Source organism: Schistocerca gregaria, chromosome 3 (assembly GCF_023897955.1).
Source record: "Schistocerca gregaria isolate iqSchGreg1 chromosome 3, iqSchGreg1.2, whole genome shotgun sequence".
Lineage (NCBI taxonomy): Eukaryota > Metazoa > Arthropoda > Insecta > Orthoptera > Acrididae > Schistocerca > Schistocerca gregaria.
In genome coordinates, this window is record NC_064922.1 from 917,140,645 (window position 1) to 917,278,596 (window position 137,952).

Genomic DNA, 137,952 nt, shown 5'->3' on the forward strand with positions numbered 1-137,952 from the left:
TTATACGTGGACTGTAATGAGCCGCAAGGGGACAAAGTGAGGGCATTGATTCATCAAGTACCTGATGAGGGGGGAATTGATTACGATGATGGAGATGAAGAGCATTCTGTTATTGTCAGTGATTGTGACACATCTTCAGAACTGGAAAAAGATGAAAACGTTGAAATTAGGTCTCTGATATTTATTACCTGGGAACAGATGGAACGACCAAATGGGGAAAAGGATTTTTACGATGTAATATTAGAACAAGGTCACATATTTTACCCACCTTCCAGGCGTCGTTGGTAATGCTAAACAATAAACTACCTTTTTATACTTTCTTGTATTATTGAATGAAATGTTTTGTTTTCAAATATTCGTGTAGACAGTCAGAGAGAGATGTTTCAGTTGGCTGCAGTGGCCAAGCGGTTCTAGGCCCTTCAGTCTGGAACCGCGCGACCGCAGATGTCCTCAGATTAGTTAGGTTTAAGTAGTTCTAAGTTGTGGGGGACTGATGACCTCAGATGTCAAGTCCCATAGTGTTCAGAACAATTTAGAGATGTTTCGTAAGAAAACGTAATAAAAGCTTTAACCAAACATGACATGATGGCAGTGAATTTGTGCATTTAAACAGGATCCTCCAAGGCAAACAGATTGAATTTCGAAGACCTAAAGACATCTGAAGGAAATAGAAAAAAGATTTTTTGGTCTACTATGGCGCCAATAATCTCCATCCTCCTTCCTAACTCCAGTTATCTTCCACAATTTATGAAAAATTCGAGAAGAGCGAAAATTACAAAACGCTTTGTAGTTTACTTATCTTTTTGTTTAGAGCTGGCTCCAGTTCTTCTTGTCTAGGGGTCTGGTTCTTGAAACTGAAATTTTCACTTTTTAGGTCCTCATAATTGAATTGATCTAATTAATTTGAATATTGTTGTTGCGGAATGTTTGTTGTTACATTAATAAGTTTTGTTACATTTTAGTATATCATACAGTCTTTTGAATTTTCACATTATCAAAGATGAAATTAAATTGTCCCCCTAAAATACAAAGACATATCCGACCACATCAGAGGCATGCTTACTACTCCTTCACTCAGCGTTGCTAACCACATTCCAAAGGGTTTATAATTGTTCTTCACAGATGAATTTCTATTGACTTCTGATATTATTTTGTAAATGAATCCACAAATAAACATAGTAAACAGTACTAGATTGCGTAATTAATAATAGAAATGTTGAGGGTGCCAAATAAATCGTAATTTCAAATGTTCCTAAAAAAATAATTTTTAGTGTACTTTCAAAGCCAATGTAGATTATGACATCGAAAATAAAGTAATTCCTTCTCATAAACATTAGCTTGAAATATAACATATTCTGTAAAAAATAAAAAAGTTTTCAGAAAAGCTGCTGACAAAATATTGACCTGCCCAAAATTCGAAAAACGATAGTGGTATCAACAACTACTGTTGAAGAAAGGTAATGCTAGAGGAGGATGTCCGTTACACCACTCACCCTAAAAATTGAATGTACTATTGCGGTGTGGTCATTTTGACGACCTGGATACTCGGTCAGTAAGGAAGGACGAAGAAATAGTGGTTCCAATGAGAGACATTGTCGACCAGTTTCTGAGTAACTTCAACAAACATTTCTGTCAGTGAATATTTTGCAATGGATGAGAAATCAGAAGCAAAAGATTCAATATTTGCAACTGTTATATAATGATTAATAAATAATATTCAGTTTTATTGTTATCGCTGTGTCTTAATATTATAGAACAGTATTGATCCATAGTAATTTCAAATATTCAAAATATGCAAAACACGAGATGGGGTGTTCTACACCCAACACACCACTTGCGTTAGAATTCCAGGCCACACCACAGCCGGGTTAGGGAGCGAAACAGTCGTATGGACACTAGGCCGGAAATTCATTCCGTTATCAGCGCCAAGCAGGTGTCCCACCAGCGTGGTGTGATACAGAATACAGCGCAGAGCACTGTCCATGACAACTGCTATTAGCTCTATTACGTCCTTACAACGCGCGCGGGCCTCATTACCTATGGACGTGCCTCCAAGGTGACAGCTCTATCACTTGTTCGCCGCATAGGCCACCAGGGTGCTGAGATTACCGTAACTCATCCTATTCACAGTTATCTTTACGAACCACGGTATCGTCGACTTTCCCAAGCCCACCTGGTGGCTACAGTGAATGCCCATGTTCTGAAGACATCAACCATCATTACCAGTTCAGCCTTAAAGTGCGAGAGGCGGTTGTTGCCGATCGCGTCGTAGGACTACTCAACCTTCCACAACGCCTCACAGATGAGGAGTATCTGCAGTCCCTGCGTGTGGTCCTGGTGGCCCTGTGGGAAGACCTCCCTGTTGTGACAGGACGGTTAACGTGGCTACTACATGAGGATACTCCGGCTTATAGCCTTCATGATTGTGGAGTAATACTCTGTCAGAGACCATTTATAACCGCTTTCAAGGCGACGTTACGCATTTGGAACGGAGTACCAGCCATATGTCCATACGATCACTTCTTTTCAATTGTCTGCACTGCACACAACGTCTCATGGCACTCAACAAACACAGAAACAAACTGATCACCACTGTACACTGTCTAATGGTTCTTATGGAGTAATACAGCCAGGTCCACATATTACTATTGTGGAATTCTATGGAGAAGAGATTTTTGGCCTCCAGAGAAATGGTAATGCGCGAGTATAAAAAGGTATCTCTAATTATACAACTGACTGACAGCAATGATGCAGTATTATAATCACCTGAACGACAACCCTCCTTGGAAAACAGAACATTCAGAACCTTACCTCTGTTGTGTAGTTTTAGTAGGAGTGCAACGTCACACATATGTAGGTGAGCTAATCGGCCGCCTAGATTTGGTATGAGGGGAGATGAATTTCCTTGTGTGGTTGAGGACTAGCAGTGTAGCCTCAGGGTCAAGGGCGCGTCGGGTCTGTTACGTCAGTCAGGTGCACAAGGTTGTAGCAAAGGGCCGCATGTGGGTAAATCGAAAAGCTCAGAATTTCGACAAGGGTCACTTCCTTAAGCAGAATGCGGAATGACTAGCAACTGCGGGCTTTGAGACAAACCGAAAGATGGCTTACAGTTCTTTGAGAATCTACAATAATTTAAAGGCAATCTGAATACATTTGCGAGCTCAGAGAAATGATGCTCATCCAGTGAGACAGCAATAGTTTCAATAAAAGAAAAAACGGCTCTGCGCACTATGGGACTTAACGTCTGAGGTCATCAGTCCCCTAGAACTTAGAACTACTTAAACGTAACTCACCTAAGGACATCACACACATCCTTGCCCGAGGCAGGATTCGAAACTGCGACGTAGCGGTCGCGCAGTTTCAGACTGTAGGGCCTAGAACTGCTCGGCCACTCCGGCCGGCAATATAATTTAAATAACTTTAAGAAAACAATATTTAATAATTTACAGCAAATAACCATTTCACAATGAACCTCTGAATTAACAACTTTTAAACGCTTCATGCCATATCAATTGCACTGCGCTGCAGCTGCCATCTCTGAAAGCTACGTATATTTCTCTATCCTATTTCTTGATTTATTGCGTTTATTATACATTTTCATTAACCAAATATTTGTCAGAGAATTGTAGCCTCCACAATTATACAGTGAATGAATACATTATGAATAAATAACATTTTGTCATAACTGTGTATTTATTTAATCCGCAGTTCACATTCGCAGTAACTTCTTTTAAATATTAATTAGAAGTGATATTACAATATCATGGTAATTTAGAAAGTCATCAGTCACATGTTTTAACTGACACCACCTTTGTAAAACAGTGCCAAAAGACGCTTCACACAAGCAGGTGTAAATAATTTTTAAATAACATTTAACGACAATCTGTTGTCATTTATCTGTAGCGCACGTGCACCATAAATCTGGCTTATTCATTTATGGTCAAAACTATACTGATATTTATTGTGAGTGATCTGATGTTACTGAATATTATAACATTTCTTTATTTCTTGTCTGTGGAACATAAGAACGTAGTAATTTTGGATGGTGACGCCCTACAGCCAACTGAAAAGCACACAGTAGCGGAACACTATCGTAAATAGTAATGGTCGGGTGTCCCAGCTATCTTGTCCACCCAAAATATCTCTGGAACAATAACAGCTATTGTAAAACGACTTTCACCGGTATCAATGCAGGGATGGGGCCCATGAATGTACATATTTGCAAACATCCTAAAACGAAAGCATATGTGTTTTTTAAAACAAACTTATGTTTTTTTAAATGGTCCTCCTATATTGTTTCTTCAGCAATCCATAGCATCACAAGGCACATACACAATGGCGTTGATTGCATCGCAATATTCCCATTACATCGCGAGATATTGAGACGCGAAGTTGACGCTTGAAACAGCCGACATGCGCTGCTACCGCACGTCCTCAGGTTCTGGCGTGAACCCCATGCTGCCCGTAATCGCGATGTGATTGACATGTGTAATCACACTTCCATACTTATCAAGAGGTCCGAAACGAATACTATTGCGGAAGGCATTTCCATGAAGATCCTGGTGTAATTCAACATGGTAAGAATGAAATTTATGACGTTTAAGAATACACTATGCACTTGATTTCGACACACCAACTTCACGTTCAATTTGACGTGTGCTGGTTTGAGGATTCACAGCTATGGTAGCGAGCACAGCAACTTCAGCACGTTCATCTGTGCATGTTCTAGGACGATTTCGAGGTCTTGGATTTAAGCTTCCCGTTTCACGTAGACGAGATGTGAGACGACCAAACATCCGGCGCGAAGGCGATGGCTTGTCAGGAAATCGTCTTCTGTACAGTCGTACTGCCTGAACAGCATTTCGTCCACCTACAACAGGGTACGGTACAGGTACGTAGAGTAGGGTAGAAAACAGACATATTAATAATCATAATGTCTGCTAACAGTACTATCACCAAACAAGCAATCTCATAACGTATTTCCCGTCAACGTACATTCTCCATAGATCAGCAGCATTTCTACCATATCTTCATGTGTGTACATTATACTGTACAATGTGTACTACCTCTGTGCCGTCTCTAGATTACTCTGATGCACGACTACACTGGCATGCGGTGTACTGCGCGCCAAAGCAACAACAAATGGGATGCTCGGAGGGTGGTGGAGTACAGGAGTTTGCATGGGTCGCAAATCATAAACAAGGCGAAGTGGTAACTGGCAATAGTGGGAACTACGTTGGACACTTGACTAGGTAGCCCTGCGCGACAGGCACAATGGGTCATATAACGCATTAGATAAACCTTATTTTGGGTGTGCAGGATAAATAAGACAACCTGACGGGTGTACACCGATCGGTACTGGTTCATATTGTGTACGTAGATACGTAAAAGGTGGGAGAGGGAAACCATTATGTGCTTATGAGAGTTGATGGCAGCAGACCGTATTATTCGTTTCGGACCTCTTGATAAGTATGGAGGTGTGATTATACATGTCAATCACATCGCGATTACGGGCAGCATGGAGTTCACGCCTGAGCCTCAGGACGGGCGCTAGCAGCGCATGTCGGCTGTTTCAAGCGGCAACTTCGAGTCTCAATATCTCGGGATGTAATGGGAATATTGCGATGCAATCAACACCATTGTGTATGTGCTTTGTCATGCTATGGATTGCTGAAGAAAAAAATATGGGAGGTCCATTTAAAAAAAACATAAGTTTTTGTTAAAAAACACATATGCTTTCGTTTTAGAATGTTTCCGAATATGTACATTCATGGGCCCCATTCCTACATTGATACCGGCGAAAGTCGTTTTCCAATAGCTGTTATTGTTCCAGAGATATTTTGGGTGGACAAGATAGCTGGGGCCCCATATATATATGCAGGGTGTTCCAAAAAAGACCGGTATATTTGAAACGGCAATAAAAACTAAACGAGCAGCGATAGAAATACACCGTTTGTTGCTATATGCTTCGGACAACAGTAAATTTTCAGGCAGACAAACTTTCGAAATTACAGTAGTTACAATTGTCAACAACAGATGCCGCTGCAAGTGATGTGAAAGATATAGAAGACAACGCAGTCTGTGGGTGCGCCATTCTGTACGTCGTCTTTCTGCTGTAAGCGTGTGCTGTTCACAACGTGCAAGTGTGCTGTGGACAACATGGTTTATTCCTTAGAACAGAGGATTTTTCTGGTGTTGGAATTCCACCGCCTAGAACACAGTGTTGCTGCAACAAGACGAAGTTTTCAACGGAGGTTTAATGTAACCAAAGGACCGAAAAGCGATACAATAAAGGACCTGTTAGAAAAATTTCAACGGAGTGGGAACGTGATGTATGAACGTGCTGGAAAGGTAGGGCGACCGCGTACGGCAACCACACAGGGCAATGCGCAGCTAGTGCAGCAGGTGATCCAACAGCGGCCTCAGGTTTCCGTTCGCTGTGTTGCAGCTGCGGTCCAAATGACACCTACGTCCACGTATCGTCTCATGCGCCAGAGTTTACACCTCTACCCATACAAAATTCAAATGCGGCAACCCCTCAGCGCCGCTACCATTGCTGCACAAGAGACATTCGCTAACGATATAGTGCACAGGATTGATGACGGCGATATGCATGTGGGCAGCATTTGGTTTACTGACGAAGCTTATTTTTACCTGGATGGCTTCGTCAATAAACAGAACTGGTAAACAGAACTGGCGCATATGGGGAACCGAAAAGCCCCATGTTGCAGTCCCATCGTCTCTGCATCCTCAAAAAGTACTAGTCTGGGCCGCCATTTCTTCCAAAGGAATCATTGGCCCATTTTTCAGATCCGAAACGATTACTGCATCACGCTATCTGGACATTCTTCGTGAAGTTGTGGCGGTACAAACTGCCTTAGACGACACTGCGAACACCTCGTGGTTTATGCAAGATGGTGCCCAGCCACATCGCACGGCCGACGTCTTTCATTTCCTGAATGAATATTTCGATGATCGTGTGATTGCTTTGGGCTATCCGAAACATACAGGAGGCAGCGTGGATTGGCCTCCCTATTCGCCAGACATGAACCCCTGTGACTTCTTTCTGTGGGGACACTTGAAAGACCAGGTGTACCGCCAGAATCCAGAAACAATTGAACAGCTGAAGCAGTACATCTCATCTGCATGTGAAGCCATTCCGCCAGACACGTTGTCAAAGGTTTCGGGTAATTTCTTTCAGAGACTACGCCATATTATTGCTACGCATGGTGGATATGTGGAAAATATCGTACCATAGAATTTCGTAGGCCGCAGCGCCATCTGTTGTGGACAATTGTAGCTACTGTAATTTCGAAAGTTTGTCTGCCTGAAAATTTACTGTTGTCCCAAGCATATTGAAACAAACGGTGTATTTCTCGTTTAGTTTGTATTGCCGTTTCAAATATACCGGTCATTTTTGGAACACCCTATATATATATATATATATATATATATATATATATATATATATATATATATATATATATATATATATATATATATAATGAATGGTTGAAAATGAGGCAGAAATGGCTTTAAATATTTTTGTTATTTACTCTTTCAGTACGAACTTTGTTGTAGAACCCTTTTTTTACGTGTGATAATAAAAATTCATTTAGACAGAATTAAGCACATTTAAAATAACGTGAACTTTAGCAACCCTCTCATGCTGATAAATTCAAACTTACTGATTAATAACATTTTAGACTTTGAAAATTATTTAAATTAAATTATTTACGTAATTCGGCCTTGGCACACATTTTCTAAATGCAGAGGGTTTTTAAATATTTACTGAATTCTTTCCCGGCGTTAGCTATGCAACACAAGACTGTCTCTGTTAGTATAAAATGGTTAAATATTGCCAAGGACCTTAACGTTTCATTATCATTGACAGTCACTATACGTTTAAGTTATTTGCTTTAGAAATTGAAAGAACCAACATATTAACAACTTCAACGTTAATTATCCGCCTATGAATGCACAAATGTAAAACCAGTAATAAATTCAATCAGCCCCACGATCGCTGTAAAAGAAAAATATTTCGTAATTCACTGCTAATTTTACCTGCTCCCGATTTACGGGTTTGGTTAAATTTATAGCGGAACAATTTTTTAAACGTGCCGCCGCTGCAAATCGTTCGGTCGTGGCACAGCCCAGCAACACCAACGATAATCGCTAAAAGTGCTGAAAATTCTTTAAAGAAATATTATAGATGACATGGGCAAGTTAATTTACATTAGTAATACACAATTTTGATAAATTATAGTGTATTTGGACCACAACAATAATTAAAATTACATACCTTTATAATTTCTCCTCTAATGGCGGCTAAAGACAGATACCGACAAAAGAAGTCTACTCATGCATATAATGATACGTCACAGGTTCCTCTCTCTTACAGCTCTCGAGGTAGACGACAAAGAATGCTCATTGTGTAGTGCTATTTATACTATTGCTGATTATTAATATCTCTTTGTAATCTTACAACATTATTTTCCTCTGTGGCTATCGTTTACATTTTTCATCGCAGATATTAACATTACGTTATGAGTATAGAAATATTACAATCATAAGTACATCGAGAATATTATTACAGAAAATATTACAATAATAACCAACGTCCTTTATACAAAATTTAATAATATTTTCGTTACACAATTACAGTACATACGAATTGCCTCACAGCGGCGTACATAGTACAATTAAATTTCATTTTAGTTTATTAACAGTGTGTGTGCTGCCAGAGAACGTTACAAGTGAGCGATTCCGAACTCTGACGTCTGTCCTGGAAGCAGATGGACCCGCCGGTGGTAACGTGAGTGATTCGGATGTATAGGCGATAGATAGATTCTGGACGGTGGAGAGCAGCTACGAGACTTCAGCTTTTGAAGACACTTTTCGATTATATCTTGGAGGGGATATTTGGATGTTCGTTCTGCAAGTGGGTATAATTGCCTGTGGTACCGTGTGGATTTTGAAGTGGGTGACAGATTCTGATCGAAGAACGGCAGCTACCACACTTTAACTTCTGACGAAACTTTATTTTTTCGAGAGGCCTTAATGTGCTCAAGAGTTGGTCTCTAAATTTTGCCGCTTGTATTACGGAACTAAGGATACAGTATGTGTTACTGTTCTTTGTATCGCGCGTGTTAATTTGCAAGTCATCATGCTGAATTCTGAACTGTTTTGAGCTGGTGAATATTTTATGTATTGTGATAACGAAATGGACTTAGTTTTCGCATATCTTTGATGACTATTTAGTTTGTGGATTTTATAATCATGTTCGTAACCTTCCCAACGTTCATTTCTGTATTTGATAATGGTATTTTCTGTTTGTATTTTAAATGAATATCATAGGAGTGCTTCATATATATCTGAGACATCCTTTCTTGCATAAACATTATTGAACATAATTCTATGTCGTCTACATCAGTTAAAAACGTTAGGTTAAAACCTGTGTTCTTAAATTATTCATTCTAGTTTTACTTTTAATTTCTGTGTGTTATATTAACTCGCAATTCTAGCCAGTGCGTAGACTATTTGAGTGCAGGATTATAGCCTAAGTTTATCAATTGCAGCGAATTAACTGTGGCGCATGAAAGCAGATGTTTGCGGCTGGACCCTATGACTACATCGTGCTACACAGTCGCGCATAATCCAAGTACGTAGAGTGTAGTAAAAGCAGATAAACACGCAACTTGTGTGCTCACAAGGAATGCTGTTAGGAAGAGCAAGTACACTAGCGCTAACAGTTAACTACTACCGCAGAAGCAGCCAAGGCACAATTTTCCTAAGTGATTCAGTTTCGCAAGTCCAAATTTTTTGTTTCAGTCAGTTTCCTGAATACTCCTCTTTTCCCTCAGTAGAGCAAGATACGTTTTGTTGTAGCACGTCTGGCATCCACCCTACGCCAGTTCCTGTAATGATCCCTTTTGTATGTGCACAGGTGTGACAGTACCTCGAACCAGTCACTGATGGCCCAAATATTACACTAGGCAACATTCCTTCGACCACAAAGCCTGGGCGCTAAACCTCGGACGAGGTAATGAAATTCGATGTGTGAGTTTCTGAGCACCATACAAAAACGCAAGTGTGACCAGCATGAGCGACTGAATACTTAACCAAGCAGACACGGAGCACGGCATGGCGAGAAAGATCCGAGTTAGCTGTGCACCGCGTAGAAACTGAGCTGGTCCGGTCTGTTGCCACCGACAAGTTAACACCCAAGACTGTCCTTACAGTGCTTCACACACGTCACATGTGTCAGCGTGGCGCAGTATTCTGCTGTAATACCCACACCATCTCATCCGCATCCGTATCGGTGGCCAATGACAGGGATACTAAATCCTTCCCACTGAAAAGGGCACATACGAGAGGGGTTTGAAAAGTCCGTGCAAAGTCCGAGAGATGGCACCACCGGCATGTATCGAGGCCATCTTTAGTTAGTAGCATCTTTGGAAAGAACGCACACAACGTTTCAGCCATATTGGTCTATTTCTTTGTGTTTGACATTCGTGTGAATCAAGGAAGTCCAGTAATTGTCAAGAAACGGACGAAAAAGAATTTTGTGTGGTGATTAAACACTACTTTATGAAAGTCAAAACGCCTCAGGAGACTAAAGAGAAGCGTAATAAACATTACGGTCACTCTGCGTCTTCTATTACAACAGTTCATAAGTGGCTGCAAAATTTCCGGAGTGGTCATATGAGCACAAGTGATAATGAACGTTCTGGACGCCCTGTGGAAGTTACGACTCCAGAAATCATTGACAAAATCCATGATATGGTGATGGGTGACAGAAGAGTTAAGGTGTGTGAGATTGCTAGTGCTGTGGGCATCTCAAATAAACGGGGTCATAATATTTTGATCAACATTTGGACATGAAAAAGCTATCCGCAAGATGGGTTCCGCGATTTCTCACGCTTAACCCAAAACGGAATTATGTGAATTGTTGCAGGGATTGTTTGCAGCGGTTCAGGAAGAATCCGCTGAACTTTAAATGTCGTGGATGAAACATTACTATACTCCTGAGACAAAACAACAATCTATACAATGGGTTATAAAGGGAGAATCTGCAACAAGAAAGGCAAAGACAATTCCTTCGGCCGGAAAGGTTATGGAGACTGTCTTTTGGGATTCGCAAGGGATAATCCTCATCAACTATCTGGAAAAGGGTAAAACTATTTCAGGTGCATATTATTCATCGTTACTGGACCGTTGGAAAACCGAGATGCAAGAAAAACGCCGGCGACTGGACCTCAAAAAAGTCCTTTTCCATCACGACAATGCACCATTAAACACCTCAGCAGTTGTAATCGCAAAATTAATGGAAATAGGATTTTAACTCGTTTCACTTCCCCATTTTTCTCCAGAGCTGGCTGGCTCCCTCGGATTACTATTTGTTCCCAGATTTCAAGAAATGTCTGGCGGACAAAGATTTTATTCAGACGAGGAGGTGATTGCAGCAACTAATAGCTATTTTCCAGACTTGGGCAATTCCTATTATTCGGCAAATTAGAACAGCGTTAGCAGAAGTGTATAAGTCTAAGAGGATACTATGTCCAAAACTAAAAAGGGTTACCCCAAACAAGGGAGTAGTTTTTATTTTTGCACGGACTTTTCAAACGCCCCTCATAGGACCGAGAATGGCCAGACTTTTTCCGCAATTTCTGGTGGAAGACTTGAAGGGGCGAGAGGTTCCCCGGCGGCAGATGGACGGCTGAGGTTGGCAACTTCGATGCAACTGACTCTGTCTGAATGGCATAAGGTTGGGGAGGCTGGTGTAATGGCTAGTCAGTCTGAGTAGGCGGGGGCGTACACTCATCCATAGGCAAGTGGAGAATGGAGGCCGTACGCGGTCGCCCTACCTTTCCAGCACGTTCATCCGTCACGTTCCCAGTCCGTTGAAATTTTTCAAACAGATACTTTATTGTATCCCTTTTCGGTCCTTTGGTTACATTAAACCTCCGTTGAAAACTTCGTCTTGTTGCAACAACACTGTGTTCTAGGCGGTGGAATACCAACACCAGAAAAATCCTCTGTTCTAAGGAATAAACCATGTCGTCCACAGCACACTTGCACGTTGTGAACAGCACACGCTTACAGCAGAAAGACGACGTACAGAATGGCGCACCCACAGACTGCGTTGTCTTCTGTATCTTTCACATCACTTGCAGCGCCATCTGTTGTTGACAATTGTAACTACTGTAATTTCGAAAGTTTGTCTGCCTGAAAATGTACTGTTGTCCCAAGGATATTGCAACAAACGGTGTATTTCTATCGCTGCTCGTTTAGTTTGTATTGCCGTTTCAAATATACCGGTCATTTTTGAAACACCCTGTACTATCTCTCTACTATTCCAATCCCTGACAGCGCGCGGGAAAAACGAACACCTAAACCTTTATGTTCGAACTCTGATTTCTCTTATTTTATTTTGATGATCATTCCTACCTATGTAGGTTGGGCTCAACTAAATATTTTCGCATTCGGAAGAGAAAGTTGGTGCCTGAAATTTCGTAAAAAGATCTCGCCGCGAGAAAAAACGTCTTTGCTGTAATAACATCCATCCCAATTCGCGTATCATATCTGCCACACTCTCTCCCCTATTACGTGATAATACATGGGACCCAACGGCTTCTTCCTCTCACCTCGCAGGACGAAAGCATTCAGTGATCATCACATCTAGAATGGTGACGGAATTATTGGTGAGGTGCAACGTGAACATTCAAATAGCAGGTTTCCACAACCGAGGCCTCTACCAAGCTATCCATAGTTGGGAAAAAAACGTGTCGCGCTGAACGAATACGCAGATAATGACGGAAACCATCACTAAATTTCATGGCTCTGCTTCTTTTATTGTATGTGGTAACCGAAAACATATAACTGACCGCATTAATTTCTTTTGAAACACAGCCAAATACACTACTGGCCCTTAAAATTGCTATACCACCACGAAGATGACGTGCTACAGACGCCAAAATTAACCGACAGGAAGACGATGCTGTGATATGCAAATGATTAGCTTTTCAGAGCATTCCCAGAATGTTGGCGCCGGTGGCGTCACCTACAACGTGCTGACATGAGGAAAGTTTCCAGCCGATTTCTCATACAGAAACAGTAGTTGACCAGCGTTGCCCGGTGAAACGTTGTTGTGATGCCTCGTGTAAGGAGGAGAAATGTGTACATTCACGTTTCAGAGTTTGTAGCCTATCGCTCACGTTGCTCGAGATCCAACGACTGTTAGCAGAGTATGGAATCGGTGGATTCAGGAGGTTAATACGGAATGCCGTGCTGGATCCCCTACGACCTCGTATCACTAGCAGTCGAGATGACAGGCATCTTATCCGCATGGCTGTAACGGATCGAGCAGCCACGTCTCTCCCTGAGTCAACAGATGGGGACGTTTGCAACACAACAACCATCTGCACGAACAGTTCGACGCCGTTTGCAACAGCAGGGATTATCAGCTCGGAGACCATGGCTGCGGTTACCATTGACGCTGTATCACAGACAGGAGCGCCTGCGATGTTGTATTCAACGACGAACCTGGGTGCACGAATGGCAAAACGTAATTTTTTCGGATGAATCCAGGTTCCGTTTACAGCAACATGATAGTTGCATCCGTGTTTGGCGACATCTCGGTTAACGCACGATGGAACCGTGTATTCGTCATCGCCATACTGGCGTATCACCCGGCGTGATTGTGTGGGGTGCCACTGGTTATACGTCTCGGTCACCTCTTGTTCGCATTGACGGCACTTTAAACAGTGGACGTTTAATTTCAGATGTGTTACGACCGGTGGCTCTAACCTTCATTCTATCCCTGCGAGACCGTACGTTTCAGCAGGATAATGCACTACCGCCTGTTGCAGGTCCTGTGCGGTCCTCTCTAGATACAGAAAATGTTCGACTGCTGCCCTGGCCAGCACATTCTCCAGATGTCTCACCAATTGAAAGCGTCTGATCAGTGGTGGCAGAGCAACCGGCCCATCACAATACGCCAGTCACTACTCTTGATGAACTGTGGTATCGTGTTGAAGCTACATGGGCAGCTGTACCTGTACACGCCATCTAAGCTCTGTGAGACTCAATGCCCAGTTGTATCAAGGCCGTTATTACGGCCAGAGATGGTTGTTCTGTGTACTCATTTCTCAGGATCTATGCATCCAAATTGCGTGATAATGTAATCACATGTCAGTTCTAGTATAATATATTTGTCCAATGAATAACCGGCTATCATCTGCATTTCTTCTTGGTGTAGCAATTTTAATGCCCCGTAGTGCATTACAAGAGGGCTAGGAGACGCCCTGCTAAATGTCGTCGACACGCACCGTTATACGCCTAGTTGTCTGCGTCCAAGAACTAGCCGGCGGAAGGCCGGAGGCCACTTTCACAAGGCGCTGACCGTCGGCCTCTGCGTATATAAACGCGCAGAAGCTGGTTCCAGGTATGCACTGGCTAACAGCGGCAGCAGTAGTAGCATCGGCATAACAGGCGCGCAACACCACCAGTAAACATGAAGCTCCTGGTGAGTTCACCTGACACAGGCTCACTTCGTCTTACCAAAGGCGGAGCGCAACCTCTTTGAACTTCTTACTGCTAGCGTTTAGACTTTATAAATGTATTAATATCATTTTCTGTTGAATTTACTTTCACAGCCAGTGAGCACGTTATTGCAGACACTATTATACGCATATGATGCAAGTAGACTGTTTGTCATTACTGATTTAACTTAAATTATATTTCGAATTATGTAGGGGCTTTATGTACTTCTTCTGCCCTCTAGATATAAAATGACTTGGAAAGAAGAAGAAAGTTTAATGAAGCATCTACAGTCTGATTATTGATGAGTAATGAGGAAAGAGTTGATTGTGATCCACTGGAAGGATTAGTACAAGCTATCGAAAGAATCAATTTAGAGATATTATGAAAAGATTTAAATCAGTATAGGAGAACGATGATAGGGACTCCCATGAATATAGTTTAACTCCCTTAATCATTATATGATCGAGCTCTACACAAATGGTATCAGAGCTTAAATGTAGACAGGCTCATTGGAGATGCAATTTTAAATTGTTTGGTGCTTCAGCTGGGATCATAGCTCTGCGTGTAGATAGGCTCTTAGGAGCTGATGTTGGCCATTATTTTATCGCGTGAGGTAGAGATACAAGAAATCTAGGCAGTTAAAAATGCTCGACTTGCGACGTTCCGTTTCCCCGCATCGCTTCATTCCACCCTGAGTAGTGTATGCAACCCCAGCTACGAACAGGTCTAGGGGGAAGGTTATCAAAAAGAAGTTGTTCCACATCTCTAGCGTGATGGTTTACAACGCCATGTTATAGTAGGCGCAACTCCAGATTTCTTGAGTGAAAGAGGGACTTGGTTACAAAAAGGGCTCAATATTGGTAAATCAGTGTTACAGACGACGCTCTTAGGCAAAAATCGAGATCTTTTCTATGACTTACCTTTTTGATAGATAACAACAAATATTGCATACTTCTTTCAGCCCCACTGGCGCTATATAACTTCTCTGTTGAAACTTTCAAGAGGCTTATGTGAGTAGGTAAAGTTTAATTCCGTTTTTCTCTGAGAAAGAAAGGAAGAAGTTGGATTTTCCTGGTAGACACGGTGGTTAACAAGATGACAGCGTCTTTTGCGGAAACCTTAAGGGAATTTGGGACCGCTCTAAAAACGCATACGCCACTATGTACGAACTTCAGTACCACAAAGCACCAGCGACTGTTAGTGTTGTTAGAATGCCGGAGACTGAGAGTTCAAAGGGTTCAAATAGCTCTGAGCACTGTGGAACTTAACATCTGAGGTCATCAGTCCCCTAGAACTTAGAGCTACTAAAAACCTAACTAACCTAAGGACACCACACAGATCCATGCCCGAGGCAGGATTCGAACCTGCGACCGTAGCGGTCGCGCGATTCCAGACTGAATCACCTACAACCGCTAGGCCCCAGACGCAGGCACTGAGAGTTCAATTCTTTGTCTAGCCACATCGGCCCTTATATGCAGACTTTTATCTGTTCGGTCTTCTGCCTGTCTTTTTAATCGTTATACTGGATTTGCAGCAGCTTGTGAACCAAACACGTGTAAACACGTAATACGTAGAAAGAGCACAGTCATTTATATAAGTACAGTTTTAAGACACCTTTGACCAAGTGTTCATTCTGTCATCTCCCACTCCAGTTTATGCCCCATAGAGTGCTTTGTTGGTGCGTATCACGCGTAATGTGCAGGCACATTGTTCAGTGCTTTTACTGCTCTGCCTACAGATCGTCCTGAGTGCCTTGGTGGCAGTGGCTCTGGCCACGCCCGGCTACCTGGGGGCGGGCGCCTACCTGGGGGCGGCGGGAGTCGCCCCCGTCATCGGGTCGGCGCCGGGCCTCGTCGCCCCACAGCCTCCGGCCCCCGTGGTAGTGGGCGGCCTGGCAGCCTACGGCCCCGCCAACATCGTGCTGGGGCCGGAGGGCGTGCCCCTGGACACGCCTGCGGTGGCCGCCGCCAGAGTGCAGCACCTGTCCGCGCGTCTCGCCGTGCAGTCTCGCGGGTCGGGTAGTGCAGCCGCCGCCGCCGCCGCTGCCGCCGCCGCCGCCGGCGCCTACGCCGTGCCCGCAGCCGTCGCCGCCCCCGCCGTCGCCGCCGTCGCCCCCGCCGCCTACGGCGTTCCTGGACTCGCAGGCCTCGCTGCCGCCAAGGCTCTCTACCACGGCTGAGACATCAGCGAGCCGATGCTGAAACGGGCCCTGTAAAGCAGCTTGTGTACACAATTCGGTGTAGCTACTGTAGATGTACACAGTCTTTGTATATTACTGGAGGACGCCAGAGGACGAATAAATTATGATTCATAACTATGTTTCTGTTGTTTTTTGCGCCCATTGTCCTACTGTTACAGCATGCAAAGCTGGTACTCAAGATGCAAAGCTGGTACTTATTGCCGATGATACAAGTATAGCTATCACACCCAACAGACAAGAATTAACTGGTGAAATTGTAAACGATGTTTTTCAGAAAATCATTGAGCGGTTCTCAGCAAATGGGCTCTTATTAAACTTTGACAAAACACAGTATATACAGTTCCACACAGTAAATGGAATGACGCCATTGACAAATATAGACCTCGATCAGAAATCGGTAGCTAAGGTAGAATATTCAAAATTTCTAAGTGTATGTATTGATGAGGGGTTGAACTGTAAAAAAACACACTGAGGATCTGCTGAAACGTTTGATTTTAGCTACTTATGCTGTTAGGGTCATTGCAAATTTTGGCGAATTACATCTGAGTAAATTAGCTTACCATGCCTAATTTCATGCTCTCCTTTCCTATGGCATCATATCCTGGGGTAACTCGTCATTGAGTAAAAGAGTGTTCATTGCACAAAAGCGTGTAATCAGAATAATTGCTGGAGCTCATCCAAGATCATCCTGCAAACACTTATTTAAAGAGCTAGAGATCTTCACTGTAGCCTCACAATATATATATATATATATATATATATATATATATATATATATATATATATATATATATATGTGTGTGTGTGTGTGTGTGTGTGTGTGTGTGGGTGTGTGTATGTTTGTTATTAACAATTTGAACGAATTCAAAAGTAATAGCAGTGTACATGGCTACAACACTAGGAGAAAGGATGATCTTCACTACTCAAGGTTAAATCTAACTTTGGCTCAGAAAGGGGTAAATTATGCTGCCACGAAAGTCTTTGGTCACTTACCTAATAGCATCAAAAGTCTGACAGATAGCCATATAGCATTTAAAAGGAAATTAAAAGAATTTCTTAATGGCAACTCCTTCTACGCATTAGATGAATTTCCGGATATAATAAGTGGGTCATTTCCCCAACCCCCACAAAAAAATAAGTGTCATGTAATACTTTATGTAATGCAATATCTTGTATAGACACCTTTTATTAACCTGACACGTTCCACATCATTACGAAGTGTCGTATTCATAATCTATGGAACAAGTACTAATCTATTTTAATCTAATCTCCACTACACTTGAAAAGCTTATCTCAGATATACTACACACAAAGCATATATCGATTACCTTAACAACTCTACAAGAGCAAGTAATCACATTTACAAAAAGAAGAGGAATATCGGTTAGGCGGTAAAAGACGCCCACCCATGATATTGGGAACAGTTTGGACAAGCACTGGCCAATAAGAGAATTCGCTTAACTAATCTTATATATGAACAGAGCAGATAAATAATACAGAACAGCTTCAAGAAGTCGAATGCTACAAATGCCTTTGATATACAGGCGGACAGACAGACAATTCGGAAATGATATGTTGTACTCTGAACCGTTTATGCATACAAGAGACTACGATGAGCTGAAAAAAAGGAAAAAAAACGAAGGAAAGCTATGTCTATAGACAGGTTAAAAAATGAACTATTAAAGAGCGTATCTTTCCTTTCTGTATAATACTGCTAAGTCTGTTCAATACGCTGGCAAGGAGGGCTCATACAAAGAGCACGCAAAAAAGTACAACTTATATCGCTTTTCATTGATGGAGAAAAAAGGTCCTGCCAGAATTATAGGAGGATTGACTTACTTACACAACGTACGGTTCCCCGAACAGCAGATTAAAAGTAATGTAAGTACATACTAGGTGCCCGTCTGGTTAGCTGTGCGGTCTAACGCACAGTTTCCCGGACTCAGAATGAGGGCCTGGTTCTCGTCACGAATCCGCCTGGCGAACTTCTGTCGAGGTCCGGTGAGCCAGCCTGTACGTGGATGGTTTTTAGGTGGTTTTCCATCTGCCTCGGCGAATGAGGGCTGGGTCCCCTTATTCCGCCTCAGCTACACTATGTCGGTGATTGCTGCGCAAACCAGTTCTCCACATACGCGTACACCACCATTACTCTACCACGCAAACATAGGTGTTACACTCGTCTGGTGTGAGACATTCCCCTGGTGTGTGTGGGGGGGGGGGGGGGGGGGAGGTTACCGGGGCCGAACAGCACAGTAACCCTGAAAGAGTGCTTACGTGTGGGCTGGCGTCGGAATGAAGTGGACTACGGTAGTCATTGTGGGCTTGTGGACCTCTGCGGCTGCGGCGGGGACGGAGCCTCTCCGTCGTTTCTAAGTCAAATGTTAACGTACAATACAATAAACTAGGTACATATTAATTATATACAAAGTGAAGAACTACAACAAATGGAGTATTTCTAGTGAAATAGGTAACCGAAGAATATGCAAAATTTAACTGAGAGACTCAATCGGCATGTGTTTTTTGGAACAGCCTTCGATAAAATTAATGGAGAACAACTGTGGTGCCTAATGAAGAAAAGAGTGATGAAGCAGTGAAAGCAACAGAGTATCACATAGGTAAAAAGGCAATGCTTAGTACAAATCCCTGGATAAAAGAAGAGAAACCACATATAACTGACGAAAGAGGAAAATGTAAAATCATAGCAAATGGAACAGGCGAAGTGAAATATAGGCGTCTAAAAATATAAGATCGACAGAAATTGGGAGAATCGATAAGCAGGAATGGCTAGAGGACAAATGCAAAGCAGTACAAACATGCTTAACTAGGGGACAGATATACAGGATGTTACAAAAAGGTGCGGCCAAACTTTCAGGAAACATTTATCACATACAAATAAAGAAAAAATGTTATGTGGACATGTGTCCGGAAACGCTTAATTTCCGTGTTAGAGCTCATTTTAGTTTCGTCCACCTACGCTCAATTGAGCACGTTATCATGATTTCATTCGGGATACTCTACCTGTGCTGCTAGAACATGTGCCTTTACAAGTACGACACAACATGTGGTTCATGCGCTATGGAGCTCCTGCAGATTTCAGTCGAAATGTTCGTACGCTTCTCAGCAACAGATTCGGTTACCGATGGATTGGTAGAGGCGGACCAATTCCGTGGCCTCCACGCTCTCCTGACCTCAAGCCTCTTGACTTTCATTTATGGGGGCATTTGAAAGCTCTTGTCCACGCAATCCCAGTACCAAATGTAGAGACTCTTCGTGCTCGTATTGTGGACGGCAGTCATACAATGCGCCATTCTCCAGGGCTGCATCACCGCATCAGGAATTTCATGCGACGGAGGTTGTTTGCATGTATCCTTGCTAACGGAGGACATTTTTAACATTTCCTGTAATTGAAGTTACGCTGATACGTTCAGTTGCTGTGTGTTTCCATTCCATTATTAATGTCATTTGAAGAGAATTAATAAAATGAGCTCTAACATGGAAAGTAAGCGTTTCCGGACACATGTCCACACAACATATTTTCTTTCTTTGTGTGTGAAGAATGTTTCCTGAATGTTTGGCCTTACCTTTTTGTAACACACAGTGTAGCATCTTGTCAAAAACTGACATTCTGATATCGTGGCTGCGTACAAAATACAGGTCGATTTTTGTACGGAAGAGAACAGCAACCAGCCGCTCTTTATAATGCTATTTATTTACTCAAACGGCTGTTCACATCTAGACACACTGTGGTTGATGTCAACATAAGTCTTCGCTTTTTTGGTATCCTTTGTGGCGGAAGTTCCTTGTGGTGGTGGTGCCCTACAGCTAAATCGATGTTAAAAACTACCTACTTAAACGTAACCATTCCTAATAACGATTGAACACAATTCAAAGAAATCTTTAAAGTTCAGTTATTATAGTTATAGTTAATTTATGTAGATATTCCCCCGTCGTTCTGATGCAGTTTGGTTGATTTGTGTTGACGATATGTTGAAAATAATTTCAAGCACTTATTTCATGTATCTGTATCCACATACACCACAAACAAGTTTTGGTCACATGAGAAAATGATTACAAAGGTGGCGATTGCACAAAACTAAAAGAGCCAAAGAGTTTCTCGCTCACAGGCATTAAAACACGTAAATGATGTCACAGTAGAAAAACTTCCACACTACGAAAGTTTTATTGCATGCAATTTATATTCAATGAGAATTAATTACAAATAAAGTAAATAACTGAAGAAAACAGTTTGTTACACAAAGTTACTTAAGTAATATTACTTAAATATTGTGGCACACACTTGTAACATAATATGTGATCAGAAATAAGTGTATGTATAAATATTTCAACAGTGGACAGTTTTGTGTCACATGGTCGCTACTTGAAAGTTTAAATAAATTTGTTGTGGTCTTCAGTCCTGAGAATGGTTTGATGCAGCTCGCCATGCTACTCTCTCCTGTGCACGCTTCATCATCTCCCAGTACCTACTGCAACCTACATCCTTCTTAATATGCTAAGTGTATTCATCTCTTGGTCTCCCTCTACGATTTTTACCCTCCACGCTGCCCTCCAATACTGAATAGCTGATCTCTTGATGCCTCAGAACATGTCCTACCAACCGATAACTTCTTCTTGTCAAGTTGTACCACAAACACCTCTTCTCCCCAATTCTATTCAAACCTCCTATTAGTTACGTGATCTACCCATCTAATCTACAGCATTCTTCTGTAGCACCACATTTCGAAAGCTTTTGTTCTCTTCTTGTCCAAACTATTTATCGTCCATGTTTCACTTCCATACTTGGCTACACTCCATACAAATACTTTCAGAAACAACTTCCTGACACTTAATCTATACTCGATGTTAACAAATTTCTCCTCTTCAGAAACGCTTTCTTTTCCATTGCTAGTCTACATTTTATATCCTCTCTACTTCGACCATCACCAGTTATTTTGCTTCCCAAATAGCAAACTCCGTTACTACTTTAAGTGTCTCATTCTAGTCGAATTCCCTCAGTATCACCCGACTTAATTCGACTACATTCCTTTGGTTTTGTTGATGTTCATCTTATATCCTCCTTTCATGAAAATGTCCATTCCGTTCAATTGCTCTGACAAGTCCTTTGCTGTCTCTGACGGAATTACAATGTTTTTATTTCTTCTCCATGGATTTTAATACCCACTCCAAATTTTCCTTTTGTTTCCTTTACTGATTGCTCAATATGTAGATTGAATAACATCGGGGAGAGGCTACAACCCTGTCCCACTCCTTTCCCAACCACTGCTTCCCTTTCATGTCCTCGACTCTTATAACTGTCATCTGGTTTCTGTACAAATTGTAAAATGTCTCTCGCTCCCTGTATTTTACCGCTGCCACTTTTAGAATTTGAAAGAGAGTATTCCAGTCCACATTGTCAAAAGCTTTCTCTAAGTCTACAAATGCTAGAAACGTAGGTTTCTCATTCCTTAACCTTTCTTCTAAGATAAGTCGTAACGTCAGTATTGCTTCAGGTGTTCCAACTTTTCTACGGAATCCAAACTGATCTTCCCCGATGTCGGCTTCTACTAGTTTTTGCATTCGTCTGCAAAGAATTCGCGTTAGTATTTTACAGTTGCGGCTTATTAAACTGATATTTTTGTTTAATTTCACATCTGTCAATACCTGCACTCTTTGGAACTGGAATTATTATATTCTTCTTGAATTCTGAGGGTATTTCGCCTGTCTCATACAACTTGCTCACCAGATAGTAGAGTTTTGTAATGACTGGCTCTCCCAAGGCTGTCAGTAGTTCAAATGGAATGTTGTCTACTCCCAGGACCTTGTTTCGACTGAGGTCTTTCAGTGCTCTGTCAAACTATTCACGCCGTATAGTATCTCATCTACATCCTTTTCCATTTCCATAACATTGTCCTCAAGTACATCGCCCTTGTATAGACCCTCTATATACTCCTTCCACCTTTCTGACTTCCCTTCTCTGCTTAGAACTGAGTTTCCATCTGAGCTCTTGATATTCGTACTAGTGTTTCTCTTTTCTCCAAATGTGTTTAATTTTCCTGTAGGCAGTATTTATCCTACCCCTCGTGAGATAAGCCTTTACATTCTTACATTTGTCCCCTAGCCATCCCTGTTTAGCCATTTTGCACTTCCTGTCGATCTCATTTTTGAGACGTTTGTATTCCTTTCTGCCTGCTTTATTTACTGCATTTTTATGTTTTCTCCTTTCATCAATTAAATTCCCTATTTCCTCTGTTCCCTAAGGATTTCTACTAGCTCTCGTCTTTTTACCTACTTGACTCTCTGATACCTTCACTACTTCATCCTTCAAAGCTACACATTCTTCTTCTACAGTATTTCTGTCCCCAATTCCTGTCAATTGTTCCCATATGCTCTCCCTGAAACTCTGTAAAAACTGTGATATAGTCAGTTTATCCAATTCCCATCTCCATAAATTCTTTCGTGATCGATTTTTACACAGATTTTCGAAGTTTCCGGAAGCGTGAAGAGTGAAAAGCCAGGCTTCAGAGATAAAATAAAAAAGAAAATGCCTCACTAACTAGTCCATAAGCACAGTTGCTAGTAGTTCACAATTTCCCAGACACCATTATGATTAACTACAGAGTATTTCACTTCGTTTCAAACAGGAGTTTTCCACCGTTTAGTATTCTACATTGTTTGTAAAGAGAAACATGATGAGATGCAATGTATGGATGTCAATTTTACGTGGCGCGCTGCGTTTTGTATACGCTCTAAGAAAAAAAAAAGAAAAAAATCCATGAAGGAATTACGTGAATGGTACGGGAACCGGTAGATGTTATCTACATGTACATGCAAACAAATGATTACAATCTCAGAAAAATTTGATGATCTTTTGAAGAAAAAAGCTTGACAAATTGAGCATATCAATAACCCGTTGGTAATTTTCTGTCCCTTATACAAACAGTTATTAGACTTGGCACTGATTGGTAGAGTTGTTTATGTCCTCTTGAGTGATATTGTACCAAATTCTGTCAAATATGTGAGTGTTCGAGCGTCAGAATCCGAGCTGCTTGGAGGACCCTGCCCAGATTGCTCCAAACCGTTCTCAAACGGGGAGAGATTGGACAATATTTGCTGGCCATGGAAGGGTTTTGCAAGCACGAAGGGGCAGTTGAAAGTCATGCAGTGTGCGGGTAGGCATTATCTTGCTGAAATGTAGCCCCAGAATGGCTTGCCACGAAGGGCAACAGAGCGGGGACTAGAATATGATTGTCGTACCCCTATGATGTAGCGATGCTGCGGATGACAACCAAAGAGCTTCTGGTTTGAAAAGAAATGGCACTCCAGAGCATCACTCCTGGCTGTCGGGCCGTATGCCGGCAGACAGGTTGATATCCCACCGCTGTCTAAGGGGTCTCCTGAAACTTTTCGCTGATCATTGGGGAACAATTAGAAGCGTGTCTAATCACTGAAGACAATTATACTTCAGTCAACTGGATTACAGTCTCAATAAATGTTTGGAGACGCCTCAGACAGCTGTAGAATATCAACCGGATTTCCGCCTGCAATTTGGCCCAACAGCCAGGTATGATGATGTAGGATGCCATTTCCTTTCAGAGCTGGACCTCTATGGTCGTCATGAGCGGCACTTTTCTATCACAGCAGTAGGCCGACGGTATTCCAGGCCCCTTTTTGTTGCCCTTCATGACAAGCTATTCTAGGCTTACATTTCAGCAAGATAATGTCCGCCTGCACTCTGCGAGAGTTTCTACTGCTCATGCTTGTCAAACACTACCTTGGTCAGCAAAGTCACCGGATGTCTACCCAGTGGAGAAACTTTGGAGCTTTATCGGCAATGCCGTCCAGGAAACTTGGATTTTGACGATCTAACACACATATTTGATAGAATGTGGTACGATATCACTCGAGAAGACGTACGCACCCGGTAGCTGAGTGGGCAGCGCGACGGATTGACGATCCTAAGGACTCGGGTTCGATTCCCGGCAGGGTCGAAGATTTTCTCCGCTCAGGGACTGGGTGTTGTGTTGTCCTAATCATCGTCATTTCACCCCGTCGGCGGGCAAGTAGCCGAAGTCGTGTCAACTCTAAAGACTTGCACCAGGCAAACGGTCTACCCGATGGAGGTCCTAGTCACAAAAAATTTAAATTTTAGTCAAGAGGACTTCCAACAACTCTGTCAATCACTGCCAAGGCAAGTAACTGCTCGTATAAGGGACAGAGGAGGACCAACGCGTTATCGATTTGCTCAGTTTGTCAAGCTTGAGTGAATCATTCAATTTTTGTCAAATTATTATCATAGGTTTGTGTACACACGTACAGCATATCTACCTAATTTTGCCCACTTCGAATAATTCCTTGGCGGCGCGTCTTTACCTTTATCTTAGAGTGTACATGTGCAGTAAGACTGCTTCTCATATGTTACTTTATTCTCATCTCACAGTTTCCAAATGATGATCTAGTCCTAAACACAACGAGTTGTGTGAAATACTTAAATGAAAGTGATCTTGTGTTAATAAATTTTTAAAGTAACGAAAAGGAGTGTTCTACAGCAATCGCGCCGTGGTTCTTTGTGTACTGTGGTAACTTCCTGATGTATGATACATTACTTGTATTGAGGATGTTGTATAATCGATTTTGCTTTAGAAGGCTCTATAACTATATTGTTTACGAATGGATGTACAGAGCATTCTTCCTTCATTTAAAGGTGCCTTACGTGATTACTGGGTGTTGTGTGATGTGCTTAGGTTAGTTAGGTTTACGTAGTTCTAAGTTCTAGTGGACTGATGGCCATAGATGTTAAGTCCCATAGTGCTCAGAGCCATTTGAACCATTTTTTAAAGGTGCCTTAACTTCATCTGTACATACTAGTTTCATAAAAATCAACCATTGATTTACACGTACTACACATTCTACTTATTTTTTAGAACCAAATTCGTAAGCTATTAGTGATCACTAGTCATACTTTCATTACAATAGTAGACCTGGGGCACAACACATTACAGATATACTGCTGCCGATTTCGCTTCCTGTATTCAGTTTAATTCCATTTCTCTGTCCTAATAGTTCTCACGTCTCCCATTATTTCCCAAGCCTCTTTACACGTTCCATTTTGGGGAAGTATTGAGGTGCTCCAGAATCAGTAATTATTGAATCGGATGCAGTGGGAGCCCTGATTTGTCTGTCATCAGCGAACGATTCAGAAACAGACTGTTGTGCCATGTGCTTACTTATGTCAGCGTGCACTGTACAGTTACCTTTACGTTCGGAACGTTAGTTCTGCTGCAAAAGTTCGAGAAACAGTTGGTGGCCACAAGGATACATTTTTGTTTCTACGTTTAATGTCCGTCCCCCATTCACACTGCACCCGACTTACGCAGAAAAAAAAAAAGGAAAATGGCAGTTGTGGAGTAAAACAATTTCTCATATGAGGCGACTGTTATTTAGAATTTCTAAGAAGAACAGTGTAAATCTCTTTAGAGTTCCCAAAAGAAATCTTGAAATCCACTGGGGAATATGCGCTGTTTTGAAACTTCCTGGTAGTTCATAACGTAGTCTTTAATTTGGCCCTAACCTAGAATCCTGCTTTCATTTCAGAATACTCTTAACGACCAAGCTATCCACACTCATCTGCTCATATCGTTGCCAGCGTAAGACAAGAGTCCGAGTTTGAGAGACGGTCCAGTATTCAGTTTTAATCCACGTGGAAGTTACACTTGTAAATGTTTACTTATCATTGGAGTCGCTTGGCAACCCATTCATAACATCGGATGCAAATGATTAATGTGACCGTAAATGGTCATTGAGAGTTGTATTACAATACTTCTTCATAGTACTGCTTTCCGAAAGCACATTGGACAAAAAACTTGTCACCCTCACGAGGAATAAGCGTGAATAAAATGCAACATCTGCTATATGGCTAATACCAACGATTCGGAGATGAAGAGAATACAAAAGTTAGTTCACGTATGCCTTATCAGACAAAAGCCTACCACTGATGATTGCATCCCTTAGACCTACCTAAGTTCAGGGGTGTTGCTTGATACAGTCACATATATCTTCTATGGGAAAATGGTAGAGCAAATTAGCGGGGCCAGTTGATGTGTGACAGGGTGACTGAATCCTCAACAATGAAGGAACGTCAGCTTGAAGTCGTGTGATGTGTCATTAAGCACTCGTAGTGGAGATGTGGAGGAAAGAACAGGAGATGGTCATCAAGAACGTTGACATTGCCATCCTGGTTCGTAGCCTGAGTAAGAGGGACTAAGCGATCATAAGAACAAGACCTATAAAATATCATACTACAGGTTCCACACCCTGAGTTAAAGACCTGCTTGGGCCTTTAGTGCATTCTGTGTTGTTTGTCCCATTTAACAAGTGTATCTCCATATTTCGACATTTTGCAAACTACTCAACTCCCAAGTTGAACTGGATGCAGTTATCTACATATTTTTCAATAGGAAACTGGTCCTTAAGTAATTTATTTATTAATAGTAGCAATACATGAAGAGTTTAAATTGTCATTGACAAGAAATCACATTACTCCTTAGCCCCCATTCACTGGCATATTTTTATGACCACTGATCTTACACTATGTTACATAACTGCGAATAGTATGTCAATCTTTGTAGTAACATCGGCTAATCCACTTCGAAACACTAATGAATCAGGAACGTCATTCGCATTTTGGTCAGGGTCACGTCCAAACACGATAATTCATTTCTGCTATTCTAACACATCTCCACCTCAACTAGTGTAATGCTGCATCCATACAATCTATTGGATCATATGCGCTACTTTCACGGCGTACACGATCTGTGGAGGTTTAGCCAGCAGCTGTGACCGAGCGGTTCTAGGCGCTTTAGTCCGGAACCACGTTGCTGCTACGGTCGCAGGTTCGAAGCATGCCTCGGGCATGGATGTGTGTGATGTCCTTCGGTTCGTTACGTTTAAGTAGTTCCTAGTCTAGGGGACTGATGACCTCAGATGTTAAGTCTCATAGTGGTAGAGCCATTTGATCCATTTTCTGTGGATGTTCACATTAGCACCTGGTACCAGTGTCTCAGCATCATAATGCTCCACGTTGCCAACGATCTCTGTTATGGAAGCGACTAATAATTTGTTCCAGTTAGGTTAAGTACTCTTATGCTGTTGACATTTATTCAGTGTAAACTTGTGATGTAAGGAAGTATAAAATGTTCAAATGTGTGTGAAATCTTATGGGACTTAACTGCTAAGGTAATCAGTCCCTAGGCTTACACACTACTTAACCTAAATTATCCTAAGGACAAACACACACACTCATGACAGAGGGAGGACTCGAACCTCCGCCGGGACCAGCCGCACAGTCCATGACTGCAGCGCCTCAGACTACTCGGCTAATGTTGCGCGGAGTGTAAGGAAGTAAAACAATGGCATTATCAAAATAACAACAGAATAATTAGAATGTAAAGTATAATTTATTATCTTTTGCTATTTTCTGTACAGTATAAACAATTACTTTACAGTTCGCGCTGCTTTCTCCCTTTTGAGTAGTCGGTGAGGTGGTCTGTTGCACGGTGTTAACCGTCATCTAGCGTAGTTGTTTTAGCCGTGGTAGGCAGCCTTGAGAGCAGCCAGAGATCCGGGAGCAGCCAATAGGCCAGGAGCAGCGACAGCCGCAGGAGCGACGGCGGCGACGGCGGGGGCGGCGACCACGGCGGGGGCGGCGTAGGCGCCGTAGGCGGCGGCGGAGGCGGCGGCGAGGGCGGCGCCGTTGATGGCGGCGTCGCGGGCCCTCGTCTGGGCGACGGCAGCCAGGTGGGCGCCCCTGGCAGCGGCCACGTCAGGGGTGTCCAGGTTGTAGCCTCCTGGGCCGACGACGATGTTGGCCGGGCCGTAGGCGGCGAGGCCGGGGTGGATGCCGCCCACATAGACGGGGGCGGGCTGGACTGCGGCAGCGAGACCTGCGGCGTAGGCGGGGGCGGCGACGCCCGCCCCCAGGAAGCCGGGCTTGGCCAGGGCCACGGCCACGACAGCACTCAGGACGATCTGAAAGTAGGTTTCAGCTGCTCATGTCAATAATATCACGAGTCGCCACCACAAGGGTATATCTATGTTGGGAAGTAACTGCACTACAATAAACTTATAAGAGTTGTGCTATTATCTGTAAAACATGGTTTTCTTTCTATGATCGTGTTGCTACGAAGATAATTTATTGATATTTAACTCACTTCAAGGGTGGTACGAAAGAAATTATTGTTATTTCGTTTACTTACCGATTATAGATTGAGAGAAAAGTGACGAACTTAGTAAATACGTTGTAGTGCTTCCACTGTGCAAGAAGTCAGAGACTCGAGTGCATATTCTCTTATACCTTTTTCAATATGTGCTATAAACATTCATTGTCCATCTGAATGTCCATCTATGTGGCTGACTGCCGTGCAGAAGACCTGGTTTCGATTTGTGGTACTGCCAGGGATTTTTCCTTGAGAGAGGGTTGGGTAGTCATCCTCCTGAAGCCAGTTGAGGAGCTGCTTGACCGTTTGGTAGCGGCACCAGCCCTCATGAACTGACAACAGACAGCAGTTTGGAGTACTGTCATCCACCCCTCCATACTGCATTCATATGACACCAGTGGCAAATGGATGATATAGGTGTGGGGGAGACGTACGTGGCTTGTATGTGGCCAGAACAGTGCTACTTTTCTTGTATAGAGATTGATAAACTAATTTATGTTGTTTTATTTCAGCAATGTTTTCCGTAAGAATGCTGACAAACGACGTAACTGAGTACCTGGAACTTACCACACAGGTCTCTTCACTGAAGTAGATATTTACTAGAAAATATACTCCCATTCTTATTCGTAGTCAAATCGTCCAGTTTCAGTGAGCTGTTCCTGACGCTTTACTCATATAAAACTTTTTCTGAATTCAGTAGTAAAATCCTGATCATTTTCTCTGCTCCATAAGCCCACCTCCATCGGAAGATATCTTGACGCTTTACGTCATATGCGTGATAACTTTCAGATTTATATGTTAGAAATATTAATTTGTATTTAAGTTTAAAATCTCGGTGTTTGGTGTTGTTCCACCTACGTGTTAAATACTTTGAGACAATAATCAGCTGGCCGCGGTGACCGAGCGGTTCTAGGCGTTTCTGTCCAGAACCGCGTGGCTGCTACGGTAGTCGGTTACAATCCTGCCTCGGGCATGGATGAGTGTAATGTCCTTAGGTCAGTTAGGTTTAAGTAGCTCTAAGTTCTAGGGGACTGATGACCTCAGATGTTAAGTCCCATAGTGCTCAGAGCGATAGTGCTCAGAGCCAGACAATAATAAATGTTATAGTTTCCTTGTCCTAATAGCTTGACCGAGCGAGGTGGCGCAGTGGCTAGCACACTGTACTCGCATTCTGGAGGACACCGGTTCATCCCGCGTCCGGCCGTCCTTATTTAGGTTTCCCGTTATTTCCCTAAAACGCTCCAGGCAAATGCCGGGATTGTTCCTTTGAAAGGGCACGGCCGACTTCCTTCCCCATCCTTCCCTAATCTGATGAGACCGATGACCTCACTGTCTGGTCGCCTCCCACAAACAACCTAACCCAACCCAGTAGCTTGATACAGACAATTATCGACGTAGACTACATCTTAACATCTGTTAATGATCTTGTATCCGACTATAATATAGCAAAAAAATTTTCGTGGACTTCATCCACGTGTTAAACAGTTCTGCATTGAAACTTCCTGGCAGGTTAAAACTGTGTGCCGGAGCGAGACTCGAACTCGGGACCTTTGCCTTTCTCGGGCAAGTGCTCTACCATCTTTTTTTGTGACCTGGATCAGGCAACCATCTGAGCTACCCAAGCACGACTCACTCCCCGTCCTCACAGCTTCACTTCTGCCAGTACCTCGTCTCCTACCTTCTGCAGTACCAGCAGGAAATGTATACAAAAAGGGAAATACAAGAGTTTAATACGAGTCATATAGCCATTGCTAAGTTTTGATAAGTGAATCAGAAGATACTCCTACTACTCCCTAAATGTCTTGGTTTTGCTTCAAGACTAACGTACTTCCAGACGCCTAGATGCTAATAATGTCAGAGTGAAACATCCAACTCGCGCACGTGTCACAGGGACGAATGTTAGACGTCGCTGGAATGCTGCATCACACTCACCAAGCACTTCATGTTGGTGGTGTAGGTTTCCAGTGCGACGACCGCTGCTACTCTTGCTCCCGCTGCCTGTCTGCTGCTGGACTGTGCCTAGGTTTTCCTATGGTCCGTTTATATAGCCGGCGATAGCTGTCAGATATGCGTGAAAGTAGTGCAGGCGTCCTTCTGCCGCTGCGACCTGAAGCAGCCGTTGGCACACAACCGATGCTGGAAAATGGGTACTCCACTAACCTTCCTGCTTCTCGGGGTCTCCGCGTGCAAACTGATATTTTAGCAGCTGCTCTGACTCTTTGATACCTATTTAGAGGAAAGATAACCCTTTCTAATCTGAACACATTTTTGTTAAAGAAAATGGCGAATTAAGTTGATTTCTCTGAATATTTTGTCATCTTCTTGGTATCTCCGTGTGCAAACTGCTATTTTCGCAGTTGCTCTGACTCTTTCATACCAGTGAAGAGGAAAGATAACCCTTTATAATCTGAGCACATTAAAAAAAATTGGTGAATGAAGTTGAGTTATGTGAATATTTTGTTATCTTCTCGGGGTCTCCGTGTGCAATCTGCTATTTTCGCTGTTGCTATGACTCTTTGATACCAATGAAGTGGAAAGATAACCCACTCTAATCTGAACACATTTTAAAACCTTTGTGAATTAAGTTGAATTCTATGAATATTTTGTCATCTTAAATGATGAAACATAGTAACTAATTTTACTCTCTGAAAATTTAATGGGGAACGCGGATCGGGTTTTAGTTCATCTTAATAGTCTTTTGATGTAATGTAGAATATCTGATATTTTAAGGGAAAACTATGAATAAAGGCTTGTTGTTATTTTACTTTTATGTTGGAAAAATATTACAGAGTTTACAGTTCATATTTTATGGCACAAAAATGTAATAATCACTACAAATTTATAACTTTGTAATACAAAGACATGGTGGAGATTGCTTCACTTTTTGCGGAAGAGTCTGAAAAAAATCCTTTGTCTTTGGAATCCACATAGTTTCACTTGTGCTATTTTACTGCTCGTACTGGCACCATCTTGGTGACAAAATGTCACCCACGCAGTGATAATACCCAGGGTTTCACTGATACCGAACTCGTTTTTGATGAGGTTTATATTCGCCTGCCTTCTTTGAGGAGCCTAATAGAGTTATTCACACTCTCCTTCCCCCTAATTTCTGTCTCTGCCAGAGGCGTCTACATTAACCGGACCCGTAATGGTCTTTTTCGCACTCTAGTTTTCATGGCAGTGCTCTTTGTACAGAGACCAGCCTCTGACAGCTTAAAGATCTGCGAAGTGCCGCACAAATGACAGAACCCCACTTATATCACGCTCCTCTAACAGAGAAAGAGTATGATCTTCTCGTACGATTGCGCATCATAAAGTTAACGTGCATCAATTCTTTCCCATATAACAATAAACGAAAATCGGAGACAACAGACAACTGGATCCATTCATGCCTAAAGCTATGCAGTGAACACCTAAGTTGCTATGTATAGACATTAGATTACTAGTAACGGTCGATAGTTCATCATCAATTAAATACACTACTGGTCATTAAAATTGCTACACCAAGAAGATATGCAGATGATAAATGGGTATTCATTGGACACATATATCATTCAAGAACTGACATGTGATTACTATTTCACGCAATTTGGGTGCATATATCCTGAGAAATCAGTACCCAGAACAACCACCTCTGGCCGTAATAACGGCCTTGATACGCCTTGGCATTGATTCAGACAGAGCTTGGATGGCGTTTACAGGTACAACTGCCCACGCAGCTTCAATACGATAGCACAGTTAATCAAGAGTAGTGACTAGCGTATTGTGACGAGCAAGTTGCTCGGCCACCATTGACCAGACGTTTTCAGTAGGTGAGAGATCAAGAATGTGCTGGCCAGGGCAGCACTCAAAGATTTACTGTATCCAGAAAGACCCGTACAAGACCTGCAACATGCGGTCGTGCATTATCCTGCTGAAATGTAGGGTTTCGCAGGGATCGAATGAAGGGTAGAGCCACGGGTCGTAACACATCTGAAATGTAACGTCCACTGTTCAAAGTGCTCTCAATGTGAACAAGTGGTGGCCGAGACCTGTAATCAGAGGCACCCCATATCATCACGTCGAGTTATACTCCAGTATGGCGATGACGAATATAAGCTTCCAATGTGCGTTCACCGCGATGTCGCCAAGTAAGGGGTGCGACCACCATGAAGCTATACCCAGAACTTGGATTCATCGGAAAAAAATGACGTTTTGCCATTCGTCCACCCAGATTCGTCGTTGAGTACACCATCGCAGGCGCTCCTGTCTGTGATGCAGCGTCAACGATAACCACAGCCATGGTCTCCGAGCTGATAGTCCATGCTGCTCCAAACGTCGCCGTGCAGATGGTTGTTGTGTTGCAAACGTCCCCATCTGTTGACTCAGGGATGGAGACGTGGCTGCACGATCCCCTACAGCCATGCGGATAAGATGCCTGTCATCTCGACTGCAAGTGTTACGAGGCCGTTGGGATCCAGCACGGCGTTCTGTATTACCCTCGTGAACCCATCGATTCCATATTCTGCTAACAGTTATTGGATCTCGATCAATGGAATGTCGCGAAAGGCTACAATCCGACTTTTATCAATGTCGGAAATGTGATGGTACGCATTTCTCCTCCTTACACGAGGCATCACAACAACGTTTCACCAGGCAACGCCTGTCAACTGCTATTTGTGTATGAGAAATCGGTTGGAAACTTTCCTCATGTCAGCACGTTGTATGTGTCGCCACCGGAGCCAACCTTGTATGAATGCTCTGAAAAGCTAATCATTCGCATACCACAGCATCTTCTTCCTGTAGGTTAAATTTCGCGTCGGTAGCACGTCATCTTCGTGGTGTAGCAATTTTAATCGCCAGTAGTGTATTTAAATCACTATTTGGCATAATTTCCTTTGGAAGTACAACAGTAGAAATTTAATTCGTTGAGCCACTTGGTCAATATTAATGCAGCTCGTGATTCGTGGGTCTTAGTAAAGCTGACATTCTCTGTTTGGTATCTCATAGCTTGTGTGTTTCGTGTCAGCAAAACCCTAAAGGAAGAGTACTTCAACGATGAGATCTGGAGCTATAGAAGAAAGTTGAAAGTAAGTGGACTAATACGAAATAAGAAGATTGTCCGCTAAATAGTCGAGAAAAGGAGTATGTGGAACGAACTGACTAGATGGAATGATATGACGACAGGACACATCAGCTAATAACTGCCACGGTAGTACAAGGAATGCCGGCCGGAATGGCCGAGCGGTTCTAGGCGCTACAGTCTGGAACCGCGCGACCGTTACGGTCGCAGGTTGGAATCCTGCCTCGGGCATGGATGTGTGTGATGTCTTTAGGTTGGTTATGTTTAAGTAGTTCTAAGTTCTAGAAGACTGATGACCTCAGAAGTTAAGTCTCATTGAACTCAGAGCGATTTGAACCATTTGAACTACAAGGAATTGTAGTGGGTAAACATTTTAAGGCATCACAGAGATTGCAATATGTTCATAAATGAGGACTAGTGTAGGCTCTGCTGGGAAATTATGAGGTTGGAGCTGCAGGGGACGTGTTCTCGGATCGCATCAAACCAACGAAGGCTTTCTGTCCTATTGGAGTCGTGTGTTCGAGTGTCATAGACACGATAGCTATCTCAGCAACGAAGTGAATAGATCAGTAGCTTCGTTTAAAGAAGGATGTCAATGGGCTGTTAGTGTCCCACAGGGAATGAAGACTTTATAAATTCATGAAATGAAGCTAAACTGCCAAGAAATCGGGTTATATAAAACTGATGATTTAGTATATTACGATAATAGTTCAAACGTAGCAGCTAACTAAAGTGAATTAAAACAATTACGTTTTATTGCTGTATTAAAATATCGTACATGAGCATCTCCGTCAGACTGCAATCATTCTTGCAGTTATGACTCTTGTTTACTCTTCACTCTCTCAGCTATGGACTGCGACTTGTTACGCATTTCTGTTTCGTCCAAATTATACACAATAAATTAATGGGGAGGTGCCTCTGACAGCCAATCGTATTTTTGAACGGAGACTTGAAAATCGCAGTTTCACCTGTGCGAATGATCGTTCAGTTATACCATTTTCCTTTGCTAAGCATTTGTTATAAGCTATTTGTTCTGCTCTTGTAAGGACTATTAAACCAGGAGCTATTCCATAACCCACATCTCCAGGAAAAAAGACGTTAAAAATACTGCCAGACATGTGATCCATTTCGTTGCTGTGCAAACAGCTTGAACGTTACCTCTGGATATCCCTTTCCTCTTGATGTGGTCATCTCCTTGTTTCTTCATTGACATATACATATAATCGGCTGACCCGAAAGCAGCGCGTAATGGAAAGATTTTTGCTGTTTCGTCTTGGCCATTCAAATAACAATCGTAATCGTAGGTAATTTTATCCAGTCCGACGTTGTATTTGTTACTGTGGTCGCTGCTTCCCAGAAGGTGACTGATACCGTGCGCTTAGTCGGATGTCCTCAGGGACACAATATTGAAAACCAGGGTCTCCTTCATGTCGTGACACACGGAGGTGCCGAAAGTTATGGGATACCTCCCAATATCGTGTCGGACATCCTTTTCTCCGGCGTGCTTCCCGTGGTGGCCGAGCGGTTCTAGGCGCTTCAGTCCGGAACCGAGCGATTTCTACAGTCACAGGTTGGAATCATGCCTCGGGCATGGATGTGTGTGATGTCCTTAGGTTAATTAGGTTTACGTAGTTCTAAGTTCTAGGGGACTGATGACCTCCGATGTTAAGGAATTGGAACCATTTTTCTGAGGCGTAGTGCAGGAGCTTGATGTGGTATGGACTCAACAAATCGTATTAAGTCCCCTACAGAAATATGGATCCATGCTGCCTCTATAACCTTCCATAATTGCGAAGACGATGCCGGTGCAGGTTTTTGTGCTCATTCTGACGTCTCCATTGCGTTCCATAAATTTTCAATGGGATTCATGTCAGGTGCACTGGGTGGCCAAATAAATCACTCAAACTTTCCCAAAATTTGTTCAAACCAATCGCAAACAACTATGGCCCGTTGTCGTGTAGCTTTCTCATACATAAAAGTTTTATCGTTGTTTGACCATGAAGGACTGAAAATAGTCCACAAGAAGCCGAACATTACCATTTCCAGTCACTGGTCGGTCAGTTGCACCAGAGAATCCAGTTCATTCCATATAATGACAGCATAATGGAGTCACCATCAGCCTTGTTGACAACTTGGTCCATGATTCGTGGGGTCTGCGCAGTATTGGAACCCTACCACCAGCTCCTACCAATTGAGATCGAGACTCATCTGGCCAGTCCACGGTTTTCCACTCGTCTAAAGTACAACCGATATGATTAAGAGCCAAGAAGAGGCGCTGTAGGCGTTGTCGTGCTGCTAACAAAGGCACTCGCTTCGGTCGTCTGTCAAATTTCGCTGCAATAACGGACACGTTCGTCGTATGTCCTACATTGATTTCTGTAGGCAATAAATGCAGTACTGCTTATGAATCTTCCTGGCAGATTAAAACTGTGTGCCGGACCGAGACTCGAACTCAGGACCTTTGCCTTTCGCGGGCAGGTGCTCTACCAACTGAAGTACCCTAGCACAAACACCCCCCGTCCTCACAGCTTGACATCTGCCAGTACCTCGTCTCCTACCTTCCAAACTTAACAGAAGCTCTCCTGCGAACCTAGCAGAACTAGCATTCCTGAAAGAAAGGATATTGCGGAATCATGGCTTAGCCACAGCCTGGGGGATGTTTCGAGAATGAGATTACCACTCTGCAGCAGAATGTGCGCTGATATGAAACTTCCCGGCAGATTAAAACGGTGTGCCTGACCGAGTTGGTAGACCACATGCCCGTGAAAGGCAAAGGTCCCGAGTTCGAGTCTCGGTCCGGCACACAGTTTTAATCTGCCAGGAAGTTTCATATCAGCGCACATTCCTCTGCAGAGTGAAAATCTCATTCTGGCACTACTGATTGTCTGCTATCACTGACAACTCTACGCGAAAGCCGCTCTTGGTCGTTAAGTGAAGGCCGTTGGCCGCTGCCTTGTCCGTAGTGAGAGGTAATGTCTCAAATGAGGTATTCTCGGCACGCTCTTGACATTTTCGATCGCGGATATTGAATTCCCGAACGATTTCCGTAATGACATGTTCCATGCGCCTAGCTCCAGTTACCAGTACGCGCTATAGTCTGTTATCCCCGTCCTGCGGCCATGACCAAATCGGAAATCTTTTCACGAGAACTATCTCAGTTGAAACGACAGCTCGGCCAATGAACTGCCCTTTTGTGCTTGTCAAGGTGATATTACTGCCGTCTGAATACGTGCATATCACTCCTCAGTGTAGCAGATTCGACACATATTTTGGTATCAATAAATCCAAAAGGTGGCTCGCGAAAGCGAAATCTGGTTCACAGTTCTGTAAGTCAGTTCACATCCTGCCTCAGCGCAAGAGAATGTGGAGTTGATACCATTGTTGACTACAGTCCGTTTAAGGTTACAGGATAAATGATGTCAGTCACTTGGCACTACACTGTTGTCACATCGGCTACCGATCAATTAAAGGCGACACACAAACACGGCAGGTCACATCACAATTACTGGAATGCTGTTCATGCAATGCGGAGCAATGTTGGTAGCTGCTGCCACCTGGTATGGCGGTACCGCGAGATGCTCTGCCTACAGCTGATTTTAAAAGACGGATGACGTAACTGGCGCAGACAACGCGTATTGTAGCCGGGTGAACTTACACTCGTGTCCTAACTTAACCACAACCTTTCAATGTGTAAGTTATCCAAGAAAGCGGCCTGTTAGCAAGTTGCAGCAGAGCTATTAATCACGTTCGCTTTGCTTATGGCGATTGAAGTTGAGCTGTGTGGGCAAACTGAAGACAGTAAAAAATTCAGTTTCAGCTCTAAAAGCTCTTTTGCTACGCGAGATGACGTCATAACGACCGATGAGCAGTCAGGGTTGGAATTCATTTATAGGTTACAGGCGACACAGGTAGATTCCAAGAGGAAGAAGAATGACAGGCACAAAATGGGTCAAATGGCTCTGAGCACTATGGGACTTAACATCATAGGTCGTCAGACCCCTAGAACTTAGAACTACTTAAACCTAACTAACCTAAGGACTGAAGAGCCTAGAACCGCTCGGCCACAACGGCCGGCAGGTAGAAAAGAAGAGGAAATAAGAAAGAGGATATGATCATGGAAACGATCCCACAAAAGATTAAAAATTAAAAAAAATAGACTGAAACTAGTAATTGGAAATAATAGTATTCGGAGTTATTTTGGTAAAGCTTTGTAAAAGAAAAGAATATTGTGCCCCAGAAACTGGGTCGATACGACTGTGCTACGGAAGATTTTACAAGAATATTGTTATATTTATTTATCTATTGAACCAGTTGCATCCTGTCTTCAAATAGCTTAGTTTTACGCCATGTCGTGTAAAGTTTACCTATTGTAGGCCGACCTTTGTGATGATAACTGAATATGTGAAGCCAAACTGTGTCTTGTGCGAAGGAATCCAGTAGTTTTTGGCTAGTGGTGTCTACGAAATGTGCGTATTTACTTACCATCGTTTTGTGCGTTTTGTGTGTGAGTCTATGTTGTTTTGGGTGTGTTTATCATGAGTAATAAAATGCGAATTAAAAGGGCCGGACTCAGGATTCGGGATCCAAACATAACAAGGTAAAAAAATAAGAAAAGGAACTGGAATTTAACTGCCCATTTGTTGTGGCAGTTTGGCCACGGCGAACAGTTCAGGGTTGACTTGTGCGGTCTGAGTGGAGCAAACCACCTCCAATATGTGAAGTGTCAACTACCAAATAATTTTAATCAGACTGTAAGTAACTATGTTTCCATCACGAATAAGAAAATAAGCTATAAAGTCGTTACTGTAGAATCTAAATTAATAAACAAATGCACAAATTCTCAAAATAACGTGTAAATTGCAATAATGATCACCATTGTTAAAAGAATAGTCCTAAGTGAGAAACGGCACATAACATGCAAGTAACCCAGCGATAAGATAGAGCGTGAAATGATTTCGTTCCCAGAAAATCAGTGTAAAGTTCACAGAAAGAAAGAGTGGTACATATACCTGGGTATTTTTGAAGTAATTGCAAAGAATTTCCTTAACTTTATCTCTTTATGAACTGAGTTACCTTTTAATCCTTTGAATTAACTGAAATTATTTTAAATCAGAGGTGAAGCCTCACCTAAACTATGAGGTGTTAAATCTCTGAATACGTTTCGTAATCAAAAATATTAACTAACTTTAATATTGAAAACTGACTGTAAAAGTACGTAAAAGCACTAAGATTTATTTTCCTCTGAGAGTGAAGCTAGCTAGCAAACACTGAAATATTTCTTAGTACACGTAATGGCGGACTCAGCGCCACCGAAACAGTCGAAACCAGCAATCGACAGCAACATTACTATTATCTTTAAATAAATTTAATCTGGAGGAGGAGCTATTTTTGAAAGTAATAATAAGATACTTTCAATTAATAATATATTGTAAACTGAAAGCTCATACAGATAGCTAGTTATAGATACATCGATCCACAGCCCGCATCTCGTGGTCGTGCGGTAGCGTTCTCGTTTCCAACGCCCGGTTTCCCGGGTTCGATTCCTGGCGGGGTCAGGGATTTTCTCTGCCTCGTGATGGCTGGGTGTTGTGTTCTGTCCTTAGGTTAGTTAGGTTTAAGTAGTTCTAAGTTCTAGGGACTGATGACCATAGATGTTAAGTCCCATAGTGCTCAGAGCCATTTGAGCCCATCGATCAACAGGAGAGAGAGAAGGAGCGAAAAACAGAAAACAGACAGGAGCGAGCAACATGGCTCTTGTGTATATACATATTACACCAAGTTCCATGCTTTCATTAAACATATAATATTCTTTGCCATTAGTGGAATATATTTACAATATTTGTCACGGAACATTATCACACTCGACAAAATGACTTATAATATTACAGGCATTATTTTCTCTTTTTACATTTAATGCATTAGACAGGCTTCAAAGTGACGCCACAAGTTTTACACTTAGAGACGAATGGCAGGGGACAGCAATATGCACACATACAGATAACGGTATTATCGTGTACACAATGTGTAGAAGGGCAGTACATTGACGGAGCTTTCAACACCGAATGGTAGTTGGAGCTAGATGCCTGGGACGTTCCGTTCCGAAAATAGTAAACTCAGTATTCCACGATCGACAGTGTCTAGAGTGTGCTGAGAGTACCATAATTCAGGCGTTACCTCTCACCACAGAGAACCCAGTGGCCGACGGCCTTCACTTAACGAACGAGAGCAGCGGCGTTTGGATAGAGTTGTCTGAGCGAACTCACAAGCAACACTGCGTGAAACAACCGCAGAAGTAAGTGTGGGACGTACGACAAACGTATCCGTTAACACAGTGCGGTGAAAGTTGGCATTAATTGTGTATGGCAGCAGATGACCGACGCGAGTCCTTATGTTGACAGTTCGACCTCGACTCCAACGCCTCTCTTGGGCTCGTGACCATCTTGGTTGGACCCAAGATGGCTGGAAAACTGTTGTCTGATCATAATACTTCCGATTTCAGTTGGTAACAGCTGATGGTAGAGTTCGAGTGTGGCACCCAAGTTGTCATCAAGGCACTCTGTAAGTTGGTGGTGGCTGTATAATGGTATGGGATACGTTTACTTTGAATAGACCGCGTCCTGTGGATGTGCGGCTACTTGTAGTCCATTTTGAGCCATTCATGGACGTGGTATTGTCAGACAACGGTGGAATTTTTGTGAATGGCAATGCGCCATGCTACCGCGCCACGATTGTTCGTGACTGGTTTGAAGAACATTTTAGATAATATGAATGAATGATTTGGCCACCCAGATCGCTCGAGATGAATCCTGTCCATCATTTATGGGACAAAATCGAGAGGTCAGTTACTGCACAAAATCCTGCAATCGTTGGAAGAGCGAAGACCAACTTGAAAATGTGTGGAATTGCATGCGACTCCACAGCAAGTGAATGTGGTGAAGAACAGACAGTGAGTCATCTTCTTGCCCGCAGCCTATGCTCAAGGTCATGCTCGCCTCAGAATGCCATCGATGCCACCAAGGAAGCATGAGAGGCCACGTTTACTTGTAAATGTAATGCTTATAGTACCAAGTTTTGGAAAATTCTGTATAACTTGTGTGTTCCTCACACAATTAAATAAATCGTGCAATGATAGCACTTTCGCAATTGTGGGCGGCGGCAGAGGCAGCATGCTTCAATATTTCTTAGGGGACACACAACGACTCTTTGAGTCCATGGCATGTCGAAATGCTGCGTTACACCGGGTAAATTGAGGTCCAACACCATATTATTGATGTTGGTCACCTCAGTGTAAGCCTGCTGGGTGGGGTGTGGTGAGAATGAGCAGCTGTTGAATTTGCTGTTTATGTGACACTTGAGCCATACATTATCACTGACATGGAACCGACGTGAGACTCATAAAATGCAAACATCAGTATTGATACCACCCACTGACCATTTACCATCAGCTAGTATCGAGAACAGTCTTCATGATTATTTTGACTTTGGCGTATGCACTGTTTCTCACGTCCATTGGTCGACATCTGGCGAAGGATTCGCATAATGAACACGACGATTTCTGTGGTCGTCCTGCAACCTTCGGTAGGGTCCTGAGTCAAAGAGTTCCAAGTTCAGGGATGAATGGTCATGTCTGAATTGCATCCTTCAGCTATTTGTGGACTGGTCAGAGCCAGTAATTTTGTCTTACACAAAGGAAACAAGTCAAAATTTCGAAAAATGGTACCATAATCAAACCACCTAAGTTTTCGTTCAAGTGGTCGAATCTACATCTAAATGGATAGTCTGAAAATTACTTTGAAGTGCCTGGCAGAGGGTTCATCGAACCACCTTCACAATTCTCTATTATTCAAATCTCGTATAGCGCGCGGAAAGAACGAACATCTGTATCTTTCCGTACGAGCTCTGATTTCCCTTAGTTTACCGTGGTGATCGTTCCTCACAATGTAGGTCCGTGTCAACAAAATATTTTCGCATTCTGAGGAGAAAGTTGGTGATTGGAATTTCGTGAAAAGATTCCGTCGCAACGAAAACTGCCTTTCATACAATGATTTCCAGCCCAAATCCTGTATCAGTTCTGTGACACTCTCTCCAATATTTCGTGATAATACAAAACGTGCTGCCTTTCTTTGAACTTTTTCGATGTACTCCGTCAGTTCTATCTGGTAAGGATCCCAAACCGCGCTGCAGTATTCTAAAAGACGACGGACAAGCGTCGTGTAGGCAGCCTCCTTAGTAGGTCTGTTACATTTTCCAAGTGTCCTTCCAATAAAACGCAGTGTCAAAAGCCTTCCCGAAATTCAGAGATATGGAATAGATCTGCAATCCCTTGTCAATAGCACTAAACACTTCATATGAATAAACAGCTAGTTATGTTTCACAAGAACGATGTTTTCTAAACTCATTCTTTCATCCGTCTCGTCATGGTTACTGTAATTTCGTGCAGGTAATTACAATACCTACTGACGGATAAGTGAAGTAGAAACTACAGTATCCCCGTTGCGAAACAGCCTAAGAGTTGTTCTCAAAACACCATCGTTACCACTAGTGCATAGACCACTACCTACTTCAGAATTCCATGTACGCTGAAATGTAGCAGAGTTGACTTTCTCACCCCAATTCATCTATTGAGAATGGACTGCACCACTGTAGCGTATCAATTGTACTTCATAAGACGCTGTAGTTTCGCATGCGGCATCAGTGTTAACCTGTAGAATGCCAGATTTCCTTTTACGTTGTTGATAACACCTTCCTTGCCCGGAGAACTGAATAGGGAAAATTTCATCTATTGATATTTCACCTAGAAAAATCATCGTGATTATGAATGAGAAATGAATGCCCTTGGATTAGGAAACGAATGCAGTGTCTTCTTGCCTATGGCTGTCCACGGTAGGGACAAAGCAAGTTCATATTTCCAATTTCAGATCAGTTAACGATCCTGACCAAGCCCGTACACCTATTAAAACGGCTACTGCAACTTTTCAGCAACAGATGCGGTATGTACTTAAATTTCTGTACAGTCCTACGTGATCATTAATCGTCTGCTTAAAGCAACCATAAGCGGGAGAGATACTGAATTACGAAGACGGCCTAGTTTCAGATGCATAGTTAAGCTTCTAAACGCGTAGTTATTCATGTGAGAACACTAATCTCATTTATTGTCGAATGCTTTATCACGAGCTTTAGTAAAAACAGAAACATTAAGTCATTAGTGAGTCATTAACTCATTACTTCATAATTTGCGAAACGGAACAACGTCGTAAATAATATCGTATGGAAATTTATCAAATAGGTGAAAAGATAGCAGAGTGAAAGTGGTAAACTATGCACAAATTAACTGGTAGAAAGGTAGAAACATGAAGTTAAACCCTCTTCTGCTAGTATATACTTATCTTGATAAGAAAATAGACACCTTTTTACCAGAATGATCTACCGAATAATTGAGATACTGCAGTTAAACCGAAAGCCTTATATTTTATTTTGAGCTACAAATACTCGAAATTCCACAAACATTAACAAAAAGCTCCACCAAAATGAATTTATTTCCCTGAATTCGTATAAGAATTTGGTAACAGATTATAAAACTGTGAAATTGTAAATATCACGAATACAACCACTGTACCGAGTAAAACATTGGACCATTTCTATGTTGGGTTATTTCTATGTTATGTGCAGAGTTTATTATTATTTTTTTCCTTGTGTGGGTAAATAGGATGATCGTCGCTAGCGCATTTGCAACGGCAGAGGCAGATTTTATAATTTTATGGCAGATTATTCGGATGCCTGTAAAACACTGCAGATTTTATCCAGGTTACAGAATTCAAGAAAAATGTGGAATTTCGTGAAGTCCATAGTAAAAATTTGTACAGATATTGGCATCTTCAGTTTGGTATAACTACTCATTTCAATGTACAAGAGCCATTGCAAATTTATTACCTTGTAAAAGAATTTAGCATTATCAGTTTACGACACTGAAGCACTATACTGGCAAAACCATCAATAACAGTAATTTCTCTTCTACGTAACGAAGGACGTCACATTGAGAAGGCGAACCGATCTTCAAGTTTATTTTATATCAGTACATAGAAATGTTGGAACATGTGAGGCAATACTGCCTTACGACTTATCTTAGAAGAAAGATTAAGGAAAGGCAAACTTACGTTTCTAGCATTTCTAGACTTAGAGAAAGCTTTTGACAATGTTGACTGGAATACTCTCTTTAAAATTCTAAAGGTGGCAGGGGTAAATTACAGGGAGCGAAAGGCTATTTACAATTTGTATGGAAACCAGATGGCCGTTATAAGAGTCGAAGGGCACGAAAGGGAAGAAGTGGTTGGGAAGGCATTGAGACAGGGTTGTAACCTCTCCCCGATGGTATTCAATCTGTATATTGAGCAAGCAGTAAATGAAATAAAAGAAAAATTTGGTGTTGGTATTAAAATCCGTGGAGAAGAAATAAAAACTTTGTGGTTTGCCGATGACACTGTAATCCTATCAGAGGCAGCAAAGGATGTGGAAGAGCAGTTGAACGGAATGGACAGTGTCTTGAAAGGAGGATATAAGATGAACATCAACGAAAGCAAAACGAGGATAATGGAATGTAGTCGAATTAAGTCTGGTGATGCTGAGGGAATTATATTAGGAAATGAGACACTTCAAGTAGTAAATGAGTTTTGCTATTTGGGGAGCAAAATGACTGATGATGTTCGAAGTATAGAGGGCATAAAATGTAGACTGGCAATGGCGAGGAAAGCATTTCTGAAGAAGAGAGATTTGTTAACATCGAGTACAGATTTAAGTGTCAGGAGGTCGTTTCTGAAAGTATTTCTATGGAGTGTAGCCATGTATGGAAGTGAAACATGGACGATAAATGGTTTGGACAAGAAGAGAATAGAAGCTTTCGAAATATGGTGCTACAGAAGAATGCTGAAGATTAGATGGGTAGATCACATAATTAATGAGGAGGTATTGAATAGAATTGGGGAGAAGAGGAGTTTGTGACACAACTTGACAAGAAGAAGGGACCGGTTGATAGGACATGTTCTGAGGCTTCAGGGGGTACAAATTCGGCATTGGAGGGCAGCGTGGAGGGTAAAAATCGTAGAGGGAGACCAAGAGATGAATACGCTATGCAGATTGAGAAGGATGTTGGTTGCAATAAGTACTGGGAGACGAAGAAGCTTGCACAGGATAGAGTAGCATGAAGAGCTGCATCAAACCAGTCTCAGGACTGAAGACCAAAACAACAACAACGGTACATTGGACCTGGGTTGCTTACCAAAACCTTAGCTACTATATCCCGTCTAAAACCTCTACCAGCGTGTAATGAGAATGGCATAGTTTACTATTCAGGAAGTTTAACTATTCTTTTATGTTACGCTATCTAAAAATAATCAGATCACAGCAACACTAATGGAAACAGTTACCCTAGGAATTCGTATTTCGACGTAACTGTCATCAAGCAGTGTGACTAAATGAAATTTAAAATGTTTATATGACACCACAATCTATCGTCTACCCACGGTCACAACAAGAACGAAATTCTTAAAAGGTTACGTAACGAGTTTCGACGCACTGAGTCATCATTCTGAAATGAAATCACAAACCTGGAAAACTGTATTATTAATTGAAACCACACCTCTTTCAAATACTACGAAAAATACGCTAAAACCACTAAACTGAGGCATAGGCAGCAGAAACGGGGAACAAGACATCATTACAATTTTTGTTTGATTAATCATTTCACACCTTAATCCAGTGTAGACGGAAACAGCATCGGTATGGAAAATATTACATATATAGTCCTGCATTACGTGCTGCAGTGATGCAACGATCGATTTGCAAACAAAAACTCACACGTCCTAATCTTGTAACGTGCAACAAGCCTAAAACTGGAGCACAGCATGCAGTCGTACTGTGTTCTTGTAATGAAATCTTACAAAGATGATGCATTCCCATCTGGGATAACACAGGACTAATCTACAAGCATGACATCGCTTCAGTTGCCTGACTGCCACGAGCAGTTAAGGTTTCTGATGAACTTTTACTTTACTAAATGTTGAAGATTGTATCTCAAGCGAACAGTTTGTTAATTAGTGCATCATCTGATGCTCTGCTAGTCAATGCCAGTTTTAAATTATCCACTACTTCTGTGGCAAAGAAGTGTGTCAACGTTAAGTAAATCTTTAGGCCAGTTATCTAATAAAATGAACCAATATTTTATGTGTTCTCGTTTGATCAGCTTTCGCCCCAGAGAAATCAAAGAGCCCACAGTTTTGTCTAGTCACAACGGGAAAATGTTTCTTGTGTGGAGTAATTTTCGTAATTTTAGTAAAAGACTACAGCAAACTTGAACTGAACGCTGTAATTACAAAACGGAGTCAGAAAGCCCGAAAAGTGATCCTAAATTCAACATTCTCCCCTGCCACAGTCTTAGTGCGTAACATTACACCTTCGTTTTGCGACATGTCTGCGTCGCAATATATCCTGTATTCCTTAACTGGGCGTATATCCTACCAGCTATTTCAGGGACACTACTTTTGTTCCGTTTATGTGCAGTCCTCGATGTCGTCACACATCCTGTTACATTAATGTGGTTTATTCGATTTTAAACAAATATTACATTCATCTACTTGGATTTTTGTTGTTATTTATTTGCATCTGCATGAGACATGCAGTAGACGGTTAGTTCCAAGGTCCTAGTGATGTCTAACGCTGATCAAAGGTTTTAGTCGTTGATGACATACGAAAAGTAACATTTTCGCGCTGATGATATTTGTTATTAGAAACGGTTAATACACTCCTGGAAATTGAAGTAAGAACACCCTGAATTCATTGTCCCAGGAAGGGGAAACTTTATTGACACATTCCTGGGGCCAGATACATCACACGATCACACTGACAGAACCACAGGAGCATAGACACAGGCAACATAGCATGCACAATGTCGGCACTAGTACAGTGTATATCCACCTTTCGCAGCAATGCAGGCTGCTATTCTCCCATGGAGACGATCGTAGAGATGCTGGATGTAGTCCTGTGGAACGGCTTGCCATGCCATTTCCACCTGGCGCCTCAGTTGGACCAGCGTTCGTGCTGGACGTGCAGACAGCGTGAGACGACGATTCATCCAGTCCCAAACATGTTCAATGAGGGACAGATCCGGAGATCTTGCTGGCCAGTGTAGTTGACTTACACCTTCTAGAGCACGTTGGGTGGCACGGTATACACGCGGACGTGCATTTTCCTGTTGGAAGAGCAAGTTCCCTTGTCGGTCTAGGAATGGTAGAACGATGGGTTCGATGACGGTTTGGATGTACCGTGCACTATTCAGTGTACCCTCGACGATCACCAGAGGTGTACGGCCAGTGTAGGAGATCGCTCCCCACACCAAGATGCCGGGTGTTGGCCCTGTGTGCCTCGGTCGTATGCAGTCCTGATTGTGGCGCTCACCTGCACGGCGCCAAACACGCATACGACCATCATTGGCACCAAGGCAGAAGCGACTCCCATCGCTGAAGACGACACGTCTCCATTCGTCCCTCCATTCACGCCTGTCGCGACACCACTGGAGGCGGGCTGCACGATGTTGGGGCGTGAGCGGAAGACGGCCTAACGGTGTGCGGGACCGTAGCCCAGCTTCATGGAGACGGTTGCGAATGGTGCTCGCCGATACCCCAGGAGCAACAGTGTCCCTAATTTGCTGGGAAGTGGCGGTGCGGTCCCCTACGGCACTGCGTAGGATCTTACGGTCTTGGCGTGCATCCGTGCGTCGCTGCTGTCCGGTCCCAGGTCGACGGGCACGTGCACCTTCCGCCGACCACTGGCGACAACATCGATGTACTGTGGAGACCTCACGCCCCACGTGTTGAGCAATTCGGCGGTACGTCCACCCGGCCTCCCGCATGCCCACTATACGCCCTCGCTCAAAGTCCTTCAACTGCACATACGGTTCACGTCCACGCTGTCGCGGCATGCTACCAGTGTTAAAGACTGCGATGGACCTCCGTATGCCACGGCAAACTGGCTGACACTGACGGCGGCGGTGCACAAATGCTGCGCAGCTAGCGCCATTCGACGGCCAACACCGCGGTTCCTGGTGTGTCCGCTGTGCCGTGCGTGTGATCATTGCTTGTACAGCCCTCTCGCAGTGTCCGGAGCAAGTATGGTGGGTCTGACACACCGGTGTCAATGTGTTCTTTTTTCCATTTCCAGGAGTGTATGTAGTGAGTGATCAGGGTGCAGAGTCTATATTACAGTCTCTTAGAGACTTTGTGATCATATTCAGAACTATTTTTGACCTGTACCCACTATACAAAGATGGGTGGTCGTTTAGCATCTGACAGCTGTAATATGTACACACAACAACCTGTGTGCAGGAGAGGTGGTAGAGATACAGGATCCTAAAATGCACATATAAAAATGGTTAATATGAGTTTTTAAACTGTCACTTTTGACATCACAGAAATGTTGTGGCTGACATCTAGTCATTTGATATACTGTTAAGTATACAACTTATTGTTATGTTGCAGATGTCGATACACATACGTGTGGTTCTTTCTCTGTCACAACAGATGCCACTGACAATGTGCTGTACGAGGAGAGCCGCCTTGAAATTAAATACTGTATTTTACTAGCAGTTCATGATGTACTGCTGACACGTGTTTTAGAAAACAGCATACTTACAATCTCTGAAGGACGCAACATACAAGATACTCATACAACAGATATATTTTCGTCAGAAGAACGGGTATCTCTAGGAAGCCATACTATGGAAAAAATTGTATGTTTATAGTGTGGATATAAATGAATCGTAAACATCAAGAAAATATTTTTGCGCAAAAAATAATTTACTGCTCTTTACAATTTTGTACAGAAGTCACAGACTGTGAGGTATCAACGTAGCCAGTGGGATCAGGTGGACCACATCCCACTGCCCTGCCTTGTTAGCCGTGGTAGGCAGCCTTGAGAGCAGCAAGGGCCCCAGGACCGGCCAGCAGGCCAGGGGCGGCGACAGCCGCGGGGGCAGCGTAGGCAGGGGCGACGGCAGCCACAGCGGGGGCGGCGACGACAGCGGGGGCGGCGTAGGCGCCGTAGGCGGCGGCCGAGGCGGCGGCGAGGGCGGCGCCGTTGATGGCGGCGTCGCGGGCCCTCGTCTGGGCGACGGCGGCCAGGTGGGCGCCCCTGGCGGCGGCCACGTCAGGGGTGTCCAGGTTGTAGCCGCCGGGCCCGACGACGATGTTGGCCGGGCCGTAGGCGGCGAGGCCGGGGTGGATGCCGCCCACATAGACGGGAGCGGGCTGGACGGCGGCAGTGAGCCCTGTGGCGTAGGCAGGAGCGGCGACGCCCGCCCCCAGGAAGCCGGGCTTGGCCAGGGCCACGGCCACGACAGCACTCAGGACGATCTGAAAGAGAAAGACTGCTGCTGTAAAACACTAAATCTGCGAGTTATATTCGTCCTTCGCGACATTTCAATCAACAACTTAATGTCTGCTAGGAAGCTGAAACCTAAGCACTCCATAACAGTCTAAGACCCGAAGGTTTGTGTGCATATGCTGTCTTGCTTTCACAGATGGATAAAATTATTCTCAGGAACTGATGACAACCTTTGTCCCAACTTATAAATGAGGGGAGACAGTTTTTATGTGACATGTCTGTTTTCTTATTTTGAGAGGATTAACATTCTAATAAGTAGTGAGAAAAGGGCACTGGCTGTAGTAATCGATGACTAATTTTCTCCTACCTGGTGTAATACTGATACTTTGTGCATGAGGAAATTCCAGTAACTAGCCCATATGAGTGATGTCGCTCTTGCTTTGGGTAGTCATAAGTAATCTGCAAACAAGACACAGAATTTAAGTGTTATTTCCAGATTTTGTATTACAGGAATGGATTATAACCAATCACGACTAAGCATCACAAATCTGATAAAACTGCTGTGACTATTTGTTGCTAAGTACGTGATAGATCTCTTTATCAGCTTTACTCACAACCTTTGTAAAAAAAGCACCAATTGACAACAAGCAGCCTAGAAACACGAAATGCTGAATTATTATTTCATAGATATGAGCTGTTTCTTTCGTGAAGTTTTGCTCTAAACTCCTTTACCTCACTCACTTGTCATATGTCCCACTTACTTATTCTTCACTCTCCTCTCCCTGATAAATGAGTGGTACTGCTTATCTATAAGCTTCACATTTTATTTCAGTTAACCACTGATGCTGTCCTAGTAGGACCATTTTACAGTTCTCTCATGAACAGCGACTGCTCTACAGCATGTAACTATAAAATAGTCTTTTCCTTGTAGGTGTCCGTCAAAGTAGTTAGGCAGTGGCACCAGTAACATAACAAACCTCATAAATTCTAGCAAATTTGCAGTTCTTTCTGCTTCCGTTTGGATAATCTTTTTGTTGTGGTTCTAGGTTTTCAGAGATGAGGTATAAGTAGGCTACCGTTCAAGGATTCTGTCATTTGAAACTTTTTTTTTTTTGGTCATTAGTCTTCTGAATGGTTTGATGCGGACCGCCACGAATTCCTTTCCTCTGCTAACCTCTTCATCTCAGAGTAGCACTTGCAACCTACGTCCTCAATTATTTGCTTGACGTATTGCAATATCTGTCTTCCTCTACAATTTTTGCCCTCTACAGCTCCCTCTAGTACCATGGAAGTCGTTCCCTCATGTCTTATCAGATGTCCAATCATCCTGTCCCTTCTCCTTATCAGTGTTTTCCACATATTCCTTTCCTCTCCGATTCTGCGTAGAACCTCCTCATTCCTTATCTTACCAGTCCACCTAATGGATGTAAATCACATAGAGTTTCATGTTAGGACGCAGTCGCGATTCCATTTCTTTGTGACTGTCTCCTCTCGTAGGCACCTGCAAGAACCAGTGTAAGCTGTACAAGTAATAACAGCACAAGACCACCTCTTCCATTGAAACCGTGAACGTTTCTGCTACCCCATGGTGCGTCAAACTCACCAGGCACTTCATGTTGGTGGTAGAGGTTTCTGGATAGCGTCTGCTGCTGTTGCTGCTGCTGCTGCCGCTGGACTGTGCCGACGTCTGCAGATGACCCGTATATATACCCAGGAGGTCGGCGGCAGAGGTTCGTGAAAGTAGTGCAGCCGACCTTCCGCTGCTCGGCCTGGACCACTGAATGACACCCAGCAGGTAATTGCGCTAGCGCACTCATGGTGCCCAAGGTAGCTTCCTATACCGTGCCTACGCTTGTCACTGAAATCCATATTCAACACATATGGAAGGCTTAAGAATATCTTATGAAATCCCAAGCAGAGGAATTAGCATTACTTTCAGTGTCTACTAGGCATTCAAATACATTATGCTGTACTTTCGGCTAGCATTCACCTGTCAATAGCTTCAATCAGTGTAGCGGACGAGGTACGTAGTTCTGTTCAAACTCTCTGGTACAAGCAGCCCCGTATGTCCGAGATAGGCTTCTTCCCTGGAATCAAATGGTTCAAATGGTTCAAATGGCTCTGAGCACTATGGGACTTAACAGTTGTGGTCATCAGTCCCCTAGAACTTAGAACTACTTAAACCTAACTAACCTAAGGACATCACACACATCCATACCCGAGGCAGGATTCGAACCTGCGACCGTAGCAGTCGCACGGTTCCGGACTGCGCCTAGAACCGCGAGACCACCGCGGCCGGCCTGGATTCAAGGTAGATATGTATAACTGGGCGACATACCGAATGACAGAATTATAAATACAGAGGCGAGGAAAGAAATGTATCGAAGACTTTTATCAGACAAAAAGGCACACCGCATAAAGAGAAAATGGCTATACCAGTCGTCGTCAGTGACCAGTGACGTAGTGAACATGCTACAGATGTCGTATACAACATGGCAATTACAACGCTATAATATTTGTGACTCTTAGATATACAATAAACAGTTTGAGAAAAGTGGTTCAAATGGCTCTGAGCACTATGAGACTTAACATCTATGGTCATCAGTCCCCTAGAACTTAGAACTACTTAAACCTAAGTAACCTAAGGACATCACACAACACCCAGCCATCACGAGGCAGAGAAAATCCCTGACCCCGCCGTGAATCGAACCCGGGAATCCCGGCGTGGGAAGTGAGAACGCTACAGCACGACCACGAGATGCGGGCAAACAGTTTGAATTACGAGAAATTCCTACATTAGGAAAAACCAGTACCAATCACGCTAACTTATATTTCGTTACATTTACTTAATATGAGAAACAAATATCCTAAAAGTCGGTTCTACAGCTGTAATGGAGATTACGATAAGTGATAAATAATATGCGGCTAGTATCTAAAATAAACTTGAGCTATGTGGCTCAAGTGCTCCGTGCAGTAGCGTACCATTTCCGAGAATGCGGGGAGTGATGCCAGCACTGGATCGAATCCACCCAGCACATTAACGACGTGCGCCGGTGTGCCGCCCAGCTTGGGTGTGATTTTTGGACAGTTTCTCACATCCGATTAGGTGAATACCGTGCTAATTCGCAGACACTCTTCGCAAGCAATATGAGTTGAACAATACACGTAGGAATATGGTATACACGAATTTGTCCTGCGGATTAAAGTGTGGCGCCAGGCGTTGCCTCCTGTCACCCTCCACTAGAAACAATGCCAAACCCAATAATTAACATGTCCACCCCGGCAAGATACTGGATGGAAGTTAGAAAAAGAAGGAAGGAGCTGTTTGGATCAAATGGAGACTATGATACATACTAGAAGGTATATATGAGTATCAGGAATAAATCGAAAAGAGATTTTTAATTATTTATTTGAAATGAAGCATATCGATTGTCTTAAAGGAGTTTTACATCTCTAGTAGAGACCGCGAAACATTGTACGAACAAAAAATAAAATTTAGAATGCGAACCGGAAACTTTAAGATGTTCTTCAGCGATATCTTCTGAGTATTTTGACACCAGGGGCCCACGGTCTCCATCGGCTAGTTACAGGGTAGTAACGTAAAAACGTTAATTTCGCTTGTTACATCGCTGAACTTTTTTTCTGCGAAAAAACCTTCACAAAAGTGGAAAAGCCTGTCATTTGCCGTTACCAAAACGTATAACGCAAAAAGAACAGTACAAGAAACCTTGGACACAAAAGTATTACCATGTGGTTGAAGTATCTGCAAGAATAGCTCATGATCCAGTCAGGTGATCGATTTTAGATTCACATTAAGGAATTTGGGCTAGAGACCGCCCAAAGCAGCTTCAACCGTTTTCTACAGTTTTTGTTCTTGACAGACGTGAGGTCGTGTTTAGTGCAGCATTTGTAAAGTTTTGAGTCGTTGCTTACGGAAGTGTCGTGCGAAAAAAAAGCTTTTCGTAATTACTGTTAATTCTTCAGTTACAGAATTTTATCCAAAGTAAGATTCTTAATTGTTGATACTAACTATGTAATGTTTGGATATTTAAGCCACGTTTCGTCGGTTATGCGCTATCTTGTACCTTAAAACAGAATACACGAAGCGCAAGAAACTCTTGAAGCACTCAGATAATGTAGTATTAGCAAATTAACCGAGTTTCGTTAGTGTCTTAAGAGTTTGCGATGTCATAAAAATTTAAATTTGTGCTAATTTTCAGTAGCTTCAACTTAAAAAAGAAAATATTTCAGTTGTAACCGGTTTTTGATATTTCTTCCGCTTAATTTATTTCACTCAATGGTTATTGGTGTGCAGTGGACTAATAATGTAACAGGCAAACCACTAAGTACAGTACTGACAAGATTTTGCTGACAGGAGCGATTTTAAAGTTGAATAGCCTCTGTTTTCATAGTTATATGAGCATGTTGTACCTTGAAAATAGTTTTCGCATTTGGAAAATCCTTAATTTTGTCGAGAAATTTCTGTAGTTTAAGAAAAATACTGCACACATAAGAAGTGAACGACGTACTTAAAAAGAGGAATATTAAAATATGTTGCAGTTATGTTACAGTTCTGGATAGAGGTGGAAGTCTTGAGAGTGTTCCACGCTACAACACTTTCCCCTGCTGAAAGCAAACGAACAGTAAAGTCAACAGTACTGTTGTCAGTACAACGTACCGCAAGTGAAGGGAGCAAGTTTGTTTCCAAGTAAAATGCACAGCCCACTATTTTCAGTGCAGTACGTATACAGAAGTAATTTGTGCAAGAAACCAAACGAAAGCAAATAGCTTCGTAAAGAATTGTCCGTAAACGTGTTTCACCCGTACCAAAATTCACAAGAGTTACCCCTGAGCAAATTCTGAAAGTTTGTCGCTGGAGTACTGGTTTAATCCTTGTATCGTAAAGAAATTTACACAGGTAACGAATAATAAACTTCAACTACGTATTTCAAATGAAGACTGCCATACGCAGTCACTAATAAATATATTTTGTCCTAAATATACCGAAATTCTTATCACGGTAAGAGTTCAACTACACTCCTGGAAATTGAAATAAGAACACGATGAATTCATTGTCCCAGGAAGGGGAAACTTTATTGACACATTCCTGGGGTCAGATACATCACATGATCACACTGACAGAACCACAGGAACATAGACACAGGCAACAGAGCATGCACAATGTCGGAACTAGTACAGTGTATATCCACCTTTCGCAGCAATGCAGGCTGCTATTCTCCCATGGAGACGATCGTAGAGATGCTGGATGTAGTCCTGTGGAACGGCTTGCCATGCCATTTCCACCTGGCGCCTCAGTTGGACCAGCGTTCGTGCTGGACGTGCAGACCGCGTGAGACGACGCCTCATTCAGTCCCAAACATGCTCAATGGGGGACAGATCCGGAGAGCTTGCTGGCCAGGGTAGTTGACTTACACCTTCTAGAACACGTTGGGTGGCACGGGATACATGCGGACGTGCATTGTCCTGTTGTAACTGCAAGTTCCCTTGCCGGTCTAGGAATGGTAGAACGATGGGTTCGATGACGGTTTGGATGTAACGTGTACTATTTAGTGTCCCCTCGACGATCACCAGAGGAGTACGGCCAGTGTAGGAGATCGCTCCCCACACCATGACGCCGGGTGTTGGCCCTGTGTGCCTCGGTAGTATGCAGTCCTGATTGTGGCGCTCACCTGCACGGCGCCAAACACGCATACGACCATCATTGGCACCAAGGCAGAAGCGACTCCCATCGCTGAAGACGACACGTCTCCATTCGTCCCTCCATTCACGCCTGTCGCGACACCACTGGAGGCGGGCTGCACGATGTTGGGGCGTGAGCGGAAGACGGCCTAACGGTGTGCGGGATCATAGCCCACCTTCATGGAGACGGTTGCGAATGGTCCTCGCCGATACCCCAGGAGCAACAGTGTCCCTAATTTGCTGGGAAGTGGCGGTGCGGTCCCCTACGGCACTGCGTAGGATCCTACGGTCTTGGCGTGCATCTGTGCGTCGCTGCGGTCCGGTCCCAGGTCGACGGGCACGTGCACCTTCCGCCGACCACTGGCGACAACATCGATGTACTGTGGAGACCTCACGCCCCACGTGTTGAGCAATTCGGCGGTACGTCCACCCGGCCTCCCGCATGCACACTATACGCCCTCGCTCAAAGTCCGTCAACTGCACATACGGTTCACGTCCACGCTGTCGCGGCATGCTACCAAAGACTGCGATGGAGCTCCGTATGCCACGGCAAACTGGCTGACACTGACGGCGGCGGTGCACAAATGCTGCACAGCTAGCGCAATTCGACGGCCAACACCGCGGTTCCTTGTGTGTCCGCTGTGCCGTGCGTGTGATCATTGCTTGTACAGCCCTCTTGCACTGTCAGGAGCAAGTATGGTGGGTCTGACACACCGGTGTCAATGTGTTCTTTTTTCCATTTCCAGGAGTGTATTTTTCGGAAAGAAAAAGAGCCAGAATCTTTAGAAAAAGCGTTACAGGGTGGTGAGGACCATAATAAACAGTAATAATTTAAAAAGTAGGAAGAAAAGACTCATAAATCGACTAAATACTATTATTCACTCCGAAACAGAAGGGACAGTAATTTCTTTCTCAAACAGAGCATATATTAAAACAGTTTTGTCTCGAAACCGTCAAAAATATGGCAGTAATCAGCGTCTTAATGATACAGATCGAAAAGTGCACCAGGATAAATCGTTAGACTATTGGTCACTGGTCAGGCCGACGGTTAGTACCGCAAATTGCTCCTGACCCGTCTTTTGCTCGGTGTCAGGGATTTTTTCTGCCTCGTGATGACTGGGTGTTGTGTGATGTGCTTAGGTTCGTTAGTTTTAAGTAGTTCTAAGTTCTAGGTGACTGATGACCATAGATGTTAAGTCACATAGTGTTCAGAGCCATTTGAACCATTTTTTTCGATTTTTGCTGTGGCATTCAGGAGTAGTTCACCTGGTCCTGGAAGCCGCGGGGCAGGGAACAGATAATAGAGGGAGCGAAATACTAGAATATGCCCACGGTGGAAGTACATGTTGGGAGCAATAGTTAGGTAGAGACGAAACGATTAGCACAGGACAAGATGCGATGTGCCATGTCATCAAACCAGTCAAAAGATTGGCAACTTCCTTAAAAAAAAAAAGAGATAGATAGATAGAGAGAGAGAGAGAGAGAGAGAGAGAGAGAGAGAGAGAGAGAGGCCCTTGACAGTCGTCTACTCGAATGACAAGCACTTCAACCTTCCGACATTTTCATACGATTGGTTTTCAATTACCGGTGATTACTTTGTACCTGAATTACAGTACCACTCTTCTTTCCATTGTTCATATTAGTAGAGTCAGCGACTGTCATCTTTGTAGACTTCCATAAATTGTATTGATATAAACCAGCTGATATTACTCTGGTAACATTATCCGCTTTCTTATTTGGTATATCTAGTGTTTGCAACTTCTCTTCGATCATTTTTCAACACTAACATCTGATATTCTTAGTTCTCAAGAGCCTCGCCATCAAAATGCAATGACCAACTTTCTCTTTGCATTGGTTTCTTTATTTCTTCTTTAACAGCTCCTTTAATTGGAGATCTGTAAATCTGTAAATGGAGATCTGTCTCAGTATCAACTCCACTTTCAGATAATACTTGCTGCTTTACTGGTCTATAGCTATGAAGCTGTTAGTAATTGTTTTGCAGCCTTCCTTTTTACTTGTGTTGTTCACCTAACTATTGGACTCTTGATATTCGCTGTCAAAGTCTGATGTTAATGTACTTGAAGAAGAAGTAGTAGTTTCAGTTTTTGTTATTGCGGTTGTTATTGTTGCTATGTGGATGTAGTCTGCAAGGATATTTTTCTTGTTTTTGGTGGATGAATCATCGTGGGACTCGCAGTCTTGTGCAACAAACATGGCCTTTGCTTTCAGTCTGAATATAGTATAACCTTCTGTCGTCACTACACAGCTGTTCACCATTTTCTTTCGTAATGTTAAAAATGTGTTCAGTTGATCATATCTTCCTCGTCTTACACATTCATCATACATGTTTAATACCTAAGTGTGTTTTGACCCTATCACGTGAATCGTCGATATCGCGAAATTTAATTTATTTTGCCATAAATTGACATTTCCATCACAATTCCCTCCATACGTTCTTTCCTTTCTTTTACGGACGTTAGAAGGAACATATGACGACCGACAGTTTGTGTTTTGAGCGGTACCCCGTGAAAATATTAAAGTCAGTGTACTTCTACTACAACAATTATTTTTTGCAGTTTTGTAGGCGATTCTCTACCTTCTTCGTGGAGATTTTATAGTTACTTTTGTTGGTAGAAACACCTATTTTAAAATTCAGTGTTACTGAAAATTATACCTCAACGAAGGAACATCTGAGCACTCAGTCAATTAACCATAACATGCCACATTCAACCATCACAAAATGACAGTCATGTCAACTACACTCACAGTTCTGCAGAGGAAAAAACACACATACTTCTGTTGTTTATGTTCCTTTGTTCCTGAAAGCAGCCGTTCTTCTCAAATTTCCTGATATTGACCAGCTCACCTGTGTCTTAGGAAGAGAGAATAGGGAGATATGAAACATAAGTGTTTCTTGAGTCATAGTACTAGCTGTAATATTCACATATTGCTATTTACATAAGTTTATCAACTTTCTCTTTGGGTGTCTGTACGCGAGATGTCCACACTGCTAAACATACCTAGGTCCACTGTTTCGATATGACAGTGAAGGGGAAACGTGAAGTGCCACGTACAGCCCAAAAGCGTACAGGCCGACCTCGTCTCTTGACTGACAGAGAGCGCCGACAGTTGACGAGGGTTGTAATGTGTAATAAGCAGACGTCTATCCAGAACATCACACAGGAATTCCAAACTGCATCAGTATTAATTGCTAGTACAATGACAGTTAGGTGGTAGGTGAGAATACTTTTATCTCATGGGCGAGCGACTGCTCATACGCTATACATCGCGCCGATAAATTCCAAACGACGTCTCGCTTGGTATCTGGAGCGTATACATTGGACGATTGGACTGTGGGAAATCGTTATGTGAAGTGACGAATCACGATACACAATGTGGGGATCCGATGGAAGGGTGTGGGTATGGCGAATGCCCGGTTAACACCATCTGCAAAGGTTTACAGTGCCAATAGTAAAATTCGGAGGCGGTGGCATTGTGGTGTGGTCGTGCTTTTCATGGAGGAGGCTTGCAACCTTTGTTGTTTTGAGTTTCACTATCACAGCAGAGGCTACGTTGAGTTTTTAAGCACCTTCTTGCTTCCCACTGTTGAAAATCTATTCCAGAATGGCGACTGCATCTTTCAACACGATCGAGCACCTGTTCATAGTGCACGGCTAGTGGTGGAGTGGTTATACGACGATAACATCCCTGCACTTGCCTGGCCTGCACAGAGCCCTGACCAGAATCCCATAGAAGACCCCTGGGATGTTTTGGAACGCCGACTCCGTGCCAGGCCTCACCGATCGATGTCGATACCTCTCCTTAGTGCACTGCTCCGTGAACAATGGGTTGCCATTCCCCAAGAAACCTTGCAGCACCTGATTGAACGTATTTGTGCGAGAGTGGAAGCTGTCACCCAGGGTAAGGATGGGCCAACACAATACTGAATTCCAGAATTAACGATGGAGGGCGCCACGAACTTGTAAGTCATTTTCAGCCATATGTCAGGATACTTTTGATCACATAGGGTACAATTTGTTTAAAACACGGTCATCATGAATAATCGCGTCATGAAAAAAATGAGGTACGTATTGTGACAATGACTTTGAAAATTAACTATTTTAATCGAGGGATTATAACAACTGTAATCAGAATACCGTCAAACTGAGCGGCAGAAAATAATGTACAAGAAATCTGATTTTTATTCAAAATTAAAGTGTTTATTTTTCATAATTGTAATTATAGTTAAGAAATTTAATTTAGAACAAACAAACAATAGAGCACTGCAGGAATCTAGACAAACATAGAGAACAATAACATTAAAAAATAGCGATTCAGAGGGGTCAATCACAAGTCTGGGGGTTAATTTTCGATTGTCTTCTGCTTATTTTACAGTGCCGAAATCTTTGTAATTATTTGGTAAGGAGAAGCTGCTTTAATCTGAAAGGTAATCTCAGTCTCGCGCAATCTTGTCCTTGAGTAGATGTTCCTGTGACCGGTCTCTGCAGTAGACTGCAAACATTTATTGCTGTACTCTGTTAATTGAAAGGAACGTCAAACAGCCCGCAGTATTGAAGCCGGAGGCTGTGAAAGAAAGAACCACCTGTGTCTTAGCCAATGAGTCATGTATGTACACCTGCTACTACAGCAGCGTGGGAACGGCTCCTGTGCCATTTCTTAGCGACCGAAGATTCACTACCTATAGGAACATAAGTAAATGATATTAAATATTATTCAATCGTTTTCAAAATCGGTACACTACCTTTTGACATTCAGGAGAAGATTGTACCCAAATATCAGCTTTATAACTATCATAGCGTCATAGATAGAAAAGATTGCTAAAAAAGTCAAAAACCAATACTTAGAAAATTAAATCCAGTTAGGAAATATAATAGTTTATCTTTTGGTATTATTTATAAACATAAACTCTCAATGAGCAGAATTAGTTAATTGAGATATTATTTTAAAACTTTAATTATTTTTCGTTATCGTAGTATAGGAGTAAAGAACAGACAAAATTAATATTTGTGTCTAACATTGTTGTAAGAGTAAATGTGACTGAATGAGTGTGTGTACGTTGGACATTCGTCAGATTGTAATGTTGCATTATATACCGTCTTAAGTAACCCGCAAGAATTACGCCAGCCTGTCGTGGTAAAATGTTGATTGGCAATTACCCACTTTGCTGATAACGTATTATTAGGTCTGAGTGCAATTGTAACAGAGCAGCCATAATGTCAGCTGGAGTAATGTCTGAATCTAAAGCATATTTCCAGATTTATTGTCTTTTAGTTTTCTTTTATGAAACATTAATTTAACATTTGCTTGTCAGAATTGACGCAAATGGTTCTGTATATAAGGATTGGTGCTGGCCAGTTTTGGCACCAAAATGATCAGTAACGATCATTCTGACTTGCAGCGAGTATGATCAGCCAATCAGAATAGAGACGGTACCACTCGTTACCTGATAGTTATTCAGGGGGTGAGGTCACAAGAAAATAGTCCCTCACTAGCTTTGAACGCCGACGGTCATGTTACTAGTGCGAGTCAAAATGATGTGTAGAGTGAATAGAATGAAGGAAAATTGAGTTCCCCGCGTTTGACACGTGTTGTGACCAACGCTGATGTAGTTACGGACAGTTTTGCGAAGTTTGGAAGTTTTAGAACTGTTTTGTCGGAATGATATTCGCGTGACAAAATTTGGCCTTCATAGTATCCGCGTGGCATCTTTCAGTATTCAACCACAGAGCATTTTTGGGGAGCAATTTATTCTTTGAAATCCACCAGAAGGATCAAATGTAATAACTCAGTTTAGTAGTGGTATTAATGACTGTGGAAACGTTGTTTAAATCGGGTGAGATTTAGATAGATTTCTGGCTGCTGTGCGTGTGAAATGCGTGTATGAATTGTGAATTGGCGAAAATAACCAATAGTTTAAATGTGGACTTAATAGTACCATTTATTTGGTTATAAGAACAAATAAACAATTTTGTGTGGAATTTTCGGACAGTATTTTCCAGATGTCCATCTATTATCTTACCACCCGATAAATTTATTACTGCCAATTTTTCTTCAGAACTTTTACTTCATTGCTAGAGTTGCGCAGCCTCATTAATTGCGGATATTAGATGGTGTTCTTTTATCAACGCTTTTTTTTACATCATCTTGTAAGTATATGAGTTAATTGCTTTAAATCACTATATGTCACTAAATTCAGTAGCTAATGTGACGACATCAAAGATCTGTATATTACAAAAATAACGTGTTATAGCGATAATGAATAATCGTGAAACGGCTCCTAGTAGAACAAGGCTTTTATGTATGGACGGCGTGAAATAGAACGATCCCTGCAATATGTCCACGATAGGGAACGCTACATCGCTTTGAAAAGAAGGGGGAAATGTAACAGGGCGTGTCTCCGACATTTCAGGGACACAAAGTGGAAGCCGTACACGAAATGGAACTCAACATCAATTTCATGGCCCTGTAAAAGTAACCTGAAGTATCCTTCTATTTTTTAAGCTGGTGATTCTAATCTCCATTCGCCTATCCTAATTTAGATTTTCCATGGCTTATGTAAATTACTTCATGAAAATTTCGGGATGGTTCCTGTCATAAGGTAATTGTTGAGTATCTGTCCAGTCCTGGCAAACCGGTACGTATGTGGCGTAAGTTGCTTTTTTTGTTACACTTTTGTACCACGACGTGTCCAGTACCTTCGTAATAGGGATCCAGAGGTGAATAAATGTACTACAACTGCGGCACCCGAATCACAGACCAGAGTCGTAGCCACTGGACTATCTCTCACGGGAAGTTCTGACAGCTTCGGAAACTTCCGAAATCAGATCTTGAGGCCTGGCTGTTCACTCCCTCCTGTGAATTGTTTCATGTAGAATAACAGTGATTACATGAAGACACACTTCCAAATTTGACAGGAGCAACTCTTATATTCCTTGAACACTTGCGTGTGGTACTTCTTCAAAAATATACTCACCAACGTGCCATTTGCGTTATGTTTTCCCCAGCAGTTTTAGTTTCGATATGTTGGCGTAATATTTTTGGAAACCAATGTAATTGGGAGTATTGTATTTGGAGGATAGTGTAGCCAGTAATGCTTGATGTTTCCTCGTCGCTGTCTCAATGTTGTGAGTGACTTTTGCACTAGGGACTCTCGTAAGGAGTATCCGGCATTTTCTACTGTTTTTTTTTATTTTTTTTTTTGTGGAACATGAGGCAGAGTTTCACGCAGCGTTTGTAAATACCACAAGTTCTACATTTTATATTTGGCCCGTAATATTACGTACTGACCAGACCACAAAGCTCGTAATATTACTAACACAACAGCTCAGCGACAACTCCCATGTCCATAGTCTTACGGGCTTTCCAACACTGAATATAATGTAATATTACCGGCATGGTAGTCAGAGTGTTAAGTGCTGTACAATACATTGAAGCTATTTCTCTTAGTTGTCAATAGATTACACTTCAAACCATTTCGATTTGAAATTGATGTCTGATAACACTCGGGGCTCATTTGATTTTTGTGACTGATTATTAGTGCGTATCAGAGTCATAATGTTGCACATAGATTATTAAATGCAAGATTGACAAGATTTCTCGCTTACAAACGTTACCATGAAGTACCTTGAAACAGGTTTAGACATGTGGAGAAACATTACTTTACTGGGGAAATGTTTGTAGTTTAAGAAAAAGACTGCTGTACATAATAAGTGAATGCCATAATTTAAAAAAGGAGCTGGAGAATACACTAAATTTCAGTTCATGGTTGGCTTGGGGTGAATGTGGTCCATGGTACAAAACTCTCCTCTACCACAATCTTAGTGCGTAAAATCGATACCTTCGGTTAACAGCTTCCATCTTTATTGTAAAGTATCCTGAAATCCTTAATTTGGGCATTTATCCTATCAACCACTTCAGTGGTAACACATGTGTGTATGTGAAATCTTTGATGAGATCACTCTTCCTGGTAGAATAATTCGATTTAATCAATTTTATGGGACTATTAAAATCACCCGCGTGGAATTTTTTTTCTTCTTTACCTATAAGACGGGCTGCGCTTCCTAAAAATGCGTCCTCGTTGCAGTTTTACCCAAAGGAAACATTTTGTAAGTAGGCTGTTTAGTTTTTTATGTTGGTAACGCCACGTAGTACTCTGTACGAAAACCACAGGCTGTGCTGTGTGCAGTCTGTAGCTGGTTGGAATTGTTGGAATATTCGCTATTGTAGTGTTGGGCAGTTGGATGTGAACTATTAAGGTAAATACATTGTTTGTTAGGGACCGATGACCATAGAAGTCTGATCCATTTAATCCCCCAAACCAACCAACATTGTTTGTTCTCTATGAAAATCTTTCGTTTGCTAACTATGCCTATCAGTAGTTAGTGCCTTCAGTAGTTAGAATCTCTTATTTAACTGGCAGTATTGGCGCTCCCTGTATTGCAGTAGTCCGAGTAACGAAGATTTTTGTGAGGTAAGTGATTCATGATAGGTATAGGTTAATGTTAGTCAGGGCCATTCTATTGTAGGGATTATTGAAAGTCAGATTTCGTTGCACTAAAAATATTGTTTATTGTTTGTCAGTGTAGTGTTGATCAGAATAAGTAAAGAGCGAAATGTCTGAGTACGTTCAGTTCTGCTCAGCTGTTTGAAAATCAAATAACGTAAGGGGTATCCAAGCACAGCAATTCATAAATTTTTCAGAGGGGATGTTTCAATTTGACATTTTGTCATCTGTGCACCTGTTTGAAACAGTGAGTAGACGAATGTTTCCATGGTCTCAATGATGTCTATGCTGGTAAATGATTTTGGATTTTGATGATCTAAGGAAAGTAACATTTCCGCGCTGATGCTATTTGTTTTTAGAATGGTCAAATATTTCTAAACAATCTAAGATGTTCTCCGACAATGTCTTGTGCCAGAGCTTGAAAGAAAGACTCAGAATGGTTTCACAGACTGTTGTGCCGTAGATTCTTCCAGTTCCGGAAGAACTTAGCAGAAACACTCGAGGTATTTTATACGAAAACCGACCAACCGACTTAGCCGGCAACTAGACACTAAACGGCTTACGCGAGGTAATGTAATTAATTTTATCTAGTTTTTTTGCGTGTATGAATGACTGTTCAACAGTGCATTATAAACTTCTCAAAAATCGTCAGATAGTCAACAGAACAACACTAACAGATCCTCGATTACGTGACTCGCTAAATATGAAGGATTTATGTTTGAGGACCACCACATTATTCTGACTACAGTCCGCTAAGTTCCAAAATTTTCTCCGATTCCGTGGGAGAGAAATGTGTTAGCAAGTCAAATTATGAATTTTATGGGCCAAGCTAGTTAAGCTTCACGACATACATCATAATAGAGAGAATCGCAATGTGGTGTACTACCACATAAGTTGTTTGCTGTGTTCGCATACTATAAGCCTTTATAGATTTGAAGAAATATTTCCTCTATGAATGAAATTGTTTGTGATTAAGAGTTATTTCATGCATATGCCTTACTATCAACATTCACATTTTATAGTAATAAGAAAAAATACAGTCTTATTATGGCAGATGTCGTTATGACACCTATAGGTGAGGTAGTCAATAAGAAAGAACCAATTCATGATAGGCTTTTGTTAAGAGACATCTTTCTGCACGCCATGACCTGCAGAAGAAATAGTTATTTCCCAGATCTGTATTTGGTTATTCAGCCAATGTCTGTGGCATTTGATATAATGCGCTGACGAACAGATGTATACAAATTAATATCTACAACCTAATAAAGTTTTGTATACATAACAGTTGATACATAAAGTTTCATATTATGCACATCCATTTCAAATGATGGGTTTGTGTACTTGTGTGTGTGTGTGTGTGTAAGTGTGTGTGTGTGTGTGTGTGTGTGTGTGTGTGTGTGTGTGTGTGTGTGTGCTTGTGTGTTATAAAATCTCTATAATGTCGAAACTGATGCGAATGTATAGAAACATATTTCTGTTTAAAACCTAAATATAACCATGTCTATGTGAGCACAATACAGTCCAAAATACGTTCCATCTATGAAGTACACAGATTAGGCATAAATGTTGCAGCTACCAAACGCTAAACGGCCTTATTTTCTGGTCACAATGGGCATTAATGCCGTGGAGTGAAAATATAAAACTAGTGATGAGGGCACATTGCAAATCTCTTGTCAACTCTGAGATCATATTCAGAACTGTGTGTGATACGCCCTCACTATTTGAGTTGCTGGGCAAAGATACTAAATTACATGTCTTTTTTGTTGCGTCCACTATCATATCCAGAACCATCTGTGACATCTCACTGTAAGGAGGAGCCTTCCGCGATGGTCTCGCGGTTCTAGGGGCGCAGTCCGGAACCGTGCGACTGCTACGGTCGCAGGTTCGAATCCTGACTCGGGCATGGATGTGTGTGATGTCCTTAGGTTAGTTAGGTTAAAGTAGTTCTAAGTTCTAGGGGACTGATGACCACAGCAGTTGAGTCCCAAAGTGCTCAGAGCCATTTTGAACTGTAAGGAGGAAGTGTGGTCCTTTAGAGTTTGACGGCTATCACATGTACACATAACGATGTGTGAAGGAGAAGTGGTCGAATTGTCGGATCCCAACATGCTCACATAGACATTGTTACAATTCGAGTATCCATGGAGTTCTATGTTATCTGGATGCACATCAGTTTTGCCATCACTGAGATTTTATAACTGACATGCACGGTATTTAATGTAAACGTGCTAAGTACCCATACGTTACTACCAAAATAGCTGGCAGGCAATTCATCATTTTACATGCAGCTCCTGGTGTAATGGAAGATGTCTGTCAGAAAATACTGTACATACAAGCACTTGGGTACCAAATATACAAGATTTTCATATGGGAGAGGTATTTTCGTTGGACGACTAAAAAACTAGTAACCCTTAATTCAGAAAGAATGGTTAGGCTAAAGTGTGATTCTAAATGGATGGTAAAAAGGAAACATTTTTGTTTGTTATTCACTTTTTTGCACAGAAAGTCACAGGTTCTGACGCATCAGCGTAGTCAGTGGGATCAGGTGACTCATATCCCACGGATCTCCCTCGTTAATCCTGGTAGGCAGCCTAGAGAACAGCAAGAGCCCCGGGAGCCGCCGCTAGGTGAGATGTGGCGACTACAGCCGCAGTAAGGTCGGCGACCAGTACGGAGACGGCGTTCAATACAAAGCTCTTAGTTTTATTTTATTTGTATACTTGATTGGTAAATGAGGTATAAAACCGTGTATGAAAACAAGATACTGGCAAAATTAATAAAACACAGTTTATTTAGAAGAGATTTGTACAACAGTCAGTAATACAATAGCCTCTTGAGCAGTGAAGGCGTTGAACAACGGCACATTCTAGCAACGCTACAGAACAGCCTTCGTTGGGACGACTTAACCATGGTAAGCAGCCTTGGCAGCCAGGAAGGCAGCCCCAGGACCACCATAGACAGCGGGGGCGACGGCGGCGACAGCAGGGGCGGCGACAACGGCTGGGGCAGCGTAGGCGCCGTAGGCGGCGGCAGAGGCGGCGGCGAGGGCGGCACCGTTGATGGCGGCGTCGCGGGCCCTCGTCTGGGCGACGGCGGCCAGGTGGGCGCCCCTGGCCGCGGCCACGTCAGGGGTGTCCAGGTTGTAGCCGCCTGGCCCGACGACGATGTTGGCCGGGCCGTAGGCGGCGAGGCCAGGGTGGATGCCGCCCACATAGACAGGGGCGGGCTGGACGGCGGCAGCGAGGCCTGCGGCGTAGGCGGGGGCGGCGACGCCCGCTCCCAGGAAGCCGGGCTTGGCCAGGGCCACGGCCACGACAGCACTCAGGACGATCTGAAAGAGAAACGTTATTCTTGTATAATGCAAAATATCCCAATTATTTTCATTCTACTTTGCATTTAAATCATTAGTTTAACCTCACTCGCAAGCTAAAAGCTATACCTTCGATAATAGACTAAGATCAAAATTATGTTACTAAATGCTGCCACTTTTTACAAAAAGACAAAATGGTTCTCAAACAAAGATATCAGCAGTTTGTCCTAACTTGTTAAGGTGGCGAGAGTGCTCTCGTGTGGCATCTGCTGTTGATTCCTGCGATGTGGTACCATTCTCATAAGTAGTGCAGTATTGTTATGTGAGAAGAGGTCTATGACGGTAGTGAGTGGTCAGCATTGTTTCCATAACTATTGTAACACTATTACTATGTATATAATTGCTGTAACTAGCCCAGGTGAGTGCTGTCGATCATGTTTTGTGTAGTCCGTCTCCATTACCTGAGTGGTCAGTGCGACGCAACGCCACGCAAATGGGCCCAGGTTCGATTCACGCCTGGGACACGAGATTTTCTCCGCTCAGAGACTGGATATTGTGTTGTTCTCATTATTTTATCCCCATAACCGACGCGCAACTCGCCCAATGTGACGTCGAATGCAGTAAGTACTTTGCCTCGGCGGCTGAACTTCTCCCCATGAGGGACTCCAGGCCAACAATGTCGTACGCTCATTTCCATGCTTTTTGTAATCGTAAACGATTTGCTCACAGTACACAGTTGTTAAGTGTTATTTGCAAATTGTACATCACAGGAATAGCACACTATAAAAAGAGAGTAAGCAAATTTTATAAACTTGCGGTACCTATGTTCAACATTTAAGAAGACTAGATACTTTAAATACTGAATTGTTACAGATCCTATGTAAGATCTCATTGTTTTGTGGAGTTTTATTCTGATCTCCTTTACCTCACTAATTTATCACACATTCCACTTTCGTATTCTTCGCCCTCCTCCTTTCTGACAAAGTCATATCACTAGCTATTCTTCAGCATCCCTGCTCCAAGGTACTTGCAACTAAAACATTGTTTCAAACAACTGTATTCTTTCATTTAATGACAACTGCTGTTCTAGTAGGACCATTTCAGGAAATCTCAGTCTCTGTAGGTACAGCAACTACACTACCAAAACAAAATTTTTAAATAGCTTTTCCTGAAAGTCTCCATCACATTACCTGCCCCGTTTCATTAGAAAAGTAACGACACTTTTTTATTTACAGAAACATTCCAGATGTTTCTATTTCCTTTTTGATAACCTTAATGTAATCTGAAAAATAGATGAACAGCAGTCCAAAGGTACTATAATGTGAAACTGGTTGGGTTTAAATCACATAGAGTCATGTAATGGGACCAGTATCGATTCCATTCCGTTGTCAACTGTCTCTTCTGTAAGTCATCTACATGATCCAGTGCAGCTGTACAGCTGATTACAGTACAAAACTACCTGATCCGCTGAAACCGAGACTGTTTCGAAAATATGAGTTTATTTGTGAAAGACAGGCAGGTCCTTAGCGCATTCCTCGCGCTGTCCTAGAAACTCCACTGTTACAACACACCACGGTCAACCACACTCACCAGGCACTTCATGTTGGTGGTAGAGGTTTCTAGACTGCGTCTGCTGCTGTTGCTCCTGCTGCTGCTCCTACTGGACTGTGCCGACGTCTGCAGATGGCCCGTATATATACCCAGGAGGTCGGCGGCAGAGGTTCGTGAAAGTAGTGCAGCCGACCTTCCGCTGCTCGGCCTGAACCACTGAATGACGCCCAAGCCGGTAGTTGCGCTATCGCATTCCTGGTGTGCCGGACAGCTTCATGTACCGTGTCTACTTTTATACCCGTATTCACTACATATGAGAGACTCAAAAATATATTGTGAAACCCCAAACGTCTAACTTATCTTTGATATCAGTCGTTAATAGTAATTCACGCACTTGGTCCACCACTTTGGGCGAGTATTCAGCAGCTAATAGTTTCAATTATTGTACAGGACGAGCTAAGATGCTGCCCGATCGTGGGGTTGTTGTTTCACATCCTGAGCATCCCCTGAAAAAATTAACTGACGTGCCAGTCATGAAGAACTAAATAAACGGGTGATGGAGAAATTCTAACGAAGACCTTTACGAGATGAAGGAGTACAATGGATCAAAAGGAAATTTCGAGACAAGGTGATGGCATTGACCAAGTACACAGTGACAATGCTACATACGTCGTTAGTAACATGGTGAGTGTTACTCACTGTTATTGGTGATCTGAAGATTAAAAAAACATACAGTTTTTATTACGAGAATTTCCTACATTAGGAAAAACTTGTTCGATTTACAGCAACTAATAACATATGAATAACTAAATACTAAAGTATTTCTTGGATAAAAAACGAATCAAGTATCATAAATACTACTTCGACGGCAGTACGAACAAAAAAACAGCAGCTAGAATAGCCAAATACCAATGAGCTTTGTGGCTCAAGTGACATGTCCGGATAGTGACGTGTGTTACGGTTCCGCTGTCGGGATTCTTCCTGTTGAAATTATAAAGCCCAAACCAAATTTAACTATATAAATATTGCCACACAAATATAGCAGACTTGCTTTTTATCAGTACTAGCAAATTTCCTACATAAACCTGTTGGCAAAGTTTTAACTTTTCCTTGTTGTTTTCGTCTATGTGTAGTTTCTCCACTCATCACCTCCATGAATTACGTCTCATTTGGGGAATATTTTTACATCCGATTACATCTTATTGTTTCTTATTCTGGATAGTTTAGGTAGTTAACGAGCTCTTTTGACAGACACAAAGGATAGAAGAAGAGTAGAAAACAGTGCATAAAACTAAGGAAAGTAACAGCACTACAACAATGTGGAGTCCTATGGACACAACTGCACGTATTCACTAAACGGTAGTGACGCCCTGGGGATTCATTTCTCATGAATGATCGCTTCTCTACTATGTCGCCTGGGTCCCACAATTCGTGGTGCTTATCACAATATTTAGTTCCTCCTGACAGTAGTCAGGTTACCGTTTACCAATATCCATCAATCTGTTCAAGATATCCCATAATCCCTCACATCAACCAACATCTCTTCTGATAACGCAAATTCTCTACCAACACTTAAACAGTCTTTTATGATTCGCTAATCATTTCCTCACCATATTTATTCAAACTTTGCTTAGACCTTCTACCACAGTTTGGATATGTCCGAGAAACTTTCATTATATCACTCTCTCTCTATCGTCGAACCAGTACACATTTAATATTTCTGTGGTAAGTTCCTTAAAATATTTGTACCTCTCTGGAGTATATGCCCCTTTTAAGCTAACACAACTCATTCTTTTTGAGGAGTCACATGCAACTGGACTCCTGACGGTAATTACAACAGAAGCTGAATTTACTTCTACACTGAGATCAACAGCTATGTTGTCAGTGTTATTACCTATATGTACCTGCATTGCTGAGATATTAAATTATTTTTATCCCCAACCCTCCCTTGTTCTTTGAATTATATATTAATATCTTCTGCTGCTGACGGCCTTTGATATATATAAACGGGGACAGGTGAAAATGTGTGCCCCGCAGGGAGTAGAACTTGGATCTCCTCCTTACATGGCAGACGTTGTATCCAACTTTTTTTTTTACTCAACGGTCGAGCCAAGAGGCGAATGACAGGAGACAAACTCGTAACATCTGCAAATCGTTCTCGAAATTAATTTTTCCAATTACTGACACGTATTCATGAAATCTAGCACTTTCGTGGACCAGTCCAAGAGTGGGGAATTGTGCAGTGTTTTCTGTCAATAGCTGGCTCTCTCAAAGCGCAATCTTCCTTTCAAAGGCATTTACTTTTTCCAAAAATGTCAGAAATTAAACGATTTTCACCTTGCAAACTGACGTTCTGGGTGCTCACGTGAGACGTTATGTCCACGACAAATGCCAGGTCTGATATCCAGGGTCTTCCAACATAGGTTCACTTTTTCCCTTCTCATGTATGAATGTTACTATGACCGAACGCAAATCAAACAATATTTTCAGCATTTTACCTCGACTGAGCCAGGGTACTTCCATATAGAAAGGTATGTCGCCGTACTCCACTCCTAATTCCTCCAAGAACCGCCGAAACTGGCGATGCGTAAGCCGATGTGTCTTCAGATAGTTTACAGTACGCAAAACAGTGTGCATGACGTTTTCTAACGTTACTGATTTTGCACAAAGCGTCTCTCGATGCAGAATGCAGTGAATTCCATACAACGTCTCGTCTGTGCACCCTAGCTTTTTTCGCCTCCGTACTCTGAGTCCTCTGTGATGGTCTTCCATTGATGGTGCTTCATCTGTGGTCACTGAGACTAACCGATTCCAGTCCATACCGACACGATCAATCGCTTGTTCGACAGCTTGGAGTAAGTCCGCACCTGTAGTAGTTCCTTTGAAAGGTATTAAGTCCAAAACGTTCTCTGTTACACAAAGTGCGTTATGGACACCTCATATATATATCACAACATGGGCTGTATCTGTAAGATCTGTTGCTTCATCGAGCGCAACAGAGAAAGCAACGAAGTCTTTAGCCCTATTTATTGGCTGCCTGTATACATCGCCGGCCATAGCACTGATACGTCTTGTCACTGTTTATTTGGGTAGACTGATTTATTGAAACCTGCTAACGTTCGTGGGACTCACAAGTTCTGCAGCATCAGTCAGACACCCTTTCACAAAATCCCCTTCGGAAAAGGGTTTCCCAGATTGTGCAATTTTTTAATGCAATTTTAAAACTTGCTCGCAGTGAAGATTTAGTATGGTTGTCATTCTGGAAAACTGAAAACAGTACATTGTACAGCGTACAGTAATACAGACATAAATGTAACACAAGAAACTAAGAGTTCAAGAAGTATCAGTTACTTTGACGTACAGTAAAACCTAGTCGATGGGTCTCATCCATTTTCTTAAGGACATTTAATTTTGCTTGCCGTTCTTCACTGTTGAGTACACTACACGCATCTTTGTGATATGTATCGTAGTGTCTTTCAATTGAAAACTTACGCTGGCAGCCTATTATTCGGCGGCACAGCAAACATGTGAGTTTTCGCCAACGGCTACAAAAAAGAATTGCAGTTTCCAGTCATTTTTAAACGACTGAGAACATAGTTCTCCCGTCCTTTGCTTTTTCACAGTACCTGCCATTTCTCAGTACTTCTCTGTTAAGGTTACGGTCTCCAGGGATAAACGAGACTGGGTATGTTGCGCTCTTGCTTGCACCACATAAACAGGGAAGTGGAGCCGCCGCCGTTCATTTAGGTCACATGTCTAACAACAGATGTCGCTGTCGCACACGTGCGCACATGTGCAGCACTTGCGCACGTCTGCACACTGTGCAGCGTTTGGTCGGCCCTGTTCTAGTACAAGTAAGCGACACATAAGTGACTGCCGCTGAAATGTAAACAGCAGCGAGCGCGTGTGCTCCGCGGGCGGAAAACAAATTACACGTCCGCAATGCACGGCGGCGAATGCCGGACTGACTGAGCCACCGAGGGCATAGAGGAGAGTGCGACTGCAGGCACTATCTGGCGCACACCTCCCGCAGGACTCACATTCTAGCCTTATATTTCCGTACACCACATTCGTAGTGTCCCTACCCAACACACTCATTACTCGTGGAAGACAATCTTACCATGTTCCGTAGGATGTTCGGGTAATATCTGTACATCCCCACAGAAGAGGAAGGTCATGGCCGCTATTGCCAGTATACTCATATGGATATGGTGTCTGTTCTTTCGGGGATGTCCGAAGTCCCCTTCCACTTTCATCCACTTTTGATAGTTCGTCAGGTCGTGTCTTGTGTACATAATTTCATTGTAATTCAGTACTGTGTTACCAGTGAGATGTGGAGAAGGGGTGAACAAACTGTGTTATTTTACTTTTCAATGCTCATTCCTCATTCAACCCCAAGCGCCCTCATTGTTTCAGCAATTATGTTTATGTGATTCACTTTTGATTTCTTCTGATGGGTCGTTTGATGTGGAATGGCATGGAATGTGTCGCGTGCTCATATGTTAGAGGAAGCTTTCATAAAGGTGCCTGTGGAATCACACGCTGTAGTTAACTTCAATTTTTTTTCCATGGATAGTAAATCAGGAATGAGAGGTCAACGGAGTGTACAGTTGTACGGGTGTGGAAGGCCATGGTTGGTAGGAAGTCAATTCCCCCGCCACTTACTGAAGGCGGACTGATCTTTGGTGTCACTGTGTTTGGCACTGGGATGCTGGCATTCCAGTTGCCTTTAGTATGTGCTGTACAAATTTTGCTCATGACGATGGTATATCATATGGAATATTTGGACTGTATTACGCATTAATTCATTCCTCTTTAGGAAGGACTACGAGTAAATGAGGTTTCGGTAAGTGAGATTTCAAGTATCAGAAAGTAGCCATCTTTTGATTGCATTTACTTAGAAGTTTAATTTCTTTACACTGTCGAGGCAGCCTAGACCGCAGTATATGACAAAAAGGGGTTTTAACACAGGGACATATAGACAGACAGAGAGACGGACAGACAGACAACATAGTGATCTTATAAGGGTTCCGTTTTTATTGACTGATGTGCACAACCCTCAGAGTGCTGTATTACACTCGTAACCGAGTAATCGAAAAACTGCTCTCGGTGGAACAGGGTTAGGCGTAGCGCCGTATAACGAACCTGCCTTGGTCTCGGGTAAGTGGGAGATGTGTCTCAGAGCTGGATAGTGACAGATGGTGACGCGAGACTGGACGCGCACGTAGTTTATGTATCAGCCGATAGAGGACAGTATTGGATAGGGGGACTGTGATTTTACTTTCGATTGTGCTCACTAGAGTGCACTAAAGTAATATAATGCTTTTTAAAAACTGTTCTCGTATTTTCATAAAGTTTTATTGTGTCTTTTTGTGTATTTAAAATGTTATAAATGTGTTTTAGCAGTATGAATCATGCGTGAGTGTGATTTAAGGTTAATATAAAGATAATTGTTAAACGAGTTGTGTAGTAGGACTTAGTGTGGGAACGTTTCGAAGAAGTATGGATAAGGACAAAGGGTATTTTTGTAGAATAGATTTGTAAAGTAAGTTTATGGTAAAGGGAAAGTTAATTCAGGTATAAATAACAATAGTAAATAACTTTATGCATAAGCAAAACTTCGCCATATTAGATAATTACGTCGGTAAAAAGTGCAGTCGTTAGGTTTACTATTTTGCGATTGGTTACTGATAAAATGCGTGGATTGACGCGGAGAATGTTGTTTTGCTATTGGCTGTTGATTAAACTGACCAATGGTAAAGCAGTATTCTTCGCGCGCCTTGATCTGCTGGTAGAGAACACTTAGAGTATTCCAGAGAAGAGTGGGAGACAAGCCATGAAACAGTCCGGACGTGTGTAATAGTAGTTCCGATGGAAACGATAAATTGCCCGATCTAGCAGTGTTTCATACAACAGAAGTGTGGTAAAGTGACGGCATAATTAATCCAATGGGCGTGTAGAAATTTCGGAATTTTTGAGTGAAGTTTGTGACGAGGAAAGACATATATTCCGCGTAGCATATTGAGCATGTCGGTGGCTAAAAACTGTGACTGCATTTGGCTTCGACAGACTTAATATTTGGCGAGCATTGTCAATCAAAAACAATCAGTATTTTGGTAGCTATTGCGTTTTCGGAATATGCAACACCATAAACATGCTAACATGAGTGAAAGGGATTGTGAGTGACTGTGTTAAGACTAGCACGGGCTTGGCAGTGATACTTGTTCACCAAAGTTTCAGAATTAATAAATTAATGACAAAATTTCCAACCTTTCATTTCGTTTGAAAACTTCCTCCCGTAACATAGATTAGTGACTTTAATTTCAGCCTGGTTCACGTCGAAGTACAGTAGGTTTAACTCGACTTCCCTACGCACGATCTGCTGAGACAATGTTCACAGGTAGGTGCAGGTTCGGCGTAAAGGGACGGAAAGAACCGCACCGCCTCACGTGGTGCATCGGTGCTGGGAAACACTAAACCCTTAGTATGTTGTATCCGCGCTTGAGAGAATGGTTAGGTTAAAGAGTGATTCTAAATGGTTGGTAAGAAGTAAACAAAACGTTTTCTTTTCTTCACTTATTAGGGTAGTCAGTGGGATCAGGGATTTCCCTCAGATCTCCCTCGTTAACCCTGGCAGGAAGCTTAGAGAGCAGAGAAGAGCCCCGGGATCCGCCACCAAACCAGATACGGCGACGAAAGCCTCAGTGGGGTCGGCGATCGTTGCGGAGATGGCGCTCAATTCACCGCCCATAGTTTCATTTCATGTGTATATCTGATTAGTAAATAAGGTATAAAACCGTGTATCAAAACAAGATAGTAGCAAATTTAATAAAAAAGAGGGTTTATTGAGAAGAGATTTGTACAACAGACAGCATTACAATAGCCTCCTGAGCAGCGAGAGCATTGAACAACGGCACAGTATGGCAGTTCTACAGAAAATCCTTGGTTATTACAGGTTAACCATGGTAAGCAGCCTTGGCAGCCAGGAAGGCAGCCCCAGGACCACCATAGACAGCTGGGGCGACGGCGGCGACGGCAGGGGCGGCGACCACGGCTGGGGCAGCGTAGGCGCCGTAGGCGGCGGCAGAGGCGGCGGCGAGGGCGGCGCCGTTGATGGCGGCGTCGCGGGCCCTCGTCTGGGCGACGGCGGCCAGGTGGGCGCCCCTGGCGGCGGCCACGTCAGGGGTGTCCAGGTTGTAGCCGCCGGGCCCGACGACGATGTTGGCCGGGCCGTAGGCGGCGAGGCCGGGGTGGATGCCGCCCACATAGACAGGGGCTGGCTGGACGGCGGCAGCGAGGCCTGCGGCGTAGGCGGGGGCGGCGACGCCCGCCCCCAGGAAGCCGGGCTTGGCCAGGGCCACGGCCACGACAGCACTCAGGACGATCTGAAAGGGAAACGTTATTCTTGTATAATGCAAAATCTCTTAATTATTTTCATTCTACTTTACATTTAAATCATCAGTTTATCCCTATTCTCTAGCTAAAAACTGAACCTTCGATAATAGCCTAAGAGCCAAAGTATGTTTGTATATGCTGTCACTTTTTACAAAAAGACGAACTTTTTCTCAAACACAGATGTCAGCGGTTTGTCCTAACTTGTTACATTGGCGAGATTGCTCTTGTGTGCCATCTGCTGCTGACTTCTACTATGTGGTAACATTCTCATAAGTAGTGCAGTACGGTCAAGTGAGAAGAGGGCTATGACTGTAATGAGTGATCAGTAATATTTTTTTAACTAGTGTAACTCTGCTTCTATGTGTATAAGATAAATGCTGAAACTAACCCAGGTGAGTGCTGTCGATCATGTTATGTGTAGTCCGTCACCATTAGTTGAGTGGTCGGCGCGGACGGGATGCCATGCCAAGAAGCCCGGGTTCGATTCCCGGCTGGGGCAAGAGACTTTCTCCGCTCTGGGTCTGGGTGTTGTGTTGTTTTCATCATCATTTCATCCCCGTCTCCGACGTGCTAGTCGCCCAATGAGGCGTCGAATGCTATAAGTACTTGCCGAACTTATCCGAATGGGGGGATTCACGGCCCACAATGCTGTAGCTCATTTCAATGCTTTGTGTAATCGTAAACGAAATGCGCACAGTACACAGCTGTTAAGTGTTATTTGCAATCTCTACATCACAGGAATATCACACGACAATATGAGAGTAAGCAAATTTCATAATCTTGCTGTACCTACATCCGTCATTGATCTCTTTACGTTATCGATATTTTTATTACCGTCCGCCACAAGCTTTGTAGGAAAAGTGCAAACTGGAATCTAGAAAACTAGATACTTAAGCGCTGAATTCTTACAGATCCTACGTAAGATATCTTTCTTTTGTGGAGTTTTATCCTGATCTGCTTTACCTCATTTATTTATCATACATTACACTTTCTTATTCTTCACCCTACTACTTTCTGACAAATTCATAGTACTGGATATCCTTCAGCATCCCTGCTACAAAGTACTTGTAAGTAAGACACTGTCTCAAAAAATTGTATTCTTGCATTTAATGACAAATATTCTAGTAGGACCATTCTGCAAGAAATCACAGTCTCAGTAGGTACAGCAACTACTCTGATAACACAAAATCTTAAATAGTGTTTATACGAAGGTCTCTGTCAAACTGGGGTGGCCGAGCGGTTCTAGGCGCTACAGTTTGGAACCGCGCGACCGCTACAGTCGTAGGTTCGAATCATGCCTCGGGCATGGATGTGTGTGATGTCCTGAGGTTAGTTAGGTTTAAGTAGTTCTACGTTCTAGGAGACTGATGACTTCAGAATTTAAGTCCCATAGTGCTCAGAGACATTGGAACCATTAGATTCCCCGTTGCATTAGTAACATAACAACGCTTTTTTATTTACAGTAACATTGCAGCTCTTTCTGTTTCCTTGTGGATAAACTTATCGTCATGGTTCTGACCTTTCAGAGATGAAAAATAAATGAACAGCCGTTTAAAGGTTCTATCAAGTGAAACTGGTTGGCTTTAAATCACATAGAGTCGTGTAATGCGACGCAGTATCGATTCCATTGCGTTGTCAACTGTCTCTTCTGTAAGTTATCTACATGATACAGTGCAGCTGTACACCTAATTACAGTACAAGACTACCTGATGCACTGAAACCGAGACTGTTTCGAAAATATGAATTCATTTGTGAAAGTCAGGCAGGTCGTTAGCGCATTCCTCGCGCTATCCTAGAAACTCCACTGTTACTCCACAGTGAAGCGCACTCACCAGGCACTTCATGTTGGTGGTAGAGGTATCTAGACTGCGTCTGCTGCTGTTGCTCCTGCTGCTGCTCCTGCTGGACTGTGCCGACGTCTGCAGATGACCCGTATATATACCCAGGAGGTCGGCGGCAGAGGTTCGTGAAAGTAGTGCAGCCGACCTTCCGCTGCTCGGCCTGAACCACAGAATGACGCCCAAGCCGGTAGTTGCGCTATCGCATTCCTGGTGTGCCAGACAGCTTCATGTACCGTACCTACGTTTATACCCGTATTCACTACATATGAGAGGCTTAGAAGTATACTTGAATTATTGAGTACGAAAAACATTTCTTGGAAATAAAACGAATCAAGTATCAGAAATACCACTGCTACAGCAGTATGAATAAAAAAATGACTGTAAACAAACAGGAACTAGTATAGTGAAATACAAAGAGCTTTGTGGCTCAAGTGACCTGTCCGGATAGTGACGTGTACTCGTATTAGGGTTCCGCTGCCGGGATTCATCATTATTCCTGTTCAAATTACTAAGCCCAAACCAAATTTAACTACATAAATATTGCCACACAACTATACAAGCCTTGCTTTTTATCGGTACTCCCAAATTTACTGCATAAACCTGTTCATAAACTTTTAGCTTATCCTTGTTGTTTTAGTCGATTAGTAATTTATCCATTCATATTCATCACCAACAATTATGTCTCATTTGGAGAATAATTTCATATCCGATTACATCTTCTTGATTCTTATTATGGATAGTTTAGGTAGTTAACGAGTTGTTTTGACAGATAAAAAGGATAAAAGAAGAGCAGGAAGCAGTGCTGAAACTAATGAAAGAAACACCTCTGCAACAGCTTGGGGTCCTATGCACGCAACTGCACATATTCACTAAACGGTAGTGAACGCCCTAGGGTTTCCTTTCTCATGAATTATCTCTTCTCTGCTACTTCGCCTCGGGGGCCACAATTCGTGGTGTTTATCACAGTATTTAGTTCCTCCCGACAGTAGTGAGGTTACCGTTTACCAATATCCATCAGTCTGTTCAAGATATCCCATAATCACTCACATCAACCAACATCTCTTCCGATAATGCAAATTCTCTACCAACACTTAAACTGTATTACTTCTTTTCCATATGATGTCTGTCTTTTATAATTTACTAATCATTTCCTCACCATATTTATTCAAACTTTGCTTAGACCTCCGACCACAGTTTGGATATGTCCGACAAACTTTCATTATATCAGTCTCTCTCTATCGTCGAACCAGTACATATTCAATAATTCTGTGGTAAGTTCCTTAAAATATTTCTACCTCTGTGGAGTATATGTCCCTTTTAAACTAACACAACGTCTTCTAAACTTATACTTTTTGAGCAGTCACAGGTAACTGGACTCCTGACGTTATTTACAACAGAAGCTGAATTTACTTCTACACTGAGATCAACGGCTATGTTGTCAGTGTTTTTACTTATCTGCCCCTGTATTACTGAAGATACTAAATTATTGTTGTCCCCAACCCTCTCTTGTCCTTCGAATTATATATTAATGTCTTCAGCTGCTGACGGGCTTTGATATATATCAACGGGGACAGGTGAAAATGTGTGCACCCGCAGGGAGTCGAACATGGAATCTCCTGCTTACATGTCAGACGCTCTATTCATCTTTTTTTACCAGAAACTGGGTAAATGAACAAAATATCTAATTGGTACAAGCTTAAATACAACAGAAATCTCATCCGAAAGCGTGTTCTGGTACAGTGCATAAAAGAAAGGAGGCGCGTGTCCATGCACCTACTCCACTGTGCGTTAGGATAATGAAAGTAGCGTTGAGAGTCTCAGATGTCACCAGGGGGGGAAGGGGGTGGGAGGGTGCGGAGTGCTGTGTGAAACCATCCAGCTGAGTCGGGGTGACGTAAAGATTGCGTGTAGGTAATTGGTGGAAAAGGCGCAGTAGCGCGGTAGGTGCTCAACTCCACTGTGGGCGGTTTGTAAGTACTGACAGAAATCCAGGCGTGATTTTTCGCCATCATTTTGCATGTAGTTGATCATCCATCCCTTGACCCATACAATCGGATGATTTTTGGTGGCGGGGGAATAAGTATCCTCACGTTGGTTACAAGTCCATGGGTCAATCGAATTCGGCGGAACGCGGAGGTAACGGGGAACGAACTGTCGGCCAGGTTTCCAGACGTCACTGGTGGCAGCACAAGTCAGTTGGTGGACATCGTCATCCATGAGGTGACAAATGGAACAAAGTGGAGAGTCCGTTAGTCCGACGGCGTGAAGACATTTATTTCTGGCGAATTTTCCACTTGCGACGTGGTACCATGTTGCCCAGACCTTGGAGGGAAGAAAAGGCTGGTGGACATGAGGCCAAACCTAGGTCCCCGCAAGGACGGATGTCTGAGTTCGATATTGTGGCTGGATATGTAACAAAGCAGTGGGGTGTAAAAATCTTTAGGTCGTGGAGAGCGCGTGGTCGGTAAGTGTGTGTGAGTATAAATGAAGTCAATGATGAAATTAGAAATGTGCGAAAGATGGTGCTTGATATGTCCGACTGGTACTGGTGGTGTTATGGTCGCGGGCACAAGAATTTCCAGCAAGCTGCGCGTAAGGGAGGTGCCCCCGTGCCACTGCTTGAGCATGGTGGACACTTACAAAGACACCGCGCGGAGTCGCAAATTGACAAGGCCAATGCCCCCCGCTCGCGGGGGAAGGGTGAGCGTGTCGTACCGGACCTTAAAGAGCGTACCGGTCGTAACGAAGTATCCGAAGGTATCCTGGACGCTGCTTCCAATTGTTGAAGGGAGGGGTAAGACATGTGCAATGTGGACCATTCTGGACGCCACATGTTGATTCAGGTATTGGACACGATGTATAGAATCGAGTCGACGGAGGAGAGTTTGTCGCACTGCCGTGCGGATAATTTGAGTCCACGCCGAGAATTGATGGCAGCGGAGCGGTTCACGGTGGAGGTGGAAATGATACCAAAGTATCGATGTTTTTGTACACACGGGAGAGGTGCTAAGTCGTCGTGTGACTGGCCGCGTCCAATGGACATCGCGGATTTACCCACATTCATTTTACGGCGCGGTGCAGTTCCGTACGTTGATATCAACGTGTTTCATTCCGTGAGCGGACGAAGAGGGGGAGATCGTCCTCATACGCACGTCATAAAAAAATGTGCTGTCGCAAAGTGAGACCAAAAGGTGGCTCGTCAGACACCCTATGATTACCTCCTGCCTATGGCATAGAGTAAGGTCGCATGTGGGCAACCTTGCCTTACGTAACTCCGGATCGTGACTGGTCACGCACACGGCCATTAACCTGAGTCAGCGAATCAGCGGTGAACTACAGGCGCCGGATGATATCGGTAAAGACTCGTAAAAAACCCATGCGGTTCATCACTGGGAACAGAAAACGATGCTGCACCCTGTCGAACGCGCTGTCAATATGCATGGCAACCAACGCGGCGCTGTGTATGCACGGCGCTGCCCGTGCAATTAAATCGCGACATTCTCCTGTGGCCGTTTCTATATGAATTGAGCCTCCCGGCGTTGTCTGTTCCGGAGATAGAATGCTAGGCAGGACCTTGCGGCATCGCGTCGCTAGTAGGAGTGTAAAAAATTTATAGTCTGCATTAAGCAGAGTCAGGGGACAGTAATGTGCTGTCGTCAAACCCGGTGTCGTTTTGTGGATGGGTATAATAATTCCCGTGACAGAGGACGGCAGTACAGCGTTCCCCATCGTCATAAGTTGATGAAACACCGTCGTCCACCGTGACGACGTTAGTGCCGAAGAAAGCGCAATAAAATTCTATCGGCAATCCGTCGACACCAGCTGACTTATTCAGAACACCTTTGTTAGTTGCATCGTGGACTTCGTCACGCGTAACTGTCTCTATCAGCTCGTCCGCTTCGTCGCTGGCGAGGGTGCGAGTTATGTGTGGTGACACAGACTCCGCAGCGTGATTGTTGATAGTTTCATCCTGGTACAGTGTGCGGTAGTGGTCTACAAAAGTATTGACGATTTCGGCGTGGCAAGTGACTTGCTGGGCGTTACAGGTGTAGATTCCGGTGATGAGTCGTTGTCGCCGATGCTTCCTATCTGATATGATGCATGGTGGGATGTTCTTGTCTCGCCGCATCTTGAGATCGGTTTCGCACCATCGTCCCCGGCTGTCTACTGCGTGTCAACGTTACAATTTGAGCCTTAATCCTGCTGCCTTTCCTCTGGGTGTCGGGGGTCGGCGGCTGGGCGTCCAGGTCGCGGAGAACGGCGTAGAAATAGTTGGTAATGTGCCGGAGCCACATAGCATCTTCCTTGCCATACTGAATCAAGGTAGGTCGAATGGCAGTTTTGGCACATTCCAGCCACCAGGTCACGGTCGCGTAGTGCTTACATAAGCGTCGTTCACTGGTGGCCCATGTCTCCGTGACACGTTAAAGACATTCGGGATCATGACGATGGGAGGTGTTTAGCTTCCACGGTGTACAACTACGCCAGACCACTCACTGGGCAGGAGAATGTTGCAGATGTAGGCACAGTGGTCCGAAAAGTTCTGCACCATGGTCTGTGTTCCAGAGGGACGTAAATCCTTTAGTGACAAACTAAAGAATCATGGTGAAGAATGGTGAAACCAAAATGTAATACCTGAAGGTAAAATCAGGGCATGGGTGGAAGAGGAGAATAAACTTTAAAGTTTTGTAAACAGAATTGAAAGTGAAGTGGGAATGGGCACAAAAAGGACTGAAGTAGAAAAAGGCATTGAGCTCCACGAATGCTTCCATAGACGGATTTAAGAAAGTTAAGTGAAGCTGTGTCACTTTTCGAGTCAATTATTACAGCCCAATCTGAATAACTTCAGTTTGATTTACATGACAATAAAGATTTTATAGCTTCCGACGAATGGATTTCCAGATGTAAATGTTGCCATGGAATTCGTCAAACGACCATTGAAGGAGGACCAGGGTCTTGCGACAGTGAATTCGCTTCACAGTTTGCTAAATTCTAAACAAGGTAATCGGAGATGAAAATTTAAATGATCATCAAGTATACAACTGCGATGAAACGACACTTTATTATCGATTGCATCGAACCAGGAACTCTCGATACAGCAAGTAAGCAGATAAGAAGGGTTTTGAAATGAAGAAAGATATTTGTCCTCTTTATCACATATAAATCATGTCGCCTTGTGTAGGTACAAGTCAGAAATGTTTCAAGCATATAAACATGACATCATTACAGTTCACTTACAGGCATTCAAAGAATGCTTGACATGTGACATTCCAACCAATTGGTTTCAAGAAGAGTTTGTTCCGTCAATGAGAAATTTTAGTACGACTTGTGATTACGAGTGCACAGCTGTTTGTTCTGTAGCTTTTTCCGACAGATAATTGCACTTCAGTAACTTGAAGGACGTGTGCGTGTGAGAAGAGAATTATTCGCAGTAGCATCGTACTACTGTGCGGCAGTCCATAATCAGCTGATCACAGAAATTTGCTACCATTCCATGAGCGAGAACCTTATTAGCAGTCGACAGTGTCAGTCCCCATACATCGTGCTGGAAGGAACTGTAATGTTATTTTGCTAGTACATACCATATTGCTTGCTATGTTCACGTACCATAGATTAAAAAAAAATCTCTCACTGTCAATGATACTGTATATGATTCACAGTTCTCTTATGCATGTGCCTTGTTGTCAACAGATAAGGAAAGATACAGTCTTTTAGTGTCCGCCACAGACATCTATAGCGGCAGTGTTTCATGAGAAAGTAGCATGTATGGAAGAAGCTTTTGTTAAAAGAAATCTTGCTGTACACCATGAGCTGCACGTAAAATATTTTAATACGGGATCAGCCATAGAACCGACCGTTGGAGGCGTCTTATACGGAGAACAAACGAATAAACTTACATTTACAGATATTGGTATTTACAACATAATAACATTTTGTATACAAAACAGGGGAAACTGAATGATACATATTGCACATGGTCACATCACAAGATGTGAGTGTCAAATTATAAAATTTCTATGGCGCCAACACTAATGGTAATGAGAAGACATGTAACCCTGTTGCTATTTAGAACCTAATAATAACCATCTCTGCCGCGCGGGATTAGCTGAGCGGTCTAAGACGCTGCAGTCATGGAGCGTGCGGCTGGTGCCGGCAGAGGTTCGAGTCCTCCCTCGGGCATGTGTGTGTGTGTGTGTGTGTTTGTCCTTAGGATAATTTAGGTTCATTAGTGTGTAAGCTTAGCGACTGATGACCGTAGAAGTTAATTCCCATAAGATTTCACACACATTTGAACAACACAACCATCTCTGTGATACTCCAATAGAATCCAACAGCTGTCTCGCCTCTGCAGCAAAATGTGATAAGCATATGTGACAGCTGTCAAACGAAAAACGGCCACATGTCAGGTTTACAGTGGGCATTACTGTCACGGAATGAAAATGTATAACTGTTGATTGGGGCACAGAGTGTATACTATAATTCTACTGCCATATTTGATGTCATATTCAGAACATTGTATCACGTGCGCTCACTATGTAAGTGGTAGGGGCCAGGGGACTGTATCGCACGTATTTTGTTATGTCTAATACCATTTCCAGAACCGTCTGTGACATAAACACTCACTATATGAGGAAGTATGATCGGTTAGCGTTTGACAGCTATAACATGTATGCACAATGACGTGTATATAGCAGAGGTAGTACAGATGTTGGCTCGTGTTGTGCTCACATAGACATGGTTATATATTTCTGTTTTGTGGATCCCCTTCAATTTCGACATCACAGACATTTTGTAACTGATGCAGATACAGTTTATATGTACCCTTATATCTCCATGCTATGTATGCAAAATGTTATTATCTTGTGGACATCAGTAAGCATACAGTTGTTTGTTTGTTGTCTTTGTCAGATGCCACTGACAATGCCACTATACCGCAGTAGTAGTCTGGCAGTTAAATATTTTACATGGAACTCATGCTGTACTGCAATGCATCTTTTAGCAAATAACACACTTATAAGCTCTGGAACATCAAACGCACAAAATTTTCATGCCGGAAAGACATTTGCATTGGATGAATGAAAACTCTAGGAGGCTTTACTGTAGCTAGTTTATGGTGTGAGTCTCAATGGATGGTAAAAATTAACAAAATGTTTTTGCCCAAACAATAATTTACTGCTCTTCACATATTTGTACAAGAAGTCACAGACTGTGAGGTATCAACGTAGCCAGTGGGATCAGGGGAACACATCCCACTGCACTAGCTTGTTAGCCGTGGTAGGCAGCCTTGAGAGCAGCGAGGGCCCCAGGACCGGCCAGCAGGCCAGGGGCGGCGACAGCCGCGGGGGCAGCGTAGGCAGGGGCGACGGCAGCCACAGCGGGGGCGGCGACGACAGCGGGGGCGGCGTAGGCGCCGTAGGCTGCGGCGGAGGCAGCGGCGAGGGCGGCGCCGTTGATGGCGGCGTCGCGGGCCCTGGTCTGCGCGACGGCGGCCAGGTGGGCGCCCCTGGCGGCGGCCACGTCAGGGGTGTCCAGGTTGTAGCCGCCGGGACCGACGACGATGTTGGCCGGACCGTAGGCGGCGAGGCCGGGGTGGATGCCGCCCACCAGGACAGGGGCGGGCTGGACGGCGGCAGCGAGGCCTGCGGCGTAGGCGGGGGCAGCGACGCCCGCCCCCAGGAAGCCGGGCTTGGCGAGGGCCACGGCCACGACAGCACTCAGGACGATCTGAAAGCGAAAGACTGGTGCTTTACAATACTGTTTTCATTCAGATCAATACTTTAAGCGCAACTCCCACGCTAAAAGCTGTTCTTTGGATAACAACGCAAGTTCTATTTACGGAAGGATAAAATTGATTTGAAAAACCTAATGGCAGGTTATTAATGTGGGGAACGTGGTCTTGTGTGGTGCATGTTGCTGATTTCCTGGTTTGCGATGAATAACGTTATCGTAAGTGGTGTGATACTGCTGTATGAGGGGAGGGCTGTAGCTATGCTGAGTGATGAATACTGTTCTCGTAACTAGTATAAAATTTTGATTAGGCAATATCTTTAGCTAGTCCAAGTGAGGCTGGTCGATCGTGCTTTGTGCAGTCATAAATTATTAGCAAGCAATACGGTGCTGTTAAGTGTTTTTTGAAAGCTCAGATCCGCCACCTTAGTTGAGTGGTCAGTCGTCTTACTGCCATGCCGTGTGGCCGAGTTGGATTCCTGCCTGGGTGGAAGGTTTTCTACCATCGGGGACTAGCTGTTGTGTTATCCTCATCAATATTGCATCAACATCAACAAGCAAGCGGCCCAGCCTGGAGTCAACTGAAAAGACTTGCACCTGGTTGGCCGAACTTCCCCAGGTGGAGACTACTGATAATCCACACCATATGATCTTTCGCAAACTTCACCGGAATGGCAGACAATTAAACGTGACTAAGTAAATAGAGAGAAAATTGCTGTAGCCTAACTGACTACTAACTGACAGCAAGCAGCCAATATACTAGATGTGCTAAATCTTTACAGATCCAGCATATGTCTTTTTGTCTTTCGAGAGGTTTTATTCTGATCTCTTTTACCTCATTAATTTGTCATATTTCCGACTTTCTTACTATCGACCCGCCCACTCCCTGATAAATTCATATCCTTCAGCATCGGAAGTCCATACATAGTTGCACCGAAGACTAACACTGTTGTAGTGGCATAATTTTGCGGGAAATCACAGTCTCTGAAGGTACAGCACCAGCTCTGATAACATAAAACCTTTAAATAGTCTTGCCATGTGAAAGTCATCAAATCAGTTAATGCCATTAGTTGAATAAGATAACGAACATCATAATTTAAATTAACAGTGCAGCTCTTTCAATTATCTTTTGGATAACGATATCGTTGTAGTTCTGTATTTTCGGAGACGAGGAAGAAAAGAACAGCCGTCCATGGATTCTGTTTCCAGAAGGAGATTTTCACTCTGCAGCGGAGTGTGCGCAAATATGAAACTTCCTGGTAGATTAAAACTGTATGCCCGACCGAGACTCGAACTCGTGGCCTTTGCCTTTCGCGGGCAAAGGTGCCCAGTTCGAGTCTCGGTGAGGCACACAATTTTAATCTGCCAGGAAGTTTCATATGAGCGCACACTTCGCTGCAGAGTGAAAATCTCCTTCTGGAAACATCCCCCAGGCTGTGGCTAAGCCATGTCTGCGCGGTATCCTTTCTTTCAGGAGTGCTAGTTCTGCAAGGTTCGCAGGAGAGCTTCTGTAAAGTTTGGAAGGGAGACGAGATACTGGCAGAAGTAAAGCTGTGAGGAGCGGGCGTGAGTCGTGCTTCGGTAGCTCAGATGGTAGAGCACTTGCCCGCGAAAGGCAAAGGTCCCGAGTTCGAGTCTCGGTCGGGCACACACTTTTAATCGCCAGGAAGTTTCATGGATTCTGATATTTGAACCTAGACGGATTTACGTCACAAAGAGTCACGAAATAGGACGCAGTATCGATTCCATTCCGTTGTCAACTCTCTCTTTTCTTAGAGACCTGCACGATCGAGTGGAGCAGTACGCAGGATAACAGTACAAGATCACTGAACCCATGAATGCAGATTTTTTTTGTCAAAAATCGTTCAGTTCTTAAGCGTATTCCTAGACGCTGCCCACGAACACCACTGTTGTACTACCCCACGGTGAACAGCACTCACCAGGCACTTCATGTTGGTGGTAGAGGTTTCTGGATAGCGTCTGCTGCTGTTGCTGCTGCTGCCCCTGCTGGACTGTGCCGACGTCTGCAGATGACCCATATATATACCCAGGAGGTCGGCGGCAGAGGTTCGTGAAAGTAGTGCAGCCGACCTTCCGCTGCTCGGCCTGGACCACTGAATGACACCCAGCAGGTAATTGCGCTAGCGCATTCCAGGTGTACAAGGCAGCTTCATATACCGTACCAACGTTTATCTGTAACAACCCGTATGAGAGGCTTAAAGTTATGTCATGAAACCCCAAGCGTCTCACTTCGAGTTTATGTCAGTCGCTACCAGGAATTCAAGTACATTGTGTTCCACTTTCGGCGAGTATTCATCTGCCAACAGTTTCAATTATTGTACGTTACTGTTCGACGGTGGGTTTCTGTTTCATGTACCCTTGTTCCAACTGCACGAGCAGGCGTTTTTCCCTGCGAACAGAATCAAAACGTTTAATTCGACGAAATTCCAATCGATGAAGTACTAAATAAACAGATGAGGAAAGGAATATGTTTAAGACCCTTACCACATGACGGGACTGGCCGGATGAAGTGGAAATTGCGATACTGGCTGCCAGAATTAACCAATGACGTAGTGAGCATGCTGCAAACTACGGAAACAAAATGACAGCTATAATTACATAGTATTAGTGATTGTTCAAAACAAAAGTCAGGCTGACAAACTGCCTATTGGCTTCTGTCTCTGGTTCTTCGGCCGACGCTCATCTGATGATGTTACTGACGTTTCGCCAGCACGAATGGCTGGCATTGTCATAGCTTGAACCTCCATTGCCGGTGGTGAACTGGAGCCGAGCTCGCGGCCGCTGACTATATTTATCTGGCACGTCAACGGAATGACTGGACGATCCATCAACACCATGATCATTGCAGATTAGGGCAGGGGCAGAAATCGGCTGTGCCACAGCACGCACTGAGTGAGACCGACCACGTCATAAAATTCACCGACACGGAAGTTCTTGCTGTAAAGATGCTCTATCATGCCCGCTTGCTCAGAGGAGCTGTAGAAATCCAAAAACACTCGAACTGCTTCAGCAAGAAAGAGGAAAGCCTAAAGATAAACGAATCGTGGTTTCCCGTACTGCAGCGAACGACTGTAGCTAGAAGAGACCCGCACCGGAAATAAGCGCGCAGAAGCCCTCGGACGTTGGCGCGCCAAGTACATATAGCCTGCGGCCTCTGGCTCGGCTCCAGTTCACCACCGGCAATGGAGGGTGAAGCTTTGACAATGCCAGCCACTCGCGCTGGCGAAACGTCAGTAAAATCATCAGATGAACGCCGGCCGAAAAATCTTAGACAGAAGCTAAGAGGCCACAAAAGCCTTAACAATCTTGTAGAAGTCAGACTGTTTTGATTACGAGAATTTCCTACATTGGGAAAAACTAGATCTGTTAAGATATTACCCTTACTGATTATGAGAAACATTTCTCACAAATAAAATGAATCGAGTATTGTAAAAGCTATTTACACAGGAGTAATGAACATCAAGGGACTTACTATAAACAAAAAATCTCAATTAAATAGCAACTAGTATCGAAAAATACCCTTGAGCTATGTGAGTAAGTGACCAGCCTGGAAAACCGCTTGTGTTAGCGTCCCGCTTCCGCGATTAGAGGACCGAATCCGCTCGGTGGATTAGGGACGAGGCCCGGTACCCAAGCAAGCCTAGATGTGATCTTTAGGCCGTTACCCAAATTCGAGTAAGTGAATAGCGGGCTGGTTCCAACGTCCGACCACAGTTACAGTATTCGCAGTCATTTCAAATTTTAACACTAGACGTAGTAAGACGGGAAACAGATTTTGTCCCGCATTGGAAAGGGTGGCAACACGATAGTCATAGGGCAACCCTCTGCTTCTAACATAGTCATATCCAATAATTAACATGACGACCGTTTGAAAATACGGGACAGAGGAGGGTAGCCACATGCATTAAGAGCAGGCTACCATACTCGGAATATTTCTAAAGTGTATATTTTGTACAAACATACACTTTTTTAAGTGGAGATTGGCATTAACTATCTAAAAGTGGGGCAAATTAGAATGACTGTTTTTTCTTGTAGGATTATAATGCGAATCATTCGAGAAATGAATTTTGCAAAGTTCTCACTCGGACACTTCTTTGTGTCTAGGTTCGAGTTTGTGTGTGGTTTGAGTGCATTACGACTTGCTAGTCAGAGCACTGAAAGCGCACAAGTATTGCAGTCTCCTAACATACCATCTTACACGGGTGCTAGAAGACGTTTCTCTCCACACTAGGAGGAACCTGTAGTACCAACACGATGCAGTCCATAATGCAGCGAATACTAAAGGACGTCTTCACGATTTGTATCCAAATCGCTGGATTTGACGCAGACGACCTGTACCTTGCCTACTCCGTTCCTTGCATTTGATGCCTGTAGACTTTTTTCTGTGAGGAAAGCTGAAAGACGCTGTCTGCAAGGACTTACCAACTACAACCGATGATATGCAACAACGTATTACTGCAGCCTGCTCAGATATCTCTACTGAAATGATAGCACGTGTGCAACACTCGTTCCACACAAGACTTTCCTTCTGCGAAAATATCTTCACAAAAGTGAAAGCCGGTAATTTTCAGTTACCAAAACATAAACACAAAACAAAGTACAACAGAACAACCTGAAACGTAAAAGTATTATGATGTGCTTGCTGTCGCTGAAGGAGTAGCCCACACTTCAGTCTGAAGATGATTTTAGAAAGCGCCATACGCAGTACACTACGTGATCAAAAGAATCCGGACACCCTCAAAACATACGTTTCTCATATTACGTGCATTGTGCTGCCACCTACTGCCAGGTAATCCATATCATCGACCTCAATAGTCATTAGACATCGTGAGAAAGCAGAATGGGGCGCTCCGCGGAACTCACGGTCTTTAAAAATATGGTCAGGTGATTGGGTGTCATACATCTATACGCGAGATTTCCATACGCCTAAACATCCCTAAGTCCACTGTTTCCGATCTGATAGTGAAGTGGAAAGGTGAAGGGACACGTACAGCCTACATGCCGACCTCATCTGTAGACTGACAGAGAGTGCCGACAGTTGAAGAGGGTGGTATGATTAAAAGTTAGAGATCTACCCAGACCATCACACAGGAATTCCAAAGTACATCAGAATCCACTGCAAGTACTATGACAGTTAGGCGGGTGGTGAGAAAACTTAGATTTCATGGTCGAGACGCTGCTCGTAAGCCACACATGACACCGGTAAATGCCAAACGACGTCTCGCTTAGTGTAAGGAGCGTAAGCAATGGAAGTTTCAACAGTGGTAAAACGTGGTGTGGAGTGACGAATCACGGTACACAATGTACCGATCCATTGGCAGGGTGGTATGGAGAATGCACGGTGAACGTCTTCTGCAAGCGTGTGTAGTGCCAACAGTAAAATTCGGAGACAGTGGTATTTTTCATGGAGGGGGCTTGCACCCATTGTTGTTTTGCGTGGCACTATCACAGCACAGGCCTACATTCATGTTTTAAGCACCATCTTGCTTCCCACTGTTGAAGAGCAATTCGGCGATGGCGATTGCGTCTTTCAACAAAATCGAGCACCTGTCCATAATTCACGGCCTGTGGCGGAGTGGTTAGATGATAATAACATCCCTGTAATGGACTGGCTTTCACAGAGACCTGACCTGAAACCTATAGACCACCTTTGCGATGTTTTAGATCACCGACTCCGTGCCAGGCCTCACCGACCGACATCGATACCTTCTTCGTTGATCCAATATGGATCGTGGGACGACGGCTGGCATGAACTTCTTGATGCAATAATTTACCAACAGCCGTATGTATTGTAGGTATTTATTTATTTTATGAACTTCTAATGTGCTACCAGTTTCGGCATTACATTGATGCCATCTTCAGGCCCCACTCGTCATAGTCGTAAAATCGCTATACACTGAAGGAGCCATATAACTGGATCCGTGAATCAAATCATCCTGCAACATCTCTTGGTGACCAGGCTATACAGACTCTCTCTTGCAGGACGATTTGATTCACGAATCCCGTTATATGGCTCCTTCCATGTATAGCGGTTTTACTACTACGACGAGTGGGGCCTGAAGATGACATCAGTGTAATGCCGCAACTGGCAGCACATAGAAGTTCATAAAATAAAATAAATTTCTACATTACATACGGCATTATTGCATCAAGAAGGACATCGATACCTGCCCTCAGTGCAACACTCTGTAAAGAATGGCCTGCCATTCCCCAAGAAACCTTCTAGCACCAGATTGAACCTATGCCTGCGAGAGTGGAAGCTGTCATCAAAGCTAAGGGTGGGCCAACACCATATCGAATTCCTACACTACCGTAAGAAGGCGCCTCGAACTTATAAGTAATTTTCAGGCCGGTGTCCGGACACTTCCGAACTCATAAAATATGTTCTACTGTGCTGTTTTTGTTGTTGCTAGATATTAGGTTGTGGTTTTTGCAACTTGGACAAAAGTTTCGAGTTCTACACACTTAAGTGTTGTACCAAATATTGAAGGTATTCTTTATACATACATCAAAGAAGCTTTCCATCATCCCAGTTCCCAGAACTCCTGAAGATAGATGTTGAATGTAGGTATTGTATCACAGACACAGTCCCTTTGACTGTTCAGAGCTGTCCCTAAGCCCGCCGAAAGGTGTCGGTAGCCATGCATGAGCAGCACCTATAAGACAGAGGGCGTCAAACTGCCGATCACTTCCAGTCAGTCCACCAGGAAGGATGTACACGGCTCGTGTTTTTTTTAGTTCAACCATGCCTAGACGGTCAATACCGCGGTTTGATAGCGTCCGCATTGTTACTTTGTCGCAGGAAGGACTCTGAACAAGCAAAGTGTCCAGGTGTCTCGGAGTGAACCAAAGCGGTGTAGCTCGAACATGGCGGAGATACAGAGAGACAGGAAGAGTCGATGACATGCCACGCTGAGGCCGCTACCTATGGATTATGGCTCGGAGGAAGCCTGAAAGCAACGCCACCACGTTGAATAATGCTTTTTATTCAGCTAAAGGACGTCGTGCACGACTCAAACTGTGCGCAACAGGCTGCATGATGCGCAGCTTCACTCCCGACGTCCATGGCGAGATTCATGTTTGCAACCACGACACCTTGCAGCGCGGTACAGATGGGCCCAACAACATGTCGAATGGACCACACAGGATTGGCGTCACGTGATCCTCACCGATGAGTGTCTCATATGCCTTAAACCAGGCAATCGTCGGAGACGTGTTTCGAGGCAACCGGGTCAGGCTGAACGCCTTAGACACACTGTCCAGCGAGTGCAGCAAGATGAAGGTTCCCTGCTGTTTTGGGATGGCGTTATGTGGGGCAGACGTACGCCCCTGGTGGTAAAGGTAGGCTCCGTAAAGGCTGTACTATACATGAATGCCACCCTCCAGCCGACAGTGCAACCACATCGGCAAATATTGGCGAGGCATTGGTCTTCATAGACGACAATTCATGTCCCCATCGTACACATCTTGCGAATGACTTCATTCAAGATAACGAAGTCGCTCCACTAGAGGGCTGTTTGTGGACATGACCCACCAACCACTCTGAAGGATCTAAGCTGAATCGCTGTTGAGGAGTGGGACAATTTGGACCAACAGTGCCTTGAATGACTTGTGAATAGTATGCCACGACGAATACAGGCATGCATCAATGCAAGAGACGTAATACTGCGTATTAGAGGGACCAGTGTGTACAGTTTGGTCCACCACCTCTGAAGGTCTCGCTCCGTGGTGGCACAACATGCCACGTGTGGTTTTCATGACCAATAAAAAGGCTGGAAATGGTTCAAATGGCTCTGAGCACTATGGGACTTAACATCTATGGTCATCAGTCCCCCAGAACTTAGAACGACTTAAACCTAACTAACCTAAGGACATTACACACATCCATGCCCGAGGCAGGATGCGAAACTGCGACCGTAGCAGTCACGCTGTTCCGGACTGAGCGCCTTAACCGCGAAACCACCGAGGCCGGCAATGTCATTAAAATATAACTGGTCTTTGATAATAATTCGGCTTAATTTCATTTTACTTACTGATTATCGGCGTGTAGCAGATAATATCTAACAGACGGACGACTGCGAACAGACCGACAAGGTTTCTCGACTGCTGCACTTTTAAATTTCAATAGAATCTCTGTTCCTAGGAACATGCCCAAGTTGTAGCCTGTGATATGTCTTCAAAATTGGAAACGAATTTTCTGGAGCAATTTCTGTAATTTCAGACAGCAGCACATAAAAGTGAATTTCATCATTTAAAATTGAATAAGAAAATGTATTAATTTTGTGTTATAGATGCGAAAGTCTGAAAAGTTTTCCATTGTGCAAGACTTTCCCCTACTGGATACAAATTTGAGAACGAAGAATAAAATAGGCATTACTGTTGTCAGTACGACGTACTGCGAATGAACGGAACAAATTTGTTTCCAGGCGGTATGCACAGTGCTTATCGACAACAAAACTAATTGGGGCTAGAACCAAAATGAAATGAAATAACTCTGTAACGAACCGCCCAAGACCGTGGGCCTCTTACACCAAAATACGCAAAAGGTATTCCTGAACAACCTCTTAACGCTTTTCAGTGGAGTACTGTTTACCCTCAGTATTTTAGAGAATTTGAAACAGGTATCGAATAACAGACTTTAGCTATGTATCTCAAGTGGAGACTGTGCTACACAGTTTCCAATATGTGTATGTATACGCAGCAACACATATGCAGAAAACGAACTGAGTACCGAAGAATGCTCTACAGCTGCAGCAGGTATCATGATATTTACTATGTACTAGAACGAAATTAATCATAATGAAATCGAAGCTAATATCGAAAAATATTCTTTTGCTGTACATCTAAAATGAATATTGCGATACGCAGTGACTAATAAATATGAGTGTCTCGTGATTACATCGCAAGTGTTATCATTAAAAGAGTTCAATTCCTTGTCGGACAAAAAAAGAACCTAGTATACTAAGAAAATACATTACAACTGGGGTGGGGACCATAAGAAACTTTACGAATCTTAAAAAGAAGGAAGTTTATAGTAAAGAAAAAAAGGAAAGATAAATCGACTAAATATTATTATTCCTCTTAAACAGAGAAGACGGTGTTTTGTTTTTCAAACGTGGCAGAGATTAAAACTATACTTCTCTCGAAACCAATCCAAATGTGGTAACAATCAGGTCTCTAGAAATACAGTTCAACCACGGTCAGACATTAGACAGTATTCGTCACTCTGCAGAGCCGAATGTTAGTAGCGCAAATTGCTCTTGACCGACATTTGCTGCGGCGTCCAGGGTTAGTTAACCTGGTACTGGGAGGTACAGGAGAGAGGGCAAATAGTAGGGGCAGGGCAAGTCTACGTAAGCCAAAGGTGGCAGTATATGTGGGGAGTAACAGGTAGAGATAAAAAGATTAATACAAGACAAGATGGGATGACATCAAAACAGTCGAAAGACTGGTGACTAAAACAAAACAGAAACTTAAAATAAATATAAACAGTTTCTTGATGGGGTGTCTGTCCACGGTCATTATATCGTCACTAAAGACGTTTCAGCCAGGCCTGAGATGTTTGGCCTCTTGCATATTTTATCCAACTGACGACTGTACCGAATCCTCCATACCATGTGTCCCCACGCTGTACTGGATGGAAGAGCTTACACGTGAGTCTTAGTTCAAAACCTATTTTCCCCGGGTACTTGAGCGCGAATTTCAGTACAATACTACTGTGCCAGTGTCCTGTACACCTGAGTTTGTTCTTTCATACAGTCTGTGTGTTTTGGGAGGTTAGCTGAGGCCGAAAAACATCATTCGCAGATATAATGCTTCCCTAGACTTCTGTAGTAACTGCTATAAACAGTTAAACGTTCTGAGATTTTCATACGATTGGTTTTCAACTACTGGTGCTTAAGCCGGTTGGATCTCTGTTACTCAAGGGATACTCGTTCATCAGTTCACATTACAGTACAATTCAGCAGGCCTGTGGTGTACATCGAGTTGGAGCCAATGCTTTTAGCAAGTACAGTTGTGTGCTGCATTGTTGCTTCAAAGGTTTCTTGTCATATACTTTGTCGTTTTGAAATCCGTATAGCTCAGACAGATTGGCGAATAACCTTTTTTTTATCCCATAATGTGTGTCAGCGACCGACTATTAAGTTACCCGAAAGCAACTTAATAGTCGGTCGCTGACATGTATCTCTTCGTTATATTGTTTTTACCCACCATTTCTACAAATTTCCTGTAAATGTTACATTAAAATTTTTCTGGTTCTGGACAGTATGCAGAACTTTCAAATGCTGTACTTCCGAGATAATCATGTCACATGCAGGTACAGGAAGCAAGCCAGATGAATGTGAGTGAATTAATTAATTACACTGATATGTAGAAATATGTAGTACGCACACGAAGGTCCCTATATTATAGGAGGGTAGTTCAATAAGTACTGCAACACTCTGGTTTTCTTCGCCAGTTTCGGTTGAAAAACCACAAAATTTGTTGTGAGACATCGTGGAATATTCTCTCTTTAGACCCTACAATTTGGCTTTACTCATAGCCTTCAAAATGGCGTCTGGAATGGAAGTGCGTTCCAAGCAGAGAGCTGTCATTGTGTTTCTTTTGGTGGAAAACTGGAGCATCGCAGGTATTCATATGCGCTTGCAGAATGTCTGCTAAGACCTGGCAGTGAACGGTGGGTCGCTGGGCGCGGTTGTCTGTTATAATCGCAACAAGGTCGCGAAAACCTGTCCCGATCTCAGGGGCGCCGGCTGGCCTAACACACCTGTGATACCTGGAATGTTGAAATATGTGGACACTCTCATTCGAAGGGATCTACGGGTGACAATCAAACATCTCGCTGCCCAACTGCATCTTTGGTGGTAGTGCTGACACACTCGTCCACCAGTTGGTTTACTCGCCCCAACAGAAGACCATGGAGGGCAACAAAGGACCATCTGCGCCGAGTTGCATGCGCGTTATGAGGCTGGTCGTTACAGTTTTTTTTTGTCGAAAATCGTCTCAGATGCTGAAAAATGGGTTCATCATTTCGAACCGGAAACTAAAGTGCAATTCATTGAGTGGTGCCCACACCAGCTCTCCTCCGAAGAAAAAGATTCTAGCCTCACCTTCAACCGATAAAGTCACGGCGGGAATCTTCTGGTATGCTGTAAGAGCTGTTCTGTTTGAAACCCTCCTTTATGGTGCAACTGTCAATTGTGATGTGTATTGTGCACCCTCAGGAAGTCGAAGAAACGACATAATCTTGTTCATCGTACGAGCTAACACCCCAAAGATGTTCGGGCTCACATGCGTTTCCTCTTCGTCGAAATGTATTGGCTCAAGCTCGTCTGTGGGTTGAACAGCACGTGTTGCATTACACGCCCTAAAAAAGACACTTGTGACCCTTTGATGAAATTGTGTCGCTGATGGAAAGTTTGCCAAATACAAAGTTAACATAACATATAGTAACAGTAATAATAATATCGGGAACTAAATTAACGGCCCATAAATGATGTAGTCCACACAGCTCCGATTTGGTTAGAATGATATTTTATTCAGAAACCAGTCCAATAGCGAAAGGGGTTGCATTTGCAGTCACTGTTACCCTCTAGTGCATATCCATTTGACAGAGTTCGATCATTCACAATCTCATCGCGAAATACAACTTATCTACGCGAAAAGTCAGAGTTTACATCAGCCGCGCAGCTGCTCATCGCTCAGTGATTAAGTCCTGCGATACGACACAACGCAAAATTTTCTAAGTCGTTTCACTTCCTAGTTGCCTAAAAGGCCACTGTCCGCTTTCGTGTCTCAATCCGAACTGCACACTTTGTTTTCTCCAGCCGAACTCTCCGCTTTCGCCTCTGCTCCAGCACTGTCCCTCCGCCCGTCCCCAGCCGCGTTGCCCGTTCGCTCAACTAACTAGGGCAGTACCCCTCTCACTAATTTCATTCCAAAATTCTGACGCCTTTCTGTCGATTTATTAACACCTATCACATTCCCGTTTACTCGCGTCCTATTCACCGCCGGTTTATTTTGCCATCTCCGGACCTCAGATGCGGCGAAACTTAGTTTCCCGATCTCCCATAACGCTGGTTAACTTCACCAGGTGGCGGTCCCTCAAATATACGTTCTTGGTGTCGGTCCCTGACACGAAAGTATCCGTTTCCATTACCCCTTTGAAATTTATCATTGGATGTGTTCCTGTTACTGTTTGCCTTATCAAAACTGTTGTCTGCGTTGCGTTGATAGCTTCCCGGATGTTTTTTATACTAGTTACTCAGACTGTAGTTATGATTTCCACTCTGAAAACTATTCGTATGATTACGCTGCGGTTTAAATTTTAACTACCATTCTAATTTTTCTACAAAGTCCAAAAATTTATGTATTGAGTTGCTAGGAGTGTGCACTAGACCCCATGGCAAATTTTCAGGTAACCGCCTATTCAACGTCTTAATTTCTGTAAGCACTTCCAATGGACGTTTCACATGCATTAATCTCTGAAGTTCACTATTACAAAATTCTCGAATCCACCCGTTCCCGTATTTAAATGTTAACCAGTTCAGAAACTCAATTTGGAGTCGTGTTTGCTTCTCTTCACTCCAGAACTTGTTCAGGAAACTGCTTTCAGATATTTCGTAGGTAGTGAACGTATCAATGTGTATATTTGCCCACGATTGCGGCTCACCTTCCACATGTCTTTTCACGAATTTTATCTTCGCCTCGTCGGACATTCCCCTTATAAAACCATCCCTACATGCGGCTACAAAATTTATTCGGTAGTATTTCCCGTTATTGACCGTTACCGATTTCATCTACGGAACACTGATCACAGCAGAGGTTTGATGTGCCGCTAAAGAATTCAACTCGTTTTTTATTTCATTCATTTGCTTTTCAACTTCATCAGTTTCAATTTTAATGCAAGGTTCTACTTTTTCCTTTATTTTATCTATTTCTTTCTCCCCTTTCCCTATTCGAACGGATAAGTTACTAATAACGTCTGTCGTCTCAGGCATTAGATGCGATCAGGTTCAAGACAGATTAGGAAAATCATTTTATATAATAGGAGATAATGTGGAACGTTATAGGACACTGTTGTTGTTACCAATGTTTTCGAACATTTTTCAGAAGGTCACGTAGAAGAGAGTGGTAATGCACTACAGTACACATAATTTGTTATCATACACTCAATCTTAATTCACAAAAAAGGCAGAAGAGCAGAAAAAGAAAGTTTTGCTATCTATCACATAAGGCCCTCTGCTGATTAAACGGCTCTTAATATGTTTTCAACATGTATTATTATCGGTAACTATACAAATACATTTTGCCTCAGCATCTTTCTTAATATCTTATGCCATTCCATTGCTTCATCTGTACTTTCTCACTTCTTGGAATACAGTAAAATACTTCCATCAACGAACCATTCGTGTTTCTCTACGTCCTACCAACGTCAATTTCCCTTTTATTACAGTCACAATCGTGTCTTCAACTGTAAACGCTCCCCTAATGATATGAACAATTTTCTTTGCAGCATGTTCATTGTGCCATACTTGAATCTCACTATAATCGATTAACAGGCCCAACTAGAAACATGCTGTGTTAATTGCTTCCAGCAACTCTAGGATCCTGTGCAAGTGTTTTGAATCATCTAGTTGCAAACGTATGCCAGAGTAAGGTAGACTGCAAGTCATCCATCATCACAACAATGAACGTACATAGCGCTTTCACAGGGTTCTAAAGTACGAATTCTTGGAAGGACCACACTGTTCATAAGAGGCGACTGCCACATAATTCTACAGTTAATTATCAAATAGAGACTTCCACAATGGTTGCTTTGTAAAGAACACAACGGGGTTCTTTTCCCATACCTCTCCCAATCCGAGCGTAAGCTCTGTCTCTGATGACACCCATGTCGATGAGACGCTAATCCCCAATCTTCCTTCCTTCCTAAAACTAATGAAATATTTTGGCTAGAAAATGTTTTTTGCCTGATGATATGGTTACGGTGACAGAAGAAGGTTAATTCTCAGATCCTCCAGCATTTCAGCTTAAGAACATCAACTCGCTTGTCATTTTTCAGCGGTGTGATGCAGCCCGCCACGACTTTCTCTCCTGCACTAATCTCTCTAACAGTAGCACTTGCACCAATATTCTTAATTATTTGTAGGGTGTATTCCGATCTCTGTCGTCTCCAGCAGCTTTTACTGTCTCCAGATCACTCTAAAAAAATGGAACTTAGTGCCTGATATCTTAACACATGTCTGGCCACACTATCCCGTCTTCTTGTCAGGTTTTTCCATAATTTCTTTCTTCGCTGACTCTGCAGAGAACCTCCTCATTCCTTATCAGCCCATCTAATTTTCAACATACTTCTACAGCACCACATCTCAAACGCCTTCATTCTCTTTTCCTGTGCACCCACAGTCCATGATTCACTACCATACAATGCTGTGCTCGACGTTCTTTTACTAAAGTTTCATCTTTAAATTATTTATTTTAGTGTGGTACGAGTATATCGATTGCTAAGACCTATTTGCATTTCTCAGCGTGTTGTGTATGGTCTACGACATAAATGAAATATCGCTATGAAGTGCGAGGTACTTTTTATTATTCTCACCTGAAGGATTTCATTCAGTTTCATCCACGTATGGAGAGTGAAGTTATTTATTCCTTATACGTACTGCATGGGCTTCCGGAAATGCAAGACCATAAACTTGCTAACGTGAGTAAAAGTGATTGTGAGTGACTGTGTTAAGATTAGCATGGTCTTGGCAGTGATACTTGTTCACCTAAGTTTCAGAATATATTAATTAAGGACTAAATTTCCAACCTTTCATTTCGTGTGAAAACTTTCTCCCAAAATGTAGATTAGTGACTTTAATTGCAGCCTGGTTCACGTCGAAGTACAGTAGGTTTCGCTCGGCTTCCCTACTGATGATCTGTACGGAATCTACAAATAATGCATACAATCTATTGCCATCTTATTTTATAGAATCTGGTATCTAAATGTAATTAGCCAATTAGAACAAAAAGTGTTGTGTAAGAAACGTAACGTAAATAATCTTGCAGTGGTTCCTATAAACACTGATTACTTCACAACCTTTGGCAGTGTGAAACTAGACTTTTCAGTCTCATCGGACAGTAGAGACAAGACAACGTAGAACATTCAGGATGTAATAAAACACTTCGTGGCAGCTGATACCAACATTAAGAGAATCCTGCCCTGTCACCTATGCATACCGACAAAACTTCGCTCTGCTTTCATCCAAAGTACAGTCAAGAAAACTAAAAGTAATCTTTCTCCGCGGTACACAGCCATCCAAACCAATAAGCCACTTTAAGCCCTCAGAGATCGGGCTTTAAATTAAGCACCTTGACTTCTTGTAATTTATTAACAGTGTGGAACCTTTGTGATGAATTCTTTCTATGTATTTTTATTCGGTAGTTGTTATTAAAGAACTTCAAGAAGAAGAGAGCGTAGAGACCCTTGCGTGTGTCGGTGGTTGCAATTACACCCTTCTCTTCTGGGTCTGCATTCTTGCTATCAATCCTGCGCAGTCTTTGCGGTATGCGCTGTGTCTCTGGCTGCCTACACTGCCCCTGCGAGTCCTAAGCTACTTGCCAGAGCTGCTGCCCACGAGTAAAGACGAACATTCGACGCCAAAGATGCAAAACTGTTCACCTTACTAAAAAGCTATTCCTTCTGGCATGTTAGTGTGCGTCTTGTTTCTATTTTTTAATTACTGTATGTCCGTAGCCCGTAACTAGCGTCTTGAAATGAAAATGTTCGTGCGCCCTGCCAGAGGAATTGTGCTCCTGCGCTGAAGACGATCACCACCAATCAAACAAACTTGGCAAACCCAGAGATTCTCACCCTCAAGCTCGTTTCATTTGTGTCGTACTTCTCAGATGTCATTTTCCGACGGGAAGTGACATCACATTTGTACTCGATTATTCGTCTACAGCAGCTGAGTTGTTCGATTATGAAGAAAGTTTTGACAGCGTTAAGATGATGTTTTAAGTAGGGAAACTAAAGTGCTCTAAAGTATAAGGATAAATAGCTTCTTCGTTAATCTGAACAGTCTTTTTTTCGTGAGGTTGTAGAGATTAACTGGCTGCTGAAAAGGGAAGTTGAGGGAAAGATTATTTAGGCAGACAAAAACTGAATTATCAAAGATGGTGGCAGTAGCGCATATGAAGAGCCAAGATAATTAACACAAAACTGAAATACGAAGCAATTTCTTAGAACATACGTTTGGAGCGCAGCAATGCGTGCGAAACATGGACTGTAAGAAAATCGGAGCAGGTACAACAGACGAACGTTGAAAATTATATGGACAGATAAAGTAAGGAATGAGGAGGTTCTCCCCAAAATGGGCAAGAGAAGGAATATATACAAAAAAAAACCACAAGAAGAAGGGACAGGAAGCTAGGACACGGTTAAGAAGTCAGAAAATAACTTTCATGGTACTACAGGGAACTGTAGAGGATCAAACCCGTAGAGGAAGACAGGGATTGGGATACAACCAGCAAATAATTGAGAACTTAGGTAGCAAGTACTACTCTTAAATGGAACATTGGCACGGTAATGGAATTGGTGTTGGGTAGCATCACTAGTGAGAAGAGTAATGACTAAAACTATGGAATGATATGGAGACTGATTAAAATAAAAGGGTAATCTCATTCAATAATAAGGCCACACAAGCTATACCTGATAAAGCTGCTGTCACAAGTAAGTAGCTTAATGTTAATCTTGTTGCTGTAATTATAAGACAGTTTGAAAATGTATCTTCAGTTCCATATGTCAGCATGTAGTAGTATGCATATCAAAAATAAAAATCCTTTGATAGTAATGTTCAAAGTGCCAAGAAATAATGGTGTAATATACACTAGCTAGCAACGGTTAGTAACCTGTGGCTCTTTAATTATTTACTGATTACTTTGAACATGTGTGGTTTTAGAGTTCCTAAGTCATTACTACGTAAAATAAGTACTGAATTCTCTACCTCTTGAGACTTTGCTCCAGTCAATTAATATTAATCAGGGAGTACTAGACTCCAGAATGACAACACCAACTGCAGTATTCGACGCTCATGTACGTAATAACACTCTCATCATTAGAAGGATATGGTAAGGGTAGCATAATTCGACTCACGGGACACCGACAAAAATTGGAACAACCGTGCATCCAGCATTAGAATGTCCACACAGACGGTCAAATATTCCGTTTTTATGAGAAAGAGTCATAGTGAGACCAGATGCGTTAAGTTTATACCAGTATAGCTAAAACTGCTGCTGCCTGACGTCATCTACTGAAAAAATTTGTGTATTAAAAATTATGTGTAAGTATGTATGTTTACATCTTCTTTTAACCACCGACTTCAACCAAACTTGGTACATATATTATTTAAATTCTGGAAAGGAGCATTGTGTAAGTAAAAGCCACATACCTTCTGTAGAGTGGGGGTGCAGAGCGAAAATTAGTTGATGCGGAGGCATAACTCAAGAGTACCTGGAGCAATTTCAAGCAAATTTTGGTATGTACATGGATCCTCTTTTGTATGAAAGTAATGGAGGAATCAGATATCTCTACCACTTTGGGATGGGAACAGGGATGTAAAACCGGTTGGTATTTCTTTCCTATATATACCGGATTGGGATACTTTAAAAGTTGGACGCGCAATTTGTCTCTCATCTGTGCTACCGAGTGTGTCAAGTAGAGGAAGAGAATAAGCAATGTAACGAGCCATCAGTTTTGTCAACCAGATTCGGAACGTAATTTCATGTCACACATCTGAATATCCACAGGTAAATTTTATATCTTCTCTAGCGTTGTGTCATGTAAAACAGCGCAGACTCAGACGTATATGTGAATAGGCGTTCACAGGCGAAGGTGTGAGTAGAAAGCTAATAATATACAATGTAGAGAAGGAAAACAATGTAAAGTGGTATTTCTTACGACAGAAATTGAGAAATGACAAACCATAGAGTAATACCGTATGGTTAATGGACGCAGATAAGGTAATAAATTACCCATGCAGCAAATCGAGTTTGTGAAGCATCATTTTTCAGTTATTGCAGAGAAATTGTAATAAAAATTACCAAAGACATACATAAGTCGTGTAAATAATTATGCACTAAATTAGAGTGATGTTACTATCGACTTATTAGCACGTAGTTGAAAAATTTGCGGAAAAACTAAAAAAATAAAACATCACTGGGCTGGATGAAACACCTAAGATAGGATACAGATCATACATCCTTCCTTAAGAAGCACAATACATCGCATCAGGGAAATTTCTGTTGTATTCCAAACGCGTAAGTGTTGTACATGTGCTAAAGAAAGGTAATGCAGAAGTCATAGGAAGCTACAGGCTCAATTTCTTGCTGTCACTTCTGTCAAGAGTAGTAGAATCAATTAGGCCTATAAAAGAAAGTTTAATGAATTATGAATTGCGTGCAATTTGTCTTCCAAAACGGGAAAATTTACATAGACTCACTTATAGTAGAAAAAAGTAATAGTTGATGCTCTTCACAAGGAAGAGCGTATCACATAAACTTTCATAGATCAGCCTAAGGCATCTGATAATACATAAGCTAGTATCATTACAAAAGGAGTTGTAGGAAATGAATGGTTCCAGTTTTATCTAGCACACAGGGTAAATGAGTAAAACTAATACAAGACTGAATGTTTCGTGAAAAACCTACGGGAACCAAAATAGATTAATGTTGGGGTCTGTCAGGGAGCACATTGGAAACCAGTAGTATTAGAGCAGTGGTAGTCGTAGGAATATGATTCTTTTTCTGGTGACAACAGTAATAAAGTCAGTGTTAAAATCAGACAGCTCCTTCAAGAGGGAGCAAATGAAATCCTCGGCTGTTCTATATGCAATAAATTAATACAAATCATAGGGAAAGCAAGTACCATTAAATATAACACTGTTAAATTAGGTGTAGATTGGACCATTACAGATTGCGTAAAAATACTAATATCTGTATCTTTCATCATTCCTGTGGTGCGAGAGTTAATCTGGAGGAACGAATGGAAATAATTAGTAGCCGTTTCCTTAGAAGGTTTTTAGAGAGTGTGCATCATTAAGGGTACCTCAAATCATGTTTTTTGTCTGTACTATGTATGTATCCACTCAGTACTGGTAAACTATTTTTATAAACGTGAGCCACAGTTTTTCTATATACTCTTTACAGGCTGTCTAGTTTCTTCTTGAGATATGACACTATATTGTCTTTATTTAACTTAAATTAACAAATATGTTCATCTTGCTACTTGTTTTTGCGGCTCCTCGAACCCTGGTAATTACGGTTACTAATACTGTCTCATGGTCCCTCATAGTAGTTTTAATGCGGACATTCTAAAATAGGCCAAGTCTAATTTATGCTGTAATATAAAAATTATTTCTGATGTGTGCTTCCGAACTGTGTTTTATGAGCAGTTATCAGAGAAAGCGTGCGATATTGCTTCACAAGACGCCTTGCCACACGCACTAAGTAGAAACGATGATTTTCTCAGCCAACTCTTGAATGATCAACAGCATGATTGAAGAACTTATATATCAACTAGCTGAGGTTTTCCTAAATGATTTGTAAAATGTGAAGATAAGTCTGGTGGGTGACAGAAGGAGCCAGTTTAAGTTTACAGTTATATTTCTATTGACTGTCTAGAATCTCACAATGATTCCTCATAGCCCAGGGATGGGTGAACTGGTTCTCAACATCGATATGCTAATATCCATATCAATAACCGGTGTCGAGATGTGAGATTTAACATGTATTAGTATTCCTGGGCATTGCTTTGTAAAGGAAAACTTGAAAATCGACTTACGCATTTCGCTACTGGGACTTGCATCAACGATCTCGGGTGCAGATCTGATTTATGTCTCGATGGATTTTCGTTATCCTCTATAGCATTGAACAAAGCCGTTCCATATCCCACTAGCTTAGCCACACGATATACGCTAGGATTTGCCTAATAGTGCCTTACTGCTGTCAACTTACGCCCTAGTCAGCTATCGGTGCCTAATATTATATGACCTCCTGTGTATTTCAAGAGTATCTAAAACTCGTTACAAATGTTTGGAATGTTGATCGCTAGGATTCTAATAAACTCATCAAAGGGGTATCATTTCTCCGTGTCTTACACAGATACTTCAGGGCTTCACACAGCTTTCATTACCGATGCGTAGTTGGTCTTGTTAATTCACAGCTGAGATTCTGGAAAAACCCACGAAACTTCTAGTTGAAGTCTGAGAACCACAAGCCCACGATCATTTATGGGACAATGCTGTAGACGGTGAATTACGTTGAAATTATGTGAGCAATGTTGCAGACTGGGAAACTTGTCTAAATTCCGTTAGAAAGGCTTATCTTTATCATAGCCACAAAAGGTGATATGGTAATCGGCCGAAGTATAGTACCCTTGAAGTAAATTTGCAGGTCTTAGATAAAGAACTAACTGTATTAGGAATCTGATCATAAGGAAAGAGGGGGTTAAATAGTAAGTGGAGAATAACGAACTTAATGGATGGAAAAGTGTTCTGTTCTGTGTAATATCCCTACCAAGAGGTCTGACAGTTTGGTATTATCTTCGTTTAAACGTCCAGTAAAATTTCTCAATTAATGAAGCGGAGAAAAATGATACACGTCCTGAAAATGAAACTTTCGTAATTTATCAGAGATTGCAAAAGAAGTATGCACTATGAAGGGCTAATTAGCGATATAGGAGACGGAGGAGCTAAGGACTTCAAATCCCTTAGCAAGTCGAACATTTGGGGCGCCGATAATGGATAACGAGATGACGCTTTACAATCATATGCGATATGATTGATATGGTGATTGAAATTTCTTGAAAAGATCTCGCCGCAATGAAAAAACATCTTTGAATAGTCGCCCCCTCAACTCGCTTATCATACGTGTAACATCCTCTAACCCGTTTTCCCTTCTTTGAACTTTTTCGATGTCCTACGTCAAACCTATCTGGTAAGGATGTCATACAGCACAGTAATACTCCAGCAGAGGCGAATAAGCGCAGTATAGGCAGTCTCTTTAGTAGACGCCGTTGCCCGTTGCACCCTTCCTCGTCCTAATTATGATTCCAGCAGAGCGTACTCTTTGGTTTGCCTTCCTCACAGCATTTCCTATCTGATCATTCCCAATAGTAGTTCCTAGATATTTAGTCGAACTGGCAGCGGTTAGACTCGCGTGATTTTTCGTCTAATCGAAATGCAACGGATTTCTGTTTGTACTCATGCTGACGATCTCACACTGTTCCTTATTAAGAAACAATTATCAGTTTTCACCCCTTCCAGATTTCATGTCTGAGTCATTTTGCAGCTGCTTTTGAGCTTACGCTAATTGAACTAGATGCTAAATGACAGAATCATATGCAAACACTGTAAGAGTGCGACTCAGATTGTCTCCTAAATCGTTTATGTAAATTAAGAGCAGCACAGGTTCTATAATACGTCCTTGGTGAACGTCGGATATCACTTCTGTCTTAGTCGATGACTTTCCGTCGATTACTACGTACTACAAATTTCCTGAGAGGAAATCACTGTTTAAGCCGCGTAGCTGAGGCGACGCTCCATACACACACAATGTAATTAAAAGTGTCTTGTGAGCAACGATGTTTCAGCGTCAATAACGTAGCCTAATGAACTATGTCAAATACTGAGTCCCCTGTGACAAATTGACAAACGGGGTCACACAAGCAGTGGTCCAAGCTCATGCAATAATGAAACACACAAATGCCATGAAAACTGTGACCTGTATTTCGGAGTGGCTCAGATCACGAACAGTATTCCAGAAGAGCAGGCAGAAATACCTGTCCCATTCCTGGTAAAAGGTCACAGCTGGTATACTGAGGCATTCTCTTTCAAAGGAGCGAATTCCCTTCTTGTGTTGACACCGATGTGACTGGGGCTTCTAAGCCCTTATTTATAGCGTAGAAATAAATTCGTGTTTTAATTTCACTCTCTTTTTCACTTCTTTCCTCCTCTTCAGCAAAAGTCTCTCTCTCTCCTCTCCTTCACCATTTCCTATTTCTGTGCTCTTGTGGAATTCATAGTTTATGTCAAGGCAGCCTTTCTTTCATTGGACCACCCTACTAACGTATTTGTTCTCCGTCGACATTTGATCTCCGCTTCATATAACATGGATATAAATGTTAGTCTTTAGTGAAACAGTTGTTTTCAGTATGAAAAGTCACATAAAAATCTTGATGTCATGTGTGATTATGACGTACAAGAATGGAACCAGCTACACGCTTTTTGCACGTAAATTCTCGTGTACTACGATACGAATTACAGGAATAGCTGGATACATATGAAGAACTGTCGTCCGCTGCTTCAGTACTGCGCTTGAGTTCCTCGTATATCATAAACTTTATATGTATTACGCATTCATTATGCTGATGGAAACCACAAATGCCGCCTTGGAAAACCTGGATAGCGGCGAGGTCACCCGGTGAAAGGAGGCGCGGCCTGCATTAGTGTCTAACGGAAACAGCGGCCAAGAGTCACTTATCATTTGATTGTGGAAATTCCTGTTCTTAACACTTAGTCTGCGGTCGTATGCACAGTTACATTACTGAACAACAATAAAGAAATGGTATATATAGAGGATGTTTGTTTTAACTTGAGACAACTGAACATCGTACGAAAGGATATTAACAGCAGTAAACCTAGACATCTGTTTGTGTTGCAGCTGCCAGCCTTAGGAGGTTAGGACCTTCCCTCGTACGTGGACGCGGTCTACTTTGTGTTTTCAAATGGGAATCCACCATTTTAATTCCACATTCGGATATTACGCCAAAAAATACTTCAGGTTTAGGCAAACCATTGTTTCTTCCTTCGTTTTAGATGGCGCTGTAATCGACAAATACTAAGTGTCCCCGATTATGCTTTTAAAAAGCGACGCATTTGCATTTGACTTTATGATAAAAATTCTAGTATCATACAAGAAAAAAACAAATAGTTTCAATATATTTCTTTTTTTTTTTCAATTTAAATTTGATAATTATATATATATATATATATATATATATATATATATATAAGGATGGCCGTGCGGTTCTAGGCGCTGCAGTCCGGAACCGCGGGACTGCTACGGCCGCAGGTTCGAATCCTGCCTGGGGCATGGATGTGTGTGATGTCCTTAGGTTAGTTAAGTGTAAGTAGTTCTAAGTTCTAAGTTCTTAAGATGTTAAGTCCCATAGTGCTGAGAGCCATGTGAACCACTTTTTGAACTGCGCAAAGGATGTATAAGCGTCCGCACTAGATGCGCATCTTTACAGTTACGAAAATTATTAAAGAAATGTCTTGCAAAGAATAGGTCTCATCTCATAAGTTGATCATTTAATATACACATATGTGAATGCCTTTCCAAGTGTACTCGCAGCTTTCATACGACGGAAATCCCAATAATATTACAAAATGCAAACCTTAGTTCCCAACGGTATATATATAGGTTATTTGTTTTAACATAAAACAACCAAACATCGTGTGAAAGAATGTAAGCAGCAGTAAAGCGGGACATCTGTTTGTGTAACAACTGGCCACCTCTTAACCGCCTAATAGAAAGAGAGGCTTGTGAAATATTTAGTACCTTAATGCAGTAATGTACTCATTGGATCCGAAAAACACAGAGTAATGAGGACAATCCGAAAAGATTGTGGGGGTGTTGCACGGGAGACTGTACTGTGAAATAATTGCTAAGAAATAAAATTGATACGATGCGTCGTTTCGAGTTATTTAGTACTGAAATTAGACAATCATGTCTTTGTGAGCAGACATTCATGCACATGCTCACTCTAAAGTGCGGTAGTGCACAGACATCTGCTGATCCGTGGGTTAGCACTTGTTGCAATCCTCATTAACAGTTAGAATTTGCCCTTTTAAGAAATGAAAAACTTAAGCTAGGTGAGCAAAAGCTACGCTTGTTGTGTTTGAGGAAACCAAACAAAGCACACGCACGTTTGGTGTCGTCACTTCTGGCAGGCTACTTGAATTTGGGAGCGTATCGACCACTTCCACTATCTTAAATGCTAAACAACTCGGAAGCGACTCGACTTATTGACTTCTTCTTAACAATTATTTCTCAATATAACCTCCTCTGCAATACCTTTACAAGCTTTCCAGACTCTTTCTGACTTCACTGTACATCCGTTCAGTACACTGCATTAGTAAAACGTTAGACAGAAAACACTTAGGTTGCTATATAAGTAGCGACATCAGTTTTTAATAACATAACATTCTTTGTCTGCTTTAGTGGAACGCAACGGGATACTACCACTGAAATCACTTCTACATCTATCTCTACATACATACTCCGCAATCCACCACACGATGAGTGATGGAGGGTACCTCGTACCACAACTACCATCTTCTCTCCCAGTTCCACTCCCAAACAGAACGAGGGAAAAATGACTGCCTATATGCCTCTGTAGGAGCCATAATCTTTATTATCTTATCTTGGAGGTCTTAACCGCGAAGTGTAAGTTGGCGACAGTAAAATTGTAATGCAGTCAGCCTCAAATGCTGGTTCTCTACATTTCCTCAGTAGCGATTCACGAAAAGAACGCCTCTTTCCTCCAGATACTCCCATTCCAGTTCCTGAAGCAGTACCAAAACACTCGCGTGATTGAAACTTCCTGGAAGATTAAAATTGTGTGCCTGACCGAGACTCGAAATCGGGACCTTTGCCCGCGAAAGGCAAAGGTCCCGAGTTCGAGTCTCGGTCGGGCACACAGTTTTAATCTGCCAGGAAGTTTCATATCAGCGCACACTCCGCTGCAGAGTGAAAATCTCATTCTGGACTCGCGTGATTATCAGACCTACCAGTAACAAATATAGCAGCCCACCTCTGAATTGCTTCTATGTCCTCCCTCAATCCGACCTGATACGGATCCCAAACGCCCGAGCAGTACTCAAGTATTGGTCGTATTAGTGTTTTATAAGCGGTCTCCTTTACAGATGAACCACATCTTCCCAAAATTCTACCAGTGAACTGAAGACAACTATCCGCCTTCCCCACAACTGCCATTACATGCTCGTCCCACTTCATATCGGTCTGCAATGTTACGCCCAAATATTTATTCGACGTGACTGTGTCAAGCGCTACACTACTAATAGAGTATTCAAACATTATGTGATCCTTTTTCCTATTCATCTGAATTAATTTACATTTATCTACATTTAGAGTTAGCTGCTATTCGTTACACAAATCACAAATCGTGTCCAAGTCATGTTGTACCCTCCTACAGTCAATAAACGACGACATCTTCTCGTACACTACAGCATCATCAGCAAACAGCCGCACGTTGCTATCCACCCTATCCAAAAGGTCATTTATGTAGATAGAATAACAACTACGGACCTACCACACTTTCCTGGGGCAGTACAGATGATACCCTCACTTCCGATGAACACTCACTATCGAGGACAACGTGCTGGGTTCTATTACTTAAGAAGTCTTCGAGCCACTCATATATTTGGGATCCAATCCCATATTCTCGTACCTTAGTTAGGAGTCTGCAGTGGGGCACCGAGTCAAACGCTTCCCTAAACGCTCATGCAGTGGATCTCTTTGGCGAGGCTTGCCCCATGAGAAGACCTATTGTACCGCAGTTATAAATGTACATACTAAGATTAGATTATACTAATAGACCTCTTATTGTGTGATTTTGAATCTGATTTTTATTTATGTGCGTTTTTGCTGGTTTATGTGTGTATACTACCGTGAAATACGATCTTTGATATATTTTAATACATTCTAGCGGAACGAACTACCATTCACGTGCTATTTAGATTCACTTTTCGAACATTCTGCTAGTGCTCGTCATGCCTACATATTTCTAGCCCTCCAAACTATAGAATATGACATGGCGGTGTGCAACGTAACTAGGTCGGTGCGTGGAAAACAGCGTGCTCTATTCGAGTTTTGAATTCGAAGAGTTTGCGCTCACATAAAGCACCCTCTCTTTCAGCATGACAATATCAGTCCACACACAAGCGCTGCGAGATCTGTAACAGTCTGACACCTTGCTTTCACTGTCATCGACTATTCCCCAAAACAGTCTCGACTTGGCCCCATCCGATTTTTATCTGTTTCAAGAACTTATTGAACACTTCTGAGGACTTCACTTTCGTAGTGATGAAGCGGTTTAGGCAGAGATGAGGTTGTAAGTCCGTCAGCAAGTTACACATTTTACAGCGACTTTATCAACAAAATGGTTCAAATGTGTGTGAAATCTTATGGGACTTAACTGAAAAAGCTATCAGTACCTAAGCTTACACACTACTTAGACTAAATTATCCTAAGGACAAACACACACACCCATGACCGAGGGAGGACTCGAACCTCCGCCCGTACCAGCCGCACAGGCCATGACTGCAGCGCCTCAGACTGCTTGGCTAATCCCGCTACAAAATGGTCCTTTGTTAGGATAAATGTACTCGTCGCCATGGTGACTAAGTCGAGCAATAAATGCGTGGGCATGAACAACAAAAATGTAGAATGTTAATACCGTTTGTTTTAGTTAAAAAGCTGTAAGAGTTTCCTCTAAGAAATTCAGAAGCGTTACTTCTCAGCATGCCCTAGCAGTACATATGCTATATTACCTATGAAGCACAGAGACTGCTCTTGTAAAAATTGCTGCGTCGAGTGGCCGAGCGACTTTTGTCGCCATGTCACGGATTGCGTTGCCCCTCCCGCCGGAGGTTCGAGTCCTCCCTCGGGCATGGGTGTGTGTGCGTTGTTCTTAACATACGTTAGTTTAAGCAGTGTGTAAGTCTAGGGACCAATGACCTCAGTAGTTTGGTCGCTTAGGAATTCACTCACTTTTGAACATTTTGTGTAAAAATTCCCATGGAGGACGCTCATTATATCTGGCATCTGATGAAGCATACGCTAATAAATAAGCTTGTGTTTTTGGCCTCGTGTGGTTGATTTTCATGTGTGTATTCAGAAAACTACTTTCATTCAAAAACTCCCTGTTCTAAATGATAATGTCTGAAAATTGAATTTGCAGCAGTAAAAAAGGTATAACGTAGTAGTTTATGATGGTACAATTTGATCAGCAATATTTATTTATCTATTTTTGGAATTACAACACTTTTCTTACGTTGATCAGAAGACGTATTGCAGTTTCATATGACATATAGTCGTGGTACGTTCTAAATTTTGACTAGGTAACAGATTTCGCACGTAGTTGGGACATGATTAAAAACACACGACAATATATAACTGCTACGATCTACGAACGAAACTCAGTCGTATATGGTAAAAATATTTTACACTGTGGTTCATAGCACATTTGGAAGGGGAAATTCACAAAAAATATCTATTTATTTAAAAATAGGTGTTTATTTTTACATACAGACCATAATCTTCTGCTAGACAGAAGAATCTACATATAGTGGATATCATGGTATTATTACATGGTTTTAAAAACGTAAGTTCAATTCAGGTATTTCAAAAATGTATATTTTTCAGAGTCACTAAAATTACTTACCTAAAGTCTAACAACGTTTTTGATACTTATTTACTTACCAGGAGTGCTGACACCACTGGGCCATTCACCAGTCAGCCTGTAGAGATAAAAATGTGCTAAATTTAGCTTCAATAACTATTTTTGTATATCATCCCTTTTCAACCCCATCTCCATCTATCATTCCAGAGGATGTCGTTACTGTACCTCTGTTCAAAAAATGTGTTCTTTTGATACAAAATAAAAATGAAATTTGTCTGTGTGTAACAGATTTATGTTTATAATATCTTTTTCAAATAAAGCATTCTCCTTAGTTCAAACATATCTGGAAATATTTATGTTATCACTTTAATCTGCCTTTGCTGACTAATGCTTTGTGTATGGCTATTCCTTGAGAAAGCACGACATTGAAGTAGAACTACATGACAGAAAGATTTGTACAACTCCTTTACTATAACGACAACTGTAAGATGCAACGTTTGTAGGTATTCGTTCATGCTTGGTACAAGCCATGAGTTCTGCCTAATGTTAGCTATGTAGTTTTTTATCAGGCGCTATTGTTATCACAAGTTGGGGTAGAGCTCATTGTCTTACGATATACAAGTCATTCTGAGAGACTACACCTTGTGCTTTTTGACATAGATCGTATCATAGTCAATAGGAAACACATACTGTATATTTGTAACGTTGCTCTCGTCGCGCTTGACATCACAAGCCCCATTTACAGATATTAGGCCCATTGTTGTGTGTCGTACAACAGTCACATCCCTGTATTGTTATATAAGGCAGAAAATTTGCACTATGTCGTTTACAGTATCTGGACACCTCTTACTGAACATTAATATGGGGTGTGTTCTTCCTTCGTCCTAATGAAGGCTAGGAACGCTTTTAAAGAGGTGTCTGTGGATGAATGGCAGCATATTCCTCCTCAAGAGCCGAAACCGAAGCTAACTCGACCTTCTCGTCCATCTAAGACGTGTTAAATTTTGTTCAGGTCGCAGGCCAGTCCACCCAGAAATGTTGCTGTCGACAAACCACTGTCTCAACGATGTCTCTTTACGACAGTGTGCATTGTCATGCTAATGCAGTTATTGTCTCCAAACTGTCAACAGATCGCAGTTGTGTAAAATTTGTTCATATCCACCTGCGTTTCACGTTTTCTTGAGCATAGTATGGGGTCACACCCTTTAATCACGAAAAGCACTCTCATATCATAACACCACGTCCTCTGTACATCACTGTTGTCACGAAATATGATGGAAAATTAAATACACTAAAAATTCGCTACTCCTAAACCCGTCTCTCGAGCTGCCACAGGGTGCAGCGTTATTCGTCATCCCAAATCACTTGCATCCTGTCATCCACTGCCAGTGGCGTTGCTCCTTAGGTATAAAGCGTCTAAAGTGTCACTCATCACTGACCATAAAAATATGTGGCTTATGAGACACAGCTCTACCATTGGACCCCATCATTATTTTACTTCAGAGGCCCAGTTATTGTACTAGCTGTAACTCTTTCGAGCTCAAGAGTGATTGTTTCCGCTCATTTCGTGGGATGTTTTACAGCTACCCTCCACAATGCTAGACGTTCCCTCTCTGTCGCTGCATGATATCGGCCTGGTCTTATTTTAGCAGTGATTTTTCTTTCATGTTAGCACTTTATGTTCAGATCACCAGCAGTCGACTTCGGCAGCATAAGAAGGGTTTAAATGCCCCTGATGGATTTGTTCCTCAGGCGACATGAGTATTCCACACTCGAATTAACTGAGTCCTCCTGAGCGACCCATTCTGCTGTTACTCTTTCTCTGCTGACTGCGCAATACTCCCCATCTCCGTTTATACTGACAGGTCCGCCTCCCGTGACATCAGGCGGGCGATTCAGCATTTAATGAACAAAGTAAGAGCATACGGACTATCAGACCAATTGTGTGATTGAATTGAAGAGTTCCTAGATAACAGAACGCAGCATGTCATTCTCAAAGGAGACAAGTCTTCCGAAGTAAGAGTGATTTCAGGTGTGCCGCAGGGGAGTGTCGTAGGACCGTTGCTACTCACAATATACATAAATTACCTTGTGGATGACATCGGAAGTTCACTGATGTTGTGGTATATCGAGAGGTTGTAATAATGGAAAATTATACTGAAATGGAGGAGGATCTGCAGCGAATTGACGCATGGTGGAGGAAATGGCAATTGAATCTCAATGTAGACAAGTGTAACGTGCTGCGAATACATAGAAAGAAATATCCCTTATCATTTAGCTACAATATAGCAAGTCAGCAACTGGAAGCAGTTAATTCCATAAATTATCTGGGAGTACGCATTAGGAGTGATTTAAAATGGAATGATTATATAAAGTTGATCGTCGGTAAAGCACATGCCAGACTGAGATTCATTGGAAGAGTCCCAAGGAAATGCAATCCGAAAACAAAGGAAGTAGGTTACAGTATGCTTGTTCGCCCACTGCTTGAATACTGCTCAGCGGTGTGGAATCCGTACCACATGGGTTGATATAAGAGATCCAACGGAGAGCAGCGCGCTTGGTTACAGGATCATTTAGTAATCGCGAAAGCGTTACAGAGATGATAGATAAACTCCAGTAGACGACTCTGCAGGAGAGACGCTCAGTAGCTCGGTACAGGCTTTTGTTGAAGTTTCCGGAGTATACCTTCACCGAGAGAGTCAAGTGGTCTATTGCTCCCTCCTACGTATATTTCGCGAAGAGGCCATGAGGATGAAATCAGAGAGATTTAGAGCCCACACAGAGGCATACCGACAATCCTTTCCACGAACAATACGAGACTGGAATAGAAGGGAGAACCGATAGAGGTTCTCAAGGTACCTTCAGCCATACATCGTCAGGTAGCTTGCGGAGTATGGATGTAGATGTAGATGTATTCGGGTACTTACGATCAAATAGTCTAGGACCAAAGGCAGAGGGTGTTTTGTTATTTAATAGAAATGTATCGTGTCTACTGTGTCCAGATCAATGAATTTTTAGGTGTGTCCATTTTATTGCTTTAACGTGGGTTCGCTTTCCATAGGCATATGGTGCAGAGCGTATACTTACCAACCTGTGCAACTTATTTGACGTAAGTATTCTTGATAATGGCAGCTGTTAATCTGGATGTGTCGTTATAAGTATTTATCTGTTCGAGCAAGCATTAATGACACGAAAATTTAGTTCCTACCAAAACACTCTTCAATGAAGCGGTACTCATTAAAATCAACCTGTGATAATAACATCAAATTCCTCAGATATATATTAATATTTATCTACCATACAGGTATCTGCAGCCTCACTCGTAGGAATATAAGAAAAATCTCATAACCCCCTAACCCCCCCCCCCCCCACACACACACACATTTCTTTGTTCCCGGTGTTCTATTGTTCCAACCCATTAGGCATAGGGGCATTGGTAGCAAAATGGTTCAGACCTCTCTGTGGAATTTCATGACATAAATTGTCTTTGTCGTCAGTGATCCGTTTTTTACTGAGACACGATAATGCTACTATACTCATAGGCCTTTTCCACTCAGCACGGCAGCAGTGATGAGATGCTTCATCATTTTCTTGGGACCTTTGTCCCACTTCAACGCGGGGTCAGCCAAGTTATTATGGATTTGGCGATGTTAGTGACAGCCCTTCCTGTCGCCACCCGATACCCCATGGGGCGGAATTAGTGTACCCCAGTTGTCTGCATTTAGTGGACGCCATGAAATAGTGCCAGCGTCTTCTAATGTCTGCGAGTCGTGTAACTGAGGTGGTACGTGGGGACCAGCCTGGTATTCACCTAGTAGGATGTGGAAAAGCGCCTAAAACCCACATCCTGCCTGTCCAGCACACCGGTCCTCGTCGTTAATCCACAGGGTGGATTTGGCCTGGGGCTGGCGCGCATACCCAAGTCCAGGAAGCAGCGAATTAGCGCTCTAGGCTAACCTAGCTGATTAGTGGTGAGATGCTTCACTACCTACATCTTGAAAAAAAACATGTAAAGTTTTGATGACACCCTATGCTTGTAATGACTGCAGGAAAGAGAGATGCGGCTTCAATTTTAATGTCTCTGTAGAGAATTTAGTTCAGAACAGAAAACTTCAATAAAGTCATGAAAATTACACACCTTAGATACATTTCATGTTACTCAGGAAACTTGGCCATACCAAGTTATTTGGAATCGATGGGATCTTTCTGTGGCATCAATGAGATGACAATAGATATTAGATCTTGCTTAAGACGCTGAATCATCCCATTTATGATTCCAGTGAAGCCAAGGGAATTCCTGTTTATGCTACTGTAACTTTTGCAAGTAACATACACCTACAATTTTTGAAAACATTTCTCGCGGAGAGACATCGGTCTCTTAAAATGGGTTACAATAGTCTTGACCGCAGAAACATTTATTTCATCTCATATAATGATAGTAGGCGGAAGCGGTGAAAGGAGTGGGTGTAGTAAATTTTGGCAGTTGACATTCGCGGGGTTACAAAACCCGCTCCCCGCTGCATTCACCGCCACCGCCAGCATCATGGTGTGACGTTCTGAACATGGTCAAACACTGGCCGAAACTGGTTGTCACTGAAGTAAATGTTTTGCAATCGATACCGTTTTAACCTGTTTGAAGTAAAACACATTTATTCTTCGGAAATCAATGCAGAATGTGTAGCAGATACTTGGTTTTACGGTTGTTGTATGTATATGTATGTATGTTTCTTCCAATACTACAAAATGTCGATACCTAGGAGAGAGTTCATTTTGAAAAACTACTTTTGAAATTTTCAGTGTGAGTTACGTTAAAATACGAGTATTTACATATGGACTATGGAAAATGCAGGAATTTACGAAAAGAGGTTCAATAAGTGACACTCGACTAAAAAATCATAAAGTGTAGATTTCAGAGCGTATTATTTATTTCCTTGCTTATTGCAGTACTGTAAGTTTGTCAGAGACAGTAAAGGACCTGGAGGAGCTGCTGAACGGAATGGACATTGTCTTGAAAGGAGGATACAAGATGAACATCAATAAAAGCAAAGCAAAAATAATGGAATGTAGTCAAATTAAGTCGCGTGCTGAAGTAATTAGAATAGGAAATGAGACACTTAAATTAATAAATGAGTTTTGCTATTTGGGGAGCAAAATACACTCCTGGAAATTGAAATAAGAACACCGTGAATTCATTGTCCCAGGAAGGGGAAACTTTATTGACACATTCCTGGGGTCAGATACATCACATGATCACACTGACAGAACCACAGGCACATAGACACAGGCAACAGAGCATGCACAATGTCGGCACTAGTACAGTGTATATCCACCTTTCGCAGCAATGCAGGCTGCTATTCTCCCATGGAGACGATCGTACAGATGCTGGATGTAGTCCTGTCGAACGGCTTGCCATGCCATTTCCACCTGGCGCCTCAGTTGGACCAGCGTTCGTGCTGGACGTGCAGACCGCGTGAGACGACGCTTCATCCAGTCCCAAACATGCTCAATGGAGGACAGATCCGGAGATCTTGCTGGCAGGGTAGTTGACTTACACCTTCTAGAACACGTTGGGTGGCACGGGATACGTGCGGACGTGCATTGTCCTGTTGGAACAGCAAGTTCCCTTGCCGGTCTATGAATGGTAGAACGATGGGTTCGATGACGGTTTGGATGTACCGTGCACTATTCAGTGTCTCCTCGACGATCACCAGAAGTGTACGGCCAGTGTAGGAGATCGCTCCCCACACCATGATGCCGGGTGTTGGCCCTGTGTGCCTCGGTCGTATGCAGTCCTGATTGTGGCGCTCACCTGCACGGCGCCAAACACGCATACGACCATCATTGGCACCAAGGCAGAAGCGACTCTCATCGCTGAAGACGACACGTCTCCATTCGTCCCTCCATTCACGCCTGTCGCGACACCACTGGAGGCGGACTGCACGATGTTGGGGCGTGAGCAGCTTCATGGAGACGGTTGCGAATGGTCCTCGCCGATACCCCAGGAGCAACAGTGTCCCTAATTTGCTGGGAAGTGGCGGTGCGGTCCCCTACGGCACTGCGTAGGATCCTACGGTCTTGGCGTGCATCCGTGCGTCGCTGCGGTCTGGTCCCAGGTCGACGGGCACGTGCACCTTCCGCCGACCACTGGCGACAACATCGATGTACTGTGGAGACCTCACGCCCCACGTGTAGAGCAATTCGGCTGTACGTCCACCCGGCCTCCCGCATGCCAACTATACGCCCTCGCTCAAAGTCCGTCAGCTGCACATACGGTTGACGTCCACGCTGTCGCGGCATGCTACCAGTGTTAAAGACTGCGATGGAGGTCCGTATGCCACGGCAAACTGGCTGACACTGACGGCGGCGGTGCACAAATGCTGCGCAGCTAGCGCCATTCGACGGCCAACACCGCGGTTCCTGTTGTGTCCGCTGTGCCGTGCGTGTGATCATTGCTTGTACAGCCCTCTCGCAGTGTCTGGAGAAAGTACGGTGGGTCTGACACACCGGTGTCAATGTGTTCTTTTTTCCATTTCCAGGAGTGTAACTAAAAGACTAGCAATGGCAAGGAAACTGTTTCTGAAGAAGAGAAATTTGTTAACACCGAGTACAGATTTAAGTGTCAGGACGCTGTTTCTGAAAGTATTTGTATGATGTGTAACCATGTATGGAAGTGAAACATGGACGATAAATAGTTTGGACAAGAAGAGAATAAAAGCTTTCGAAATGTGGTGCTACGGAAGAATGCTGAATTTTGGAGAAGAGGAGTTTCTGGCACAACTTGACAAGAAGAAGGGACCGGTTGGTAGGACATGTTTTGAGGCATCAGGAGATCGCAAATTTAGCATTGTAGGGCAGTGTGAAGGGTAAAAATCCTAGAGGGAGACCAAGAGATGAATACACTAAGTAGATTCAGAAGGATTTAGGTTGCAGTAAGTACAAGAAGAAAATAGAAGCTTTCGAAATGTGGTCCTACAGAACAATGCTGAAGATTAAACGGGTTGATCACATAACTAATGAGGAGGCATTGAATAAAATTTCGGAGAAGAGGATTTTGTGGCACACCTTGACTAGAAGAAGGAATTGTTTGGTAGGACATTTTCTGAGGCATCAAGGGATCACCTATTTAGTATTAGAGGGCAGTGTGAAGGGTAAAAACCGTAGAGGGAGATGGAGATGAATACACTAAGCAGATTCAGAAGGAAGTAGGTCGCAGTAAGTACTGGGAGATAATAAATCATGCACAGAATAGAGTCTCATGGAGAGCTGCATTAAAGCAGTCTCTGGAGTGAAGACCAAAACAACAACAACATTGTAGTATGCCCCATTACTTGTTTATTTAAATGGCTACTCAATAGGAATTCCAGTGACAAGAGGGCAAGACGGGGCAAACAATGCAATTCTGAGATAGTGAATCAAAGTTATAGTGTACTCTGTTAAACAGATTGTACACAGGTGATACCTGACGGTGGATACATTATGAAATAGAGTTAAAAATGGAGCAATCTTGTGATCTCAATTCAGAACTAATCCCATTTATACTTTCAGTGAAGATATAAAATCATTACTTTTATTGAGATGAAAGTAAAAGGTATTGAAAATGTTAATTTATTAAATGCACCACAACTTTTAAGTATTTATGCCTGGAAATCAGTTTTGGATGTTACAATTAATTAGACTGAAACCAAAAGCCAACGATGAGTAAACATAGCAGAACAATGAATCTTCAAGTGTCATTACGAGTTTGCAAAACTATATAAAGCCAGATTAAAGAGCCAGAAATGACATTTCGCAGAACAATTACAATCTACAATGTAAGAGAGATGAGTATTTTCACCCTAACAAATAAATCAGTGATAACAAAAGAAACTGAAATAAGAATATTGTAAATTTAGCAGTGATCTGTAGATAAAGAGATAAAGAAGTGATGAAGTTTTGCAGGCTAAGGGAGAAATAGCTGTACCAAATTATAAAAGTAGATGACCATGATTTTCATTATAACACTAATACATTTTCTGAGGTAATTGTGTCACATTTTCTAAATTCACACATCGAATGCTACATTTGAACCAGATGCGAACTACACCTCACCTTGTCGTTTTCAAAACAATGTCCTATTCGCAGCAAGCACTAACTATTCTTCTCTGCATGAACTGCAAATATATCCATCTCTACGTAAGCCATGACATTAATACCCAAATTACTGGAGGAAGGACTTGCTGTACTGATGAAAGCTTACACAACTCTGATCAATGGAATCAGAACTGCAAGTAGAAAAATATAAGAGCAAAACGGTGTAGGAGACGTCAACATGTGACTTAACATCGATACCACTGCTACCGTTGTAGCTCTGCTGTGGTAGATCTTGTGTAATTAGTTGGCTAACGTGCCTGTCAGCAATAGCAGCATTATTTCCATTAAAACGGTAGTCAGGTTTCTGGAGGCCGTTCTGGCCTAGTGCCATGTGACTCCGTAGTTACCTAACGGTAAACGTAATGATACGAAACGCTTCAAGTAGTGTGGTAATTTGCCTAGCATCAAGCCTAGAACGAGCTTTCTGCACATAATTTCATCGCATTGTACATAAATCATACAACAGCGGATTTCCTTCTATTATAAAAGTAACAAAATCTTTTTAAATGTGGAAAAAACGCGTGATTTGTTATCATTATGCGGACTACATTCTTTGAGTTTGTGTACTTGTAACTTCCCCCTCACTTATCAACCTTAATAACAGTGAAAAATTAAACCGCGTGCACCTAATGGAAATTTGGGAAAAGCAGTCGTCACCGAAGTTAATTTGTAGGTAAAGAGAGAGGAAAGTGTAACATCCAAAGGAAAGGAAAAATGCAAATGAAATTGGTGGAAATTAATTTTGAGGAAAGGGAACAATTAATAAAGAAAGTAAATGTGCGGTCGTTACGTTAACAATTAATTGGCGTTAATTAGATTTTTGAGATTTGGGGAAAATTACGGTCGCCAGTCAAATGGACAACTACTATAATAACTGAAAACGAAAGATAAATGCCCATACACTCCTGGAAATTGAAATAAGAACTCCGTGAATTCATTGTCCCAGGAAGGGGAAACTTTATTGACACATTCCTGGGGTCAGATACATCACATGATCACACTGACAGAACCACAGGCACATAGACAAAGGCAACAGAGCATGCACAATGTCGGCACTAGTACAGTGTATATGCACCTTTCGCAGCAATGCGGGCTGCTATTCTCCCATGGAGACGATCGTAGAGATGCTGGATGTAGTCCTGTGGAACGGCTTGCCATGCCATTTCCACCTGGCGCCTCAGTTGGACCAGCGTGAGACGACGCTTCATCCAGTCCCAAACATACTCAATGGGGGACAGATCCGGAGATCTTGCTGGCCAGGGTAGTTGACTAACACCTTCTAGAGCACGTTGGGTGGCACGGGATACATGCGGACGTGCATTGTCCTGTTGGAACAGCAAGTTCCCTTGCCGGTCTAGGAATGGTAGAACGATGGGTTCGATGACGGTTTGGATGTACCGTGCACTATTCAGTGTCTCCTCGACGATCACCAGAGGTGTACGGCCAGTGTAGGAGATCCCTCCCCACACCATGATGCCGGGTGTTGGCCCTGTGTGCCTCGGTCGTATGCAGTCCAGATTGTGGCGCTCACCTGCACGGCGCCAAACACGCATACGACCATCATTGGCACCAAGGCAGAAGCGACTCTCATCGCTGAAGACGACACGTCTCCATTCGTCCCTCCATTCACGCCTGTGGCGACACCACTGGAGGCGGGCTGCACGATGTTGGGGCGTGAGCGGAAGACGGCCTAACGGTGTGCGGGACCGTAGCACAGCTTCATGGAGACGGTTGCGAATGGTCCTCGCCGATACCCCAGGAGCAACAGTGTCCCTAATTTGCTAGGAAGTGGCGGTGCGGTCCCCTACGGCACTGCGTAGAATCCTATGGTCTTGGCGTGCATCCGTGCGTCGCTGCGGTCCGGTCCCAGGTCGACGGGCACGTGCACCTTCCGCCGACCACTGGCGACAACATCGATGTACTGTGGAGACCTCACGCCCCACGTGTTGAGCAATTCGGCGGTACGCCCACCCGGCCTCCCGCATGCCCACTATACGCCCTCGCTGAAAGTCCGTCAACTGCACGTACGGTTCACGTTCACGCTGTCGCGGCATGCTACCAGTGTTAAAGACTGCGATGGAGGTCCGTATGCCACAGTAAACTGGCTGACACTGACGGCGGCGGTGCACAAATGCTGCGCAGCTAGCGCCATTCGACGGCCAACACCGCGGTTCCTGGTGTGTCCGCTGTGCCGTGCGTGTGATCACTGCTTGTACAGCCCTCTCGCAGTGTCTGGAGCAAGTATGGTGGGCCTGACACACGGGTGTCAATGTGTTCTTTTTTCCATTTTCAGGAGTGTACTAATAATATTTACAAAACAAACCAATTATACATCGACATAAATGAACAATTACAGTGTATACAGACTCAGAAATGTCATATCTTCAGGTAACAAAGTAAGAGAAAAAATTATAGTACAATAGATGGAAAAAGGAGGATATGCATTTCCGGCGTTACATATTGGAGGTCTGAGGCATGAGTCATTTAACGAAGACTCATATTGTTGAGCTATGGAATATAAAAGGTTCTTGCTGTACAACGTAATATTTCACTCTGTATTTACAAATTTGTTTCCAGTGGCAAATCATTTTCATATTTCAACTAGTTGTCCGTTCTACATTTCTATTTTCTACAAGCTAAGTCCTTCGTATTTCATACCTGTCTTTATTACCAACTAGAAAAAGTTCAAGTGTGGAGTTTCTCAGGATGCTATTCGCTATAATGTCCCTTTAACGATATTTGCAAAGAACTGGTTGCCATGGGGCTCGTGACGTGTGCACTCACTTTACCTTTGTTCGACTGTCTTTCTAAACGCACATTTAAACAAGTTTTCTCCTCACGTACTTAGCTATATCATAAACCATTATTTTACACTTAACATTATTATTTCTTTCATACTTCTTTTTTTTTTCTACTTCTTCCAGCACCAATTACCTTGCTAGTTAAATCTTTGCGTAAGCTCGTCTGTTTTATCTTCTTTCTCCTAATTTTAGCAATTGCTTGTTGTTGTTTCTTGGAGCATTCTAGAGTTTCGCTCTTTGTGTCAAGAAGATTTAGTCCTGTTTGATTTCTAGTTCTAATCAATATTTTCCTAGTATTACAAATTTCTAGTTGTATTCCTTTAAAGCGTTTCCGTCCCCCATAGGCGCACACGGCTTACTGCAGAACTTTATTCATTTGTTCGTTCACTTGTTTCATTGTCATTGAGTCAAGATGTTGTCTTGCATACTTGTACGGGAACTAAATCTCTCTAATCTTTGAGTGCAACGTGCATTATCGTGTCACCATATAGTATGTAACGTTTAAGCGGTTACCACAATCCTTCGGAGATACTATACCACCTCCGATAGTTTATGTTAATCTCTTGATTATATTACATGGGAATCGTCACTCTAGAGCTCATTTAATATACTCTTGTGTAATTTCAGTCGCTTTTAACATTTAGTTTTATCAGATATTATGGATTAAATTTCTACAAATCGACAGATGATGCAGAACTAAGCACTTCGAGATGAGTAACTTGTAGTCAGAAAATAATGTTAGTATTCTACTGTGACAAACATCTCACACTACACAGCGACAACGAAAACTCGTATCAACTGTTAGATGTGACTACCATTAGTCTCAATGCAGGTGTTACAATGTAAGTTATGCGGTCACTACCAATCGAATCCATTGCTTGGTAACATGTTTATGATAAGGGCACAGTAGCTACTCTACCAGTATTACCGACAGCATGGCTTTCAAAATGTAAGTTTCATCATCCCAACTTCTATTATAACCACATTCTCACGGCATGAGATATAGTTTTATATTCTCTTCGATCTACTGACAGAGGATGTGCGTACAAGATTCATTAATGAAATTCATTTAGGATTTATGGTGTGGGTTCCTGTAGTCATGTCCTAGTTCATGAACCACGGGCAACGTATGAGTGGCCAAGTAAGTGATCCCGACAGTTGGGACCACTTTGGAATAAGGCTGGGCATCTCGGACATATTCTCAGTCGTGGTCACCTCTGTGCTCACACGGCAAAGACTACCAAATCCACCGGTTAGTCCCTCGACCGTTAGGGGTAAAACTCAATGGCACTAGGGCTACTAAGGCTAGCAACCTGCTTCCCCGATACTTTAAATATGATGCTGGCAACAATCAGAGCAAAATGCCTCGGACCTTTGGAGGTGACTTAGTCCCACCTCTAACTGACAAACCAGGGACTCCTAAGATACGACTTGGCAAACAAATGGTAATGAGATGGGGAGCTATTAATATCAATGGAGGCTACTCTGGGAAGAAGGTAGAGCTGGCAGAGGCTGCAAGTAAGATGGGGCTGGACTTTTTAGCTGTTAGTGACATTCGGGTAAGGGGTGAGAAAGAAGAGGAAGTGGGAGAATGCAAGGTCTACTTGTCAGGAGTCAAAGCAGGAACAGCACAAGGGAGTGTAGGGCTTTACATCAGGAAAGAAATGGAACCCAGCGTAGTTGCCGTAAGGTATGTAAACGAACGACTGATGTGGATAGATTTGACAGTGTCTAGCAAGAAAATTAGGGTTGTGTCAGTATACTCGCATTGTGAAGGGACAGATCAAGATAAGATGGATAGTTTTTATGAGGCACTCAGCGATGTAGTTGTTAGAGTAAAGAACAATGACAGTGTTCTGTTCATGGGTCATTTTAATGCCAGGATTGGAAATCGATCAGAAGGGTATGAAAAGGTTATGGGTAAATTTGGAGAGGATATGGAGGCCAACAGGAATGGGAAACAACTCTTGGATTTCTATGCCAGTATGGGCTTAGTAATCAGAAACTCGTTTTTTAAACATAAGAACATTCACCAGCAATCTTGGGAAGTCAGGGGAACCAGATCTGTCATTGACTATATAATAACAGATCAGGAATTCAGGAAGGCTGTGAGGGACACACGTGTATTGAGTGGATTCTTTGACGACACTGATCATTATTTAATCTGCAGTGAAATTGGGACTGAGAGGCCGAAAGTGCGGGAGGTCAGGTCATTATGTAGGAGGATAAGAGTGGAGAAACTTCAGGATAAGGAAGTCAGGCACTAGTACATAACAGAGATCTCAGAAAGGTACCAGTTAGTTGAATGTAGTCAATTACAGTCATTGGAAAAGGAATGGACAAGGTACAGGGACACAGTACTAGAAGTGGCTAAAGAATGTCTTGGAACAGTAGTGTGTAAAATTAGGATGAAGCAAACAGCTTGATGGAATGACACAGTCAAGGCAGCTTGTAAAAGGGAAAAGCAGGCGTATCAAAAATGGCTACATACTAGAACTCAGGTAGACAGAGAAATTATGTTGAAGAAAGAAACAAAGCCAAACAGATAATTGCAGCATCCAAGAAGAAATCTTGGGAAGAATTCGGAAACAGGTTGGAGACTATGGGTCAAGCTGCTGGAAAACCACTCTGGAGTGTAATTAGCAGTCTTGGAAAGGGAGGTAAGAAGGAAATGACAAGTATTTAGGACAGGTCAAGAAAACTACTGGTGAATCCTGTGGATGCCTTGGGCAGATGGAGGGAATATATTGAAGAGTTGCTAAATGTAGTTGAAAATCGATCAGCAATGTTTCAGATTTCCAGGTAGAATGGGATAGGAATGATGATGGAAATAGGATCACACTTGAGGAAGTGGAGAAAATGGTCAATAGATTGCAGTGCAATAAAGCAGCTGGGGTGGATGTAATTAAGTCGGAACTCGTCAAATACAGTGGAAAGTCAGTTGTTAAATGGCTACAAAGGGTAATTGAAATGGCCCGGGTGTTGGGTCAGGTTCCATCAGACTGGACAAATGCAGTAATCACACCAAACTTTAAACAGGGAAACAGAAAAGATTATAACAACTACAGAGGTATCTCTTTAATCAGCGTTGTGGGTAAAATCTTCTCAGGTATTGTTGAAAGAAAAGTGCGAGTATTAGTTGAGGACCAATTGGATGAAAATCAGTGTGGGTTTAGGTCTCTTAGAGGTTGTCAGGACCAGATCTTTAGCTTACGGCAAATAATGGAAAATTGTTATGAGTGTAACAGGCAATTGTATCTGTGCTTTACGGATCTAGAAAAAGCATATGACCAGGTTCCTAGGAGGAAGTTATTGTCTGTTCTACGAGATTATGGAATAGGCAGCAAACTTTTGCAAGCAATTAAAGGTCTTTACATGGATAGTCAGACAGTAGTTAGAGTTGAGGGTAAATTGAGTTATGGTTCAGAGTAGTTTCAGGGGTAAGACAAGGCAGCAACCTACCTCTACTGTTTTTCATATTATTTATGGATCATATGTTGAAAATAATTGGCTGGGTGAGGTCAAGATTTGTGACCACAACATTAGCAGTCTTGCATATGCGGATGACTTAGTTGTGATGGCAGATTCGATTGAAAGTTTGCAAAGTAATATTTCAGAGCTAGATCAGAAATGTAAGGACTATGGTATGAAGATTAGCATCTCCAAAACGAAAGTAATGTCAGTGGGAAAGAGATATAGACGGATTGAGTGCCAAATAGGAGGAACAAAGTTGTAACAGGTGGACGGTTTCAAGTACTTAGGATTCATATTCTCACAGGATGGCAACATAGTGAAAGAACTGTAAGCGAGGTGTAGCAAAGCTAATGCAGTGAGCGCTCAGCTACGATCTACTCTCTTCTGCAAGAAGGAAGTCAGTACCAAGACTACGTTATCTGTGCACCGTTCAATCTTTCGACCAACTTTGCTGTATGGGAGCGAAAGCTGGGTGGATTCAGGTTACCTTATCAACAAGGTTGAGGTTACGGATATGAAAGTAGCTAGGATGGTTACAGGTACTAGCAGATGGGAACAATGGCAGGAGGGTGTTCACAATGAGGAAATCAAATAAAAACAGGAAATGAACTCTATAGATGTAGCAGTCAGGATGAACAGGCTTAGATGGTGAGGTCATGTTACACGCATGGGAGAAGTAAGGTTACCCAAGAGACTCATGGGTTCAGCAGTAGAGGGTAGGAGGAGTCGGGGCAGACCAAGGAGAAGGTACCTGGATTCGGTTAAGAATGATTTTGAAGTAATAGGTTTAACATCAGAAGAGGCACCAATGTTAGCACTGAATACGGGATCATGGAGGAATTTTATAAGGGGACTGTGCTCCAGACTGAATGCTGAAAGGCATAATCAGTCTTAAATGATGATTATGAGTTCCATCACATTAACATCACTACTTGTGTGAGATATGGTTTCTCCTGGCGTACACAATGTTCAGACAACTGACGGGAATGCAGCCGGGTGACGTTGTCGACAACCGCCGGTATTTTGGCAGGTGACCACCATGGCATTTTTAAGTAAAACTGCAACAAGTAAGCGCTATGCAATAGAATTTAACACCTCTGTTTCCAGAAAAATTTCGGAAAGGTAACTAGCGCACACACACACACACACACACACACACACACACACACACACACACACACACACAACACACACATACTCTGTAAACACTAGTGCCACCTCACCAACCATAGATGATCGATGCCAGAAGTTATCGATAGCTAAATTTACTAAACAACAGATGAGACAGCATTAATTCTGTTCCTCTGTTTCTGGACAAAGGAGAATGCAGTACTGCACGCAGAATTTAAGTAAATCCTACTTCATTATTTTCGAGATTACTTGATAATTTAATCTCTACTGCTTCCTTAATAACACTGTCATAAAAGCTGGAAGGGCATCCAAGAACCTCTGTGTTGTTATATTCCATAGAATGTCGAGTAGCAAGACAATGTTCTGCAATAGTCGATGTGCTCAGCTGCTGTAATCGTGTGTGGCGCTTAGGCTCAGTACACTGGTCTTCCACGGTCCTTGTAGGCTGACGACCACGTCCGCATGTTACAACTGCAAGAAATACAATAGACACCAGCCTTAGGCAAACTAAGAACATCCTCCACAGCACCTAAGAGGGCCCTAAGCGTAGATAGAGACTAAAAAACACATTTCACACAACATTTCTGCAAAATAGTATCCGTCTTGTTGGAAACGCTATCTCCGCAAGACAGAGTGACCGTAGACCTTGGTGCCAACTCGGTATTATCATCACTCAGCCGGTGCACGGTTGGTCGATACCGCAATGCACGTCTGATCTGTCTTTTACTATATACGTTCTGACGAAAGGTGACCTCAATATGGGTTACCTCTGACAGACTCTCAGGTTCTGAAATGACTAAGGCCCCGTGAACCAGGTTACGAAATACCACTTCAAGCTGACCTGGATAGTGACAACTATCAGACTGTAGGTACAAGTAAGGACCCTATAAGCAGTTTGTCCCAACGTACCTACAACCTTCCTCCTGGACAATACCTCAAGCAAGCGATAGCAGTCACTCTTGTCCACCTACACCATCAAACGCATATTCAGGTGGGATGAATTCAGGTATTTTGAAATGTCGTTCAGATTTTCACTGCCATGAGGCGGAATAACATATCTGAAACAACAAGCGGGTTTCAAGGCCCGTTCCTCTACGTTCTCCATAAACAGGTGACAACTCGCTTCCCATCGCAACTCCATCTTCCTACTCAAAGTAAAAAGGGGAAGTCAACACACTACGAAACAGGTTCATTAATTCAAAACCAAAATAAATTCAGCTAACCGTAACCAAACAGACACAGGAAGGCGTGGGAAGAGAGAGACCACATCAAAACTTAGTAGAATATCATTGTCATTCAAACCCATTCCCTCTAATCGACTTACGAAATCCGTCGAGCTCGTACTGTGGGGCAGAGTTAAGGATATCTCGTCCTTTGTTTATTAGTTCTCCCTATCGATAACTCCTGGCTTCTTGGTTGCATAATGGCACTAGTTTTTACAGCGAATGTGTGTGAGTGTATGTGTGTGTGTGTGTGTGTGTGTGTGTGTGAGGGTGAGTGTGTGTGTGTGTGTGTGTGTGTGTGTGTGTTTTATCTTTCCTGAATTGCTCTTCAAGCCCAGGTTTTATATTCCCTTGCACAGCGCTTCCCTGTAGTAGTTTTGTCTTGAATATTACGGGGTAGTCATCCGTCGAAATACTGGTTGTGGTCTACGACGTAACCTGGCTGCATTCCCGTAACTTATGTAGTCTACGTCTATTTTTAATACACGTTTGTGAGTCACAACTTATACTGACCACAATTACATTCTTAAACGATGTCTACAGTACATATCATCCGCGTCCCGGTAATGGCGACCTAATAATAGCAGTAAATCGATAACAAATCCAACGACGTGTGTTACAGGACATGATTGAGATGCGGCATTTCTTATTTCGAAAATGCTGAAAAACATCCAGTTTCTGTTATCAGCGGTTACACATTGCCTAAAAGAGGGATATGCAGCATGTCCTGAATCTTTGGGATTTTAATTGTACAATAGTAAAGGTACGCTGAGTTCTTCAAGCAACAAATGGAACCCTCGGAAAGGAGTACTTAGATTTATATTTACATCAACAATTTGCTTCTCATGGGAATAGAAAGGTACTCGTGACAAGTGCTAAAATTGGCAGGCTCACTGCTTGTATTACAATGGAGCATAAAATATAATCAAACAAATATCGCTGATGTTCATTGTACAAGAAAATAGACTACCGGGCCCCTACTAGTCAGTTCACTTCAGTTTATACTGCATTTTCATGCAGCAATGGATTCACGTAACAACGTAATGAAAAGGCCGTACTACTTCGGCTTCCGAAACGACGAAGAGAGTATACGTAGCTCAGGTGCAGATGAACAGTAGGACAGTGCATCCTTGTGTGGAAACCACATCTGATAATGAAGAATAGATAGCATAGTGTCCAACAACTACGGCTGTACATAGTTATTGACTACAAGGTAACATGCACCTTACAGGCAGTGTCGCAGCTAATGAGTTCCTAATGGTTGATCTTTTATAATTCCAGCCCATAGGTTCCTAGGAGATCGTTGCTGCTGATCTGAGAAGACTGGGGCATATTTATTTTCATTTATATAGACACGGCTGTCTCGTGAAAACACTAGAACTAAACGACGTCTCATCTGCGAACAATACACTACTTTGGAAATTAACTCGTGCGGTGGATACTCCATTGACGTCGATTGAAAATCATTTCAGCCGATGGCTTGCGAATGTTGTTTGTGATAGCAGAAAAACTACTGCAGTACCAATGTTCTGTGTTCCTCCAAGTAAGCATTCCACGAGAATACTGACGGCTAATATTGATGAATCTTCCCTACATGATTCAACATCTCTTCCTCAAATGCTACCTTGTGAACAATTATTCGTCGAGAACAACGGCTTATTTTCTGTGGACGAACGATCTACTTCGCCGGAAGCTTCTATGCATGACAATCAGAACTTCCCTCTAGAATGTCGGAAAATAAAAACATTTTCTGGTTTCTAGGTGCTTAATCCTAAAGCGCCATAAGTTTCGTGGGTCTCGATTATCCCCTGTTAGGAATAATTTCCCGAAATTTATCCTCTTACTTTATATTATTTCTGAATCAATTATCCTCAAGTTTACTATCGTTCTCAGTCAGTAACCTTTAGGTGAGGATTTTCGGGAGGATAAAACTTGTGTTCCTAACATTCGAAGAAAAACACAATTACATGTTAGCTACTTCTACTGACATGAAACTAATGGGAATAAAAGGCTTAAAAAAACTCGCCCACCGCATACTATGAGAATTCGGTTATAAGAAGTGTATGATTATGTCACTAGCGTTGTCTGTAAAACTTAACTGTACCTGGTACTTCTAGTTATTCTGCAGTTCCACAATTAGGTTAATGTTCACTAATTGCATTATTCCTTACAAGGAGAACTTGATTTGCAGCTGGTGCAATTTTTCCGTCACTGCCGGTTTTTGACGTTACTTTATTTGCACTCCACTACTTATGTACACAACTACAAACTTATTGTTTCCTTCACCTGTGAGCTCTACCAATCGGTAGGGCAATTCTTTCCTCGGTTGTGCTTTGGAATATGTGCAACTCCTCGCAGATCTAACGATCTTGGACGTGAACCGTTATTAGGTGTGTCACGACATGAGGTGTGTCGGCTAGATCTCTGCAGTGGACTAACATGGCGTGAGTGCAGCTGTATCTTGGCCTAGAAGTCAAGGCTGCAGCCTAGGCCGCTGCCCACAGTCGTTCCAACTCAGTGCTCCTAGAGTGTTATACGACCCGGAGAACACACGCGGTGTAAACATGGAAGAGAGCGTTTCCGTCATCTGCCAGCAGTGCAGTGGTGCGCAAGTGCCTGACCGCCGTAGAACAAATAGCCCTTTCAGTAGATAGCCAGCACTCTAAAACCTGCAACTATACAATTGTACCATCGTATAGGCATCTGACCTCTAACATCTATGTGGGCTTCTTGTAGTTACAGTTGTCAGTAAACGCCCTTCCTAGATCAAGTGAATATGAAAAGATAAGTCATACAGCACCTGATCAAAAGTATCCGGACGTCTTTTAGTAAACACTAATATGGGGTCTGTCCTTGCATTGTCTTTATGATGGCTTGACCTCTGTGGAGTACGCTTTCAATGAGATGCCTGAGTGTTCATGGAGGAATGACAGCCTAATCTCCCGCCAGAGAAAAAACGGAAGGTAGTAGTAATGTTAGTAGCTATGATCTGGAACGATGCCGATGTTCTGACTCATCCCAAAGATGTCGACTAGGATAGCTGTACAAGGGTTGAAATATCTACGGTGGACCTGTTAGTCGTGTGACATCCAGTGACTAGTTCTCATTCAAAGTCAGTGAGGTCAAATTCTTCTATTTCTGCTTCTCTATTGACGACGCGGTACTCTCCATCTCTATTTGCACTGGGAAGCCCACCTGTCATGGTATCCTGTGGACAATTCCCACTTACATCTTGATGTCCTGATACTTTTCGTTGGAAAGTCTATGTCACAGCCTATATGCTGTGAAAGTAAATAGAGAAATTTGTTTGGTTGCAAATAATCATTCTAGTTGTAGATGTAAATTTTTGTTACGAAATTAAGATAAGAACAAAAGAAACAATTAGATTGATTCATAAAAACATGTAATATACAGGATGGTCCATTGATAGTGACAGCGCCCAATATCTCACGAAATAAGCATCAAATGATAAAAACTACAAAGGTCGAAACTCGTCTAACTTGAAGGGGGAAACCAGATGGCGATATGGTTGGCCCGCTACATGGCACTGCCATAGGCCAAACGGTTAACAAATGCGTTTTTTAAATACGAAACCCCATTTTAATTACATATACGTGCAGTACGTAAGGAAATATGAATGTTTTAAGCTGGACCACTTTTTTCGCTTTGTGACAGATGGCGCTGTAACAGTCACAAACGTATAAGTACGTGCTATCACGTAACATTCCGCCAGTGCGGACGGTATTTGCTTCGTGATACATTACCCGTGTTAAAATGAAACGTTTACCAATAGCGTAAAAGGTCGACATCGTGTTGATGAATGGCTATTGTGATCAAAATTCGCAACGGCCGTGTGCTATGTATGCTCCTCGGTATCCTGGACGACATCATCCAAGTGTCCCGCCGTTCGCCGGATAGTAATGTTATTTAAGGAAAGTGTTCAGCCACATGTAAAACGCCAACCACGACCTGCAACAAATGGTGATGTCCAAGTAGGTGTTTTAGCAGCTGTCGCGGCTAATCCGCACATCAGCAGCAGACAAATTGTGTGAGAATCGGGAGTCTCAAAAACATCGGTGTTGAGAATGCTACATCAACATCGATTGCACCCGTACCATATTTCTATGCACCAGGAATTGCATGACGACGACTCTGAACGTCGTGTACAGTTCTGCCACTGGGCACAAGAGAAATTACGGGACGATGACAGATTTTTTGCACGCGTTCTATTTACTGACGAAGCGTCATCCACCAACATCGCTAACGTAAACCGGCATAATATGCACTATTGGGCTACGGAAAATGCACGATGGCTGAGACAAATGGAACATCAGCGACCTTGGCGGGTTAATGTATGGTGCGACATTACGGGAGGAAGGATATTTGGCCACCACTACATCTACATCTACATCCATACTCCTCAAGCCACCTGACGGTGTGTGGCGGAGGGTACCCTGAGTACCTCTATCGGTTCTCCCTTCTATTCCAGTCTCGTATTGTACGTGGAAAGAAGGATTGTCGGTATGCTTCGGTGTGGGCTCTAATCTCTCTGATTTTATCCTCATGGTCTCTTCGCGAGATATACGTAGGAGGGATCAATATACTGCTTGACTCTTCGGTGAAGGTATGTTCTCGAAACTTTAACAAAAGCCTGTACCGAGCTACTGAGCGTCTCTCCTGCAGAGTCTTCCACTGGAGTTTATCTATCATCTCCGTAACGCTTTCGCGATTACTAAATGATCCTGTAACGAAGCGCGCTGCTCTCCGTTGGATCTTCTGCATCTCTTCTATCAACCCTATCTGGTGCGCATCCCACACTGCTGAGCAGTTTTCAAGCAGTGGGCGAACAAGCGTACTGTAACCTACTTCCTTTGTTGTCGGATTGCATTTCCTTAGGATTCTTCCAATGAATCTCAGTCTGGCATGTGCTTTACAGACGATCAACTTTATATGATCATTCCATTTTAAATCACTCCTAATCCGTACTCCCAGATAATTTATGGAATTAACTGCTTCCAGTTGCTGACCTGCTATTTTGTAGCTAAATGATAAGGGACCTATCTTTCTATGTATTCGCATCATATTACACTTGTCTACATTGAGATTCAATTGCCATTCCATGCACCACGCGTCAATTCGCTGCAGATCCTCCTGCATTTCAGTACAATTTTCCATTGTTGCAAACTCTCGATTATATCGATGACAATCTAAATGGTGCAATGTATGCTGAATTCTTACGTAATGTTCTACCGATGATACTACAAGATGTTTCACTGCATGACAGAATGGCGATGTACTTCCAGCATGATGGATGTCCGGCACATAGTTCGCGTGCGGTTGAAGCGGTATTGAATAGCATATTTCTTGACAGGTGGATTGGTCGTCGAAGCACTGTACCATGGCCCGCACGTTCACCGGATCTGACGTCCCCTGCGTTCTTTCTGTGGGGAAAATTGAAGGATATTTGCTATCGTGATCCACCGACAACGCCTGACAACATGCGTCAGCGCATTGTCAAAACATGTGCGAACATTAATGAAGGCGAACTACTCGCTGTTAAGAGGAATGTCGTTACACGTATTGCCAAATGCATTGAGGTTGACGGACATCATTTTGAGCGTTTATTGCATTAATGTGGTATTTACAGGTAATCATGTTGTAAAAGCATGAGTTCTCAGAAATGGTAAGTTCACAGAGGTACATATATCACATTAGAACAACCGAAATAAAATGCTCAAACGTACCCACGTTCTGTATTTTAATTTAAAAAACCTACCTGTTACTAAATGTTCGTCTAAAATTGTGAGCCATACATTTGTGACTATTACAGCGCCATCTATCACAAAGCGAAAAAGTGGTCCAAATAAAACATTCATATTTCTTTACGTACTACACGAATATCTAAAAAAAAAGTGAGGGTTCCTATTTTAGAAAACGCAGTTGATATCCGTTTGACCTATGGCAGCGCCACCTAGGGGGCCAACCATAGCGCCATCTGGTTTCCCTCTTCAAGCTAGACAAGTGTAGGTCTTTCTAGTTTTTTCGTTTGACGCTCATTTCGTGAGATATTTGGCCCGTTCACGATCATTATATCACCCTGTATACTGATATTGATGTAGGTACACAAAATTTCCTGAGTGTTACATCCATTCTTCCACAATTCCACAAAGAAAGGGGTAGTTAAAGCTACAAACGTTATGAGCAGACTTTAAACACTATCTTTTTAAGCCATTTTACATGCCGTGAAGGAGACACTTATGTACAAGAGACTTTACATGCGAATAGAAGAAGGTGAAGATAAATGATCTCCCATATCAATGGCTTCGACGTTCTGCAGTCGTCAGAGTAGAACTTGTACAACGTAATCATAGCACTGCCTCACATTCAGAGTATATCCGCCTTCATTCTCAATGAAGCATCACTAAAACAATATATGTATAAATCTATGGAAAATAAGCGACATAGCTCTTAATGATTAGGCCGACCAGAGTGGCCGAGCGGTTCTAGGCGCTACGGCTGGTACCGCGAGACCGCTGCGGTCGCAGGTTCGAATCCTGTCTCATACATAGATGTGTGAGATGTCCTTAGGTTAGTTAGGTTTAAGTAGTTCTAAGTTCTAGGGGACTGATGACCTCAGAAGTTGAGTCCCACAGTGCTCAGAGCCATTGAATCATTTTTTCGTAATGATTAAGAGACATAGCTCCTAAGAAAACAGGCATATTCAAGACCTCTGTCTGTAATTAGGCATCTATTTTGGCGGTATATTTACAAGAAAAGTATTTGTCACAGTCGTTTCTCGTACATGGCAACATTTACTGGAACGTAAGACGATATTTAATATTATTTTCTGGAGTAGGAGAGTCCTTCCACACAGGTTAATGCCAGTGATAACAGGTATCACCAAATAAACATTCCACGGATGATATAGATTGTTTAAATTAGCAAGTAAAACGATAAGTGGAAGAAATTGAAAAGATTTACTGCAAACTATCGCTACTCTGTCCCTTTGACATTGCCTCAAATGTGATCAGTAAACTGTCATTGAATCCAACTATCTTCATTGTCACGGACTAATCCAAGTTAGGCACATCTAAAGTCAAATGCGATGAACCTATGGCGATTTTAGCCAATTTCAAGTCTCGTTTGTTATGTTCCCAAATCCATAATAGTAGATTTTAAGTATCCATAACGACTGTAATATGGTACATCAAAAAGGTGATGCTTTTTTGGCATGTGTAACTGTGACCAACGGATAGTTGAGACGTTCATCACATAACAGCTATTAAATTGTTAAACTCTCATTCCAGTCGTGACAGATGTCCACTTTCAACACCAGTATGACGTGTGAGCTCACGAATATACTCTTAAAGCCGTTGCAGGCTCGAAGGACACAGATTTCGAATGTCGAAGAGTTTAGCCGGGTCTGAAGCACATGAAGTGTCAATTCATGAAGGCTATTGGTTGCAGCTTGCTATAAAACTCTATGTCTTCCCGTAATATCTCAGACATGTTCAAAGGGTGACACCTCATGCGAACGGTCAGGCAGTTGCAGCCGACGGAGACACAAGCAGCAACAGGGAAGTAACCGCTTTTGTGACTTTTACCAGTTCTTAACCAGGAGCGAAGTTTATAATACAATCTGTGTGCTTTAATACTTTACTTTCATGAGTTTTCGCATGTAAATTTAATAGCTAAAAGCCAGAGATGTTGTGTTTCATTTGCGTCGGAAAGTAAGCCGTTTTTGTGACATATTACAAGTTCCTAATCAGAGGAGAATTATCTAGTTTCATTTGAGTGCTTATGTAGTTAAGCTTTTGAATATCTTCGTATCATTAACCACAGTTCCTGCGTTTTCGTCACGGTTTACAGTAGATTTACGTAGCGCGAGTCGATAGTCCGTTTATGTGCATAGTTTAGTTTTCCCCGCTCTTTAGCATGAACAGGGACTGCGGTTGTTGTGTGCGGATTGCGAGCCGAGTTGGTGACACTTCACTCTCAGCTTCAGGCTGTGATGGCTTCGGTTCCACAGCTTGAGGCTGCAGTGGATGGGCACCACTGTTGTGGGCCGGGCGTGGGGATCCAATGGTCATCCAGCAAGTCAGAGTTCTCCGATCGGTCCTCACTTGTGGCCAACCCAGTTACTGATTGCACTGAGGTTGACCCATTATCTGTGGTCGAGTGGGAGGTTGCCTCGGGGCTGTCTACGGCTGACACTGTCGCTAAGCCAGATAATGTCGCCAGTCTTGTTTCAGCCTGCAAGATCCGGCTAC

The 137,952-nt window shown here is 42.7% G+C and overlaps 4 protein-coding genes across 8 annotated transcripts; 1 reads left to right on the plus strand and 3 right to left on the minus strand.

Moving 5' to 3' along the window:
- The first annotated feature begins 14,448 nt into the window (after nucleotides 1-14,448).
- On the plus strand, nucleotides 14,449-16,861 carry LOC126355509 (cuticle protein 18.7-like). The gene is made up of 2 exons (XM_050005849.1): nucleotides 14,449-14,527; nucleotides 16,283-16,861. Exons 1-2 carry the CDS (start codon nucleotides 14,516-14,518, stop codon nucleotides 16,721-16,723), a joined length of 453 nt encoding a protein of 150 aa, XP_049861806.1. The 5' UTR covers nucleotides 14,449-14,515; the 3' UTR covers nucleotides 16,724-16,861.
- An 11,314-nt stretch (nucleotides 16,862-28,175) lies between these two features.
- On the minus strand, nucleotides 28,176-68,603 carry LOC126355501 (cuticle protein 38-like). Of its 5 annotated transcripts, none has more exons than XM_050005835.1 (2): nucleotides 68,509-68,600; nucleotides 28,176-28,765 (listed from the first exon to the last, which is right to left on the minus strand). In XM_050005835.1, the coding sequence occupies exons 1-2, from the start codon at nucleotides 68,518-68,520 to the stop codon at nucleotides 28,322-28,324; spliced, it is 456 nt and encodes a 151-aa protein (XP_049861792.1). In that variant the 5' UTR covers nucleotides 68,521-68,600; the 3' UTR covers nucleotides 28,176-28,321. The 5 variants fall into 5 exon arrangements, with proteins under 5 accessions (XP_049861792.1, XP_049861793.1, XP_049861791.1 ...); XM_050005836.1 differs by lacking the exon at nucleotides 68,509-68,600 and adding an exon at nucleotides 50,988-51,053; XM_050005834.1 differs by lacking the exon at nucleotides 68,509-68,600 and adding an exon at nucleotides 30,886-30,967.
- A 6,693-nt stretch (nucleotides 68,604-75,296) lies between these two features.
- Nucleotides 75,297-77,768, minus strand: LOC126355514 (cuticle protein 16.5-like). Its single transcript, XM_050005854.1, has 2 exons — nucleotides 77,697-77,768; nucleotides 75,297-75,854 (listed from the first exon to the last, which is right to left on the minus strand). The coding sequence occupies exons 1-2, from the start codon at nucleotides 77,706-77,708 to the stop codon at nucleotides 75,426-75,428; spliced, it is 441 nt and encodes a 146-aa protein (XP_049861811.1). The 5' UTR covers nucleotides 77,709-77,768; the 3' UTR covers nucleotides 75,297-75,425.
- Nucleotides 77,769-84,854: 7,086 nt separating this feature from the next.
- Nucleotides 84,855-87,437, minus strand: LOC126355500 (cuticle protein 21.3-like). Its single transcript, XM_050005832.1, has 2 exons — nucleotides 87,374-87,437; nucleotides 84,855-85,430 (listed from the first exon to the last, which is right to left on the minus strand). Exons 1-2 carry the CDS (start codon nucleotides 87,383-87,385, stop codon nucleotides 84,972-84,974), a joined length of 471 nt encoding a protein of 156 aa, XP_049861789.1. The 5' UTR covers nucleotides 87,386-87,437; the 3' UTR covers nucleotides 84,855-84,971.
- Between the last annotated feature and the right edge of the window lie 50,515 nt (nucleotides 87,438-137,952).